The 110261-nt window shown below is 43.5% G+C and overlaps 5 protein-coding genes across 10 annotated transcripts; 3 read left to right on the forward strand and 2 right to left on the reverse strand.

The window, feature by feature from the left end:
- The first annotated feature begins 25679 nt into the window (after positions 1–25679).
- LOC112267246 (glia-derived nexin) lies at positions 25680–32541 on the forward strand. Of its 4 annotated transcripts, XM_024445487.2 has the most exons (10): positions 25680–25995; positions 26739–26810; positions 27565–27867; positions 28738–28965; positions 29221–29418; positions 30307–30505; positions 30909–31006; positions 31379–31465; positions 31625–31708; positions 31972–32541. In XM_024445487.2, exons 3-10 carry the CDS (start codon positions 27597–27599, stop codon positions 32007–32009), a joined length of 1203 nt encoding a protein of 400 aa, XP_024301255.1. In that variant the 5' UTR covers positions 25680–25995; positions 26739–26810; positions 27565–27596; the 3' UTR covers positions 32010–32541. The 4 variants fall into 4 exon arrangements, with proteins under 4 accessions (XP_024301255.1, XP_024301254.1, XP_024301253.1 ...); XM_024445486.2 differs by lacking the exon at positions 26739–26810 and having other exon boundaries at positions 25680–26044; XM_024445485.2 differs by lacking the exon at positions 26739–26810.
- Positions 32542–40325: 7784 nt separating this feature from the next.
- LOC112267247 (WD repeat and FYVE domain-containing protein 1) lies at positions 40326–64323 on the forward strand. Its single transcript, XM_024445489.2, has 12 exons — positions 40326–40521; positions 45707–45774; positions 47494–47567; positions 47783–47837; positions 48580–48730; positions 48877–48989; positions 53362–53488; positions 53708–53813; positions 57464–57565; positions 57948–58078; positions 58299–58407; positions 61384–64323. The coding sequence occupies exons 1-12, from the start codon at positions 40385–40387 to the stop codon at positions 61441–61443; spliced, it is 1233 nt and encodes a 410-aa protein (XP_024301257.2). The 5' UTR covers positions 40326–40384; the 3' UTR covers positions 61444–64323.
- A 69-nt stretch (positions 64324–64392) lies between these two features.
- LOC112267248 (dehydrogenase/reductase SDR family member 12) lies at positions 64393–75265 on the reverse strand. Its single transcript, XM_024445490.2, has 10 exons — positions 75138–75265; positions 73720–73853; positions 73473–73555; positions 73272–73367; positions 72970–73051; positions 72829–72890; positions 72640–72744; positions 70210–70300; positions 69844–69981; positions 64393–65637 (listed from the first exon to the last, which is right to left on the reverse strand). The coding sequence occupies exons 1-10, from the start codon at positions 75206–75208 to the stop codon at positions 65522–65524; spliced, it is 978 nt and encodes a 325-aa protein (XP_024301258.1). The 5' UTR covers positions 75209–75265; the 3' UTR covers positions 64393–65521.
- A 592-nt stretch (positions 75266–75857) lies between these two features.
- On the forward strand, positions 75858–82691 carry LOC112267251 (AP-1 complex subunit sigma-3). The gene is made up of 5 exons (XM_024445495.2): positions 75858–75974; positions 76668–76846; positions 80105–80213; positions 81110–81247; positions 81340–82691. Exons 1-5 carry the CDS (start codon positions 75972–75974, stop codon positions 81373–81375), a joined length of 465 nt encoding a protein of 154 aa, XP_024301263.1. The 5' UTR covers positions 75858–75971; the 3' UTR covers positions 81376–82691.
- On the reverse strand, positions 82665–86919 carry LOC112267249 (secretogranin-2). 3 transcript variants are annotated; one of them, XM_024445493.2, is made up of 3 exons: positions 86824–86919; positions 86129–86283; positions 82665–85049 (listed from the first exon to the last, which is right to left on the reverse strand). In XM_024445493.2, the coding sequence occupies exon 3, from the start codon at positions 85035–85037 to the stop codon at positions 83073–83075; it is 1965 nt and encodes a 654-aa protein (XP_024301261.1). In that variant the 5' UTR covers positions 85038–85049; positions 86129–86283; positions 86824–86919; the 3' UTR covers positions 82665–83072. The 3 variants fall into 3 exon arrangements, with proteins under 3 accessions (XP_024301261.1, XP_024301262.1, XP_024301259.1); XM_024445494.2 differs by lacking the exon at positions 86129–86283 and having other exon boundaries at positions 86824–86912; XM_024445491.2 differs by lacking the exon at positions 86129–86283 and having other exon boundaries at positions 86786–86872.
- Positions 86920–110261: the final 23342 nt, after the last annotated feature.

The raw sequence follows: 110261 nt of genomic DNA on the forward strand, positions 1-110261 counted from the left end.
TTTGGGATGGGAGTGTCTAAAATGACAATTGATATATACCATTGGGTGAGGTAATGTCTTGGTACTATTTTGTATCAAGAACGAGATAAGAGCTTTGTTTAGGAGACCAAACTGAACGATAATTTATAGCTAAATACTGTCTGGCGATGGGATACTACTCTCTCTCAAGTAAAATATTTCTTTGTATAATGTTCTTAAGATCTGTTATTTGTCATGTCGACTAGGGGTGTGTGTCTTTGCTATAAAGGATCTCAGTTGCAATGTGTAAGCACTCTCAGAGAATTCATTTATAGAGACTGAATTGATCTGAGAGTCACAGGGTTGTGATGGAGCTCATATAATTAAAGATGGACTTTATGATAAGTCTGACTTGTGTGTGGTTTGCTCTCATGATTTGGTAATACAGGACATTTCCACTACAACACATACACGAAGAAGTAAAAGCTTTCGCATGATTTTTTAAATGTATTTAACTAGGCAAGTCAGTTAACAACACATTCTCATTTACAATGACGGCCTACCAAAAGGCAAAAGACCTCCTGCGGGGATGGGGGCTGGGATTTAAAAAAATAAATATTAAATAACAAATAAATATTGGACAAAACACACATCTGACATCACGACAAGAGAGACAACACTACATAAAGAGATACCTAAGACAGCAAGATAGCAAGGCAGCAACACATGACAATACAACATGGTAGCAGCACAAAACATGGTACAAACATTATTGGGCACAGACAACAGCACAAAGGGCAAGAAGGTAGAGACAACAATACATCACACAATGCAGCCACAACTGTCAGTAAGAGTGTCCATGATTGAGTCTTTGAATGAAAAGATTGAGATAAAACTGTCCAGTTTGAGTTTGTTGTAGCTCATGCTAGCTGCAGCGAACTGAAAAGAGGAGTGACCCAGGGATGTGTGTGCTTTGGGGACCTTTAACAGAATGTGACTGGCAGAACGGGTGTTGTATGTGGAGGATGAGGGCTGCAGTAGATATTTCAGATAGTGTGTGTGGGGGCTTATAAATAAGCCTCAACCAGTGGGTCTTTCAACGGGTTTACAGAGACGACCAGTTTAAAGAGGAGTATAGAGTGCAGTGATGTGTCCTATAAGGAGCATTGGTGGCAAACCTGAGGGCAGAATGGTAAAGAACATCTAGCTGCTCGAGAGCACCCTTACCTGCTGATCTATAAATTATGTCCCCGTAATCTAGCATGGGTAGGATGGTCATCTGAATCAAGGTTAGTTTGGCAGCTGAGGTGAAAGAGGAGCGATTACAATAGAGGAAACCAAGGGTAGATTTAACCTTAGCCTGCAGCTTTGATATGTGCTGAGAGAAGGACAGTGTACCGTCTAGCCATACTCCCAAGTACTTGTATGAGGTACTTGTAGGTACCTCAAGCTCTAAACTCTCAGAGGTAGTAATCACACCTGTGGGGAGAGGGGCAGTATTCTTACCAAACCACATGACCTTTGTTTTGGAGGTGTTCAGAACAAGGCTAAGGGTAGAGACAGCTTGTTTGATATTAAGAAAGCTTTGAAAGCTTTGTTGTAGAACATTTAACACAAACTCCAGGGAGGGGCCAGCTGAGTATAAGACTGTATCATTTGCATATAAATGAATGACAGCACTTCCTACTGCCTGAGCTCTTGCTCCCAGACAAACTAAGCAACTTCTTTGCTCGCTTTGAGGACAATATAGTGACACTGACACGGCCCGCTACCAAAACCTGCGGGCTCTCCTTCACCGCAGCCAACATGAGTAAAGCAATTAAACAATGCCAGACGGCATCCCTAGCCGAGTCCTCAGAGCATGCGCAGACCAGCTGGCTGGTGTGTTTGCGGACATATTCAATCAATCCCTATCCCAGTCTGCTGTTCCCACATGCTTCAAGAGGGCCACCATTGTGCCTGTTCCCAAGAAAGCAAAGGTAACTGAGCTAAACGACTATCGCCCTGTAGCACTCACTTCCGTCATCCTGAAGTACTTTGAGAGACTAGTCAAGGATTATATCACCAACACCTTACCTGACACCCTAGACCCACTACAAGTTGCTTACCGCCCCAATAGGTCAACAGACTATGCAATCGCAATCACACTGCAGACTGCCCTAACCCATCTGGACAAGAGGAATACCTATGTAAGAAGGCTGTTCATTGATTACAGCTCAGCATTTAACACCATAGTACCCTTCAAACCCGTCATTAAGCTCGAGACCCTGCCCTGTGCAACTGGGTCATTGACTTTCTGACGGGCCGCCCCCAAGTGGTGAGGGTAGGAAACAACGTCTCCACCCTGCTGATCCTCAACACTGGGGCCCCACAAGGGTGCGTTCTCAGCCCTTTCCTGTACTCACTGTTCACCCATGACTGCGTGGCCATACACTCCTCCAAGTCAGTCATCAAGTTTGCAGATGACACTACAATGGTAGGCTTGATTACCAACAATGACAAGACAGTCTACAGGAAGAAGGTGAGGGCCCTCGGAGTGTGGTGTCAGGAAAATAACCTCACACTCAACATCAACAAAACAAAGGAGATGATCGTGGACTTCAGAAAACCGCAGAGTGCGCACCCCCCTATCCACATTGATGGGACAGTAGTGGAGAAGGTGGAAAGTTTGAAGTTCGTCGGCGTGCACATCACGGACAAACTGAAATGGTCCACCCACACAGACAGCATGGTGAAGAAGGCGCAACAGCGCCTCTTCAAACTCAGGAGGATGAATAAATTTGTCTTGTTCCCGAAAACACTCACAAACCTTTACAGATGCACAATCGAGAGCCTGTTGGGCTGTATCACCGCTTGGTACGGCAACTTCTCCGCCCACAACCATAAGGCTCTCCAGAGGGTAGTGAGGTCTGCACATCGCATCACCGGGGGCAAACTGCCTGCCCTCCAGGACACCTACACCACCCGATGTCACAAGAAGGCCAAAAAGATCATCAAGGACAACAACCACCCGAGCCACTGAATGTTCACCCAGTTATCATGCAGAAGGCGAGGTCAGTACAGGTGGGACCGAAAGACTGAAAAACAGCTTCTATCTCCAGGCCATCGGACTGTTAAACTCTATCCACTTTAATAATAAAAATTAGATATAATACATTTATCACTAGTCACTTTAAACAATGTCACTTTATATAATGTTTACATACCCTACATTACTCATTTATTTTATCTTTATTTAACTAGGCAAGTCAGTTAAGAACAAATTCTTATTTTCAATGACGGCCTAGGAACAGTGGGTTAACTGCCTGTTCAGGGGCAGAACGACAGATTTGTACCTTGTCAGCTCGGGGATATGAACTTGCAACCTTTTGGTTACTAGTCCAACACTCTAACCACTAGGCTACTAGGCTTGTGCATGACACAAGTAATTTTTCAAACAATTGTTTACAGACAGATTATTTCACTTATAATTTACTGCATCACAATTCCAGTGGGTCAGAAGTTTGCATAAACTAAGTTGACAGTTCCTTTTCAGAGCTTGGAAAATTCCCCCAAATTATGTTATGGCTTTAGAAGCTTCGGAAAGGCTAATTGACATAATTTGAGTCAATTGGAGGTGCACCTGTGGATGTATTTCAAGGCCTACCTTCAAACTCAGTGCCTCTTTGCTTGAAGTCATGGGAAAATCAAAAGAAGTCAGCCAAGACCTCAGCAAAAAAATTGTAGACCTCCACAAGTATGGTTCATCCTTGGGAGCAATTTCAAAACGCCTGAAAGAACCACGTTCGTCTGTACAAACAATAGTATGCAAGTATAAACACCATGGGACCACGCAGCCGTCATTCCGCTCAGGAAGGAGGCGTGTTCTGTCTCCTCGAGATGAATGTACTTTCTTGCGAAAAGTTCAAATCAATCCCAGAACAACACCAAAGGACCTTGTGAAGATGCTGGAGGAAACAAGTACAACGTATCTATAGCCACAGTAAAACGAGTATTGACATAACCTGAAAGACGACTCAGCAAGGAAGAAGCCACTGCTCCAAAACCCCCATAAAAAAGCCAGACTACGGTTTGCAACTGCACATGGGGACAAAGATCATTCTTTCTGAAGAAATGTCCTCTAGTCTGATGAAACAGAAATAGAACTGTTTGGTCATAATGACCATCGTTATGTTTGTAGTAAAAAGGGGGAATCTTGCAAGCTGAAGAACACCATCCCAACCGTGAAGCACGAGGGTGGCAGCATCATGTTGTGGGGGGGCTTTGCTGCAGGAGGGTCTGGTGCACTTCACAAAATAGACGGCATCATGAGGAGGAAAATTACATGGATTTATTGAAGCGACATCTCAAGATATCAGTCAGGAAGTTAAAGCTTGGTCACAAATGGGTCTTCCAAATGGACAATGACCCCAAGCATACTTCCAAAGTTGTGGCAAAATGGCTTAAGGACAACAACGTCAAGGTATTGGAGTGGCCATCACAAAGCCCTGACCTCAGTCCCATAGAAAGTTTGTGAGCAGAACTGAAAAAGCGTGTGCGAGCAAGGAGGCCTACAAACCTGACTCAGTTATACCAGCTCTGTCAGGAGGAATGGGCCAAAATTCACCCAACTTATTGTGGGAAGCTTGTGGAAGGCTACCCAAAACGTTTGACCCAAGTTAAAACAATTTAAAGGCAATGCTACCGAATACTAATTGAGTGTATGTATACTTCTGACCCACTGGGAATGTGATGAAATAAATAAAAGCTGAAATAAATCATTCTCTCTACTATTATTCTGACATTTCACATTCTTAAAATGAAGTGGTGATCCTAACTGACCTAAGACAGGGATTTTTTTTATTTGATTAAATGTCAGTAATTGTGAAAAACTGAGTTTAAATGTATTTGGCTAAGGTGTATGTAAACTTCCGACTTCAACTATATATACTGCACTCTATACCATCTACTGCATCTTGCCTATGCCGCACGGCCATTGCTCATCCATATATTTATATGTACATATTCTCATTCATTCCTTTACACTGTGTGTAAGGTAGTTGTTGTGAAATTGTTAGATTCCTTGTTAGATATTACTGCACGATCGGAACTAGAAGCACAAGAATTTTGCTACACTCGCATTAACATCTGCTAACCATGTGTATGTGACCAATACAATTTGATTTGATGTATTTTGTAATTTTAGCGTACTCCCTTTGTGATAGGCAGTGGCTGATACAGCAGATTTTCTGACTTTTTACACTGCACTCTTTGAGAGAGGTAGTTAGCAAACCAGGCCAAAGACCCCTCAGAGACACCAATATTCCTTTGCCGGCCCACAAGAATGGAATGGTCTACCGTATCAAAAGCTTTGGCCAAGTCAATAAAAATAGCAACACAACATTGCTTAAAATCAAGGGCAATGGTGACGTCAATGAGGACCTTTAAGTTTGCAGTGACACATTCATAACCTGAGTGGAAACCAAATTGCATACCGGAGGAAATACTATAGACATCAAGAAAGCCAGTCAGTTGATTATTGACAAGTTTTTCCGACACTTTTGATAAACAGGGCAAAAATAGAAATAGGCCTATACCAGTTAGGATCAGCTTGATCTCCCCCTTTAAATAAAGGATGAACCGTGGCTGCCTTCCAAGCAATGGGAACCTCCCCAGAAAAGAGAGACAGGTTAAAAAGGTCAGAGATAGGCTTGGCGATGATAGGGACAGCAACCTTAAAGAAGAAAGGGTCTAAACCATCTGATCCAGATGTTTTTTGGGGGTCAAGTTTAAGGAGCTCCTTTAGCACCTCAGATTCAGTGACCGCCTGCAGGGAGAAACTTTGTAGCGAAGCAGGGGAAAAATAGGGTGGAGCATCAGGGCTAGTCGCATTAGAAGGTGTGGGAGATGAGGAAATGTTGGACAGGCAAGGAGGCATGGCTGATTCAAATAGGAATCCTGACTTAATGAAGTGGTGATTAAAGGGCTCAGCCATGTGCTTCTTGTCAGTAACAACCACATCATCAACTTTAAGGGACATGGGCAGCTGTGAGGAGGGTTTATTCTCCAGGTCTTTAAACGTTTTCCAGAACTTCTTGGGGTTAGACACACAGAGAGAGAACTGCTCCTTAAAGTAACTGAGTTTGGCCTTCAGGATAGCCTGAGTGCACTTATTTCTCATTTTCCTGAACGAAAGCCAGTCAGCCTGAGTATGCGTGTGCCAAGCCTTTCGCCAAATGCAATTCTTGAGGTGGAGTAACTTGTCACACCCTGACCATAGTTTGCTTTGTATGTTTGTATGTTTTGTTTGTTCAGGGTGTGATCTGAGTGGGCATTCTATGTTGGATGTCTTGTTTGTCTGTTTCTCTGTTTGGGCCTGATATGGTTCTCAATCAGAGGCAGGTGTTAGTCATTGTCTCTGATTGGGAGCCATATTTAGGTAGCCTGTTTTGTGTTGGGTTTTGTGGGTGGTTGTCTCCTGTGTCAGTGTTTGTACCACACGGGACTGTTTTGGGTTTTCTTGTTTTGTAGTTTATTCATGTATGGTTTCATTATTAAAGAACCATGAATTATAACCATGCTGCATTTTGGTCCGCCTCTCCTTCACAGGAAGAATCCCGTTACATAACTCTGCAAGATCACGGTGGAACCAGGGGTTGAACCTGTTTTTAATTCTCATTTTCTTTATGGGGGTGTGTTTGTAAACAATACCACTGAAAATATAAAAAAAGAAGGTCCAAGCGTCTTCGACAGAGGGGCTCAAACTGATTCTATACCATTTTACAAATATCAAATATATTTCTATTTCCATAAGAGTACTTAAAGTTTTCTATGGTATTTCCTCTTTGTTTTCCCAGCCCGTGAACATGGCTTTTGAAGCTCTCATAGTTTTAACTTTTGCATGTCTGTGTGTCCTTGGTGATGTTTTTTTAAAGGTAACAGAAAAAAAGAGAAAGATCTGCATCTTCTAATGATGTCCAGGAAGGAAAGGCAAACCTGTCTTTCAGCAGCAATGGATTACCCAAAAACTGGACAACTTCAAAGGTGCAGACAGTCGAGTGTGGAATCACTGCCTGTTCACCCCGCTGCCATCCAGAAGGCGAGGTCAGTACAGGTGCATCAAAGCTGGGACCGAGAGACTGAAAAACAGCTTCTATCTCAAGGCCATCAGACTGTTAAACAGCCACCACTAACATTGAGTGGCTACTGCCAACACACTGTCAATGACACTGACTCTACTCCAGCCACTTTAATCATGGGAATTGATGGGAAATGATGTAAATATATCACTAGCCACTTTAAACAATGCTACCTTATATAATGTTACTTACCCTACATTGTTCATCTCATATGCATACGTTGATACTGTACTCTATATCATCGACTGCATCCTTATGTAATACATGTATCACTAGCCACTTTAACTATGCCACTTGGTTTACATACTTATCTCATATGTATATACTGTACTCGATATCATCTACTGTATCTTGCCTATGCTGCTCTGTACCATCACTCATTCATATATCCTTATGTACATATTCTTTATCCCCTTACACTGTGTATGACAGTAGTTTTTTTTGGAATTGTTAGTTAGATTACTTGCTCGTTATTACTGCATTGTCGGAACTAGAAGCACAAGCATTTCGCTACACTCGCATTAACATCTGCTAACCATGTGTATGTGACAAATAAAATTTGATTTGATTTGAAGTCAGTTCTGACATTTCATTATATTCTTATTTGCACTGCAGAATATGGAGAGATCAATTACCAGTGAGATGTTAAGTCTACTGTCTAGGTGTGATCAAGTGTGTTAGTTCATGCATAACACAACATATGGTTTAATACATTGCCAGAAATTCCTCGTAAGTGAGACGCACTACAGAGCTGGGGGATTGGTGGTGATTGGCGGAGGGGGTCCAATCAATACCAAATGGATGGCCATGAACCCCAGTTCGGACTGGATTGCTTATACCAAGAAGCTCGGCGCCCACTGTCTTATGGTAGACCACAGTTTCTATGGCGACAGTTATCCCACGGCGTAAGTTTATTGATTGTTTTTTATGTCTGTTTAGATTTGACCTAGGAATGTATATTGCGCTTCCATCACTTTATTATGGTGGCTGTTCTACATCAAATTGACCACTAGGTAGCAGTGTTCCATTGAAAGGTGAGCCCACTGTCCAAAGTGTCCTGTGCTCTCTCTCAATCTGAACATAATTTTACTGATGGATATCTGTTATTATTTGTATCTGGTTAGTTCAAAGAAACTAGTGGGATTTATTGACGTGGCATTGCATGCAGAGTATATAAATAGTCAACCAAGTGCTGAGTGAGGCTCTCAGACTGGCATCCTCCTGACTTGATTAACCCCTTGTCTGTCTTGTCCCCTACAGTGACATGAGCACAGATAATCTATGGTTTCTCAGCAGTCAACAAGCTCTGGCTCACTTCCGCGCTGTCATCCCCAAACAACGGGGCTTGACCAACAGCAAGTGGGTGGCATTCGGCAGGATCGTACCTAGGCACGCTGGCAGCCCGGTCCTGACTAAAGTACTTCCACCTGATTTATTCTGCTGTGGCAAGCAGCGAGCCTCTCCACACCACGGTCAACTTCTCAGGTAATAATAACACACACACAGTAATCCTCCTTTTTCTCTGTCATCTGTATATTCTCACTCTAATTTGACCTGTACTCAGGCTTGTCCATCTCCCCATCGCTCTTTCTCTCCATGACCAGTGTGTCACTGTGCCTGGGGGAGTATCAGGGCATTACAAGATACCTGGAGGAGGGTGTCCCTTAACCATTTTAACATTTGTCTGAAATTAACGTAAGTATATCACACAATAAACAGCTGAGAGTCATAACAAAAGGTTGAGTCTGGATTGGCCCGTAGTTTCCTAGACTTGCCCTTTACCTCCCGGTGAGTATTCAGGAGATCTCAGTGTTTGGAATGTTTCACCTTGCTGAATGTAGATCCCAGGGATATCCTTGCTATGGAATAATGACCTGGAAATGGTCATGCACTGAAAATGAGTCTGTCACTATCAGTGGAGGCTGCTGAGGGAAGGACGACTCATAATGATGGCTGGAAACCACGGTTGATACCATTCCAGCCATTATTATGAGCCGTGCTCCCCTCAGCAGCCTCCACTGGTCACTATGTGTATTAGAGTTGAGGATAATGGCCAGTGATGTATACCATGGAGGGCAGGTAGAGGAATGTGGGTGGATAGGGAAGCGTGAAGGGTCCTCTCTAGGTAGTTGTCTTTGGCTTTCTCTTCTTTTCTCTCTTCTATTGTCTCACTGGTTTATTGAGGAAGACTACAAGGGTGTCACCAAGGCAACAGTGTTTTGGAACATGGACATCTATAAAAACACACGGATCTCTTTTGATGAGACTGGGAACATTTCAAGATCAACCAACACACACAAACACAGAAGCTCAGTTGGGAACACTGCACTGATGTCAAATTTCTCCCAGTCCACGCAAGTTTCTATTTCCCAACAAGCATCAGGTCATTGTGGTTTAGTGAGTGTTTTTTACCCTTAAGTGTTTTCACTTGCTTGTTTAAACAAGGCTCACTTTCTCCACTGTAAAGATGATAATTTTTTACAAAGTCATAAAGGTTGAAATAATGAGGTTATTATTGGGGTAACCACTAATGGAGCTGGCCCGTGTCCGTACTGAGACACTTGGAAAACTCTTAACTCTCAACACTATGATATTCTAAATAAGGTTCAGGTTATTTGAACAATACTCCTACACACTGTTTAAGTATAACATTGGGAGGCTGATATATATATATATATATATGTATGTATACAATCCACTCATATGTTATGACATGCCTTACTGGCTCTGTGTTGGAACAGTTACCATGTCTTCATAGAACCCAGAGTGCCTTCTAAAGAAGGCTTTTGACACCCTGCAGGAGTGCATCAGACCCCAACAATATCACCAAAGACTTCAAGTACTACACCTCTCCTCTTTTCCCTGCTTCTCCCTCCCTTCTCCCTCACAATATACTGTAGCACACAAGCATATTCACTCTCTCACTCAGTCATTCTCATCTCCCTGGTATATTACAGAAGAGTTCCAGTAAGAAAAATCACTACACAGTACAGAATGACAAGGAATACCACAGAACAGGTGTGTGGTGTGGCTGAACACAAACAGTTGTGTTATTAAATTGGGGTCAAGTGCCAGGAAATGATCCAGTCACTCCTCTCCTAGCTGCCCTGTCCTAAGAGTGTGTGTTGATGGTGCTGCTCTGAGATGGGGTCTGGTTTCAGCTCACCCCTCTAGACCTTCAAGGTCTCCATTGGCAGCTTGAGATATCAGAATGTCGGACACGCTCTAGAATCCGTCGGAATGCATTGGCATCCGCTCCTGTCTCTTAGAATCTCTCTGAAAGGCATTGGTGCTCCAGGCAGACAAAGGAATCACTCTCCACATCTTCATTCAGTCCCTCTCCCTCTTATCCTTCCCTCTCCCTCTTATCCTTCCCTCTCTCTCCTATCCTTCCTTCCCCCTACCTCTTATCCTCCTCCTTCCCTCTTATCCTTCCCCATCCATCTTATTCTCCCCCTTATTCTTCCCTCTTATCCTTCCCTCTTATCCTTCCTTCCCTCTCCCTCTTATCCTTCCCTCTCCCTCTTATCCTTCCCCCTCCCTCTTATCCTTCCCCCTTATCCTCCCCCTTATTCTTCCCTCTTATCCTTCCCCTCCCTCTTATCCCTCCGCCTTTCTCCTATCTTTAACTCTTATCCTTCCCTCTCCCTCCTATCCTTCCGTCTTATCCTTGCCTGTTATCCTTCCCTCTCTTTCAATCCAAGATGGCGTAGCAGCAAGATGTGTTTGTTTTAGTCCCGTTATTGTCCCATGTATATATTCAGCTTTTTATTTTTTTTCTGTATACATTTCAATCTCTTTTTCCATGTTCAAATTAAATATACCTTCCTGCAACCCGCCTCACCCAACATGGTACAGATCTGCTATTTTTTTTTTTTTGACCTTATAACTCGAACCTCCATCAGAAACTAGCTATTTAGTCATTGTTAGCCACTGCTAGCAGTCTTTACCTTTAGCACAGACACCAGCCACTTTAGCCCAGATAGCCCGGATAATATCTGCCAGTCTGCACAGCGCGATATCAACCCGGAACATATCGGACTGCTCTGGACCACCGGATCATCACAGCTAGCTAGCTGCTACCGAGTGGCTATCATCCTTGTCCAGAAGCAAGCACCAGTTGGCCTCGAGCTAGGCCCATTCCCCCGGCTAGCAAACAAAGTACACGAACTACAACACCTCTCTTTCCAATTGGCCTGGACCCTTTGTCGACATGGAGCCCTGCCGATCCATCACGACTGGTCTGCTGACGTCTCTCGGCCGATGTGCTCTCAACTGGCCTCTGCTTCATTGATGTTGGTGAGGACCCAGGTACTAGCCCCGGCCTGCTAGCTCTCTGAGCGCCGTGTCTCCAGCTCGCCTAGTGTAGTGACGACTGCCGCGGGGCTCCCTGTTTCGTCGATTGCTGCTTTTTGTTTCATTGATTGCTGCTTATTCATTTTGTTTATCTATCGGCCCCAGCCTCAAACTCAGGCCCTGTGTGTAGCTAACTGACCCTCTCTGTCCATTCATCGCCATTTACCCGTTGTTGTCTTAGCCCTCCCAATCAACACCTGTGATTGCTTTATGCCTCCCTCTGTCAATATGCCTTGTATACGGTTGTTTAGGGTAGCTCTCATTGTTTTGTTTTGCTGCGGAGCCCCTAGTCCCGCTCTACATGCCTCGGTCAGCTCCTTCGCACCACCCCCCCACATATGCAGAGACCGCACCTAGCTTAACTGGCGCTTCCAGAGATGCAGCCTCTCTCATCGTCACTCAATGCCTAGGTTTACCTCCACTGTACTCGCACCCTACCATGCCCTTGTCTGTGCATTATGCCCTGACTCTATCCTACCACGCCCAGAAGTCTGCTTCTTTTACTCTCTGTTGCAAACGCACTAGGCGACCAGTTCTTATAGCCTTTAGCCGTACTCTTATCCTACTCCTCCTCTGTTCCTCTGGTGATGTAGTGGTTAACCCAGGCTCTGTGTGTCCCCAGGTACTCTCATTTGTTGACTTCCGTAACCGGAAAAGCCTCGGGTGCATGTTAACATGCATGTTAACATCAGAAGCCTCCTCCTTATGTTTGCTTTATTCACTGCTTTAGCATACTCCGCAAACCCTGATATCCTAGCCGTGTCTGAATCCTGGCTTAGGAAGGCCACCAATAATTCTGAAATTTCCATCCCCAATTACAACATTTTCCGTCAAGATAGAACTGGTAAAGGGGGCGGATTTGCAATCTACTGTAGAGAGCCTGCGAGTTCTGTCCTACTATCCAAGTCTATGCCTAAACAGTTTGAGCTACTACTTTTAAAAATCCATCTCTCCAGAAATAAGTCTCTCACTGTTGATTGCCCCCCATCTATCTTCAGAACTTGTGCTGTTAGGTGACCTAAACTGGGATATGCTTAACACCCCGGCCGTCCTACAATCTAAGCTAGATGCCCTCAAACTCATACAAATTATCAAGGAACCTACCAGCTACAACTCCAAATCCGTAAACATGGGCACCCTCATAGATATCATCCTGACCAACTTGCCCTCTAAATACACCTCTGCTGTTTTCAACCAGGATCTCAGAGGTCACTGCCTCATTGCCTGCGTCCGTTATGGGTCCGCGGTCAAACGACCACCCCTCAACACTGTCAAACGCTCCCTAAAACACTTCTGCGAGCAGGCCTTTCTAATCGACCTGGCCCGGGTATCCTGGAAGGATACTGACCTCATCCTGTCAGTAGAGGATGCCTGGTTGTTCTTCAAAAGTGCCTTCCTCACCATCTTAAAAAAGCACACCCCTTTCAAAAAATTCAGAACTAAGAACAGATATAGCCCTTGGTTCACTCCAGACTTGACTGCCCCTGACCAGCACGAAAACATCATGTGGCGCACTGCACTAGCTTCGAATAGTCCCGGCGATATGCAACTTTTCAGGGAAGTCAGGAAACAATATACACAGTCAGTTAGGAAAGCAAAGGCTAGCTTTTTCAAACAAATTTGCATTCTGCAGCACTAATTCCAAAAAGTTGTGACTGTCACGTTCTGACCTTTTATTTCCTTTGTTTTGTCATTATTTAGTATGGTCAGGGCGTGAGTTGGGGTGGACAGTCTGTTTGTTTTTCTATGATCTGGGCACAGCCTGGAGAATATCGCCGCCCCAAAGAAGAGCTGGAGGCGGCAAAGGCAGAGAGGCGCTGGTATGAGGAGGCAGCATGGCGGCGTGGATGGAAGCCCGAGAGTCAGCCCCAAAAATGTATTGGGGGGGAGGCACACAGGAAGTGTGGCGAAGCCAGGTAGGAGACCTGCGCCAACTTCCTGTGCTTACCGGGGGGGCGAGAGAGACCGGGCAGGCACCATGTTATGTGGTGGAGCGCACGGTGTCTCCAGTGCGGGTGCATAGCCCGGTGTGGTACATACCAGCTCCGGGTATCGGCCGGGCTAGAGTGAGCATCGAGCCAAGTGCCATGAAGCCGGCTCTACGCATCTGGTCCCCAGTGCGTCTCCTTGGGCCGGCTTACATGGCACCAGCCTTGCACATGGTGTCCCCGGTTCGCCTGCATAGCCCAGTGCGGGCTATTCCACCTCGCAGCACTGGCAGGGCGACCGGGAGCATTCAACCGGGTAAGGTTGGGCAGGCTCGGTGCTCAAGAGCTCCAGTGCGCCTGCACGATCCGGTCTATCCAGTACCACCTCCACACACCAGCCCTCCGCTGGCAGCTCCCCGCACCAGGCTTCCTGTGTGTGTTCTCGGCCCAGTGCCAGCACCACGCATCAGGCCTACATTGCGCCTCGCCTGTCCAGCGCTGCCGGAGCCTTCCTCCTCTCCAGCGCTGCCGGAGTCTCCTGCCTGTTCGGCGTTGCCAGAGCTCCCGCCCCTCAGTCCAGAGGCGCTAGAGCCCCTCATTCCAGAGGCGCCAGAGCTACTCAGTCCAGCGCTGCCAGAGCCTTCCTCTCCAGCGTTGCCGGAGCTTCCCGTCTGCCCAGCGCCATCAGAGTCGCCAGTGTGCCCAGTGCCATCTGAGCTACCCGTCTGCCCAGTGCCGCCAGTCTGCCCGGTGCCGCCAGTCTGCCCGGTGCCGCCAGTCTGCCCGGTGCCGCCAGTCTGCCCGGCGCCGCCAGTCTGCCCGGCGCCGCCAGTCTGCCCGGCGCCGCCAGTCTGCCCGGCGCCGCCAGTCTGCCCGGCGCCGCCAGTCTGCCCGTCGCCGCCAGTCAGCCCGTCGCCGCCAGTCAGCCCGTCGCCGCCAGTCAGCCCGTCGCCGCCAGTCAGCCCGTCGCCGCCAGTCTGCCCGGCGCCGCCAGTCTGCCCGGCGCCGCCAGTCTGCCCGGCGCCGCCAGTGCCGCCAGTCTGCCCAGCGCCGCCAGTCTGCCCAGCGCCGCCAGTCTGCCCAGCGCCGCCAGTCTGCCCGGCGCCGCCAGTGCCGCCAGTCTGCCCGGTGCCGCCAGTCTGCCCGGTGCCGCCAGTCTGCCCGGCGCCGCCAGTCTGCCAGGGACCGCCAGTGCCGCCAGTCTGCCAGGTGCCGCCAGTCTGCCAGGGGCCGCCAGTGCCGCCAGTCTGCCAGGTGCCGCCAGTCAGCCAGGGGCCGCCAGTCAGCCAGGTGCCGCCGGTGCCGCCAGTCAGCCAGGGGCCGCCAGTGCCGCCAGTCAGCCAGGGGCCGCCAGTCAGCCAGGGGCCGCCAGTCAGCCCAGAGGCGCCAGAGCCCCTCTGTCCCGAGCTTCCGCCCCTCTGTCCCGAGCTGCCTCTCAGCCCAGTGGGGTCATTTAGAAGGGTCGCCGTGGTTAGGAGGCGGACAAGGCGGACTAAGACGATGGTGAAGTGGGGTCCGCGTCCCGCGCCAGAGCCGCCACCGCGGACAGACGCCCACCCAGACCCTCCCCTATAGGTTAAGGTTTTGCGGCCGGAGTCCGCACCTTTGGGGGGGGGGTACTGTCACATTCTTACCTTTTTTATTTCCTTTGTTTTGTCATTATTTAGTATGGTCAAGGCGTGAGTTGGGGTGGACAGTCTGTTTGTTTTTCTATGATTTGGGTATTTCTATGTTTTGGCCTAGTATGGTTCTCAATCAGAGGCAGGTGTCATTAGTTGTCTCTGATTGAGAATCATACTTAGGTAGCCTGGGTTTCACTGTGTTTTTTGTGGGTGATTGTTCCTGTCTCTGTGTTTGCACCAGATAGGACTGTTTTGGGTTTTCATTTGTTCATGTGAAGTGCTTTATTAAACATGAATCAAAATAACCACGCTGCGCTTTGGTCCGCCTCTCCTTCAAGTCAAGAAAACCGTTAGTGACACTGTAAAGTCCATGGAGAATAAGAGCACCCCTCAGCTGCCCACTACACTGAGGCTAGGAAACACTGTCACCACCGATAAATCCCTGCCCTGCCTTTCTAAAGTCTTCGAAAAGCCAAGTGAACAAACAGATCACCGACCATCTCGAACCCCACCGTACCTTCTCCGCTATGCAATCCGGTACAACTCTCCTTCCATGGCCTCCAACTGCTCTTAAACATTAGTAAAACTAAATGCATGCTCTTCAACTGATCGCTGCCCGCACCCGCCTGCCCGCCTAGCATCATTATTCTGGACAGTTCTGACTTAGAATATGTGGACAACTATAAATACCTAGGTGTCTGGTTAGACTGTAAACTCTCCATCCAGACTCATATCGAGCATCTCCAATCTAAAATGAAATCTAGAATCGGCTTCCTATTTCGCAACAAAGCCTCCTTCCCTCATGCTGCTCCTTCACCATTCCTTGACTTCGACGACGTCATTCACAAAATAGCCTCCAACACTCTACTCAGCAAATTGGATGGAGTCTATCACAGTGCCATCAGTTTTGTCACCAAAGCCCCATATACTACCCACCACTGCGACATGTATGCTCTCGTTGGCTGGTCCTCGCTACATATTCGCCGCCAAACCCATTGGCTCCGGGTCATCTTTGCTAGGTAAAGCTCTGCCTTTTCTCAGCTCACTGGTCACCATAGCAACACCCACCCACAGCACACACTCCAGCAGGTATATTTCACTGGTCATCCCCAAAGCCAACACCTCCTTTGGCCGCCTTTCCTTCCAGTTCTCTGCTGCCAATGACTGGAACGAATTGCAAAAATCACTGAAGTTGGAGACTTATCTCCCTCACTAACTTCAAGCTTCAGCTGTCAGAGCAGCTTACCGATCGCTGCAGCTGTACACAGCCCATCTGTAAATAGCCCATCCGTAAATAGCCCATCCAACCTACTATCTACCTTATCCCCATATTTGTTTTTTGTTTTTCTGCTCTTTTGCACACCAGTATTTCTACTTGCACATTCTCATCTGCACATCTATCACTCCAGTGTTAATTGCTAAATTGTAATTACTTTGCCATTATGGCCTATTTATTGCCTTACCTCCTTACTTAATTTGCACACACTGTATACATATTTTCTATTGTGTTATTGACTATGTTTGTTTATCCCATGTGTAACTCTGTTGTTTTAGTCACGCTGCTTTGCTGTATCTTGGCCAGGTCGCAGTTGTAAATGAGAACTTGTTCTCAACCGGCCTACCTGGTTAAATAAAGGTCAAATAAAAAAATCCCTCCCTCTTATCCTTCCCCCTCCCTCTTATCATTCCCTCTTCCCTCCAATTCTTCCCCCACCCTCTTATTTTTCCATATCCCTCTCACCTCCCCTCTTATCCTCTTCTCCTTCCCTCTGCCTTTTATTCTTCTCTCCCTCTTATTCTTCTCTCTCCCTCTTATCCTTCCCTCTGCCTCTTATCCTTCCCTCTGCCTCTTATCCTTCCCTCTCCATCTTCCCTCTTATACTTCCCCCTCCCTCTTATCCTTCCATCTCCCCCCTAGCTCACCTCATGACTCTAATTTGCTTTCCCTGTTTTTTTTACATTCTTTTACAGTTTCATTCCCATTTTTATGTCATGTTCTCTTTATTTTTCTTTCACTCTTATCTTTATCGCTGTTGTAGAATTTCTTGGTGTGTTTGTAGACATGGCAGTGAAAGGATTTTAATCAAATTTGTGTGTGTGCTGTCCTTAGTTACATTGGTCTTTGGCATAATGGGCAGTCTGTTATTACTGCATGTTCTCTATGTGCTTGTTCCTGGTTGTCATAGTGAGTGTATGGTCATTTTATATGGTGAACGGGTGGGCTGAGACTGCTTTATTAGTCTGGTTACTGATGTCAGACTAACACACACACCATGCATTTGTCTGGGCAGCACCCTGACCACACTGTACAAGCGCACACACAGAAATATACACATGTAGGCCATGTCACCGTCTGTCCAGTTTTCCAACCACCAACTCTTTCAGATACCTCTGAAAGACAACGTCTGAGGCGCTCTGTCATGGGTCATCTCCAAAGTCAACATGTGACCTCAAAACTCGAGGCTGGTACCGGGCCTGTTGTGGGCGGTGACTCATGACAACACAAACAACAACAACCCTCTGTGACTTGCACAACAGTACCTCACACTAGGGCTTTTGGATGATGATAATTGCCAGCCAAATTACAGTGGTCACCAAAATAGCTGTTAGAATAGCTATACGTGTGTGTGTATACAGTTTCAGTCGGACGTTTACATACACCTTGGACAAATACAATTAAACTCAGTTTTTCACAATTCCTGACATTTAATCCTAGTAAAAATTCCCTGTCTTAGGTCAGTTAGGATCCCCACTTTATTTTAAGAATGTGTAACGTCAGAATAATAATAGAGAGAATGGTTTATTTCAGCTTTTATTTTTTTCATCACATTCCCAGTGGGTCAGAAGTTTACATACACTCAATTAGTATTTGGTAGCATTGCCTTAAACAATTTAAACTTGGGTCAAACGTTTCAGGTAGCCTTCCACAAGCTTCCCACATTACGTTGGGTGAATTTTGGCCCATTCCTCATGACAGAGCTGGTGTAACTGAGTCAGATTTCTAGGCCTCCTTGCTCGCACACACTTTTTCAGTTCTGCCCACGAATGTTCTATGGGATTGAGGTCAGGGCTTTGTGATGGCCACTCCAATACCTTGACTTTGGTGTCCTTTAGCCATTTTGCCACAACTTTGGAAGTATGCTTGGGGTCATTGTCCATTTGGAAGACCCATTTGCGACCAAGCTTTAACTTCCTGACTGATGTCTTGAGATGTTGCTTCAATATATCCACATACTTATCCTCCCTCATGATGCCATCTATTTTGTGAATTGCACAAGACCCTTCTGCAGCAAAGCACACCCACAACATGATGCTGCCACCCCTGTGATTCACTTTGGGATGGTGTTCTTCAGCTTGCAAGCCTCCCCTTTTTCCTCCAAACATAACTGTTTGGCAATAAATACTATTGTTATTTTTCACAACGTTCTATGACGACTGCATGGTCCCATGGTGTTTATACTTGCGTACTATTGTTTGTACAGATGAACGTGGTACCTTCAGGTGTTTGGAAATTGCTCCCAAGGATGAACCAGACTTGTGGAGGTCTACAATTCTTTCTATGAGGTCTTGAATGATTTCTTTTGATTTTCCCATGATGTCAAGCAGAGGCGCTGAGTTTGAAGGTAGGCCTTGAAATACATCCACAGGTACACCTCCAATTGACTCAATGATGTCAATTAGCCTATCAAAAGCTTCTGAAGCCATAACATAATTGCATAAGGGTTTTCTAATGATCAATTAGCCTTTTAAAATGATAAACTTGGATTAGCTAACACAACGTGCCATTGGAACACAGGAGTGATGGTTGCTGTTAATGGGCCTTGGTGCGCATATGTAGATATTCCATTAAAAATCAGCCGTTTCCAGCTACAATAGTCATTTACAACATTAACAGTGTCTACACTGTATTTCTGATCAATTTGATGTTATTTTAATGGACAAAAAATGTACTTTTCTTTCAAAAACAAGGACATTTCTAAGTGACCCCAAACTTTTGAACGGTAGTGTATTTATAATTAAGAGGCACATTTTCTCTTCCTCTGCTCCTGGCTGCATGTGCTGCCATAGAAATAGAATGAATAGAATGGGAATCCCCATTCAAGTCAATGATGGCATAATGGGTGGACTGCAGGGAGCAAAGCAGGAAGTAAAAGCAGGATGTGTACCTATCAATAAGTGCTGTGATTTGTTGATTCAACTCAACTGACATTATAGAAGTTACATTCCATTGTGTGAGCCACATAAGTTAACATCATTTGAATGAACATTTTACCATGGAAATGATTATCACAATACCAGGCAGCCATTGTGAGTGTACCCATGAGTTTACCTGGCAAATTGCCTGGGTTAGGGTGTAATATGAATAGAATGACAGTAAAACCATTATGCTATGTATTTGCTGAGTAGTTAGCTGAAATTCAATGCGATTGTGTTTATTTTACACTTTGATGGCACTGCTACCATTCACTCCCAGTCATTTTCGCTTCAGCCCTGGTCCAATGAATTAGTTTATTTTCTAGCTGATGTCTAATGTCTATACTGTCATCAGCAGTGGCCCTCGGTCTCTGTAACACACAGCTCTCAGTCTCTCAGCTTATGTTCCAAACTGCAGATCCAGTCAGAGAAGGACCGGCGTATATCCAGGATGCCCTGGCAGACAACATTATGAACACAGTCCAATACGACAAAAACAATAGACTATTTGGAGGTAAGAGAGGTTTGTGGACAGTATCATTTCAGGGTATAAGGAGCCTGGTTGACCTATGAGAGGAACTATTTTGAGTGAGGGGTAGGATAGTTTGGGGGTGAAATGGGACAGGTAGCTCAAAGCTGAAGCCCAAGGGAGGAAATAAAACCGCCATTGTTCCAATGTGAGAGGCCCAGGGTTGTGGCCTAGAAAATAGGCTCTCCTGCCAGTTCACTGGGCTTTCATGCACACCTATCCGAAACCTTTCACCCTCTCATAACCAAGTAGTGTCTGTCTTTCCATTAGGGGGGGGCAGAGCTTAGAGATGGGCTATCTGACCATTTCCCCAGAGGTTTGTTGTGGTCACCATGGTGATTCACTCTGTGGGCTGTTGCTGGTGGAGATGTGAGTGCGATTACCAATAAGGAACAAAAGAGTCTTCATGTTCAAACAGGCTCCAGTTTCCTTCCCTCAGAGCAGAGAGCTGCTTTAAAAGGGGTTTTGTTGTATGGTCTCCACAGAACAATACACTAATAGAGTGATTGGTAGGCTCCAGCGCCCAGAGGGATGGATAGGGCCTGGGGGTTCTGGTACCACTGAGGAATTTGAATAGGGATCAAAGCAGATTAAGGGGGGGTAGTAATCTAACCATTGAAGCAATGTGTGGCTCATAAAATGGGAAGGAGATTATGTAATCTTATGAAACAATGTTTATAAGGTTCCTCTTTTTCCATGTATTAACTTAATATAGCAGAGATAAAAATATAGACTTCCTGTGTAGAACCCAGTTGTAGTAAATATGTAACTAACTAAAGAACTCAGGTTTACCTTAGCTGTTTAGCATACTTAGTAGAAATGTATAGCTCTGTATGATAGCAGTAGTCAATGAGATTCTACAGACTTCCACCCACAGTAAGTATCCATTATGTTTGTGTCATTGCTGCGTGTGTTGTACACCAGCTGCACCATTAAGACTGTGTGGGGTGATGTTCATTGGCTCTTTTGGAGAGCAGTACTACTGCTTCACTGCTTTTGTTAGCCTCAGAACCATGATCCACCTTCTTAAGCCCTGTTTTTAAAGACCACCTACAGGACCTCAGGACCACATCTTATAGCGGACACCACGGCAGGGGAGGTGAAGGGGGAGAGTGGCTGGAGCGGGGGTTGGGGGAGAAGGGGTGTGGAGAGTTGAGGGGGGAAGGGGTAGAGCCTCTCTCTGGGGATATACAGAACCAGTCAAAAGTTTGGACACCTAGTCATTCAAGGGTATCTCTTTATTTGTACTATTTTCTACATTGTACAATAACAGTGAAGACATCAAAACTATTGTAACGTTTGTCGTCGGAAGGTGACCAAGGTGCAGCGTAGTAGGCATACATTATTTTATTTAAATGTTCCACCAAGAAAAACACAATAAACAATACAACGAACTAAAAGCTTCGTCGTGCAAAACTACATGCACTCAAACAACGACAAGATCCCACACTGAAGGAGGGGAAAAGGGCTGCCTAAGTATGATCCCCAATCAGAAACAATGCCCACCCAAATCACACTCTGACCTGAGCAAACATAGAGAATAACAAGGATCTCTAAGGTCAGGGCGTGACAACTATGAAATAATACAAGGAATAATACAAGGAAGTGTTAAACAAATCAAAACATATTTTAGATTATTCAAAGTAGCCACTCTTTGCCTTGACAGCTTTGCACACTCCTGGCATTCTCTCAACCAGCTTCCCCTGGAATGCTTTTCCAACAGTCTTGAAGGAGTTCCCACATATGCTGAGAACTTGCTGGCTGCTTTTCCTTGACTCTGCAGTCCAACTCATCCCAAACCATCTCAATTGGGTTGAGGTCGGTGATTGTGGAGGCCAGGTCATCTGATGCAGCACTCCATCATACTTCTTCTTGGTAAAATAGCCCTTACACAGCCTGGAGGTGTGTTGTGTCATTGTCCTGTTGAAAAACAAATGATAGTCCCACTAAGTGCAAACCCAATGGAATGGCGTATCGCTTAAGAATGCTGGTTAAGTGTGCCTTGAATTCTAAATAAATCACTGACAGTGTCACCAGCAAAGCACCCCCACACCATAACACCTCCTCTTTCATGCTTCACGGTGGCAACCACACATGCGGAGATCATCTGTTTACCTATTCTGCGTCTCACATAGACACAGCGGTTGGATCCAAAAATCTCAAACTGGCACTCATCAGACCAAAGGACAGATTTCCACCGGTCTAATGTCCAGTGTTCATGTTTATTGGCCAAAGCAAGTCTCTTCTTATTATTGGTGTCCTTTAGTAGTGGTTTCTTTGCACCAATTTGACCATGAAGGCCTGATTCACGTAATCTCCTCTGAACAGTTGATGTTGACTGTCTGTTACTTGAACTCTGAAGCATTTATTTGTTCTGCAATCTGAGGCTGGTAACTCTAATGAACTTATCCACTGCAGCAGAGGTAACTCCGGGTTAACACCAGTCTCAACATCAACAGTGAAGAGGCGACACCGGGATGCTGGCCTTCTAAGTAGAGTTGCAAAGAAAAAGCCACATCTCAGACTGGCCAATAAAAAGAAAAGATTAAGATGGGCAAAAGAACACAGACACTGGACAGACGAAGATTGGAAAAAAGTGTTATGGACAGACTAATCTAAGTTTGAGGTGTTCGGATCACAAAGAAGAACATTCGTGAGACGCAGTAAAAATAAAAAGATGCTGGAGGAGTGACTCCATCTGTCAAGCACATGGTGGAGGCTATGTGATGGTCTGGGGGTGCTTTGGTGGTGGTAAAGTGGGAGATTTGTACAGGGTAAAGGGATCTTGAAGAAGGAAGGCTAGCACTCCGTTTTGCAATGCCATGCCATACCTTGCGGACACCACTTAATTGGAGCCAATTTCCTCCTACATCAGGACAATGACCCAAAGCACAGCTCCAAACTATGCAAGAACTATTTAGGGAAGAAGCAGTCAGCTGGTATTCTGTGTTAATGGAGTGGCCAGCACAGTCACTGGATCTCAACCCTATTGAGCTGTTGTGGGAGCAGCTTGACCGTATGGTACGTAATAAGTGCACATCAACAGCCAGTAAAAAGGCTATCACTTGGAAATGGCTACAAAAAGACCCTCCCACAGTGACACAATGGATAGACATTGTAAAAGAAATACAACACATGGAGCGTATGACCTTTGCTTTAAGAACACAAGAGAGAGGTCAGGAATACTGGGAAAAATGGGTTTCGTACTTGAAAAAGGTCTAATTCAAAGATGTCAATGTAACTAATATGATGAAGGTATGACGTGCACTGTAACTGCCAGATCTTTTTTTGTTCCTTTATTTTCCTACAATAAAAACAAAGTATAAAAAAAAGAAGTGCCCATCAAGCCAATCCAACTTGTGGGAGGTGCATCAGGAAGCATGGGGTGAAATCTCTTCAGATTACCTCAACAAATTGACAACTAGAATGCTAAAGGTCTGCAAGGCTGTAACTGCTGCAAATGGAGGATTCTCTGACTAAAGCAAAGTTTACAAGACAATTATTATTTCTAACCTTGTCAACATCTTGACTATGTATGTTTTCATGAAAAACAAGGATATTTCTAACTGACCCTAAACTTTTGAACAGTAGTGTATAACAAGAAAATGACCACAGCTGTATAATAGTGATTGTGCTATGAGAATTGAATGACTATTGATTATATCAATGTTGTAACGGCTGTCGTGGGATGAAGGAGAAGAGGACCAAAATGTAGCGTGGTAAGTGTCCATAATATATTTTAATAAAATAACACTGGACACAGAAAACAAAAGGAACAAGAGAAATAAATGAAAACCGACACAGTCCTGTGTGGAACAAACACTGACACGGAAAAATAATCACCCACAAAACACAGGTGGGAAAAGGCTACCTAAGTATGATTCTCAATCAGAGACAACGAACGACACCTGCCTCTGATTGAGAACCATACCAGTCCAAACACATAACCACAACATAGAAAAAAGAACATAGACTACCCACCCTTACCCACACCCTGACCAAACTAAAACAAAGACATAACAAAGGAACTAAGGTCAGAATGTGACAAATGTAATGTTGTCCCCTTGTACATGACAAATACAACTAAAATAACACTGAAAGTAAGATAAATCAGATAATGTGATTTGATTTGACTTGGATCTCACAGTACATTCTTTCAAAATAAAGTGTATTTCCCAATAATTCTGAATAGTTTTTTTCCCAGATAGTCAGTACACTTCACAATGTCTGACTGTCAGATGCTCTCTCTCTTGGCACTATGTCAGAAGGAGAACTATGATTATGTCCACCATAAAGACCAGAAGATGACGTGTCAAACACAAACATTCTGTAAATACAGTCACTCTACAGCAGAAGGCCTGTTACAGTATATCATCCTGACCATATTTTCCCTGGACAAGAATGTATGTGAATATGTAGTACTTAAGAGCTTGAGATCCAGTGATACTGCAAAATCCCTCCCTTCCTCCTGATCCTAACATAGCTGTTTTTCCCATGATGTCAAGCAAAGAGGCACTGAGTTTGAAGGTAGGCCTTGAAATACATCCACAGGTACACCTCCAATTGACTCCAATGATGTCAATTAGCCTATCAGAAGCTTCTAAAGCCATTACGTAATTTTCTTGAATTTTCCAACCTGTTTAAAGGCCCAGTCAACTTAGTGTATGTAATCTTCTGACCCACTGGAATTGTGATACACTGAATTATAAGTGAAATAATCTCTGTAGACAATTGTTGGAAAAATTACTTGTGTCATGCACGAAGTAGATGTCCTAACCGACTTGCCAAAACTATAGTGTGTTGACAAGAAATACGTGGAGTGGTTGAAAAACGAGTTGTAATGTCTCCAACCTAAGTGTATGTAAACTTCTGACTTCAACTGTATGTATGGTTTTTTCCAAGTTTATACATTTGTTGGCAGACTTTTCTGAAATGGTGCATGCTGAAATTCAGTGTGAAACTTATGCAAGAGTTATAAATAAGGCCCCTGAAGTCTCCACCTGGGCAGAGGAGCAAAGGCTATGTCTCCGGGGTCTAGTAAAGGGGAGGACAGAGAGGGCTCCAATATTTACTGTAGATATAGAGTAAGGGTCTATTAAAGGGGAAGGACAGAGATGGTTCTAATAACGCCTGTAAATATACAGTACGGGTCTATTAAAGGGAAGGACAGAGAGGGCTCCAATATCTCCTGTAGATATAACCAACAGTTGAGCATCTGTTATCAGCATACATGACTGTGCAGTCTGCAGGATCTGCTCTGCTTCTAGTTTCAGCAGCCTTTGAGCAGGACATGATGCCTCCCTCACCTGCTTTCATAACCTCATACTCCCCCTCCCCTTATTGAGAACACTGCCTCTTGATTACATGTACCTTCCCTCTTATTTCATCTCCTGTAACTCAATTCCCCATACATTCACTAACACTTAAATAATCATGTATTTTTATTATGGTGGAGGGGGTATAACTGAGCCAGGGCAGGGCCCCTCCTGTATGTGTATGTGTATGTGTGTGTGTGTGTGTTTGTGTCTGTGTGTTTGGGCAGCACACAGGTGAACAGAGGCACTGGGTGGTCCTTTTGTCCTGCCAACAGTTATCTGGGGGACCCATACAGGGGCCACGGGGGGAAATTGACTTACAATACAAGCTGTCTTCCAATGTCTCCATATTGAGTGGGGGAGAGGTGAAGTTTGAGTTGGCTACTTATAACTTTATGTTACAAACACGCTCTTCTGGGTCTGACATGTCATTGCTGGGTGAGAACACACCACTCCCTTGGGTGTGCATTAACAAAAATGAGTAAAGGCAATTAAGCATATTTTTTAAATAGGGCACCCACCACCTATCACATACACAAAGCTAAATGAAATACATTAACCATTTTAAATCACAAATGGTGGCTAACAGTTATAAGACAGTTATTTTTAACCGTTAAATAACAAGGACTTTTCGATGTTGCGCGACATGTTCTTTGTCACTTCCTGTTGACAGCAGGCTACTAATTTAGTAGTAGTATTAAACACTTGCAAGTTGTCACTTTCTGCGTTGTTTTTTTCCCGAATGAGTTTCACTGTCGGGAGGGCGGAGTTCAACTCACCAAAACCCTCCATATTATAATCTAAGTGTCAGACAGAATCTTTACCTTTGGGACAAACATCGAAGGAGACCTTGTGCCTTGCTATTCACTCTTCTGGTAACTCGAGAGGCTGGTGTTGTATTTGTATTGAGTTACTAACCGGAGACGTTGTATGCTCAAATAACGTTTTTGGACCGTTTAAATCCAAACTATTCAAGTAAGGATCTACTATCTCCACATGGAGACGCGGTATACACTTTAAAAATGTATGTAGGATATGGCAATGTAACTATGTTTCAGGCTAGCCTACGTATTACGTTCTTTGTATAGTTCGAGAGAGATGAGTGATGTGAGTCTACATTGTTGCCAGCCAGGATGGATTCAACTTCTAGTGCGACTCTTCAAAGTGGATGTATTCTAATGAGCTACTTTGTAAACAATGATCATTATTGGTCAACACTTGGGTCATATCCTCATTCTCTCGACTTCACGGTTACTGTACTGTTAGCAAAGCCTCCACCCATTTCCATAACTGAAATGCAGAATTATACTTGTTTTTTTTGTTTCAGACATGGATAGTGTTTCTCAAAGTAAATGTCAAGGTGATTTAGTAGGCTGCTTGTCATCTAATTTCTTTAATCAAATTTTCAGACTAGCATCCTTCATTTTTGTAACCAATTGTTTTGAATAGCCTACAGTAGGGCAGGCTTTAGCCTACATTTTCCTAGCCAACACACACAGAGCTCTGAAGGAGTTTACAGTCTGTACATGTCTGAACTGGAGTTAGTTTAATTAACTTGTGGAGGAGAGGCAGGGGTGTGTTGTCACCACCCTCAAATTCCTCTGCTGCAGGAGGCTATGACTGAGTGTTGTTTATAGTTCCTGGTCAAGATTGGGCTTGGTGTTGGGTTATCTTGTCCTGTATCTGTCAGTAGCCTACTTTTTTTTTTTTACTAACAGTTTCAGAATAAAGTAACTGTGAAGAGGATTAAAGATCCCAAGGAACATCAGAGAATTCCAAAGATTAGCATGGTAACTTAGTTGATCTACTGTAGGCCATTGTGCAGAGACAAACTCTTTACAATTGTTTTAATTATTTTGATTTAACCTATATTTAATTAGGCAAGTCAGTTAAGAACAAATTCTTATTTACAATGACAGTCTACCCTGGCCAAACCCTAACCCGGACAATGCTGGGCCAATTGTGCACCGGCCTATGGGATTTCCAATCATGGCCAGTTGTGATACAGCCGGGAATCAAACCAGGGTCTGTAGTGACACCTCTAGCACTGAGATGTAGTGCCTTAGACCACTATTTTTTTAATAATATAATTAACCCACCACATCTGTTTCTCATTCTGCACTGAGACAATGGCTGTCTGGGTTTTATTGCAAGCTGTTGCATAATTGAATTCATAAAGCCAGTATTTCCACAGAAAGGAGGCTAGAGCTAATGTGGTCTCCTAAAAATGTTATCTGACTTTATATGAACTATAGAGAGACTGGCAATAGGGTGTCAATATCAGGATAAGTAGTGCACTACTTGGTGCAGGTCTTGGGGCCTGACAGTGTCTATTAGTCATGTTTAGACAGCATGACTAACACTTCACTTGACAATGGTGATACTGAAGCCAGTGCCATAGGGGCACAGGACCTTGTAGCTCCTGTCAAAACCATAAGGAAGAAGGACATGCTATACTGCTCTCTGTTTGGATTGTGGTGAACAACAGTGAGTCATAATCCTACATGTAAATGACTTCCATTACTCTCTCTCCCCCTCTTCCAGGTGGGTCAATCAATCAGTGAGTGAGACCTGAGATGGGCCTCCCCTCGTTACTGTGCATGTGTGTGCTGGTGACCCTGGGTGGCCACCGGGGGGTGATCTCCCAGGCCCCCTCCACCCCATCCTATGGCGAACGAGGCTCCGACCTGGGTCTCCAGGTGTTCCAGCAGGTGGCCCGCTCCAGACCCCAGGAGAACGTGGTGCTCTCCCCCCATGGCGTGGCATCCATCCTGGGTATGCTGCTGCCAGGCGCCCACGGAGAGACCCGCAGGCAGCTCCTCACAGCACTCCGCTACAAGAAGAATGGTAAGACTTCCTTAATACTAGTCCTTTCATAGCCTCATCCAGTGTCTCTCATTAAAGGGATACTGTGAGATTCTGGCAATTAAGCCACTTTTCTACTTGCCCACAGTCCGATGAACTCATGGATACCATTTTTATGTCTCTGCGTGGTAGTTTTGTGAGCCAATGCTAACTAGTTTAACGCAATGACTGGAAGTCTACAGGTACACGAGCGTATGCTACTGTACCTGTTTACTTCGTCATACTCCTTCCCAGAGGAACGACACTGTTTTCAGAGAATCACAACATATCTGTTAGTGGTGGCTGTTTAACATCAGCCTGTTAAACAGCCACCACTAACATTGAGTGGCTGCTGCCAACACACTGACTCAACTCCAGCCACTTTAATAATGGGAATTGATGGGAAATGATGTAAAATATATCACTAGCCACTTTAAACAATGCTACCTAATGTAATGTTTACATACCCTACATTATTCATCTCATATGTATACGTATATACTGTACTCTATATCATCTACTGCATCCTTATGTAATACATGTATCACTAGCCACTTTAACTATGCCACTTTGTTTACATACTCATCTCATATGTATATACTATACTCGATACCATCTACTGTATCTTGCCTAAGCTGCTCTGTACCATCACTCATTCATATATCTTTATGTACATATTCTTTATCCCCTTACACTGTGTATAAGACAGTAGTTTTTTTTGTTGGAATTGTTAGTTGGATTATTACTGCATTGTCGGAACTAGAAGCACAAGCATTTCGCTACCCTCGCATTAACATCTGCTAACCATGTGTATGTGACAAATAAAAATAGATTTGATTTATCTCATTAAAATTCCCCAATTCTTCTTTCCAGGCCCTTATAAGATGTTGAAAAAGCTCCACAAGATGCTGACGGCCAAGTCCAACCAGGACATCGTGACTATCGGCAACGCTATGTTCTCCCAGCAGGGCTTCCCTATGGAGGAGGCTTTCATGTCCTCCAACAGGGCCAACTTCCAGTGTGAGAGCCGGACCTTGGATTTCACTGACACCCAGGCGGCTGCAGCCACAATCAACATCTGGGTCAACAACCAGACCAAAGGTGAGACTTCAACTGGATTCAAAGTTATTGTTGTACAGTCAATTAAAACATGACCATAGATCTCTAATGTAATTATGTATGTATGTAATTATGTATGTAATTAAGCTACATTCATGTAGAACCAGATTTGATTTAACTAGGTCTTGTGATGATTTTACATTAAATAGAAGTCACTAACTTGAAGGTTTATTTTGGTCAGTGTGTCACTGGTGTTGGAATGATACATTTTTCTGACTGTTGTGTTGTCATTTACAGGCCACATCCCCACTCTGGTCAAGGCAGACATGTTGGATGGCGCTTTGACCCGCCTGGTGGCCGTCAACGCCATCTACTTTAAAGGCCTGTGGAAGTCCCGCTTTCAGACAGAAAACACCAAGATAAGAACCTTCAACGCGGGAGACGGCAATTCATACAAGGTCCCCATGATGTCCCAGCTGTCAGTCTTCAACATTGGTGAGTTCTGCTCTGAGACCTAAGACACCACTCTGAACCCTTCTGTCCTGCTCACTGGGCTAATATTCTGTCCTGCTCACTGGGCTAATATTCTGACCTGCTCACTGGGCTAATATTCTGACCTGTGTGTGAAATGATATACTGTCTGCTGTAGACCACATAATTCCATCTTGACTGTAGTTTAGCCATTTATGTGACGTGAGTTTGTCATGTCGGCCTAAGAGTAGTCGAGTTAGGTATTTATCAATGCCTTACAGTTTTAGCACAGAATAGCTACTCTCTGGACGGTCTAGGATTATTTCCCTGACGTGCCTAGTTCATTTCTGAGAATAAATTGGGAAAACCTCTTGAATAAAATTACTGCAGTAAAACATTGCTCTTGGGAATCATTTCCATCCTCTATTTACAGAGAAAATGTTACAGAATAACACATTAGGCAAGTATACTTCTCAGACATAAATGACAGATTAAGTCACTTTTGATATTTGTGAATAATGGGAAACATTGTTGCTTTATGACAACATGTGGAGTTCAGCTTTGATTACTTGTTTTATGGCTGTTTCAAAGTATGACTGTATATAGTCCTGTCAATGATTGTGTTGTTGGATCGGTATCACTGTGGTTTTGGCATCTTTGTCTTGCCACATCCCACCACAGATTTTTCTGGGAACCAACAACTCCATCCTCCTCATTATGCAACTAAAGCCAAACTAGACTAGAAAACAAACATATTAATGTCACTATAGATGAGAGATATAGTATTTATTCACAAGATGACTATCCTCAAAGGTGTTGATTAATGTCAGAATTTCAGGTGGACCATGAATACAGTAACACTTCTTAGCCTACGGTATGGATACCCCTCACCCCTGACCCCTCATCTCCTAGGTCTGGCCAGCACACCCCAAGGGCTGAATTATAAGGTCATCGAACTACCGTATCACGGCAACAGCATAAGCATGCTGATCGCCCTGCCATCTGAGGAGGACACGCCCCTAGGTGATGTCATCGCTCACATCAGCACAGCCACGGTACAGAGCTGGACCAAGCTGTTGCACCAGAGGAAGGTCCGCCTGCTGCTGCCCAAGTAAGACCCAAACACAATCCACTCACTGGTTCAAAAACCCTTACCCAGAATCCTGTACAGGAGGGTGCAATGTGCTAAACACATTGCAGGTAAAAAATATATTGTATAGAGCTGATGTTATTGCCCACTACATGACAGAGAAGCGTGTCTGTAATGTTGCATCCCAATGACCAGGTAACTTCCAGGTATTGTTGCAGGGTCAGGTCAAAGACAAGACACACCCACTCCTAGCTCTTTTACTGGCAGGAAGCACTTCCTGTCACCTGTTAACACTCATCAAATTTCACACATGAATGACTAACTCCTATGTACAACATTGTGCATTCTTTCTATTTGTTATGTGTATGAAAAGTCTTCACTAATTGTTGAAGGAAAGGCTCTGTGTGTGTGTGTGTGTGTATAGGTTTACTGCTGAGGCCGAAGTGGACCTGCAAGCCTCCCTCTCAGCCCTGGGGATAACGATCCTATTTGATGAGGGCAAAGCCGACTTCAGACACCTCAGTGAGTGGCACTGGGATCATAAATCAAATATCACATAGAACTGTGATGTCTTCTTTCTGACAGTGTATCAATCATTGGTCTGTCTGACTTGACACAACAATGACTGGAGCTAATATATGAAAGGATTGTGGACTGTTTACTGCAGTGAGATCTCCAAATAGCCATGATTCATGACTAACTGTCCGGTGTGAAGTGCCGATAAAGCATAAGATGTTCTTTACTACTAACATCTTCTGCAGGCTTCCTTAAATTTTGGATCAGAATTAGTGTGCATAATAATTGGGTTGTCCTTTACCGCCACCTAGTGGGACATTGTTTTTAATCAATGGAACTATACAGCACTAATATTTTGTCATCCAACTTTTCCCTTAGGTACAGAGCCTGTGTATATATCTAAAGCTCTACAGAAGGCCAAGATCGAGATCAATGAGGATGGAACTAAAGCAGCAGCTGTTACGAGTGAGTTGTTGTTGGTTTAGTCATTTTTGTTTCTGTTTGTATTTAGTTTAGTGTGTGTGAATTGGATTTTGATTCTGTGTGGATATTCTCTCTGAATATTAGAGATCAGGCAGGTTGAAGATGTAAGTGTTTTCATTTGTATTTCAAATTTTTCTCCAGCTGCCATCTTAATGGCCAGGTCTTCTCCACCTTGGATCATCGTAGACCGACCCTTCCTCTTCCTCATTCGGCACAACCCAACAGGTACAGCATGCTGTCTCTCTGTCAATCTCTCATTTTTCTATTACTTTTAGGATATACTCTAATGGCTTCAAAAGACTGGCATCCTCTTTGGCAAAGATCACTAGTTGTTGTGTAATTGACATGACATAAATCGGGACGCATGTCAGGTCAAATTCTGATCTCTGGTCATATTCTGTCTTTGTTTTTCTTTCTTATTGATATGTTGACTATGTTAATTTTCTTCTATTTTCTGTAGAATTACTTGTTGTTTCCTTGGTCCTCAGGTACAATCCTCTTCATCGGCCAGGTCAATCAGCCTTGAGCCTTTCCTGCCTGCAGATATCCCTTTCACTGGAATGTGCCTTCCGAGCTTCAAAATAATACATTTTTAATATACACAGCACACACTTCCTTGCTCACATGCAAGCACACCTATACCACACTTGCACACAAACAACATACACACTGTCATACTCAAAGACTTGTATTTGTGGACAATGTGGACATATTATGATGCTATTTCTTTTAAATGTTTGCATTTGATTTTACTTTTATTATGGTCCATAATATAGTGTTCTGCCAATGAGACATTTCCATTGTGTTTAATTATCATTTCTAGATTATTTGCTACCTTTTTTAAATGACCCTGAATGTCAAATGTGTATATTATTATGGAGTACATTTCAGTTTGAATTCATGTTATTGGTGATTTTGCATGTTCAATTTAAGATTGGAAAGTTACACGCCAAGTCACTGACTTTAATTTAGCCACTCAAACCCATGTTTTGATAGGCATTAAACTCTGTTTCCAATACTTTTTATTTTTTAAATAAACATCCTTTCTGTTGTCTCAATCAAATATACAAAACTATATTTTTACTTTCTATAAAGTAAATTCATATTATGTAAAGGGTACCTTCTATTATTGAAAAGTACCTTTGATGTGCATTCGACTGGGAGATTCTCATTTGCGAAAAAGACAGTATTCTCCTCGACTCCTTCATCCCCTCTCCTCCGTGACCTGGAAACGACTCAAGTGATCTAGTGGTTGAGGAGAGTGTCAATTAATTAGTAGGCGAATGGAGCAGCATCACAAGAGTCATGTGAACTAAAGTTTTGTGAGCATGGACAGGATAGAGATAGGCAGACTAGTAAATTGAGATAAGATGGGTATCGAAGAAAGGCCATCTTTGTGTGTGTTCCCGAAAGCAGTATAGCGGACGAAGGCACGGCATGAGCATGGTGAACAAATAGACGTGATTATGGACAGCGAGGAAGAAGGAGAAGATGTTGAAGTACAAAATGTATCCTTCTGTCTCTGATGGCTCAGAAATTGAACCTGACCGAGTGAGAATTAATTACCTGTGGTGGCAGGTGTGGTGAAGACCTCTGAGTCCGAGCCTTACCGGGGTGGCGTTGAGGTGGATAAAATAAAAAATCCCCTGTGTCTGTGACGCCCACAGTTTGGTGTGACACAGACCCGGTGTTGAAACTGAGAAGACATTGTCCTTTTGAGATTTGAAGCAGCCTTTACCTGATAAAGTCATGTTAGGATATATCAGTTATCCCGAGAGCATTTGTGCCGAACCCACTAAGGTGTTTCAGATGCCAAGATTATGGTCATGTTGAAACAGTGTGTAGGAGGGAGATTCCAAGATGTGAGAAGTGTGTATGAGGGCATGGGACAAAGGAATGTGCAGTATCTGTGGAAAAACTTTGTCAAGTGTGGGGGTGCCCATGTTGCTGGGGATCAGAAGTGCCCGGTGCGAGAGACAGGTTGAGGTTGCCAGGGTCAGAGTAGAACAGAAGGTGTTGTTTGCTGAGGCAGTGAAGAGAGAAGAGGATGATGGGTCAAGGGTGAGCAGTAGGCCTAGGCTGATACATAGTGATACAAATTTGTGCTTCAGTAAGGTTGGCATCTGAGCATTCATTACCATGGTTATCAACTGTACCGCAGAAATGGAAGGTAAATCATATAAAATATGTTGTGGTGGCAGTTGCAGAGAAGAACTTGGGTGTACAAGTTTTTACTGCAGAAGAGTTACAAGGTCTGTTGAACGAAAGAGTCCCGTCCTTTCAAGCCATTGGCTTGGTGTAGGATCAGTTAGGGTCAAAGTAGTGGAATGGGGTGGTGATTTTTATTTGATTAAATAGTGGTCTACAGATGGAAGGTTAGTTGGTATGAAATAGGGGTATAGAGGTGGATGGTTAGTTGGTGGTATGTAATAGTGGTATAGAGGTGGAGGGTTAGTTGGTGGTGTTTAATAGTGGTATAGAGGTGGAGGGTTAGTTGGTGGTGTTTAATAGTGGTATAGAGGTGGAGGGTTAGTTGGTGGTGTTTAATAGGGGTATAGAGGGGGAGGGTTAGTTGGTGGTATAGAGGTGGAGGGTTAGTTGGTGGTGTTTAATAGGGGTATAGAGGGGAGTCGTTAGTTGGTGGTGTTTAATACTGGTATAGAGGTGGAGGGTTAGTTGGTGGTGTTTAATAGTGGTATAGAGGTGGAGGGTTAGTTGGTGGTGTTTAATAGTGGTATAGAGGTGGAGGGTTAGTTGGTGGTGTTTAATAGTGGTATAGAGGTGGAGGGTTAGTTGGTGGTGTTTAATAGTGGTATAGAGGTGGAGGGTTAGTTGGTGGTGTTTAATAGGGGTATAGAGGGGAGGGTTAGTTGGTGGTATGTAATAGCGGTATAGAGGTGGAGGGTTAGTTGGTGGTGTTTAATAGGGGTATAGAGGGGGAGTCGTTAGTTGGTGGTGTTTAATACTGGTATAGAGGTGGAGGGTTAGTTGGTGGTGTTTAATAGTGGTATAGAGGTGGAGTCGTTAGTTGGTGGTGTTTAATACTGGTATAGAACTGGAGGGTTACTTGGTGGTGTTTAATAGGGGTATAGAGGTGGAGGGTTAGTTGGTGGTATGTAATAGCGGTATAGAGGTGGAGGGTTAGTTGGTGGTGTTTAATAGTGGTATAGAGGTGGAGGGTTAGTTGGTGGTGTTTAATAGTGGTATAGAGGTGGAGGGTTAGTTGGTGGTGTTTAATACTGGTATAGAGGTGGAGGGTTACTTGGTGGTGTTTAATAGTGGTATAGAGGTGGAGGGTTAGTTGGTGGTGTTTAATACTGGTATAGAGGTGGAGGGTTAGTTGGTGGTGTTCAATACTGGTATAGAGGTGGAGGGTTAGTTGGTGGTGTTTAATAGTGGTATAGAGGTGGAGTCGTTAGTTGGTGGTGTTTAATACTGGTATAGAGGTGGAGGGTTAGTTGGTGGTGTTTAATAGGGGTATAGAGGTGGAGGGTTAGTTGGTGGTATGTAATAGCGGTATAGAGGTGGAGTCGTTAGTTGGTGGTGTTTAATACTGGTATAGAGGTGGAGGGTTAGTTGGTGGTATGTAATAGCGGTATAGAGGTGGAGTCGTTAGTTGGTGGTGTTTAATAGTGGTATAGAGGTGGAGTCGTTAGTTGGTGGTGTTTAATACTGGTATAGAGGTGGAGGGTTACTTGGTGGTGTTTAATAGGGGTATAGAGGTGGAGGGTTAGTTGGTGGTATGTAATAGGGGTATAGAGGTGGAGTCGTTAGTTGGTGGTGTTTAATACTGGTATAGAGGTAGAGGGTTAGTTGGTGGTATGTAATAGCGGTATAGAGGTGGAGTCGTTAGTTGGTGGTGTTTAATAGTGGTATAGAGGTGGAGTCGTTAGTTGGTGGTGTTTAATACTGGTATAGAGGTGGAGGGTTACTTGGTGGTGTTTAATAGGGGTATAGAGGTGGAGGGTTAGTTGGTGGTATGTAATAGGGGTATAGAGGTGGAGGGTTAGTTGATGGTGTTTAATAGTGGTATAGAGGTGGAGGGTTAGTTGGTGGTGTTTAATAGGGGTATAGAGGTGGAGGGTTAGTTGGTGGTGTTTAATAGTGGTATAGAGGGGGGGGTTAGTTGGTGGTGTTTAATACTGGTATAGAGGTGGAGGGTTAGTTGGTGGTGTTTAATAGGGGTATAGAGGTGGAGGGTTAGTTGGTGGTATGTAATAGCGGTATAGAGGTGGAGGGTTAGTTGGTGGTATGTAATAGCGGTATAGAGGTGGAGGGTTAGTTGGTGGTATGTAATAGGGGTATAGAGGTGGAGGGTTAGTTGGTGTTGTTTAATAGTGGTATAGAGGTGGAGGGTTAGTTGGTGGTGTTTAATACTGGTATAGAGGTGGAGGGTTAGTTGGTGGTGTTTAATATGGATATAGAGGTGGAGGGTTAGTTGGTGGTGTTTAATAGGGGTATAGAGGTGGAGGGTTAGTTGGTGGTGTTTAATAGGGGTATAGAGGTGGAGGGTTAGTTGGTGGTGTTTAATAGTGGTATAGAGGTGGAGGGTTAGTTGGTGGTGTTTAATACTGGTATAGAGGTGGAGGGTTAGTTGGTGGTGTTTAATAGGGGTATAGAGGTGGAGGGTTAGTTGGTGGTATGTAATAGCGGTATAGAGGTGGAGGGTTAGTTGGTGGTATGTAATAGCGGTATAGAGGTGGAGGGTTAGTTGGTGGTATGTAATAGGGGTATAGAGGTGGAGGGTTAGTTGGTGGTATGTAATAGGGGTATAGAGGTGGAGGGTTAGTTGGTGGTATGTAATAGGGGTATAGAGGTGGAGGGTTAGTTGGTGGTGTTTAATAGGGGTTTAGAGGTGGAGGGTTAGTTGGTGGTGTTTAATAGGGGTATAGAGGTGGAGGGTTAGTTGGTGGTGTTTAATAGGGGTTTAGAGGTGGAGGGTTAGTTGGTGGTGTTTAATACTGGTATAGAGGTGGAGGGTTAGTTGGTGGTGTTTAATAGTGGTATAGAGGTGGAGGGTTAGTTGGTGGTGTTTAATAGGGGTATAGAGGTGGAGGGTTAGTTGGTGGTGTTTAATAGGGGTATAGAGGTGGAGGGTTAGTTGGTGGTGTTTAATACTGGTATAGAGGTGGAGGGTTAGTTGGTGGTGTTTAATACTGGTATAGAGGTGGAGGGTTAGTTGGTGGTGTTTAATAGGGGTATAGAGGTGGAGGGTTAGTTGGTGGTGTTTAATACTGGTATAGAGGTGGAGGGTTAGTTGGTGGTGTTTAATAGTGGTATAAAGGTGGAGGGTCAGTTGGTGGTGTTTAATAGGGGTTTAGAGGTGGAGGGTTAGTTGGTGGTGTTTAATAGGGGTATAGAGGTGGAGGGTTAGTTGGTGTTGTTTAATAGGGGTATAGAGGTGGAGGGTTAGTTGGTGGTGTTTAGTATTTTATTTTTATTTTTGAAATTTCACCTTTATTTAACCAGGTAGGCTACTTGAGAACAAGTTCTCATTTGCAACTGCGACCTGGCCAAGATAAAGCGTAGCAATTTCAAATCAAATCAAATGTATTTATATAGCCCTTCGTACATCAGCTGATATCTCAAAGTGCTGTACAGAAACCCAGCCTAAAACCCCAAACAGCAAGCAATGCAGGTGTAGAAGCACGGTGGCTAGGAAAAACTCCCTAGAAAGGCCAAAACCTAGGAAGAAACCTAGAGAGGAACCAGGCTATGTGGGGTGGCCAGTCCTCTTCTGGCTGTGCCGGGTGGAGATTATAACAGAACATGGCCAAGATGTTCAAATGTTCATAAATGACCAGCATGGTCCAATAATAATAATAAGGCAGAACAGTTGAAACTGGAGCAGCAGCACGGCCAGGTGGACTGGGAACAGCAAGTAGTCATCATGTCAGGTAGTCCTGAGGCATGGTCCCCTCCGAGAGAGAGAAAGAAAGAGAGAAAGAGAGAATTAGAGAGAGCACACTTAAATTCACACAGGACACCGAATAGGACAGGAGAAGTACTCCACATATAACAAACTGACCCTAGCCCCCCGACACAAACTACTGCAGCATAAATACTGTAGGCTGAGACAGGAGGGGTGCAGGAGACACTGTGGCCCCATCCGAGGACACCCCCGGACAGGGCCAAACAGGAAGGATATAACCCCACCCACTTTGCCAAAGCACAGCCCCCACACCACTAGAGGGATATCTTCAACCACCAACTTACCATCCTGAGACAAGGCTGAGTATAGCCCACAAAGATCTCCGCCACGGCACAACCCAAGGGGGGGGCGCCAACCCAGACAGGATGATCACATCAGTGACTCAACCCACTCAGGTGACGCACCCTTCCCAGGGACAGCAATTTGACACATACAACAACACAGAGTTACACATGGAATAAACAAAACATACAGTCAATAATACAGTAGAACAAAATAAAACAAAAAAAGTCTATATACAGTGAGTGCAAATGAGGTAAGTTAAGGAAATAAATAGGCCATGGTGGCGAAGTAATTACAATATAGCAATTAAACACTGGAATGGTAGATCGGCAGAAGATGAGTGTGCAGGTAGAGGTAGAGTGCAATTGTTATCCTTTCCCCCCTTTATTTTTGTATCACAAAATGTAACATGATCGACCAAGCACATTAGGTGGCGGTATGCACAAACAAAATGTGCAAACGCCATAATACCAAAGAAGAAGAGGAAGCTCAAGAGTATCCTGTTGAGTCCTTCTCAGAAGAGTTTTGAAATCTGCCACACCTCCTTCGAATCAGCTGTGGTTTACTCGGAGAAGAAAAACATGCACATATTTAATAACGATGTGTTACTTTTAATTGTATCTATAAAATGTCTAGCACAACTATCTAAATGTCTTTTTACCTTGTTACAGATTTAATTTGGGATTCCACCCTTGTAAACACAGTTTGCGTGATGAGAGAGAAGTGAATAAAGAGTAATTTCATACAAGCTTATTTGTTTCCACATTTCCTCTCCTCGGTTACCTTTGACCCTTTTCAAAAGATGTTGAGGAGAGGACGGATGAGTTGGCAAACCAGTTGAGATTCTCCCTAAGTGTGACCACATAACAGTGACAGCAGCAAAGAGTTGTGCGCCCTAGTAGACAAGGCATTGGCTTTGGATGGACAGTTGAAAAACATATATTTCCATTTCTAAAATCCTGTTTTTGCTTTGTCATTATTGGGTATTGTGTGTAGATTGATGATTTAAAAAAAGATTTAATCAATTTTAGAATAAGGGTGCTCTGTAACAACATGTGGAAAAAGTCAAGGGGTCTGAATACTTTCTGAATGCACTGTAAAATGGATATTCGTGCTCCACTGGGTAGAAGTTAGGCCAAATGTAAGATTAAAGCCATTATGATAGATGGGACAGAGCCCTCCAAAGAAAGGTTGGTGGACCAAGATTCAATTTAGGAACGAAGAGGTGGTGTTTGCTTTTTTGCATGTAGGACATTGTACATTGAACTGGTCATTGAATCTGGTTGACAAGCATGCAAATGGTTTCTGTCTGATTGATGAAACAGTGAAGAAATCATTTGTTGATGCATTGTTGTAAGTACCGGTAGTGGGCTCACGAGTGGTGCAGCGGTCTAAGGCGCTATGTCTCAGTGCAAGATGCGTCACTATAGACCCTGGTTTGATTGAGTTTGAGTTTATTTTATTTTTACAGGGACAGTGCACATTAATCAACGTTTCAGTAAAAGTGCCGGTTTTAGCCAGCCGGCTAATTTTCAACCGTAGTCCCTGGGCAGGTTATTAAAAACAATTACAATATAGACAATTATTGAGCAGTGAGCACACGCAGAGCAACATAGGACAAGCAAGACATAGCATACAGACAGAGCAACATAGGACAAGCAAGACATAGCATACAGACAGAGCAACATAGGACAAAAAGCAGCAAGACAACATTCAGAAAAGCAACAAAGTGTTTCCACACCTCACCAGCTACAGACATGGAAAGCAGCAATACACAGCTAGGGATCATGATCACAAATCTGTTTGACCTTTAGCCATGTATTCATACATTTTGTGAAAGTGTGATAGGTAGTGCAGTTATGTGTGTCTGATGGCAGTGTATTCCAGACATGGGAAGCTCTCACAGAGAAAGCGGATTTACTAAAGGTGCTTTTCCTTAAGGGAACTATACAGTCACCTCTCATGGCAGACCTTGTGGATCTGCTGCCATATGTTTGGGTTTTCTGTTTAACAAAAATACTGAGTGGAGGGGGAGCCAGGCCATTTAGGATCTTGAATACAAGACATGCGTCGGTGTATTGCACAAGATTTTCCCAACTCAGGAGCTCATGCTTTCTGAGGATGTAACAGTGATGATGGCTATTGGGCTTCCTATCAAGCACTTGCTTCCAGGCTGTATCACAACCGGCCTTGATTGAGAGACCCATAGGGTGGTGCACAATTGGCCCACTGTCGTCTGGGTAAGGGTTTGGCCGGGGTAGGCTGTCATTGTAAATACAAATTTGTTCTTATCTGACTTGCCTAGTTAAATAAAGGTACAATAAAAAAAAGATGTGGAAGAGAGGGAAAGATTGATGTGTTGGGTTATTGAGGTTGGACAGGGATGGGGAGGTTTTGATAGAAGGGCTATTTTTTGTCTTAGTAGTACAGGATTAAATAGGAGGTTTTAGTTTCTCTCAATGTTAATTTTCTTTATATTCATTTAGTCTGTAAACTGTGATTGACTACACGCCCCAATGCAGTAGGAAGCGCTGTGCACCGCTAACGTTTGTTTACGGGCCGCCATAATATTATAGTTTGAAGAAGAAACAAAGTAGTGCGCTGCTAGTCTAGACATTATGGTAATCCTACTGAACTTCCTTAGCCGTCATCTGATTGTCCAGTTGGGAGAAAAAGACAACATAGCCATGGCGGCAGAGATTCATTCGAGGCCTCAAAGCTCAAGACCAGTTCTTCTAAATAAAATCGAAGGACACTCGGACGCGGTCAATGCTGCAGTTTTGATACCGAAAGAGGACGGAGTGATCACGGTTAGCGAGGACAGGTAGGTTGTCTGACGCCCCATTAGCTGTTTTCCAGACCATTATCTAGCTCTTAGCCAGATAACGGTAACGTTAGCTAGCTAGCTTACTGTTATTTTTTTCCACCTTTATTTAATTGAACCAGGTAGGCCAGTTGAGAACAAGTTCTCATTTACAACCAAAATAAAGCAAAGCAGTGCGACAAAGAAAACACAGAGTTACACACAAACAAACGTACAGTCAATAACACAATTTGGCATGGGGACCAGACGGTGTTATTCTAAATTCACCGTCTGGAACATCATGACAGTGTCCTCCTCTACAAGCCGGAATGTTGAATACAGTTCAAATATAACTTACTCAGCCTATTGTCTGATGTTGATCCTTCAAATTTTCCAAACTTTAGACAAAATATCTACAGGAAAATATTTAGTCGACTTTTTAGAACACCGGTATTGAAGTTTAAATGTATATCACCTGGTACGTGCGCAAAACCATGTAAACACCTGCAAGACAATAGATATCCTATTAAACTAGAGGGGCTAGCTACAAAGATTTTTATAACTAACCCAGAGCTTGTCTTTCCAATGGGAGCAAATTAATCATAGTGGACAGAACAAGCAAGGAGGTAGGCAGGGCCAAGCAGGAGCTAGTGAGATCCTAATGGCGCGTTTTAGCCTTTATTTTCATATTTCCGTTAGGGAACGCGCACTTAACAGAGTATGCGTTCCCTAACGCAATTTTTTAGAAACTTTGGCAAAAGTCTACAAAACGCAGTCCACTGTTTGGAGATGAAATGATTCATTGGATGTCGGGGAAAATCCATCTTGTTCTATCTTCTCCCACTGCCAGTCACTGGGCTTCCTCTCATCACCATATTTGGTAGTGAGTGGAAACGCCAACAGGATGCTTCACATTTATACGTCCAGTGAAATATCTGGCTCATTGTTCTGTGTTAGCTTTGTCATAAACCCTAAAATGTGGGAAATACACATGCGGAGATCATCCTTTCACCTACTATGCGTCTCATAAAGACAAGGCGGTTGGAACCAAAAATCTCCAATTTGGACTCCAGACCAAAGGACAAAATTTCCACCGGTCTAATGCCCATTGCTTGTGTTTCTTGGCCCAAGCAAGTCTCTTCTTCTTATTGGTGTCCTTTTTATAGTGATTTCTTTGAAGCAATTTGTCCACGAAGGCCTGATTCTCGCAGTCTCCTCTGAACAGTTGATGTTGAGATGTCTGTTACTTGAACTCTGAAGCATTTATTTGGGCTGCAATTTTTGAGGCTGGTAACTTGTCCTCTGCAGCAGAGGTAACCCTGGTTCATCCTTTCCTGTGGCGGTTATCATGAGAGCCTGAGCATGAGTTTCATCATAGCTCTTGATGGTTTTTGCAACTGCACTTGAAGAAACTCTCAAAGTTTTTGAAGTGTTCCGGATTAACTGACCTTCATGTCTTAGAGTAATGATGGACTGTGGTTTCTCTTTGCTTATTTGAGCTGTTCTTGCGATAATATGGACTTGGTATTTTACCAAATAGGGCTATCTTCTTTCTGTATGCCGTCTCTACCTTGTCACAACTGACTGGCTCAAACGCATTAAGAAGGAAAGAAATTCCACAAATGAACTTTTAACAAGGCACACCTGTTACTTGAAATTAATTCATGAAGCTTGTTGAGAGAATGCCAAGAGTGTGCAAAACTGTCAAGGAAAAGGGTGGCTATTTGAAGAATCTCAAATATAAAATAAATTTTGAATTTTGAATTACTACATGATTCCATATGTGTTATTTCATAGTTTTGATGTCTTCAATATTATTCTACAATATAGAATAATATTATTCTACAATATAATAATATTCTACAATGTAGAATAATAGTAAAAATAAAGAAAAACCCTTAAATTAGTAGATGTTCTGAAACTTTTGACCGGTATTGTATTTTATATACATTTTCTGTATAAATGGCCTCTCAAATAAATGTAAACAGACCATAAATGTCTTAGATGTATTTTTCTTGGAAAGCTTTTAGTGATATTATATGATTGATACAATATCAGTCCAACTTGTCTATCATCATCTGATTTGAGCCATTGTATGACTGTGGATTAACTGCATTGTTTGAATACAATCATTCCTCTAAAATTGACTGGTTAGCTAGCTAACACACATATAGTGAAGATCAATTCTTAAGTTAGTGTAAAACACTGAAAGTTATCACAGCACTGTCAAACCATGACCAACTCCCTGAGCAATATGGCTGACCTTTGGACCATCATATGAAGGTTCATGTCCATTTTTGGTATTCTAATTCCTAATTCTATGTGCAAGACTTGGGTTAGTATGCATGGTTCACATGCGTATACCTCTGTCTTGTGTGTGTGCCTTCAGTCATGAGCAAAATACATCTTGATTACCAAACACTTCGACCTGTGTTTTGAAGTCTGTTTAAAAATATTTTGTCTCAAAATACCAACTGAGGGACCAACACCACAGACAGTCAAAAGAGTAAGTTTAAATAGAATTGTATTCTACATTCGTTACAGACTAGGGACATTTAGGATTTGTAAATGTGCGTGACGTTGTCTACATAATTTGAAGACATTGCCACGTTTCGTGACAAGGTTATCATCAAACTAACCAAACAGCTAACTGTCCTCTGCCTAAATAACCTGTAAACCAATGATTTATATGTACACTAAACAATGGCTCATTGTGTGACGAATCAACTTCGCTCATAGAGGCAACTGCTTAAACAGTTTACTGCTTTTGTAGGTATTAGCAATAGCAAATATTTATTTTATTGATTTGGCAAGTTAGCTAGTTAATAGGTTTAGAATGCATATCCTCAGGGCATAACAATGTGTTTAACGCTAGCTAGCTAGCTAGCTGCACAATCCTGGCACTGACATCAGGATATTGTTGATTTGTGTGCTAGTTGGTATATATTTGGCTACCTGTTACCTTCGCTACATACTAGGACTGGGATTTGCCAGGGACCTCATGATACAATATTATCATGATTAGAGGTCGACTGATTAATCGTAATGGCCGATTAATTAGGGCCGATTTCAAGTTTCATAACAATCGGAAATCTGTATTTTTGGACACCGATTTGGCCGTTACATTTTTAATTTTTTTAAAATTATTTATTTTTTACACCTTTTATTTAATCTTTTTAACTAGGCAAGTCAGTTAAGAACACATTCTTATTTTCAATGACGGCCTAGGAACGGTGGGTTAACTGCCTTGTTCAGGGGCAGAACGACAGATTTTTACCTTGTCAGCTCGGGGATTCAATCTTGCAACCTTACAGTTAACTAGTCCAACGTAAGTTGCTAGCTAGCATTAAACTTATCTTATAAAAAACAATCAATCATAATCACTAGTTAACTACACATGGTTGATGATATTACTAGTTTATCTAGCGTGTCCTGCGTTGCATATAATCGATGCAGTGCATATTCGTGAAAAAGGACTGTAGGTGTTCCAATGTGTACCTAACCATATACATCAATGCCTTTTCTTAAAATCAATACACAGAAGTGTATATTTTCAAACCTGCATATTTAGCTAAAAGAAATCCAGGTTAGCAGGCGATATTAACCAGGTGAAGTTGTGTCACTTCTCTTGCGTTCATTGCACGCAGATTCAGTGTATATGCAACAGTTTGGGCAGCCTAATTTGCCAGAATTTTATGTAATTTTGACTTAACATTGAAGATGTATTTGTAATAGGAATGTTTAAATGTAATAGGAATATTTAAACTTATGGATGCCACCGTTAGATAAAATACGGAACAGTTCCGTATTTCACTGAAAGAATAAACGTCTTGTTTTCGAGATGGTAGTTTCCGGATTCAACCATATTAATGACCTAAGGCTCATATTTCTGTGTGTTATTATGTTATAACTAAGTCTTTAATGAAATACAAATGGTATAGAGAGAAATAGTCCTACAATAACTACAACCTTAAACTTCTTACCTGGGAATATTGAAGACTCATGTTAAAAGGAACCACCAGCTTTCATATGTTCTGAGCAAGGAACTGAAACGTTAGCTTTCTTACATGGCACATATTACACTTACTTTCTTATCCAACACTTTGTTTTTGCATTATTTAAACCAAATTGAACATGTTTCATTATTTATTTGAGGCTAAATTGATTTTATTGATGTATTATATTAAGTTAAAATAAGTGTTCATTCAGTGTTGTTGAAATTGTTATTATTAAAAATAAATATAAGTATCGGCTTTTTTGGTCCCCCAATAATCGGTATCGGCGTTGAAAAATCCTAATCGGTCGACCTCTAATCACGATACATGGGTTACGGTACGTATTGCGATTCTCACAATTCTATATGTATTTCGATTCGATGTTCCAAACATATTGCTCACCGTATGTCTGCTGCAGAGGGACGAGAGAGCCATGAGAGAATGAGTTTTAATCAGCTATGGGAATAAAAGTCCTGAAAACAAATTGGCTGCCTATTTAAAAAGATGGAGAGCAAGCTATGAAGGAAAAATACTAAAGTGTTGGTGCAGGTACAGCAAACTAGCATAAAAACACTACCTAATACCCAATGGTCACCATTATTTGAGACATTATCTTAGGGGTATGCCTTATGTGAATCAATTGACAATTGTTACTGCAATCCCAATTGCAGTTTAATTTTCTCTAAAACAGGAGGCAAACTGCTTCTGGTCAACTTTAGGGCACCAGGCAGGTGTAGATCAGGGCAAATTAATGTGTCGGTCATGCTTGGTCAATTGTACATTGAGGAGCAATATCCTGAGCAAAGTATAGAGAGAATTTAAATCTCTGGAGCGATACCCTTCCTTGTCCCCAGTAGGATAAGCTTCTCATAGTTGACTAGAAAAGGAACATTTTTGAGGAAGGGAGAATCCAGTAGTATGAGAAGTTCTTTTTTTATATATATATCTTGTGACTGGACTGTCGTAATGGCACTGTACTCTCCTTTTGTCTCACAATGATCTTGTGGCTTGAGAATTTCATGGTGTTCTAAAACGGTATTATATTGCAATAGAGGAGCTGACAGTCTTACAGACATTTTTCTCCCAAGTAGCCCAAGTTCTAGTACTATAATCCCTATTCACATTTGAGACTATCATGCTGCACCTTCAGGAGCAGTGCCAAGAGGGGCACTTGAAGTTTGAATATGACATTTCCTGTGTCCTATGTCCAGAACTATCCGGGTATGGCTGAAGAGAGACAGTGGACAGTACTGGCCCAGCATCTACCACACGGTCTCCTGTAAGTACCACAAGCGATTAGAAGTAGGCCTCAGCTGAAACATCCACTAACGTTAGATGCTAAAAAATACAGTGCCCTGCAAAAGTATTCATCCCCATTGCCGTTTTTCCTATTTTTGTTGCATTACTATCTGTAATTTGAATAGATTTTTATTTGGATTTCATGTAATGAACATACACAAAATAGTCCAAATTGTTGAAGTGAATTGGGGAAAAAATTACTTGTTTTAAAAAAATTAAAAAACGAAAAGTGTTGTGTGCATATGTATTCACCCCCTTTGCTATGAAGCCCCTAAATAAGTTTAGTTAAAGAAAGTCCACCTGTGTGTAATCTAAGTGTCACATGATCTCTGTATCTATACACCTGTTCTGAAAGGCCCCAGAGTCTACAACACCAAGGGGCATCATGAAGACCAAGGAGCTCTCCAAACAGGTCAGGAACAAAATTGTGGAGAAGTACAGATCAGAGTTGGGTTCTAAAAAAATATTAGAAACTTTGAACATCCCACAGAGCACCATTAAATCCATTATTAAAAAATGGAAAGAATATGGCACCACAACAAACCTGCCAAGAGAGGGCCGCCCACCACAGACCAGGCAAGGATGGCATTAATCAGAGAGGCAACGAAGACACAAAAGATAACCCTGAAGGGGCTGAAAAGCTCCATAGTGGAGATTGGGGTATCTGTCCATAGGACCACTTTAAGCCATACACTCCACAGAGCTGGGCTTTACGGAAGAGTGGCCAGAAAAAAAGCCATTGTTTAAAGGAAAAAAGGAGCAAACACATTTGGTGTTTGCCAAAAGGCATGTGGGAGACTACCCAAACTTATGGAAGAAGGTACTCTGGTCAGATGAGACTAAAATGGAGCTTTTTGGCCATCAAGGAAAACTCTATGTCTGGTGCAAACCCAACACCTCTCATCACCCCGAAAATACCATCCCCATAGTGAAGCATGGTGGTGGCAGCATCATGCCGTGGGGATGTTTTTCATCGGCAGGGACTGGGAAACTGGTCAGAATTGAAGGAATGATGGATGGCGCTAAATACGCGAAATTCTTCAGAGAAACCTGTTTCAGTCTTCCAGAGATTTGAGACTGGGACGGAGGTTCACCTTCCAGCAAGACAATGACCCTAAGCATACTGCTAAAGCAACAATTGAGTGGTTTAAGGGGAAACATTTAAATGTCATGGAATGGCCGAGTCAAAGCCTAGACCTCAATCCAATTGAGAATCTGTGGTATGACTTAAAGATTGCTTGTACACCAGCGGAACCCACCCAACTTGAAGGAGCTGGAGCAGTTTTGTCTTTAAGAATGGGCAAAAATCCCAGTGGCTAGATGTGCCAAGCTTATAGAGACATACCCCAAGAGACTTACAGCTGTAATTGCTGCAAAAGGTGGCTCTACAAAGTATTGACATTTTTTTGGGGGGTGAATAGTTATGCATGCTCAAGTTTTAAGTTGTTTTGTCTTCTTGTTTGTTTCACAATAAAACATATTTTGCATCTTCAAAGTGGTAGGGATGTTGTGTAAATCAAATTATACAGGCCCCCCCAAAAATATATTTAATTTCCAGGTTCCATGGCAACAAAATAGGAAAAATGCCAAGGGGGTGAATACTTTCGCAAGCCTCTGTAGCCGAAGCGTATACTATCGAATCAAAACATTGGCCATACACAATTGTTTTTTCAAGACATATTTTTCATCTCTGTACTAGCGCCATGCTCCTGTATGTCATACCATCACGACAGCAGGCGCATCTTCATTGGGCAGGACAACGGAGCCATTGTGGTGAGTGAGATGAATGAAGCCTTTAAGATGACCTCATGTGTAAACCCCAGTCTCTGTGTTTTGAGTGGACCCATAACATTCCAATCTGGTTCACACTGACCCCGTTTTCAAATATTTCCCTGCTTTGAATGAGAAACAAGCTACAAGTATGAAGTTACATGGAATAAGAGTGGGACGGGTAACTGATTTTTACTATTGTTTGGTGGTGCTAACAGGAATTCCTTCTGTCTGAAGATTTCAACAAGATGAACCATGTGAAGACCTATCCTGGTGAGATCTTGGTGGGGGTTTACTGTCTTTACAAAGTCAATGAAAACTAAGAAGCTTTGGTGACGTAGACATGATATGATCTCTAGTGTTCAGTAATGGAGTCTTGTGTAACAGTATATATCAGTGATAATGGCTCTTTAGTGTACATTAGTGTGTGTATGTGTGTCTACTGAGCTGTGTTCTGAAGCACTGCCCAGTCCCATGAGAAATCATCTGGTCCCTACCCAGCATGCCTCTGGGGAAATGTCCGAACAGGAAATAGAGACCGACGTCATTGCTGCTTAGAACACATGCATGCACACACTCACAGATCCAGACCCACAGTGAAAGAGGATAAGTAATTATTGTTCAAGCAATCCCAACTTGATGATGATCCACCACCACCTCATATTGTCTGACTATTAATTTGTTATTACAGTCACCTTACCCCAGGCTCAGAGAATATATGGTCTCTGTGACTAACAGCCTAGCCATGTAGTCTGGACCATTCTCTCATCACTGGAAAATCCCTGCTTAGGGAAACTTGAGTTTTTTTTTTAAAGCATTAAATGCCAAAAAACATGTCTCTGGAAGTTTGTAGCAGTTCTCATCCAGCAGTGAAAATGGGCCCAGAACAGAATATCTCCATTAAGTGATCTATAGTCTTTCTACTCGCTAAAACCTTTTGCAGAAAGAGAAAGTTGAGTGGAGAATGAATTCAACATTTGTGTGTATTTAACCCATTGTGGCTGTGTGTGTCCAGCCCATCAGAACCGTGTGTCAGACATGGTGTTTTCTCTGGAGAGCGAGTGGGTGGTGAGCACCGGACACGACAAGAGTGTGAGCTGGATGTGCACCCAGAGCGGCAGTATGCTGGGGCGCCACTACTTCGGCTCCTGGGCCTCCTGTCTACAGTATCCTTCTCTGTTTGCGTGAGAGCTAGACAGGGGTCAGTTTATTGTTAATGTTCATATTCCTAAGAAGGACTTCTTTGGTCAAAGGTAACTTCCTATCTGTCCTATGTGCTCTTCCTGTGTATCTTCCTTGACTCTGTGTCTAGGTATGACAACGACACCCAGCATGCCTTTGTAGGGGACTACTCAGGACAGATCACCCTGCTGAAACTGGAGAGACAGACCTACTCCACCATCACCACACTGAAGGGCCACGAAGGTAATGCACACACCACAGGAGGTTTGTGGCACCTTAATTGGGGAGGATGGGCTTGTTATAATGAGTGGAATGGTATAAAATACATGCGTTTGATGCCATTTGCTCCATTCCAGACATTATTATGAGCCGTTTGCCACTCAGCAGCCTCCTGTGACACACACAGGGACACACGGACAGCCTATGGACAATATGGAAACGGATGCTATAAATTGCTCGGATGCCATCTTTAACTGGCAATCATTTAAAAAGAGGAAATGTTGCTGGCAGATTGTATGGCGCTATACTGTATTGTCATGCAGTGGGGTAACAGTTTTGCAAAAAAGTATTTAGTCAGCCACCAATTGTGCAAGTTCTCCCACTTAAAAAGATGAGAGGCCTGTAATTTTCATCATGGGTACACTTCAACTATGACAAACAAAATGAGCATTTTTTTTCTCCAGAAAATCACATCATAGCACATCTGGGACATCATGTCTCGCTCCATCCACCAACGCAAAGTTGCACCACAGACTGTCCAGGAGTTGGCGGATGCTTTAGTCCAGGTCTGGGAGGAGATCCCTCAGGAGACCATCCGCCACCTCCTCAGAAGCATGCCCAGGCATTGTAGGGAGGTCATACAGGCACGTGGAGGCCACACACACTACTGAGCCTCATTTTGACTTGTTTTAAGGACATTACATCAGAGTTGGATCAGCCTGTAGTGTGGTTTTCCACTTTAATTTTTAGTGTGACTCCAAATCCAGACCTCCATGGGTTGATAAATTTGATTTCCATTGATAATTTTTGTGTGATTTTGTTGTCAGCACATTCAACTATGTAAAGAAAAAAGTAATTAATAAGAATATTTCATTCATTCAGATCTAGGATGTGTTATTTTAGTGTTTTGAGCAGTGTATATATTGTGTGTGATTGCACATTATGTTTCATTAAGAAAATTGTGTGTGTGTACCAGTCAGGTTTGGACACACCTGCTCATTCAAGGGTTTTTCTTTATTTTTACTATTTTCTACATTGTAGAATAATAGTGAAGACATCAAAACTATGAAATAACATGTAGTAATCAAAAAAGTGTTAAACAAATCAAAATAGATTTGAGATTCTTCAACGTAGCCACCCTTTGCCTTGACATTTTTTACACACTCTTGGCATTCTCTCAACCAGCCTCGCCTGGAATGCTTTTCCAACATTTGCTGAGAAGTTGTTGGCTGCTTTTCTTTCACTCTGTGGTCCAACTCACCCAAACCATCTCAATTGGGTTGAGGTCGGGTGATTGTGGAGGCCAGGTCATTTGATGCAGCACTCAATCACTCTCCTTCTTGGTCAAATAGCCCTTACATAGCCTGGAGGTGTGGGTCATTGTCTTGTTGAAAAACAAATGTTGGTCCCACTAAGCGCAAACCAGATGGGATGGTGTACCGCTGCAGAATGCTGTGGTAGCGATGCTGGTTTAGTGTGCCTTGAATTCTAAATTACAGACCGTGTCACCAGCAAAGCACCATCACACCTCCTTCTCCATGCTTCACGGAAGAGGGCCAGTACATGACAGTACATTCCTTTTAAGACTTGAAGGTCAGTCAATATGGAACATTTCAAGAACTTTTAAAGTTTTTTTCAAGTGCAGTCGCAAAAACCATCAAGTGCGATGATGCAACTGGCTCTCATTTCCCTTTGACTCACCCCAATCTTCTAAAGTCAATCAAATTTTATTTGTCAAATGCTAATTCAGAAAGTTTTCAGATCCCTTCCCCTTTTCCACATTTTGTTACAGCCTTATTCTAAAATGGATTAAATAACATTTTCCCTGTCATTATGGGGTATTGTCAAAGTGAAAACAGGTTTTTAGGAATGTTTTGCAAACGTATTTAAAAAAATTAAAAAACAGACCTTATGAGACTCGAAATGGAGCTCAGGTGCATCCTGTTTCCATTTATCATCCTTGATGTTTCTACAACTTGATTGGAGTCCACCTGTGGTAAATTGAATTGATTGGACATGATTTGGAAAGGCACACTGTCTCACAGTTGACAGTGCATGTCAGAGTAAAAACTAAGCCATGAGGTCGAAGGAATTGTCTGTAGAGCTCCAAGACAGGATTGTGTCGAGGCACAGATCTGGGGAAGGATACCAAAAAATGTATAGTATTGAAGGACCCCAAGAACACTGTGGCCTCCATCACTCTTAAATGGAAGAAGTTTGGAACCACAAAGACTCTTCCGAGAGCTGACCGCCCGGCCAAACTGAGCAATCGGGTGAGAAGGTCCTTGGTCAGAGAGCTAACCAAGAATCCGATGATCACTCTGACAGCGCTCCATAGTTCCTCTGTGGCAATGGGAGAACCTTCCAGAAGGACAAACGTCTTTGCTGCACTCCACCTTTATGGTAGAGTGGCCAGATGGAAGCCACTCTTCAGTAAAAGGCACATGACAGGAAACTTGTCACATGAAGCATGGTGGTGTTTTTCAGAGGAAGGGACTCGGAGACAGGATCAAGGGAAAGATGAAGGGAGCAAAGTACAGAGATTCTTGATGAAAACCTTCTCAGGACCTCAGACTGGGGCAAAGGTGAGCCCGATCGAAAATCTCTGGAGAGACCTGAAAATAGCTGTGCAATGGCACGCCCCATCCAACCTGACAGTGCTTGAGAGGATCTGCAGAGAGGAATGGGAGAAACTCCCCAAATACAGGTGTATCTTGCATGTGGAGTCATACCCAAGAAGACTCAACGCTGTAATCACTGCCAAAGGTGCTTCAACAAAGTACTGAGTCAAGGGTCTGCATACTTATGTAAATGTCATATTTCATTTAAAAAAAAAAAATTTGCAACAACAAAAAGTAAACATGTTTTTGCTTTGTCATTATGGGGTATTGTGTGTAGATTGATGAGGGGGGAAACTATTTCATCCATTTTAGAATAAAGCTGTAATGTAACAAAATGTGGAACAAGTCAAGGGTCTGAGTACTTTCTGAATGCACTGTATGTGACTGGGTACCTGTACTGATTTGATATGCAGGGGTATGAGGTAATTGATGTAGATATGTACATATAGGTAAGGATAAAGTAACTAGGCAACAGGATAGATAATTAAGCAAAGGGGTACGAAGGGCTGTTATATATGGTCAATATACCACGGCTAAGGGTTGTTCTTATGCACAACACTGAGTGCCTGGGTACAGCCCTTAGCTGTGGTAGTGTATTGGCCAACAATCCCCAGAGGTGCCTTATTGCTGCTGCTATTATTATTATTATTATTATTATTACCAAAGTAATTAGAACAGTAAAAAAATATGTTTTGTCATACCCATGGTATACAGTCTGATATACCACTGCTTTCAGCATCCAGGAGCCAAACTACTTGGTTTATAATAAACATTATACCATGGCATTGTTGAAAACTCATTTCTGATTGGCTTGAAGGGCATTCTTGGAGCGTGCATTATTTCACTATAATGCACATGTTCTATGTTTGAGCTGCTTTAGAAAGCAAAAGTCGAACTGAACATTTATTGCTGTTGTTGAATTTGATTTTCATACTAGCAGTAGGGCTGATGGTTTGGTTAGCGAAACATGCAACTATGTTTGTTTGGTCACCAAGGCAACTAGCTACTGTACTAAACTTGCTAGCTACTTAGTGGATGTTGAACACATTTCTAGTGGCAGATGTGGTAAAATGTTTATTTATTTATTTAACCTTTATTTAACTAGGCAAGTCAGTTAACATAAATTATAAATTCTTATTTACCATGACGGCCTACCCCTGCCAAACCCGGACGATGCTGGGCCAATTGTGCATCGCCCTATGGGACCACCAATCACGGCCGGATGTGACACAGCCTGGATTCGAACCAGGGACTGTAGTGATGCCTCTTGCATTGAGATGGAGTGCTTTAGACCGATGCTCCACGCGGGAACCCAAAATGATGCACCTTCCACATCATTCATAATTTTCCATAGAATGCATAGCCCCTTGTTGATTATCCATTTTTGCACCAAAAAAGTGCAAAAAGGGTCCATGCAGATAGGAGCAATTGGTTAACTTTTTAGCAATCTTATGCCATTGGGTTAGAAACTGTTAAGGGTCCTGTTGGTTCCTCACTTGGTGCATTGGTACAGCTTTTCTGTGCGATAGCAGAGAGCTCAGTCTTATGACTTGGGTGGTTGGCATTTTAGAACATTTTTCGGGTTTTCATCAGACACCACCTGGTGTAGAGGGCCTGGATGGCAGGAAGCTCAGTGATGTACTGGGCTGTACGCACTACCCTCTGTAGTGTCTTGCGGTTGGATGCCAAGCAGTTACCATACCAAGCGGTCACACTACCAACCACCCGTCTGTTGTCATAACTTCCTGGTCTCTCTCTCCTTCTCACCCCCCCAGGTAGTATTGGAGCTCTGTGGTGGGATCCTGTTCAGAGGCTTTTGTTCTCAGGAGCGTCTGACCACAGTGTCATCATGTGGGATATCGGGGGCCGCAAGGGACGAACACTACTGCTCCAGGGACACCAGTAAGAGGGAGGGAGTGTGTATGTGTGTGTGTCAGCCAGTGCATATGCTTATCAGTAGCAGGGCTCTGTAGGTCAGTACCAGTTGTCGCAGGGAGCTGTTCACTTCCTAATGTTTTATTTTGATGTTTTACCATCTGTGAGCTCCTCAGATGGCGTAACTATCAGACCAATTTACATCTGGAATTCTTTGGAAGATCACTCTATTTTCTACCCCCCCAGTGAACGAGTGCAGGCGGTGCGATACCTGCAGCTGACCAGACAGCTGGTGTCCTGTTCTGCAGATGGTGGCGTCACAGTGTGGAACATGGACACTCCCAGAGAAGAGGTAGGTACAGTGCATTCGGAAGTATTCAGACCCCTTGACTTTTTCAACATTTTGTAAAGTTACAGCCTTATTCTAAAATTGATTGAAGTTTTTTTCCACTTATCAATTTAAACACAATACTCCATAATGACAAAGGGAAAAACAGGTTTTTAGAAATGTTTGCAAATTGATTCTAAATACAAAACTCATATCACTTTTACGTAAGTATTCAGGCTCTTTACTCAGTACTTTGTTGAAGCACCTTTGGTGACGACAGCCTTGAGTCTAATTTTGACAATCTGGACCCTCTATTTCTGAAACTATCCGCCGCCATTGTCGCAACCCTTATTACCAGCCTGTTCAACCTCTCTTTCATATCGTCTGAGATCCCCAAGGATTGGAAAGCTGCCGCAGTCATCCCCCTCTTCAAAGGGGGAGACACCCTGGACCCAAACTGTTACAGACCTATATCCATCCTGCCCTGCCTATCTAAGGTCTTCGAAAGCCAAGTCAACAAACAGGTCACTGACTATCTCGAATCCCACCGTACCTTCTCCGCTGTGCAATCTGGTTTCCGAGCCGGTCACGGGTGCACCTCAGCCACGCTCAAGGTACTAAACGATATCATAACCGCCATCGATAAAAGACAGTACTGTGCAGCCGTCTTGATCGACCTTGCCAAGGCTTTCGACTCTGTCAATCACCATATTCTTATCGGCAGACTCAGTAGCCTCGGTTTTTCGGATGACTACCTTGCCTGGTTCACCAATTACTTTGCAGACAGAGTTCAGAGTGTCAAATCGGAGGGCATGCTGTCCGGTCCTCTGGCAGTCTCTATGGGGGTGCCACAGGGTTCAATCCTCGGGCTGACTCTTTTCTCTGTATATATCAATGATGTTGCTCTTGCTGCGGGCGATTCCCTGATCCACCTCTACGCAGACGACACCATTCTATATACTTCCGGCCCGTCCTTGGACACTGTGCTATCTAACCTCCAAACGAGCTTCAATGCCATACAACACTCCTTCCGTGGCCTCCAACTGCTCTTAAACGCTAGTAAAACCAAATGCATGCTTTTCAACCGTTCGCTGCCTGCACCCGCACGCCTGACCAGCATCACCACCCTGGATGGTTCCGACCTTGAATATGTGGACATCTATAAGTACCTAGGTGTCTGGCTAGACTGTAAACTCTCCTTCCAGACTCATATCAAACATCTCCAATCGAAAATCAAATCAAGAGTCAGCTTTCTATTCCGCAACAAAGCCTCCTTCACTCACGCCGCCAAACTTACCCTAGTAAAACTGACTATCCTACCGATCCTCGACTTCGGCGATGTCATCTACAAAATTGCTTCCAACACTCTACTCAGCAAACTGGATGCAGTTTATCACAGTGCCATCCGTTTTGTGACTAAAGCACCTTATACCACCCACCACTGCGACTTGTATGCTCTAGTCGGCTGGCCCTCGCTACATATTTGTCGCCAGACCCACTGGCTCCAGGTCATCTACAAGTCCATGCTAGGTAAAGCTCCGCCTTATCTCAGTTCACTGGTCACGATGGCAACACCCATCCGTAGCATGCGCTCCAGCAGGTGTATCTCACTGATCATCCCTAAAGCCAACACCTCATTTGGCCGCCTTTCGTTCCAGTTCTCTGCTGCCTGTGACTGGAACGAATTGCAAAATCGCTAAAGTTGGAGACTTTTATCTCCCTCACCAACTTCAAACATCTGCTATCTGAGCAGCTAACCGATCGCTGCAGCTGTACATAGTCTATCGGTAAATAGCCCACCCATTTTTACCTACCTCATCCCCATACTGTTTTTATTTATTTACTTTTCTGCTCTTTTGCACACCAATATCTTTACCTGTACATGACCATCTGATCAGTTATCACTCCAGTGTTAATCTGCAAAATTGTAATTATTCGCCTACCTCCTCATGCCTTTTGCACACAATGTATATAGACTCTCTTTTTTTTCTACTGTGTTATTGACTTGTTAATTGTTTACTCCATGTGTAACTCTGTGTTGTCTGTTCACACTGCTATGCTTTATCTTGGCCAGGTCGCAGTTGCAAATGAGAACTTGTTCTCAACTAGCCTACCTGGTTAAATAAAGGTGAAATAAAAAATAAAAAAATTGGTATGGCGCTACAAGCTTGGCACACCTGTATTTGGGGAGTTTATCCCATTCGTCTCTGCAGATCCTCTCAAACTCTGTCAGGTTGGATGAACAATGTCACTGCACAGCTATTTTCAGGTCTCTCCGGAGATGTTCGATCGGATTCAAGTCCGGGCGCTGGCTGGGGCCACTCAAGGACATTCAGAGACTTGTCCTGCGTTGTCAAGGCTGTGCTTTGGGTCGTTGTCCTGTTGGAAGGTGAACCTTTACTCCAGTCTAAGGTCCTGAGCATTCTGGAGCAGGTTTTCATCAAGGATCTCTCAGTACTTTGATCTGTACATCTTTCCCTTGACCCTGGCTAGTCTCCCAGTCCCTGCCACTGAAAAACATCCTCACAGCATGATGCTGCCACCACCACATTTCTCTGTAGGGATGGTGCCAGGTTTCCTCCAGACCTGATGCTTGGCATTCAGGCCAAATAGTTTAATCTTGGTTTCATCAGACCAGAGAATCTTGTTTCTCATGGTCTGAACTCCAAGTAGGCTGTCTTGCCTTTTACTGAGGATTAGCTTCCGTCTGGCCAGTACCATAAAGGCCTGGTTGGTGGAACGCTGCAGAGATGGTTCTCCTTCTGGAAGGTTTTCCCATCTCCCCAGAGGAACTCTGGAGCTCTTTCGGAGTGACCTTCGGGTTCTTGTTCACCTCCCTGACCAAGGCCCTTCTCCCCCGATTGCTCAGTTTGGCCGGGCGGCCAGCTCTAGGAAGAGTCTTGGTGTTTCCAAACGTCTTTCATTTAAGAGAGATGGAGGCCACTGTTCTTGGGGTACTTCAGTACTGGATCATTTTTTTTGGTACCCTTCCCCAGATCTGTGTCTCAACACAATCCAGTCTTGGAGCTCTACGGACAATTCCTTCGACCTCATGGCTTGGTTTTTGCTCTGACATGCACTGTCAACTGTGAGACCTTATATAGACAAATATGTCCCTTTCTAAATCATGTCCAATCAACTCAATTTACCACAGGTGGACTTCAAGTTATAGTAACATCTCAAGGATTATCAATGGAAACAGGATGCACCTGAGCTCAATTTCGAGTCTCACAGCAAAGGGTCTAAATCCTTATGTAAATAAGGTATCTGTTTTTATTTTCAATTTAAAAAAAAAAATGTGCTGTGTCATTATGGCGTATTATGTGTCGATTGATGGGGGGGGCAGGACAATTACATTTTAGAATAAGGCTGTAACGTAAAAATGCAGGAAAAAGTCAAGGGGTCTGAACTTTCAGAATGCACTGTAAATCAGGAGCCAGGAATACATCTCAATGCCTCACTTCACCTTTTCCTTAAAAAGCAGAGGTGGGTAACCTTTTTGGCACATGTTGTAGTTTTCCCACCCCTGCCTTAGATGCTTCTGAACTCACAATCTCCTTGTTAAGGAGCGACGCCAACTCTCTACTGCCCTTTGGTGTTGAAAGTTGAACATTGCTACAAAGTAACATCACTCCCCCTCTACTCTAACTTTATCTTCCTGCTTGACTCTACAGGCTCCTCAGTGGTTGGACAGTGACTCATGTCAGAAGTGTGAGCAGCCTTTTTTCTGGAACGTCAAACAGATGTGGGACTCAAAGACCATTGGGCTTAGGCAGGTGAGAGGGCAGGCAGCCTCTGGTATAGTCCAGAGCCTTGTATTGAGAATATAATACAAGGCTCTGGCATAGCCATTACTGTTGTAAGAATGACATTGTAACTGTATAATAGTAATGGTAGAAATATAGGAACTAGGGAGTGATCAGTTAATTTTCTTTGACCCTTGGCTAATGCTGATGTGGGACTCTAAGACCATTGGGCTTCGGCAGGTGAGAGGGCAGGCAGCCCCTGGTGTAGCCTTACTGTAATACAAATATCCTTGTGACTCTATTGTAATAGTAGTGGTAGAAATATAGATATAGGCACATAGAAATACAGGAACTATGAGTGATCTGTCTTTATTATTTGACCCTTGGCGAACCCTCGTGTTTCCTGTTTTAGCACCACTGCAGGAAGTGTGGCAAAGCGGTGTGTGGGAAGTGTAGTTCCAAGAGCACTACATACCCTGTGATGGGCTTTGAGTTCCAGGTGCGCGTGTGTGACACCTGCTACGACACCGTCAAGGACGAGGAGTGAGTATGATCGATGAGTAATAGAACATAATTGTGATATAACATCTCAAAACAATCTTAGTCGCTCTTATCCAGAGAGACTGTCTGCTAAATGACTTAAATGGAATGTCACTATAATAATACTGTAATGGAGTATAATAAAAATGTGACTCAGATTTACATTTGTCTTCTTCATCCCACCCCTTCATTTCCTCACGTACCACTTTGTCTCATCTTCCAGTCGTACTGCATTAGCAACGTTCCATGAGGGGAAGCACAACATAGCCTTTATGGACATGGACCCTTCCAGAGGCCTGATGGTGACCTGTGGCAGCGACCGTGTCGTCAAGGTCAGACATACTATCAGCCTTGATCAGTAACTAGCGGTCAGATACAGTGCCTGATGAGTGGGTTTTAGACTCAATACTACTAAATGTTTTTTAATATGCTTGGAAAGCGGAAACGTTCTAGAACATGGGTGTCAAACTCTGGCCCGTGGGCCAAATTTGGCCCGCGGGGTAATTATATTTGGCCCGCGAGACAATACCAAATTACTACTAGAGCTGGCCCGCCGGTATTATACAGCGCATTCACCACTAATACTACGAATCCCATAATGCTCTGCTGTTTTCGCGCGCCAATCAGGACAGGACCCAGAAACGCTCTCTCCTCTGTGACAGTAGTCATAGCAACATAGACGCTACAACTGTCAGCGAGCTAACCCTTCCCAAAAATGGCGAAAGAAAGACAGAAAACAGGAGCTTTCTGGACAAGTGGGAGGCAGAATATCTGTTTACATATGTAAAAGACAAACCTGTTTGTCTTGTTTGTGGAGTCAACGTGGCTGTAAGTAAGGAGTACAACATTAGACGACACTATGAAACGAAACACCATGACAAATACAAGGACCTGGACATGACTCAAAGGAGCCAGAAAGTAGAGGAGATGAAAAGAAGTTTGGTTTCACAACAGAATATGTTTAAAAAGCCACATCACAAAGCGAGGCTGCTGTAAAGGCTAGTTATATAGTGGCAGCAGAGATCGCAAAATCAGCCCGGCCCTTTAATGAGGGAGAGTTCATGAAAAAGTGCATGATGAAGGTTTGTGACCTCGTATGCCCAGAGAAAAAACAAGCATTTTCAAACGTGAGCCTGAGCAGGAACACAGTAGCTGATCGCACATGTGATCTTGCCACCAATCTGTATGACCAGCTGATGGAAAAGGGAAAAGATTTTGTTGCGTTCTCCCTCGCTGTGGATGAGAGCTGCGACGCATCTGATACTGCTCAGCTGTCAGTCTTCATCCGTGGAGTGGACTCAAATCTGTGTGTTACGGAGGAGCTATTAGGATTCAAATCAATGCATGGCACAACCACAGGAAAGGAAATCTTTGAGGAGGTTTCCAAATGTGTAACTGAAATAAAGCTGCCGTGGGATAAACTCGTTGGATTAACGACAGATGGTGCGCCAGCGATGTGCGGTAAAAAGAGTGGACTGGTGGGCATGGTTCGGGAGAAGATGCGGGAAGAGAACTGTGCAGGTGAGCTTACTGTTTACCACAGCATCATACATCAGGAAGCACTGTGTGCCAAAGCCCTAAAGATGGAACATGTTATGACCACAGTAACACAGGTAGTTAACTTTATAAGAGCCAAAGGTCTAAATCACCGCCAGTTTAAATCTTTTCTGGAGGAGTGTGGTTCGGAATACGCAGACGTGCCGTATCACACAGAGGTGAGATGGCTAAGCAGAGGAAAAGTACTGAACAGATGTTTCGAGCTGCGTGAGGAAATATGTCAATTCCTGGAAACCAAAGGGAAGGATACAGCAGAGCTCCGGGAGCAAAAGTTCCTGTGTGAGCTGGCCTTTCTCTGTGACATCTCGAGCCATCTCGATGCGCTGAACCTGCAGCTTCAGGGGCGGGGGCGCATCATCACAGACATGTACGCTGCAGTGAGGGCCTTCAAAACTAAACTGTGCCTGTGGGAGAATCAGATGCAGCAAGGAAACCCTTGCCATTTTCCCTGCTGCCAATCCATAAAAGCGCAGATCTCTACCGCCGTGTTCCCATGCGCACAGTTTGCTGAAAAACTCAGTGTTCTCGCCGCTGAGTTTAGCCGGCGATTTGCCGACTTCGATGCCCAGAAATGCAAGTTTGAACTGCTTAGTAATCCCTTCGCAGTTGATGTGGAAAATGCACCAACCAACATCCAAATGGAGCTGATTGAACTCCAGTGCAACGACACGCTGAAGTCAAAGTATGATGCTGTGGGCGCCGCACAGTTTCCACGGTTCATCCCTGACACAATGCCTCAGCTCCGCACCCAAGCTGCTCAGATGCTCTCCATGTTCGGCAGCACTTATCTATGCGAGCAACTTTTCTCCTCGATGAAGATGACCAAAACAACTCACAGGAGACGTCTGACTGATGAACATCTTCGCTCGATACTGAGGATTTCTTCAGCTCAGAGCTTGAGCCCAGACATTGATGAACTAGCATCCAAGAAGAGATGCCAGGTATCTGGCTTGGGCACATCAGATTAGACCAGTGTGCAATAATTAACGTTTTCTTTATGCACTTTTTCTTGCTACAAGGCATGGGCTTGAATGGTTGATTGATTTATTATCATTTTATTTGTAAAATTATTAGCCAGTATTTTGGTATTTAAATCAGAAGGCTGCAAATAGAAAAGAGGCATACGATTTTTATTTAAATTTTATTTATTTAATAAATGAATGCCATTGATGTGTTTTTTTCATTTGAAATTCGATTTTGCATGTCTCCACTATTAAATTATATATTGTATGGTAATAAGCGATGCTTGTTCCATATTCAATGTTAAAGCAAAACTTGTTTGGGTCCATATTAAAAGGTTCATTTGTTCAATGTTGGCCCGTGACTTTGTTCAGGTTTTACATTTTGGCCCACTGGGTATTTGAGTTTGACACCCCTGTTCTAGAACATCAAAGTTAACATTACTGGAGACCTTGCAGTTTTGGAGACAGCATCGCCTTTGCTAGCAAAGAGATTTACAGTGGCTAATTTAACAGTAAGTAAGTGAATTGTTTCGCCCCAAAGTTAGCCAAGAATATTACCTTGTCAGATAAAATTGTTTGCAGTTAGTTGGCAATCGCCTCTACACTATTTTGCTTGCTACAGTAGCACTGACATGTCAATAACCTGCCTCCAAAAATGTTGAGGTGTTGGTTGTTTACATTTGATCATTGTGATGTGCATCAATGAGTGTCTACTTTCTATGTGAATGACTCATCTTTACATATTCATCTGACTTTACCGAATCCCTGATTGGATCTTTCTTTCCACAGATATGGGACATGACGCAAGTGGTTGGCTGCAGCATAGCAACAGGCTTCTCCCCACGTTGATTAACCCCATCGGCCCTCAAACTCTGTCCTCTACTCTACTGACAGGTGTCTCTGTCATTGGGACCTCCTCTGTCTCCTCATCTTTGTCTCCTTTTCTGTCCAGCTGCTTCTGTTCACTCATCTCCCACTGGTCGTTTGGATGAAGATACGAATGCGTGTGTTGTGTAAGTGGGTGGGGTTAGTGTTGGTAACCCTTTGCTTGATTTGGTGTCAGTTTTGTACGTGAGAATTTGAGTCTCAAATGTGTCTCAGGTCTAACTTCCAGTGTGTACCCGTTCAGCGGAGTGCCAAGCACAATGTTCTGTTCTAATGTGTGAATGGAAGGGAGCAGTGTTTGTGTTTACGTATGTTCCACCTCTGTCTGGTTTCTTTGACATAGTGGGTCAGCTCTAATTCCTTTTGCACTGTAACATTGGACTGCTAGACCCGATAATCCACAAAGCCCTGCCCAACAGACACACACAGGGCTCTCCTATTGGCTGCTTACTTCAACTTTCTACATTTTAAATATTGCAAATGCTAACCATGACAACACAGCTTTTGTATACCCATATGCATAGTGTGTACAGTATGAGATGCAGTGTGCTTATCGCTCTATATCCCTCACTGATCATGAGGTCAGTTTCTCTTTCCTCGCTAGTTGTTCTTTCCCTCTTTCTTTCTCTTCACTAGTTGGCCTTAAACTCACTCGTTTGTCTCAGGAGGAGGAGATGGAAGAGTCATTAGAGGGCATGGCTGTATGTGCCGTCACCATGGCAACCCTGGCCGAGCTGTAGCCACAGCTGTTCTCCCACAGACCTTGTCCAACTTCATCTCCGACACCTAAAACATCTCATCAATTTACACAACTGTACAGATATCACTTCTAGTCCTGATAACCAAGACCCCATACTCTGTTGCCTTTGCGATTAGTTAAGATGAATTTGCGTATAATGAAAAACGGTGTAAGCTTTTGAACAAGAGGTTTTTATTTGACTTTTGCTCTCTTTACAGGCACATAGGTATTGAAATGGTACTGAATTAAAGTCAATGTAGCACTAAAGTTCCCATGCACTGATGTTTTACGCTGTTTAATCTCTCACTGTGGGATTGTGGGTAAAATTAGAAGCTGCTTGTGTTTCCTCTAAGGCCTTAAGAGAGCGGGATGGACCAAGCCTTCTAGAACCTTCAAAACTCTCACGACTGTTCTTACACACACTACTCTGTAGCATAGCTGCATTTTTCTCTCAACACTCACCCATGAATACTAAGCATTCAACACTATTTACTAGTTCCTCTGTCACTCTCCCGCTCTGTTTTGTTTCCAGAGCCCCGTAAGGTTCTCAACTGCACTTAAATGCACTAATTGTGGTTTAGAGAGCAGATGTGCGTTACTTTTGGGGGTGATTTTGGGGAAACATTTTGGGGGTGATTTGCTTCGTTACGGCTTGAGTTGCATAATGTCTTTAAACTGGTATATATTTGGCTAATTTTATGCTAGGTTAGACTAACGCTTGCCTTAAGGTAAAACTGAACATGACGTTGGAGTAACGTATGTAGTCCCATTCCAGTTTTGATCACCTACTGTATAATATTTCTATTTGTAGCGAAGTGTTTGATTGTTTCTTGATGTTTACTTCATGTATAGGATGGTGGTGAGGTCACACAGACAGGATGATGTTTTGATGTCACTGAGAAATCTTTCACAGATGTGCTTGCAATGTTATGTCAGAAACGTGATGACATCTCTGGGAGACATGTTTATGTCACAGAGAGGTGTTGACATCATAAATACATATTGTGGACATCACAGAGATACAGGGGTGTGCATGTTTCACAGAGAGGAGTTAATATCACACAGAACATGCTAATGTCTCAGAGGGACATAGCGAGGTCACAGAAGCTGCAGGCAGCCTAGCGGTTAAGAGTGTTGGGCCAGTAACCGGGAAGTTGCTGGTTCGAATCCCTGATTTGACTAGGTGAACAAAGCACATAACCCTAATTGCTCCTGTAAGTTGCTCTGGGTGAGAGCGTCTGCTAAATGTAAAGTACAGTCATCAGGGATGTGCAGTGTTCTTGGGAAACACTTTTGCTACAGCACAATCAAGGCTCAAGATCAGCTTTTTTAAAATTGTGTTCGATCGAAAGAAATCTCTCTGTAAGAGAATATCTGTGACCGTTAACTGGAGTCCCAGTGATTTCTGTTCCCAACTATAGATGAATTCCAACTAGATCGATTCCTTTGAGTAATCGAGAGCCACTTACGTTTAGAGGCTAACATTTGTGATTCCCTCCACAAATGATTGTTCCCACCACAATTGTGATCAATACAATTCTCTAGGTATGTTGGTTTGTAATAAGTCCGTTTTATGGGGTCGATCCCATGAAGAATTTATATACTTTTTACTGGTTCTTATATGTAATTTGACTAAACTCTATCCACGTTTTCACACATGTATAAAATAGTAAGATCTCAAACTGGAGCCATATCTAGCAGAGGGGTCTAGTGGGAGGAGCTATAGGACAGGTTCAAGGGATGAATGGAACGGAGTCGTATCGTGGTTTCCATATCTTTGTTTGATACCGTTCCATTTATGCCATTACATTGAACCCTTCATCCTATAGCTCCTCCCACCAGCAAGCCTCTGAATTCTACAGTATACATTCTCTACTACTCTGTTAATCTCTTTGTTGCTGTTTGTCATTTTATCATGTCATACTGCTTGTAAAATAATCTTGTTCCGACGTTGTTGTATATCTCTAATAATTGTATTTTTAAAGAGAATCTCCTGTTGATAATGTTGACTGTACTGACTTTAGTCTCCCTGTGGCACTCTGTTCTGTCACGGTGAGGAAATAAATAAAAGCATAATAAAGATATCCATTCAGACATGTTATTAAGTCTAACGCTTGTGTTGGATGCCTCCCCCATCTGCAATATAGTAACACTCAGAAAATACTTTACATCGGTTGGGTTTTAAATCAGTGTATTTTTTTTATTCAAGGATGAAATCACAAAATACATGACTGCCTCATCAATAAGCATATTTATATATCTCATTACTTCCTCAAAGTGTTAAGTGCCCCTTAAACATCAAGTGTTACTTAAATATATCTTAGCTGTATTGGCCATGTCAGGTACAGCGGTGGGAACCTCTCTGGTCTGAATAGGTCAAATCTCCATCTACCTGCTGATAGTGAGGTTTCTTCATGCCTGGGCTCAGTATAACCACCCAGAGGGGTCTATTATGATGCAAGTTCAATGATTTAAACCGCTAACTTGCCAAAATATTCAGACTATTATACTTTTGTAGATAAGCATGAAATGAGGATGGTGTAATTGACTGAACAACCAAAATCACATATCTAAGTTTACCTTTTAATTGATGTTTCTGGTTGTTAATCAACGTTAGCTGGCTAACTCATGAATCCTGCTCTGTCGTTTTGCCCTCATGATGTAATTTTGATAATGCAAAACAATGCATTTAATCAGTTATGTACACAAGCGTTGTAGACTTTTCATGGATCAAAAGACAACTTCATGTGGTTGTAATACTGAAGAAACACTTGGGTAAAATAGTTTGAACATTTTCAAAGCAGAGCAAACCAACACACCCTGTGTTGTTAGGCTGGGCCCATAGCAACAGGCTGTGATGTGATTGGTGGATGGATAAGGGAGTGACTTTGGTCACATCAGATTCCCATCTGATTGACAGCTTTCATTGAGTCACTGCTTGAAGTGGTAGAAAAACAACGTACTGTGTTTGTTGGGTTAAATGTATAAAGAACTGAAAAGTGCTTTCCCTATCAGCAGCTCAAAGGCTACAAGGTAAAGAACTCTTTTCAGGGAACCCCAAATCCGCATCAAACACAGTTCTGTTTTAGCTTAGAATATTGTGTTTTAAGCCATGTAGAGGTTATATATTTAAAAAGTGTTAGGGGTCAATAAATATCTAAACTGTTAAAGTAGTGCGTGCCGCCCCCCCCCTCCTGACTGGTATGTGTAGACTGTTAGCTATGCTGAACTGGTTCCCAGTATACGGCACTGGTTCCAGTGTGTACTGTCATACTGGTATGGTACTTGTGTGTGGTAGTGGTCTCAGTGGGGCTGGAAGGTCTTGGCCAGATCCTCCATCACACTCATGAACTTCTGCTGCTCCAACTGGGAACTGTGGGTCCAGGCCAGGGGCAGGTGGGCCGACACCATCCTCCGATCTGACACACAATACAATTTGTTTTACAACCTGATTGGTTAAAAGATAAGCATTTACTATTTGTGATTGATCCATCCTATAGCCATGTCAATGAAGTTAGCTAGAAAATACTGTTCAACCAAAACATAGGCCTAGCTGTTGACCCCAGATCCCCTGACATGTATTGTGTACATGCAGGCACAGAGATGAGAGGAGGTGTCTGTGTTAGTGACTCTATTGAAGTGTTTCTTTTCTATCCTGCTGTGCTGGGGAAGGTCACTGAGGTCGCCGCATTGGAGGGAGAGGGCATGTGTCAGAGGGGGGTTCCACTGTACTCTCTGGCAGTATCTGGTACCGAGAGCTCCAGCTGCAGTGGACCAATGCCAGAAACCCAGCCCAACCCACCGCCCGCCTGCTATCTCCAACCTTCCCCATCCTCTCATGCCCTCAGTCCAACCCACACAGACAAACACTGCATTCAGACAGCACTCGTCTTCTTTCTCTTCTTCTTCCCCACTCTCTAAACCCCTACCATACGCTCCAAATATCCCCTCTCATCTCTTTCTCTCTCTGTCACTATTCTTCTCTCTCTCCCCTTTCCCTCTCCTTCAACCTCTTTTCTCCAATTCTGACTGAGGTCCACTGTACCGAGAAGCCTGGCTGTTTTAAAGAGCTCTTGTTTTCTCCAGAAGCACATATTGAGAATGGGTTGTGAAGAGAGAGAGAGAGTGTGGATCTGACAGTTAACCCATGACACTCTACGCTAGACCTCACTTTGCTGTCTTACTGTAGCTTCCTCTCTCGCTCGCTCTTCTGGTCATGACCTCAGTTACTTTACCATATAACACATATTAAATTGTTACCTGTAATTGCTAAACAAATGGGACGATCCCATTCTTCAGAAAATGCTTCACTTTGTTTGTGATACTTAATTTAGAACTTGTGTGTTCTGTCACGCCCTGGTCTAAGTATTTTGTGTTTTTGTTCATGTATTGGGTCAGGCCAGGGTGTGGCATGGGGTTTTTGTATTGTGGTGTGTTTTGTCTTGGGGTTTTGGTGTGTATGTATTGGGATTGTAGCTAGTGGGGTTATCTAGCAAAGTCTATGGCTGTCTGGAGTGGTTCTCAATCAGAGGCAGGTGTTTATCGTTGTCTCTGATTGGGAACCATATTTAGGCAGCCATATTCTTTGAGTTTGTCGTGGGTGATTGTCCTTAGTGTCGTTGTTCCTATCTCTTTATTTATTTACACAAGTATAGGCTGTTTCGGTTTTCGTTACGTTCTTTGTTTTGTAGTGTTTTGTGTTTATTCGTGTTTCACGTTGTTCATTAAACATGGATCGTAATCTACACGCTGCATTTTGGTCCGACTATCCTTCACACCTAGAAAACCGTAACAGAATCACCCACCACCAACGGACCAAGCAGCGTGTCAACAGGCAGGAGCAGCCCAAAGAGGAGATGCGCTATAAGGATTTCTGGACATGGGAGGAAATCCTAAACGGAGAAGGACCCTGGGCTCAGCCTGGAGAATATCGCCGCCCCAAAGAAGAACTGGAGGCGGCGAGCGGAGAGGCGCCGGTATGAGGAGGCAGCACGGCGACTCGGAAGAAAGCCTGAGAGTCAGCCCCAAAATTTCTTGGGGGGCTCAGGGAGAGTGTGGCAGAGTCAGGAGTCAGACCTGAGCCAACTCTCCCTGTTTATCGTGAGGAGCCAAGGAGGAGACCAGAACCAGAGCCGGTGTTGGAGGTGAGCGAAGCAGAGACTGTGAAGGAGTTAATGGGGAAATTGGAGGAGAGAGAAATGAGGGAGTTGCTGTGTTGGTGCTTTTTGCATGGAATTCGCCCGACGGAACGTGTCGGGGATTTGATGGCACCTGGGTTAGCGCTCCATACTCGTCCTGAGGTGCGTGTTAGTCGGCTGGTGAAGTTGGTGCCAGCCTCACGCACCAGGCCTCCTGTGCACATCCCTAGCCTTGCACGTCCTGTGCCAGCACTGCTCTCAAGATCTCCAGTACGCCTTCACGGTCTAGCCCATCCTGTGCCACCTCCACACTCCAGCCCTCCGGTAGCAGCTCCCCGCACCAGGCTTCCTGTGTGTGTTCTCGGTTCAGTACTACCAGCACCACGCATCAGGCCTACAGTGCGCCTCGCCTCTCCAGCGCTGCCGGAGCCTTTCTCCTCTCCTGCGCTGCCGGAGTCTCCCGTCTGTTCAGCGCTGCCGGAGCCTTTCTCCTCTACAGCGCTGCTGGAGTCTCCCGCCTGTTCAGCGCAGCCAGAGCCTCCTCTCCTGCGCTGCCGGAGTCTCCCGCCTGTTCAGCGCAGCCAGAGCTGCCAGCCTGCATGGAGCAGCCAGAGCTGCCAGCCTGCATGGAGCGGCCAGAGCTGCCAGCCGGCATGGAGCAGCCAGAGCTGTCAGCCTGCATGGAGCAGCCAGAGCTGCCAGCCTGCATGGAGCAGCCAGAGCTGTCAGTCTGCATGGAGCAGCCAGAGCTGTCAGTCTGCAAGGAGCTGTCAGTCTGCAAGGAGCTGTCAGTCTGCAAGGAGCTGCCAGTCTGCAAGGAGCTGCCAGTCTGCAAGGAGCTGCCAGTCTGCAAGGAGCTGCCAGTCTGCAAGGAGCTGCCAGTCTGCACGGAGCCGCCAGAGCTGCCAGTCTGTAAGAAGCCGCCAGAGCTGTCAGCCTACATGGAGCAGCCAGAGCCGCCAGTCAGCGTGGAGCAGCCAGAGCCGCCAGTCAGCGTGGAGCAGCCAGATCTTTCAGTCTGCCAGGATCCGCCAGTCGGCCAGGCTCTTCCAGATCCGCCAGTCGGCCAGACTCTTCCAGATCCGCCAGTCGGCCAGACTCTTCCAGATCCGCCAGTCGGCCAGACTCTTCCAGATCCGCCAGTCGGCCAGACTCTTCCAGATCCGCCAGTCGGCCAGACTCTTCCAGATCCGCCAGTCGGCCAGACTCTTCCAGATCCGCCAGTCGGCCAGACTCTTCCAGATCCGCCAGTCGGCCAGACACTTCCAGATCCGCCAGTCGGCCAGACTCTTCCAGATCCGCCAGTCGGCCAGACTCTTCCAGATCCGCCAGTCGGCCAGACTCTTCCAGATCCGCCAGTCGGCCAGACCCTTCCAGATCCGCCAGTCGGCCAGACTCTTCCAGATCCGCCAGTCGGCCAGACCCTTCCAGATCCGCCAGTCGGCCAGACCCTTCCAGATCCGCCAGTCGGCCGGGATCTGCCAGGATCCGCCAGTCGGCCGGGATCTGCCAGGATCCGCCAGTCGGCCGGGATCTGCCAGGATCTGCCAGTCGGCCGGGATCCGCCAGTCGGCCAGGGTCGGCCGGGATCCGCCAGTCGGCCAGGATCCGCCAGTCGGCCAGGATCTGCTGAAACCACAAGCCAGCCAGGATCTGGTAGATCTACCTACCTGCCTGAGCTTTCTCTCACTCCCGAGCTTTCTCTCACTCCCGAGCTTTCTCTCACTCCCGAGCTTTCTCTCACTCCCGAGCTTTCTCTCACTCCCGAGCTTCCCCTCAGTCCCGAGCTGCCCTTCAGTCCCGATCTGCTCCTCAGTCCAGTGGGTTTCTGGGTGAGGACTACTAGGCCATGGTCGGCGGCAAGGGTGGACTATCCAGGGACGCGAGGAGAGGGGACTAAGACATTGACTGAGTGGGTTCCACGTCCCGCGCCGGAGCCGCCATCATGGACAGATGCCCACCCGGACCCTCCCTATTGTTTTGAGGTGCGTTCGGGAGTCCGCACCTTGGGGGGGTTCTGTCACGCCCTGGTCTAAGTATTTTGTGTGTTCTTCATGTATTGGGTCAGGCCAGGGTGTGGCATGGGTTTTTGTATTGTGGTGTGTTTTGTCTTGGGGTTTTGGTGTGTATGTATTGGGATTGTAGCTAGTGGGGTTATCTAGCAAAGTCTATGGCTGTCTGGAGTGGTTCTCAATCAGAGGCAGGTGTTTATCGTTGTCTCTGATTGGGAACCATATTTAGGCAGCCATATTCTTTGAGTTTGTCGTGGGTGATTGTCCTTAGTGTCGTTGTTCCTATCTCTTTATTTATTTACACAAGTATAGGCTGTTTCGGTTTTCGTTACGTTCTTTGTTTTGTAGTGTTTTGTGTTTATTCGTGTTTCACGTTGTTCATTAAACATGGATCGCAATCTACACGCTGCATTTTGGTCCGACTATCCTTCACACCTAGAAAACCGTAACATGTTCTGTGTCTCTTACTGCCTACCCTGGAAGAAGCTTCCGCTGGGCTTGGTGGCGGCGGCCTCTGAGATGGCCAACCACACCGTGGTGTCAGCCCCCTGCTCCGGGGTCCTCATACTGTCCTTCATAGACTGGTGGAAGTCAGGCATGGCATTGGCCACCGCTACAACTCCAAAGAGAGACGTGTCAGTAACACAGTTATCTTAGTGTATTATGTTCAAAACTGTTTTAGACGATATTAAAACAGCATTGGATTTATGTATTGAAATAGTAATTCTCATTTGAAAATGTCAACCTCCAAATGTGGATATGTGTTTACAATGTTGTCATACTTAGAACCAAAGCTGTTTGCTGCTAGTGATTATGTAGTTGTGGTGTATTGATACAGTACCCGGCGTGTCCACCCAGCCAGGGTGCATCACTGAGAAGTGGACGTTGCTATGGGTCTTGGCCCACTGCTCTGTCATCACCACCTGTTGCCTCTGAAACACACACAATACATACACACACACCAGTAGCTGGGACCAGTTCAAGCACAAATCTCAAACGTGTCATGACTGTCCTGATCAGGTCAGGTTACAGGAGACCACAACCCTACAGATTATCTCTCAACCCCAACAGAGGAGGAGAGATCTAGGGGTCTGAAGATGTGGGGGTTTTATGACCCCTCACGCCCCTGGTAAATCTCAGGCCACAGACAAATTCCTTTGTCCTGTTAGTATGGAGAACCAGCCTCAGAACATTAAACATGAAATAAAGGGACTTTGGAACAATGGTTTCCGTCAGCCACAATAGTGGTCATGCCGATAGATGGACTATGAAAATGTATGTCATTTTTGTTTTGTTATTAAAGGTTAATAGATGACGTTATTACGAAAACATTGTAACGTGAAGAGTTTTCCTAGTATATGTTTGATGTTTATACATTGTACGTTGTATGGAAAATGCCCAAATCAAAGAGAATGTTTTGGGAAAGATGAAATGTGAAGTTAGTTGTCTAAAATTGTATTGGAGTCAAATCTAGACCTTGCCCTCATAACTTGGTACGCCCAGAGAATTGCCCTAAAGGCGGTTACGCCCACTTCTGACCCAAGGGTATAAAACCTGTGAGTAAAGAATTTACAGACAAGACTACGTGACCCAAGCTGCAGCCAAGGTCTAAAAAGTCAACAAACCCAAAACGCAACCCAAGTTTGAAGACAAATAAATATTTTTCTACCCAAGCTATGGATGAGTAGCTGTGTCTAAGCGGGTGAATTCAAGTCGAACCACCTAGCCTCCTTCTCCCATTGAATCGTGGTATCTACACTGTTTCATTCCAATGCTGTGAGCTCTGAGCTACAGAGTTGTCTGTCCTCAGAAGACCCCTTCCAGAGCAAGGGTGAGGGAACAGACTCCTAAGACAAAAGGACACTGACATTGGGAGGACGATCAGAGATGTGCGCCGGAGAGGTGCATCATCGAGCAGCTGAACGGTCCCTTGAACGGTCCACACAGAGAATCCTCGGAGATCTTCCTCACGTAATTACATCATTATATTCTGACCCATAAGAGCAACAGTTTGGGGCAAGGCTAGGGTTAGAGTAGCATAGCTGACAAATTCACCCAAATGTATATTTCTCTCATGTACTTTCTGTTTTCTCTCTCTCTTTGAAATCCCTGTTGTGGGTAACGCGCCATAGTGTGTTGGCCCGTTATACTAAGTTCTAATCAATAGCCTATAATGTGTTTTGTCTATGTGTATCTTTTATCATCATTTTAGCTTTCTCGTAAATAAATATTCAACTAAAGATGGGTGTGTTACGAACTCATTGGTGAGACCCGAGTCCGTGCAGATTCACGGACTATACGATGTTCAGAACGAGATTGTAGAGGTAACTGGTTCATTAGCGGCTGTTGTAAAATCGATATTCTGATATTCTTTGAGCTAATTTGGGAAATAGAAACTCAATAAAAACTAGTTTTCCCATAGTGTTCCAGGTTAATGAGTTAATAATTGCTTGATTCAGATAATCACGCAATTAGAAACTTTTAATAATTCGATGACCAACAGTCGTCACATTAACTAATACAACGTCATGACAAACGCAACATTAAAATCGGACCTAGACCATGTCACACAAGCACAGACCAGCAAGAGACCACCACATTATGCATTTAATGGAATTGTCTCCAACCTTGTATGGCTCACTGGGGCCAAGCTTCCTCCTGCCATCCAGAACCTCTATACTAGGCGGTGTCAGATGAAGGCACAAAAAAATGTGTCAAGGACTCCAGCCACCCAAGTCATAGACTGTTCTCTCTGCTACCTCACGGCAAGCGGTACCAGAGTACCAAGTCTAGGTCAAAAAGACTCCTTAACAGCTTCTTCTCCCAAGACATAAGACTGCTGAACAATTAATCAAATGGCTACCTGGACTATTTACATTGCCCCCCTTAATGACCTTAATTACCTCAACTAACCTGTAACCCCACATATTGACTCGATACTCCCCTGTATATAGCCTCGTTATTGCTATTCTATTGTGTTACTATTTGTAGTTTTCTTAACTCTTATTTTCTTAAATAAGCATTTCATGGTAAGGTCTACACCCTCTGTATTTGGCGCATGTGACAAATAGCATTTTATTTGATGTCTGACGCAACAAAATGTGACGTGAGGCCCTGCTCCCCCGCCCTCCCACTCCCCCCGCCCCCCGCTCCCCCACCCTCCCGCTCTCCTGCTCCCCCGCCCTCCCACTTCCCTGCTCCCCCGCTCCCCTGCTCCCCCGCCCTCCCGCTCCCCTGCTCCCCCGCCCTCCCGTTCTCCTGCTCCCCTGACCTTGTGCTGTGCGTAGACCATGGTGCCGTCATAGCGACCTATTTCTGTCTGCAGGTTCCCTGTCCTCAGCTTCTGGACCAGCATCCCTCCAGATGAAACTGTGATCTGAGGAGGAGGATAAATTAAAATGACATCTAAGGACAATAACCATCAGTGGTGGTGCCAGTGGGTTGTGGGTTTCAAACGCACCACTCTTGGCTCTGCACTCTTCTCCAGTAAGGGAATCAGGCCCTTGGTCAGGATATACACACCTAGAGATAGAGAGAGATGTGTGTCTTTAAAAGGGTATTGAGACTGAAGTATTCACATTCACCTCTCTCATTGACTCACCCATGACGTTACTGGCAAAGCTCTTCTCCAGCCCCTCAGGGTTCACATCCCTCTCACTCATGATGCAGCCTGCATTATTTATCTGTTCACACCAATCAGTCAGTAAATAATCCTACATTATGAATACTGTACACGTGATAATACATCAAACATGGGAAGAAGCCCTACATTATGGGAAGGATGAAAGACAGAGGGAGCGAGAGACAGAGAGGATGATGATGAAAGGCAGGGTGATGAATAGAGGGAGAAAAATATATGTTACAAGGTTATCACTTTGAGTCAAACATATGTTCATCACTCACCAGTACATTCAAGGCTTTGTACTTCCTCTTGAAGGCCTCTGCAAACTCCCAAACCTTCCGTGTCTCAGACAGGTCCAGAATGTGGACATATATTTCCTGAAATTACATGATTATTACACTCTGGTTTATAATATCCGAACAGTGTAAAAAGTTCCCCACACAAACAATTTGAAGGTGAGAGAGAGGCCCAAACTCATTCACTTTATTTCCTGACTCCTTGACAATGTCAGCCCTGGCCTCCTCTGCTTTGTCCTTGTTCCTGCACACCATGTGGACTGTACCACCTGTAGACGGGATGGGGGGATAACAGTAGAGCAAGAGTGGCTGAACCAGCGGTGTATTCAGTGCGGTGAAACGTGATGATTCTCTTCCTCCAAAGACACACATGTACACACTCACTCACACTTGCACACACACACTCTCTCTCCTCTACAGACACACACCGTACCTCTCTTGGCGATGGCCATGGCTGTAGCTCTCCCTATGCCACTGTTGGCTCCGGTGATCATGAAGACCCTGCCTGCCATGGACACCTCCAGGTCCTTTTCCACAAAGTGTTTGGCGGCAGAGAGGAACGCACTCCTGCAACACACAGTTAGACAGACAGCGGTTAGGTGGAGGATATCAATCCACTGCTCCACTCCACAGGGAGGTAGAGGGGGACTGAGGAGCTCAGTAACAATACACCCTTTTCCACTTGAAATGATTGAATGATGGATTGAAAACAGATTATAAGAAAGTAGGTCAGTGCCAGCGCACATAGATGTCCTGGGGTCAGATAGATGCTGTCTCCCGCTCCAAACCTAAAATGGAGCAAATTCCAAACAGTTTAGATATTCAATCAGCAAGACAAAGGTCTAACAAAGGGAAAGACTGTCGCATCATCTCTTAGGTAATGTGAGAAGGAGAGAGGAGGCGGTTCTGAGGCCACCGCTGGTGACACCGACAGCGGCCTGTGTGCCGCATCAAGGGGTTCAATGGCAGCCATTGTTCCCAATGGGGGATTAAGGGAGCAAGGCGGTGCTGTGCTTAGGGATTGTTTTAGGCTAAATGCATGCTCTGTTTGGTGGTGTCATGCAGCGTAAACACTAGTGGAGTCCAGGGTCAGGGAGACTGGTTGGTCTCTGCAAGAAAACACAACATTGAACAAAGGAAGTGCTGAATAAATGTCAAAGACACCTCTTCAGTTGGATTTGATTGCTTTGTTTTAGAATGAGGAAAGGCAGTGTGTGGTCTGATGCTATGTTTTGTATTTAAAAATAAAATAATGTTTTGGTCTGATGCTATTGATAAGCCATTTATCAACAGTTCCACATGATGGCCTTGACTTGAGCTGGTGGATTTCCAAATAAGATTGCAAGCTTTATAGTAAGCATTGATAACCCAATTTATTTAGTAATATGATGGCAAAAAGTAAACAGTTCTTCAACAGTTTTGTCCATTTAGCGGTTTTGACACCACACATCAGTAAAGTCTCAGGCCTATCCTGATTTTTTTTTGCCTATCCTGATTCTTAATCAATGAGGGTAAAACAAATCTAGAATCTATCTGAAACACTGTGATTAATTGAATACTATCATGCCAAAGGATGAACACACATACAAACAAAGAGAGAGAATATACACATTGTTCTGGAAATAGGAAAGATGTCTTTTGTATTATTCAGTTTTCTACATTTTATTGATTTAGTTTATATTTGTGACATTTGTAGCCAGGGATTTAATTCCATGAAATCAACCATAACAAATGTGTGCTATGGACCCAAAAGGTGTGGGACCAGTTATCAGTTGCCTACTGTTCTCCAGAGTAAATATAAAAGCATGAAAGATGATGATGACAGACACACCATAGCATAGCAAATCTTACCTGGTGAATTCAGTCATTCCTTTCAGAAACCAAGCAGAGTTGCGGTAAAGAGACATCGTTGTATTACCCATGGAATCCTCTCGTACCGTCGTCTGTTATTGCACTCTCTCCTCCGGTTTTATCTTGGGCCAAACCCACGTGTTTGAATTTACATTGGATGACACCTTCGGCCACCCAGCGGCGACTAGGGAACAATAACTGAAGCACAATGAAATTCAGTGTCAACTGGTGTCAGCTCGACACTGTCCTTGATGTCTATAGGATTGAATGAATGAAATAAAATATATTTCCTACTGAATCTTCAATAGGCTTACATGGCAAATTCATTATTCGCTTGCACAGCATTTCAAATGTAAATTAAATGTATTTCAACAACCGCATATTTCAGTAACAGAATAACATTTTATCAGGGAATTATTGATAACGCTTCTGGGGGAAATTGAGCTATTGTCGGTTTTTATAGGCATGTAGGCTACAATAGAAAAAGCTCAAATAACACTCAATGTGTCTGGAAATGAAAGAATAGACACACAAACACATAATTTCATTTGACAAGCAGGATGGTTTCTATATTTTATCCCAAACCAGAGTGTACAGTACACTGCAATCCACCTTTCCCAGGAAAGCTCCTGCGACAGGTGTGAACCAATCTCGACCAAGCAAAGCGAAAAACGGGGCGCGGCACAGTCTAGAGAAGGTGTGGTTTCGCAATTTAACCCACAGCATTGTGGGAAGGTTGACGATGCCTCGTCCACATGAATCATTTTTACGCAATAATTTAGATAACATATTTTTCCTCAAGATTCGGCCTTAGCCTCACATTCCAGCTTCACGATGGTGAGTCAAATGTCGTCATTTGGTTCCATGTTCAAGTTTTGACATATTTTACAGGGCAAGTAGGGGGGCAAGCTCTGTTTATAGCATGCACCTGTCCAAAAGGTGAGTAGCCTACTGTAACTAACTGTGTGGTCAATGGCGCTCCAGCACACTTAGTTCCTTTGGCTGGTCGTTGAACTTGAGTCTTGTAGCCTGAACCTGTTTGCCCAGAGGCTACATTAGCCTAAAGAAGCGTTGCTGTCATGTTTTTATAGTAGAACGTCTTGAATGTCAAACTGGCCTTAAACTGGCCATTATAAGGCTGTCCGTGGAGAATTGTGAAATATTGTTTATGTCTGGCACAACAACCACTTATCAGTTAGAAGTGTTGTTTGGATTGCAACACATCTAGGCATAATGAGTATAATTATGGGGTGTGTTCAAAGTGTCTGAGAATGTGTGAGTGAGTAGCCTTCATGAATATGTCAATTTGTGCGTTACATGAGCATACTATGTATTATTCTGTGTATGTGAATACGTATTAATGCAGTTACTGATTAACTAGGTCGTTAACAACATGGTTTGACCTGAGTGACACCAGAACCTAATGAACAAGAGGAACTATTCTGCTTCAATCTGTTGCCTGCAATAATACCCATTCTAGTCATTCTATTTCTATGATTTGGGTCAACTTCCTGCCCCCTCTCCCCACAGTTGCGCTTCCTGCTGCTGTTCAGCCGGCAGGGGAAGCTGCGACTGCAGAAGTGGTTCACTCCGGTGACTGAGAGAGAGAAAAAGAAGGTGATCAGGGAAATGACTCTGATGGTGCTGGCTCGCCCTCCCTGCTCCTGTAACTTCCTCCACTGGAGGGACCTCAAGATTGTTTACAAGAGGTGACTGAGGAAGTAGATTCTCTGTTTGGGGCTGGATCTGTCTGTGGTTTACCTTTGATCTCTTATACCCCCTTCTCTCTCTCTTTGTTTTGGTTTATTTGGCAGATTATTTGTTTTCCTATTTTTGACTTCTGTCTTTTCTTTTGTCTGTTTCTTTGCCCTATTGCTGTCTGTTTCTCTGTTGACCCCTATTGCTGTCTGTTTCTCTTTTGACCCCTATTGCTGTCTGTTTCTCTTTTGACCCCTATTGCTGTCTGTTTCTCTTTTGACCCCTATTGCTGTCTGTTTCTCTGTTGACCCCTATTGCTGTCTGTTTCTCTGTTGACCCCTATTGCTGTCTGTTTCTCTGTTGACCCCTATTGCTGTCTGTTTCTCTGTTGACCCCTATTGCTGTCTGTTTCTCTGTTGACCCCTATTGCTGTCTGTTTCTCTGTTGACCCCTATTGCTGTCTGTTTCTCTGTTGACCCCTATTGCTGTCTGTTTCTCTGTTGACCCCTATTGCTGTCTGTTTCTCTGTTGACCCCTATTGCTGTCTGTTTCTCTGTTGACCCCTATTGCTGTCTGTTTCTCTGTTGACCCCTATTGCTGTCTGTTTCTCTGTTGACCACTATTGCTGTCTGTTTCTCTGTTGACCCCTATTGCTGTCTGTTTCTCTGTTGACCCCTATTGCTGTCTGTGTTTCCCCCCTTTCACTATTGTCTCTGGGCTGGAACAGACTGGTGCCTGTGTACTGTAGGGGTGTGGAGGGAGGGAGGAAGGGGGTAGACTGGAACCATCCTTGGCCCTTTTTATTAGTGGTTAATGTTTAACCTCTTAAAATCCTTCCTCCTTACCCACAAAAACAAACAGATGCACAAGTTAAATAATCAAATTTGATTGGTCACATACACATGGTTAGCAGATGTTAATGCGAGTGTAGCGAGATGCTTGTGCTTCTAGTTCCGACCATGCAGTAACACGTAATCTAACAATTTCACAACAACTACCTTATACACACAAGTGTAAAGGAATTAATAAGAATATGTACATAAAAATATATGGATGAGCGATGGCCGAACGGCATAGGCAAGATGCAGTAGATGGTATAGAGTACAGAATATACATATGAGATGAGTAATGTCAGGTATGTAAACATTATATAAAGTGGCATTGTTTAAAGTGGCTAGTGATACATTTATTACATCCATTTTTTTTTATTAAAGTGTCTAGAGATGAGTCAGTATGTTGGCAGCAGCCACTCAATGTTAGTGGTGGCTGTTTAACAGTCTGGCCTTGAGATAGAAGCTGTTTTTCAGTCTCTCGGTCCCCGCTTTGATGCACCTGTACTGACCTCGCCTTCTGGATGGTAGCGGGGTGAACAGGCAGTGGCTCGGGTGGTTGTTGTCCTTGATGATCTTTTTGGCCTTCCTTTGACATCCGGTGGTGTAGGTGTCCTGGAGGGCAGGTAGTTTGCCCCGGTGATGCGCTGTGCAGACCTCACTACCCTCTGGAGAGCCTTACGGTTGTGGGCAGAGCAGTTGCCGTACCAGGCGGTGATACAGCCCGACAGGATGCTCTCGATTGTGCATCTGTAAAAGTTTTTGGTGACAAGCCGAATTTCTTCAGTTTCCTGAGGTTGAAGAGGTGCTGCTGCGCCTTCTTCACCACGCTGTCTGTGTGGGTGGACCATTTCAGTTTGTCCGTGATGTGTACACCGAGGAACTTGAGACTTTCCACCCTCTCCACTACTGTCCCGTCGATGTGGTTAGGGGCTGCTCCCTCTGCTGTTACCTGAAGTCCACGATCATCTCCTTTGTTTTGTTGACATTGAGTGTGGGGTTATTTTCCTGACACCACACTCCGAGGGCCCTCACCTCCTCCCTGTAGACTGTCTCGTCGTTGTTGGTAATCAAGCCTACCACTGTTGTGTCGTCTGCAAACTTGATGATTGAGTTGGAGGAGTGCATGGCCATGCAGTCATGGGTGAACAGGGAGTACAGGAGAGGGCTGAGAACACACCCTTGTGGGGCCCCAGTGTTGAGGATCAGCGGGGTGGAGATGTTGTTTCCTATCCTCACCACCTGGGGGCGGCCCGTCAGGAAGTCTAGGACCCAGTTGCACAGGGCGGGGTCGAGATCCAGGGTCTCGAGCTTAATGACGAGTTTGGAGGGTACTAGGGTGTTAAATGGTGAGCTGTAATCGATGAACAGCATTCTTACATAGGTGTTCCTCTTGTCCAGATGTTTTAGGGCAGTGTGCAGTGTTATTGAGATTGTGTCGTCTGTGGACCTAACAATCATTTTTCCACCTCTCCCACACTAACTTTACAAAATTCAAACTTGCACTGCTTTTCTTTCATTATTTGTGTTTTATGCATGAACATAATTGCTCACTGTTTGTTATGGGCATTTCCTGCCTAAGTTTGCCCACTTTGCCAATGAAATAATTGGCAACATCAAATGGTTTTGTGATGAATAAGCCATCTGATTCGATGAAAGATGGAGTTGAATTTGTCTTTCTGCCTGTAATTTCATTTAAAGTACTCAAGTTTTTTCCCCATCATTCTTTATATCATTGATCTTTGCTTCATAATGACGTTTCTTATTGTTGAGTTTAGTCGCATAATTTCTCAATTTGCAGTAAGTCAGCCAGTCAGATGTACAGACAGACTTATTAGCCACTCCTTTTGCCCCTCTCTTTCAACCATACAGTTTTTCAATTCCTCATCAATCCATGTAGCCTTAACAGTTCTAACTGTCAGTCAGTAATTTGGGTGGTGGACCATTCTTAATACAAACCGGAAACTGTTGAGCGTGAAAAACCTAGCAGCGTTTTGGTTCTTGACACACTCAAACCGGTGCGCCTGGCGCCTACTACCATACCCAGTTCAAAGGCATTTAAATCTTTTGTCTTGCTCATTCACCCTCTGAATGGAACACATTCACAATCCATGTCTCAATTATATCAAGGCTTAAAAAACCTTCTTTAACCTGTCTCCTCCCCTTCATCTACACTGATTGAAGTGGATTTAACAAGTGACATCAATAAGGGATCATAGCTTTCACCTGGATTTACCTGGTCAGTCCATCATGGAAACAACAGGTGTTCTTAATGTTTTGTACACTCACTGTACAAGTTAAACACATAACAGACTAGAGCAGTATGTTCTACCCTAAGTCACTATTTGGCTTAAGCATGAACCTCTACAGTAAAGTGACTCTCTTGCATATAAACATAACAACCATAACCCTGTTACTTGACCTCTAACCCCCTTGCAGGTATGCCAGCCTCTACTTCTGCTGTGGTCTGGAGGACCAGGACAATGAACTGTTGACCTTGGAGGTGCTGCACCGATATGTCGAGCTGCTGGACAAATACTTTGGCAACGTAAGCATGATGTACAGGCAATGCAGGTTAAGGTCTCTTTGGGGGACAATTGTTCAATATAACACAGGGAAAGTTCAGATTTAAATTGGTGAATAGAAACTAAATGTGTTTAAAAAAAAAAAAAAGTACAATCTTAATGGTGTCTAATTCCTCTCATTGATGTGCTGTTGTCAGACTGTCTGCTCTGCTGCAGGTCTGTGGGTTGGATAACATCTTTAACTTTGACAAGGCCTACATCATCGTGTGTGTGTACACGTTTTAGTTTAATATTCCAAAGAATAGTAAACAAACAAAAATTCAGATAAGTGAGGAAATTTTGCTGGTCCTCAGTAGGAAAAAAGGCAATTTCAGGATTAGGGGTTAGGTTTAGGGTTAAGGTTGGGTGTTAGGGAAAATAGTATTTTGAATGGGAATCAATTAATGGTCCTCACAAGTATAGTAAGACATGGCTGTGTCTGTGCTTGTGCATGTGTGTGGTTATTAGAGAATTACATGAAAAGGGGAGGCTTGTGCTGAAAGTAAAATGAGTCAGTCAAAAACATCAACAGAAGCATACAGACAAACAGACACTAGTTCAATCTAATTGTTACACTTTCAGATCACTTTTGTTTTGTCAGTGTATCGGGAATCAGGATCCATAGTAAACAAATCATACTCATCCTGAGTGCTGCCTCCTGACAAATGAAAGTGACTGCATCACCCTGATGTGCGACAGACAGGACTTGACAGGCAACCAAAATAAAAGACCACTGGCTGACGATGGCCCCGTCATAGGCACCTCCCATAGCGCACGGTCTCTTTCTGAAGTCCCCTACAATCCTGCCTCATTCTTTGGTCGATCTTGGGCGTGAGTCATCGATGGACTTTAACTGTGTACATTTGCATGCACACTGCAGGTGTGTGAGCTGGACATCATCTTTAACTTTGAGAAGGCCTACTTCATCCTTGATGAGTTCCTGATGGGAGGAGAGATCCTGGAGACCTCCAAGACAGCTGTGGGCATTGCTATGGAGGAGGCAGAGACACTACAAGAGGTGACCCCTCCCCCCTCACACACACACACAATCACTTAAGTCTGACACACTTGCCAAAATATGTAAATATGTTTATTCTGTTCTCTTTACAGACAATGGAGGAATATATGAGTAAACCGACCTACTGAACCAATAACAGTCGAACCTTAAGACTGAAGAATCCTTTCCTCAGTTGCCATAAGTGCCACAACATTTAACCTATTAAACTGTAATACACTCTTCCATTCAGACATCACACATAGTAATACACTCTTCCATTCAGACATCACACATAGTAATACACTCTTCCATTCAGACATCACACAAAGTAATACACTCTTCCATTCAGACATCACACATAGTAATACACTCTTCCATTCAGACATCACACATAGTAATACACTCTTCCATTCAGACATCACACATAGTAATACACTCTTCCATTCAGACATCACACATAGTAATACACTCTTCCATTCAGACATCACACAAAGTAATACACTCTTCCATTCAGACATCACACACAGTCTGTTTTATATAAGCACTTTCTAAAAGATGCATTAGGAGTTTTAGAATTCAGGAGTTTGTTTTAAAACATTGTTTTACTTTTTTTACTTTGAGATTTTTTTGTGTTATTAGTTTAAACTATTTTATAATGACCTTATATTTGATAGGATCGTACAGGTTTAAAAAAATTGTAGCCTACTTTGCCTTATGTGATTTTCAAGCAAATCAATGTTATTTTAGAATATTGCAGCTGCTTTTTCAAATGTTTTAATTCAGTTGTGAGTTGATACAAAGGATGGTAACAACATTACCATTTTGAAAGTCACATTTGTTATTTGAATTCTATGTTGGCTAACGTAGCCATTGCCTACACAAGCATAGTGCCTTATTGTAATATTTATCAGTAGTCAAGCTCTAGCCGGAGGGTTCTAAGGCTGAAGTTAAAGGTGGACATTTTGGAAAGTGTTGCAATACCGTTAAAGTTGTACTGTCTGAGTAGTTTTTTGTTTCCAGAATAGTATTTTAAATGTTAGTTGAAGTACGTTGTTTCCAACTTTTGAAAATTGATTAATGCTACTTTATTAGACTATCTCTTGGTTTTATAGCTGGAATTGACTAGAACTACCCTGCTTGCCCCAGGCTAAGTTCGTTGCAACCTGAGTTGACCCATGGTGCTAAAAGCATAGAAATAGAATCTCATTCTGTGTGTCAGAAATGCCCAATTTCACATTTGCTCATTATTGTAGCTCCAAATGGATTACAATATACTACTAGCTTACCTGTCAAACTAAGATATTTGATTGATCGAGGCTACATGTTGTTGCTGACACATTGAGGCAGATGGTGTTTTGAATGTGATATTCTGCAGCCTGTTCACCATCTCTGTTCATCATCTCTGTGTGCTCCAAATGAGTAAACACTACACAGTAAGGAAAAAATAAAGTCAATGCTTTATTCATCTCATACGTCACACATTACCGAACACATGTACGAAATATAATTTACGAGGAAGAACACAAGTGGATGTGAAGAATCCAACACTGATTCGGCTGTATGTGCACTGAAATGTATGGCTATTTTGAAGTGGTGTGTTGTGTTTTATCTAGCCTATCAAAAACATTGAATATAATGCCACACACCCAGTTACAACCATCAATAGGCACTAACCTTATAGCTACACCAGATCAAGTTCATGTATAAATTGACTATTAAAGCATGAGCTGTAGTAAATCTACTGAAGAGACTAAACTCCATTGCATGTATTTATTTTTCAAAATACTTTATTATGATTTCCCCCCATCAAAAACAATTATATAATATGTAGCTGCATCTCCCCCATCTACATTCCTTTGGCAGTTTTTGCGTAAAGGTCCTTATCTTCGCCCTCTTCGGTCTCTGGGTTCAGATAGCCTAGAACTTTCAGCAGCATGTCGTCATCCAAGCCATGCATTTGCAAAGAACCACCTGTGTCCTCGCGTTCTGACTGCCTTTTCTGAGGCTGGCTTTTGTCTGAGTCCATTTGGTCAAAGTAGTCCTGTACCGCCTGCTCGAACTTTCCCAGCACAAGCTTATCGTTTTGTGAGGGAGGCTGCGATGCGTGCTTTTTTTGGTCTGCCTTGTTTGCTGCCTGCGGGTACTGCACCAACATCTGGGCAGCCAGATACGTCTCCAGCTCGTCTTCGTCGACAGCGTTGTCGTAGTCGCCCTTTCCTTTCTCTGGGACGTTTGGCTCAGAGAACATGTAGTCTTTCTGCCTTCCAACTGGTGCGTAAAACCTTAACGGTGGGCTTGTATGCTGTTTCTGCTTCTTAAGCGCTGGTGCGTTCTGATTTGCCACACTTCCCAGCCCGAGGATTTTTTGAATGTCTTCTGTGTTTATTTCGTATGGGACGTTGCTTGTTTGGGTCTCAGGCAGCCGTCTGTTGAAGAATGTCTCTAGAGGGATCTTTTTTTTCTTAGGGTAGATCTGAGTTAGTTTGTCCTCTACCCTGGCCAGATCGTTGGGTGTCCGAGAATGTGCTTGTGTCCCCAGTGGTGTCCTGTCCTGTTTTGTCATCTCCCCACTCTTCAGCATGTTCATCAGGTCTTCTGGTGGGATCTGTAGTTTCTGGGAGATTTGGATGAGCTGGTAAATGGCTTGTGGATCTACCGGCTTGTCGCTGTACAGAGTTTGAGTTGCCCTCCCCTCTTCCCTCTCCTCTTCTTCTAGCTCTCTCTTCCGCTCCTCCTGCTCTGTTTTCTCTAACACTTTCAGAAGGTAGTAGTCGACCAGTTTGGTGATGTCATCTGCGTCATGTTCTCCCAGACCCGGGTGGCTCGATCGCTTGACCTCATCAATCTCCTCATCTTCATCATCATCCTCTTCATCATCCTCCAAGCCTCTGTCGAACTCCTGCCTGTTGTCACTCTCCTCGTCCTCTGTCTCCACCTGTTCCTCTAAGGGTGCCCAGTCCTCTCCCCCCATCACATCCTCATAGGCCAGATTCCTCACCCGGAACATGTCGTCATCATCCTCTTCATCATCCTCAGTCTGGCGTTTGTGCCCAGCCTTGGCATTGGCTATCCTCCCCAGTTCCTCAAACACAGACTGCAAGTTGGCCAGGTTCTGGGGTGTGTACTTCCCTTCCATGTTCTCATTGGTGCGTTTGAAGGGGCTCTCGCGGCCTGGGGCTCTGCTTTCTTCCTCACCGTCCTCATCTTCAAACATCAGTGGGTACTTCCTGTGAGGCCGGTTGGTATGCTGCTGCTGTGACCATGGATATGACACGCCCTCTCCCAACTGGCTCTCCTCATTCCCCGGTCTCTGCCCTTTGCCCAGAGTGTGGCGGGCTACACTGGGCCTCACAGGGGCTGGCTTGGGGCCCTTCTCGGTCTGCTGGAGGGTACTCAGCACCGCCTGCAGCCACTCCTGGGTCTTTTCCTCCTTGTTGCGCTCCCCTTCCTCATCCTCCTCAGCCTGGTCCTGGCCGATATTACGCTGACTGGTCTGGGCAGGAGAGGCTAGCCTCAACATGGAGCGGAGTTTCTCTGAGTCTGTGTCCATGTTGGTGGTGTCGTAGTCTGGGGTGAGTGGAGCTGGCACCCCTCCCCCGGTACGCTGGCGGAGGCTCTCAATGTACTCCAAGGCCTTGAGCATGTCTGCATTGGTGGGGAGGTAGGGGGTGTCTACTTGCTGGGGGTCCAGCTCACTGCCTTTCAGTCTGTGTTCTCTGAGAGAGGCCCCCTGGACACTGCCAGAGCCCAGGAGGAGCAGGGAGAAGAGGAAGGCCATCCCTACCGAGGAGAGCGTGGGGAGTGATGGCATGGTGTCTTCAGCCTGGAGACGACAGACACAACAGGAAGAGAAGTGTCAATGCGGACCTTTAGGTTTAGGATAAGATTTTTTTCACTGGTCAGACCATTATGTACATATTTCTTTCAAACAAGAATATGTTAAAGGACTGTGCAGTCAATTGTGATTTTCTTGTGATTGTATATATATTTCCACACTGAGGTTGGAATAATACTGAAAATTCATGCTGGAGAAATTGCTCTTTAATTTAACATAATCCCAGTAAAATACTTAACCCAGAAATTATTTGAGATTGAGATAAAATGGCTGCAATGGACCTTTTGTAATGACAAGGCCAGTTTAAATGCTTTTGTAATGATCAGCTCTCATGATCCTCATTTAAATTCTGAAACCTTTCCTTTTCAGACCTGCCATTTTATCCCGTTTGACGCTTCAGATATATTGCTATAGTTTACCAGTGATAGTGATATGCAATGCGATTTTAAATCTCTGGATAAAAACGAATCTGTTGAATGCCCAAATTATTGTTTGCGGAGCAGTAATAGCATGGGTATTCAGCTCGCCTGTAAATCTCATTAGTTTTCAAATTGCTGCCTTCCGGAATGAGTCACAATCTAGTTGTCTAGGTAACCCTTCGGCTGATGCTGGCTGCTGTCGAAAAACAACTACCTACACACAAGACATCTCTAGCGCACTAAAACGCTGTTGTATTTGTTGCACGAGCTTTTTACTGATAAAATGCAATGGAACTTTATAATCATACACCTAATTTAGATAAAGGTATTGAACACGGCTACTTGTAAACCAACTAGTGGATTAATTGGTTTTGAAATCAAATTATTGCTTAATTTAGGCTACTTATCAGTTTAGCCTACATAATTATTGAAAACAAACTATAATAAACTTTAGTTAGTCTAAGAATGACAGAACAGATTATGTATCTCTTCACTGCGGCAGACCTGTTTGCAATGCATCAGGTTGGTTGCAAAGCTAAACGGATTTTAAAATGGACAAACATATTAAACGAACTGAAAATAGTCTAATTAAAATCAATTTTCTCAAAATAATAATAATTTCGATGTCGGCCCTGTGTAAAGTCTTACCTCTGCAAAATAGTTTCAATTGATCGTCGTGAGTGAATTTAGCATCTCTTTCTCAGTGTGAGCGCGAGCAGGGATTCTGTGTTCAGCACCAGGGACAGCTCCTCCCATTATATGAGGCGCCACCTGACTCGTGCGTCACTGCGACATACGCAATACTAGATCCAAAGAAACATACAAACCCAATTAGAACTGGCTCACATTTGTTAAATTATTTTATAATCTCTTAACCTCAACTTTCAATTGGAAATGCTGTCATGTCTAATTGTATTGGTTAACCAATAGTGATGAATATCTGGACATTAAGGACGTGATTAATTAGCCCACAGCACAATGTCTATTTAGATGGTCATAGACCTATACAACCATGCCCACGAGTTCGCCAGTGTATAGGCTAATTATAGATTACAGGCCCAGCTATAATAATTTGTACAGGGACATGAGACTACGTAAAGTATTTCGTATGCGACATAATGCTGCATTATTTGTGTTTACAACTAAACAGTTGTGTAGGCTATTACAGAAACGCTACACAACATTTTGGATAATAATCCTGGCCAAGCAAGGAGAAATGAAACATCGATTGATTTAAAACATATTGGTAGAGATCACTTCCTGTTCCCGTATTGCGCCTCATCTCCTCCTAATCAGATAACCTACCATAACGGCTGATGTTCGCAGTAAATTGTGATTTGTACCTATGCGTCAACAAAAAGGCGTTCGCGGGCGTCCCTCGTGACAGAGAGTAAAGTCCATCGATGACTCACTCACGCCCAAGATCGGCCAAAGAATGATGCGGGGTGATGAGGACTGCAGAGAGACCGTGCGCTATGGGAGGTGCCTATGACGGTGCTATCGTCAGCCAGTGGTAATTTATTTTGGTTGCCTGTCAAGTCCTGTCTGGCGCAGGTCAGGGGGAAGCCGTCAGTTTCATTCATACATTTACGTCGGGAGTCGGCACTCAGATGTGTACGGTAGTATGATTTGTTCACCTGATTCCAGATATGCTTTCAGATATCACTTCTGTTTTGCCATTGTAACAATTAGAATAGACTGGTGTCTCAGTGTGTCTGTATGCTTCTGTTGATGTGTTTGGCTAATAGACCAACCATATTTTACATTCAGCACAAGCCTCCACTTCATGTAATTCCCTATTTACCGCAAGCATACACACACACACACCAAGCAGTAAAGGAAGTAAGGCTCAAGCAGCTTGGCTAATTGGTTGTGGGGATGCTCCGGGTAAACAGAAACCAATTACCACTCAGTTCCACCCGCTCCCTCCTCCTACAGCCCATCCGCCCAAAACACTGGCCTTTAAGGTCAAATAGAAACTTTCTTGCAGGCTTTTAATTAGCAGCAGTCTCAAGTGTAATTACTGTAATATACATATTGTTGTAATGTCTGCATATCTTGTGCCATCTGTTTGATGTAATATCAAATTGTATCAGCCTATTAGAGAAACATAACCTGTTATCTCCAAGTGCCTCATACTAATCAACCTGCTTCATCCTAGGTCCTGGTTGTAGCCTGAAGACACTCTGATTTCAATAAGATAACATCAGTGAAATTCAGGCCAATTGGTTCTTAATGCTTGCTTGGCATCATATAGACATTGATCTGTAGTAGGCTATTGCTCTGTTCAGTATCAGGAATACCCATACATCTGACACATATGTACTAATTCTATTTGAATTGATCTAATCAATCAAATTGATTCCAATGCCATACCAATTATCCATATCACATGCTGATGTCATATCATAGAGAAACTGCATCATGACTGATACTACTCCTTAACCCCACCTGTAAATGTCCTGGCAGGGTGGAAGGAGGGAGAGAGAGGGATACATTGTATTGGTCTAGAAGCTTTGACAGCACTGTTTCAATTTTCAGGTGGGTCATGTCCCTCTTTGTTGTACGTATGATATGGGCTGGTTGTCTCAACTGTTGTCTGCATGTGTTTGCATATATCTCAGTCTGTGTTGTGACTCATGTTCATGCCCCCACTGAATTCTGTACATTTGTAGCAATGGCAATTTGCTTCAGATATACATTTGTGTGTGTGAAGCACTTGAGTGTGGGAAGACTATGAAATTATTTCAATATACTCCAGCCTCCAGAGCCCCAGAACGCCATATGAATACTCATCAATGTGGCATAGGCCTTGTTATTGTGAGGGGATTTACAGGTATATTACAAAGGCGTCAGTATTATCAAATACGTTTTTAATGTCATGTGCACAAGTACAGGGAAATGCCTTCCTTGCAAGCTCTAAACCCAACAATCCAGTAATCAATAATAATGTAATACTAAAAATAGCATAAGGTAGAACAGAAACATGAGAAATAAAAATAGGAAGAACATGAGAAATTATAGAGTAGATATGTATAGGGGGAATATGTCTAACCTTATGTGTAATTTGTGAGGCATCTGTGTGTGGTTGTAATTGTAGCTCGACATACGACTCTTACATAAATGTGCCCTTTTTTTATTTTTCTGTTTTCATCTCCAGCTAAAAAAGGAACACTATTTGTTTATCTCAACAAGAGGATGAGTCAGACGTAGCTTTTCTACTGACAGATTGTGCTCAGAGCGAGAAATCGGAGACGAACACAAACGTCCTCTGCTGTTGGTGGATGTGAGATGAAAAGCAGCTTTATTTTCAAACTATAATTATGATGTAAATGTTGAAAAAAGTGCATTAGTTTGGAAGTTTTTATTTTGTATGAGAGGATTGATGAGGGTGATTCAGCGATTGAGAGGACAATGAGGGAAGTACAGTACAGAGCCCCGAGGAACACCACCAATTCAAATGTTCTTTAAAAAATATAGATATCTCTGCTTTTTGTTGTTGAGTGCTCCAACTCCTTTCTACCTCAAATTAGTCCTTTTTGGAGGTTTTTCTTGGTAAGCCTGTCTCAATCTAGATGTCTTAACCAGCATTTCATGTTGATCAGTGATGACCCATCATTCAGGGCAGGTGGAGCCCCAACTGTTTTGAACCCCACATATCAGTTAGATTGCAATATAAAAAACATTTAGTTTAATAAAGCCGCATTAAAACATGGTCTCTTTTTTTTTGCTTTCTCGAGTAAGGCAGCTCCAAACTGTAGGTCTTTCAGCCTAGCTCAATGCTTTTTGTGGTGGGGCAGCCAGCGGAAAATACAGATTGGCTCAGTGTTCTGTCACTCATGGGGACACTACATTCCCACCAAATCTAAGGGTAGAGCTCGAGAATTCAAGTCCCTTGGGTGCTGCCATAGAGTTACATTAGAACTGCCCATCCAAGAAGGTGCAAGGTCATTGGCTACAGATTGAATTACATCAAATCACCTTATATCTACAGTAGCTTTGATTGGACTGACTTCATACGTTCAATCTTAGCTAGCAGTCATCGTGAATCAAGTCGACAATCTACTGGCAAATCCTTTTTAAAGCTTGTCATATGCAGAGAAATTATGAAGAGAAATGATAGATAAAACATATTGGTGCTCATTGGACATAAACAATACACAACAAGTTGGAAATCGCCAATTCAACAATGAGTGGTTTGGAAGGAATCAGTGGCTAACTGCAAGCATTGCAAAGCAATCACTAGCCTGCTATTCAGTGGAGTGGGTTTGTGTTCCCAAATATGGGTTTAAGCATATCTTTTCCAAGGTTAAAATGATAAACATTCAACATTGGCCATGCTGTCAATCCAGCATGATTTATGCGCGCTCAAAACAACTAACTCGGAACTGGGAAATCTGACTTCAGTGAGTTCAAGACAACTGGGACCTCAGGAAAAAAACTAGCTCCGACTGGGAAAATACGTTTTGAATTGTTATCCAACTTGGAATTGTAAATCAGGAACTCGGGCCTCTTTCTAGAGCTATGACCAGAAGATCACTGACGTCATCATGATTCAACCTTGTTTTTTTAGTTCCCAGTTGTCTTGAAAGCACCATTAAATCCAGAGAATGCCTGACATTGATGACAACATTTCCCTACAAAGGACCGCATCACCACCTTTCTGTTCAAGCGAGTACAGAACAACAAGGTGAATCCAAAAATCTATTTCAGTTGAAGTCTGAAGTTTACATACACTTAGGTTGGAGTCATTAAAGCTCGTTTTTCAACCAATCCACACATTTTTGTTAACAAACTATAGGTTTGGCATGTCGGTTAGGACATCTACTTTGTGCAAGACACAAGTAATTTCTCCAACAATTGTTTACAGACAGATTATTTCACTTATTTACTGTATCACAATTCCAGTGGGTCAGAAGTTTAGATACACTAAGTTGACTGTGCCTTTAAACAGCTTGGAAAATTCCAGAAAATGATGTCATGGCTTTAAAAGATTCTGATAGGCTAATTTGACATAATTGGAGTCAATTGGAGGTCTACCTGTGGATGTATTTCAAGGCCTACCTTCAAACTCAGTGCCTCTTTGCTTGATGTCATGAGAAAACCAAAATAAATTGAATACCTCCACAAGTCTGGTACATCCTTGGGAGCAAATTCCAAACGCCTGAAGGTACCACGTTCATCTGTACAAACAATAGTACGCAAGTATTAACACCATGGGACCACGCAGCCGTCATACCACTCAGGAAGAAGACGCGTTCTGTCTCCTAGAGATGAACGTACTTTGGTGCGAAAAGTGCAAATCAATCCCAGAGCAGCAGCAAAGAAACTTGTGAAGATGCTGGAGGAAACAGGTACAAAAGTATCTATATCCACAGTAAAACGTATAGAAACATAAATGAAAAAAAGGCCACACAGCAAGGAAGAAGCCACTGCCTCAAGTCTGCCATAAAAAAGCCAGACTACAGTTTACAACTGCACATGGGGACAAAGATTGTACTTTTTGGAGAAATGTCCTCTGGTCTGTTGAAACAAAAATAGAACTGTTTGGCCATAAAGACCATTGTTATGTTTTGAGGAAAAGGGGCGCTGAAGCTGAAGAACACCATCCCAACCGTGAAGCATGGGGGTGGCAGCATCATGTTGTGGGGGTGCTTTGCTGCAGGAGGGACTGGTGCACTTCATAAAATAGATGGCATCATGAGGGAGGATAAGTATGTGGATATATTGAAGCAACATCTCAAAACATCAGTCAGGAAGTTAAAGCTTGGTCGCAAATGGGTCTTCCAAATGGACAATGACCCCAAGCATACTTCCAAAGTTGTGGCAAAATGGCTTAAGGACAACAAAGTCAAGGTATTGGAGTGGCCATCACAAAGCCCTGACCTCCATCCTATAGAACATTTGTGGGCAGAACTGAAAAAGTGTGTGTGAGCAAGGAGGCCTACAAATCTGACTCAGTTACACCAGCTCTGTCAGAAGGAATGGGCCAAAATTCACCCAACTTATTGTGGGAAGCTTGTGGAAGGCTACCTGAAATGTTTTACCCAAGTTAAGCAATTTAAAGGCAATGCTACCAAATACTAATTGAGTGTATGTAAACTTCTGACCAACTGGGAATGTGATGAAAGAAAAAAAGCTGAAATAAATCATTCTCTCTACTATTATTCTGACATTTCACATTCTTAAAATAAAGTGGTGTTCCTAACTGACCTAAGACAGGGAATTGTTACTTGGATTAATTGTCAGGAATTGTGAAAAACTGAGTTTAAATGTATTTGGTTGAGTTGTATTTAAACTTCTGACTTCAACTGTGTGTATACTGTAGCTAAGAAAGTAGTACTAAGCCTATTTTGTGTAGTAAGCTGTTAGGAGCCCACATGCTTCACCCTAATAATTTGGTCTAATTTTGCCTACTGTTCTGACTAGATGGTGCACATGTAGCCTATAACCTGTTTAAGAGAAATTTAATAATTGAATATTGTAAGAGCTTTCATTGGCTGCTTATATGCCCCAGTGACGGTGGGTTTGTGCCCATGGGCGACGTTGTTGCCCGTGATGTCTGGTGAGGACCTGCTTTACAACAAGCCCTCAGCCAACAAGCCCTACAAGCCCTCAGTTCAGCCTCTCTCAGCCTATTGCAGACAGTCTGAGCACTGGTGGAGGGATTGTGCATTCCTGGTGTAACTCAGGTAGTTGTTGTTGCCATCCTGTACATGTCCCGCAGGTGTGATGTTCGGATGTACCGATCCTGTGCAGGTGTTGTTACATGTGGTCTTCCACTGTGAGGACGATCAGCTGTCCGTCCTGTCTCCCTGTAGCGCGGTCTTAGTCTCATAGTACGGACATTGCAATTTATTGCCCTGGCCACATCTTGCAGTCCTCATGCCTCCTTGCAGCATGCCTAACTTCACACATATGAGCAGGGACCCCGGGCATCTTTCTTTTGGTGTTTTTTAGAGTCAGTAGAAAGGACACTAAAGAGGCATACGTTTTCATAACTGTGACCTTAATTGCCTACCATCTGTAAGCTGTTGGTGTCTTAATGACCCTTCCACAGGTGCATGTTCATTAATTGTTTATGCTTCATTGAACAAGCATGGGAAACAGTGTTAAAACCCTTTACAATGAAGATCCATGAAGTTATTTGGATTTTTATTCATTATCTTTGAAAGACAGCGTCCTGAAAAAGGGACGTTTCTTTTTTTGCTGAGTTTATATGGAACCCCTAAAAGTTCTATATAGAACCGTTTTTATATGCTTCTTTGATCAGAACCATAGAGGTTGTTCCATATAAAATGTGTTCCATATAAAACTCCTGGTGCTGCCACTTATGAATTACTACTCTTAAATATTCATACTTTTAGCTAAGAATATAATTTAATAAACAATTAAATATTGGCCAAATGAATACCAGCATTGTTGTTTTGTTCAATTTGTCATTATATGCAAACATGCACTGGTGGCCAGGGAGGCATCTTTTTGTTTGAGTGTTGGCCCATGTCAACTCTGACTTCTGACGTCTTTCACAATACAATACAACTTTGTCCATTAGTTACATTGAACAACAAAACATTTTATTCTGCTCCATTCTCAACCTCCCCAAACAGCAGACCTCACACACACACAATTGAGACAAGCACAGGTTCAAGTTGCAGTGCAGCACCCCTGGATGGAGAGCATATTGTGGGGTTAAGGGCCTTGTTCAAGGGCCCAAATGTTGGGCAATGTTTTGAGGATATGAACCCAGCAGCCCTCCAGTTGTCAGATCAATTCCACCCATTATTTTTTTCCAGCACCAGGGATTTAAACCGGACACCTTTCGGCCACAGGTCAAACTCCTTAGCCACTGTGCTACCTACCGCCAGTACAGGAAGGGGTTGTTGTCTGACTGGTTCCAGAGAAGAAGGGGGAAAAAAAATGCAAAACATGAGTTAATCTTCAGAAATAAGCATGTGTTAATCTGACAAAATGAAGACAAAATGCTTTGCAGATTTATAATTAAATTATAATGTAGAAGATCAATTTACATGCAGTTGTTGTCAGCAGCAGCGAAATAGAGATCCTCTGCCTTTGATAGTTCTGGGTTACTGTCAGACTGATAAAAACCTAGATGGTGTGTTAAAAGTCATGTAATGATTAAATAGGCTATTGAATTACCAATACTTACTATAAAGAATTTATTATAAGTCATTTATACTTACCTCCTCTCAGTCAGAAACAGTCTTCTAATGGCTTCATGAAACAGTCCCCTCAATTGAAATAAAAGTAACAATTAGCTAATTGCCAATATCAGGCTGGCTCTGTAGCTCTATTTGGCATATCCCATAATAAAATATGTTTATTTGAAAGGGTTAGCTGGCTAGCTTCTAAAGAGGTGAATTAAAGTAGCCTATCTTTTTCTGTTTAGCTAGCTAGCTTACAAAAGTGCTCATATTCTAACATTTCAACTTTATTTATCTAGCCTATAGTTTATCATATGACTTTGGCTTCATATATTTGAAGTAAATAATAGACTTTGCTTACCTTCATGTGAGATGGCACCGGAGAAGAAGGCAGACGTTTTACGTGCCCCTAGCCGATTGGGTTTTGTTGTTAGTTTATTTGCGTTGTTTGTAACTTGTTTTTTTACTTATTTTGTACGGCGCTCCTAGTAGCCGGAGACTTTAATGCAGGGAGAAAAAAATAATAACTCTGGACCACTTATACTCCACACACAAAGACGCATACAAAGCTCTCACTCGCCCTCCATTTGGCAAATCTGACCATAATTCTATCCTCCTACTGTCTCTTACGACTGAAAATAACTTCTAGACATCAGGCCTGCGATTAAGCACCTTTTTTCCTTTCACTACTCTGACGAGTCCTACACGAAGGATGTACTGCTTCCTCGGGAACATCCCGTGATATGCGTGAAGAGGAGGCGGAGAAAGAGGGGCCGAAGGGCAGGCTGCCTTCTGAGAATTTGTAGGCGCTTGAATACCCCCCCACTTCCCTCCATTCTGCTAGCAAACGTGCAATCTTTAGAGAATAAAATCGGTGAGTTACGCAGAAGATTAAACTACCAACGGGACATTAAAAACTGTAACATCTTGTGCTTCACGGAATCGTGGCTGAACGACGACAATATCAACATACCGCTTGCTGGTTATACGATGTACCGACAGGATTGAACAGCAGCGTCTGATAAGATGAGGGGTGGCGGACTGTATTTTTGTAAACAACAGCTGGTGCACAATATCTTGGGAAGTCTCGAGCTATTGCTCGCCTGAGGTAGAGTATCTCATGATAAGCTGTAGACCACACTACCTACAGAGAGAGTTTTCATCTGTATTCTTTGTAGCTGTTTACATACCACCACAGTCAGAGGCTGGCACTAAGACAGCATTGAATGAGCTGTATTCCACCATAAGCAAACAAGTAAACTTTCACCCAGAGACGGGGGTCCTAGTAGCTGGGACTTTAATGCAGGGAAACTTAAATCCGTTATACCAAATTTTTATCAGCATGTTAAATGTGCAACCAGAGGAAAAATAACTCTGGACCACCTATACTCCACACACAAAGACGCATACCATGCCATCCCCACAGTGACTGTACCTACATACCCCAACCAGAAGCCATGGATTACAGGCAGCATCCGCACTGAGCTAAAGGCTAGAGCTGCCGTTTTCAAGGAGCGGGACCCTCCAACGAACCATCAAACAGGCAAAGCGTCCAAACAGGATAAAGATCGAATCGTACTACACCAGCTCTGACGCTAGTCGGATGTGGCAGAGCTTGCAAACCATTACAGACTACAAAGGGAAGCACAGCCGAAAGCTGCCCAGTGACACAAGCCTACAGACGAGCTAAACTACTTCTATGCTTGCTTCGAGGCAAATAACACTGAAACATGCATGAGAGCACCAGAGGTTCTGGAAGACTGTGTGATCACTCTCTCCGCAGCCAATGTGATTAAGACCTTTAAACAGGTCAACATTCACAAGGCCGCAGGGCCAGATGGATTACCAGGACATGTACTGCGAGCATGTGCTGACCAACTGGCAAGTGTCTTCACTGACATTATCAACCTCTCCCTGTCCGAGTCTGTAATACCAACATGTTTTAAGCAGACCACCATAGTGCCTGTGCCCAAGAACACAAAGGTAACTTGTCTAAATGACTACTGACCCGTAGCACTTATGTCTGTAGCAATGAAGTGCTTTGAAAGGCTGGTCATGGCTCACATCAACACCATCATCCCAGTAACCCTAGACCCACTCCAATTTGCATACCGGCCCAACAGATCCACAGATGAAGTAATCTCTATTGCACTCCACGCTGCCCTTTCCCACCTGGACAAAAGGAACATCTATGTGAGAATTGACTACATTGACTACAGCTCAGCATTCAACACCATAGTGACCTCAAACTCATCAATAAGCTAAGGACCCTGTGACTAAACACCTCCCTCTGCAACTGAATCCTGGACTTCCTGATGGGCCGCCCCCAGGTGGTAAGAGTAGGTAACAACAAATCCGCCACGCTGATCCTCAACACAGGGGCACCTCAGTGCTCAGTCCCTTCCTGTACTCCCTGGTCAGTCATGACTGCACGGCCAGGCACAATTCCAACACCATCATTAAATTTGCTGATGACACAATAGTGGTAGGCCTGATCACCGACAATGACGAGATAGCCTATAGGGATGAGGTCAGAGACCTGGCCCCTGGTGCCAGGACAACAACCTCTCCCTCAACGTGATCAAGACAAAGGAGATCATTGTGGACTACAGGAAAAAGAGGACCGAGCACGCCCCCATTCTCATCGATGGGGCTGCAGTGGAGCAGGTTGAGAGCTTCAAGTTCCTTGGTGTCCACATCACCAACAAACTAACATGGTCCAAGCGCAACAAGCCAGTCGTGAAGAGGGCACGACAAAACCTATTCCCCCTCGGGAGACTGAAATGATTTGGCATGGGTCCTCAGATCCTCAAAAGGTTCGACAGCTGCACCAACAAGAGCATTGACTCCAAGCAAGAGCACTGGTTGCATCACTGCCTGGTATGGCAATTGCCTTCCATTAAAGAGCCTTCCATTAAAGAACACCCTCTGTGTTCTGTTAGATAAGTAACTCTTCATCCACATTAAAGCAGGGGGTGTAAAGCCATTACACACATTGTTCCAGCAGCAGACTATGATTGATAATGTCAAAAGCTGCACTGGACAGCCCCCACAATAATTATATCATCAATTTCTCTCAGCTATTCATCAGTCTTTTGTGTAAGTGCTGTGCTTGTTGAGTGTCCTTCCCTGTAAGCATGCTGAAATTCTTTTGTCAATTTGTTTACTGTGAAATAGCATTGTATCTGGTCAAACACAATTTTTTCCAGAAGTTTACTATGGGTTGGTAACAGGCTGATTGGTCTGCTATTTGAGCCAGTAAAGGGGACTTTACTATTCTTGGGTAGTGGAATGACTTTAGCTTCCCTCCAGGTCTGAGGGCACACGCTCTCTAGTAGGCTTAAATTGAAGATGTGGCAAATAGGAGTGGCAATATCATCTGCTATTATCCACAGTAATTTTCCATCCAGATTGTCAGGCCCCGGTGGCTTGTCATTGTTGATAGACAAAAAAACAAAAACAAACTTCCACACTGACTTTACGGAATTCAAAAGTCCAATTCTAGAGTACAATTTGGTCCGATATACTTAGATGTGTAGTGTCAGCGTTTGTTGCTGGCATGTCATCCCTAAGTTTGCTTATCTTATCAATGAAAAAGTCATTAAAGTAGTTTTCAATATCAGTGGGTTTGTGATGAATGAGACATCTGATTCAATGAATGAAAGAGCTGAGTTGGCTTTTTACCCAAAAATGTCATTTAAGGTGCCCCAAAGCTTTTTACTATCATTATTTACATAATTTATCTTTGTTTCATAGTGTAGTTTCTTTTTATTTAGTTTAGTCACATGATTTCTTCATTTGCAGTATGTTTGCCAATCAGTTGGGCTGCCAGACTTAATTGCCATACCTTTTTGTTTCATCTATATCTCAACCATACAATTTTTCAATTCCCCATCAATCCAAGGGGATTTAACAGTTTTTTTTACAGTCATTCTCTTAATGGGTGAGTGCTTATTAGTAACTGGAATAAGTAGTTCCATAAATGCATGAAGTGCAACATCTGGGTGCTCCTCATTACACACCACAGACCAGCAAATATTCTTCACTTCATCAACATATGAATCACAACAAAACTTCTTGTATGACCTCGTATACACTATATTAGGCCCAGCCATTGGAACTTTGGTTTTTCTAGATATGGCTGTTAAATTGTGATCACTACATCGTATGGATTTGGATACTGCTTTAAAGCAAACATCTGCAGCGTAAAAATGTGATCAATACATGTTGCTGATTTAATTCCTGTGATGTTTGTAACTACCCTGGTAGGTTGACTGACAACCTGATCCAGTTTTGCAGCCACTGGTTACAGTTTGACATTTTTTCCTGAGTGAGCAGCTTGATGATAGCCAGTCAATATTTAAATCACCCTGAAAATATACTTCTCTGTTGATATTACATACATTATCAAGCATTTCACACATATTATCCAGATACTGACTGTTTGCTCTCGGTGGTCTATAGCAGCTTCCCACAAGAATGGGCTTTAGGTGAGGCAGATGAACCTGTAGCCATATTACTTCAACAGTATTTAACATTAGATTGTCTCTAAGCTTTACAGGAATGTGGTTCTGAATATAGACCGCAACACCGCCTCCGTTGGCATTTCTGTCTTTTCGATACATGTTATAACCATGTATTGCTACCACTGTATTATCTAAGTGAGTTTCAGAGATGGTCAGAATATGAATGTCATCTGTTACAAGAAAGTTATTGACTTCATGGACCTTGTTTCTTAGGCTAAATATGTTAATATGGGCTATTTTTTGCACTTTTCTGGGATGCTTGATTGTTTTTAATGCTTTTACTGGGAAGCTTATCAGAGGTAGACTTACTCATGTTATTTACATTGGAGCTGATAGTGCAGGGTGAGCTGCATAAAGGGGTCTTCCTACTATTGCACACCGCCTCAGTGCTACTCAACTCTGGTTTATAGACTCATGTTTACTGCTTACAATAGCTGTAGGATAAACAGATGTATTCGGTGCAATTAGGGTACATAAATTAAATGACTTACATTGTGTTTGCCAATGTCCCTAAGATCATGTACATTTGATGCAGCATTATGACGACTCATTGTCACAATGGTAGGGATTAACTGAGCTGGTCTTGGATCATTTACCGGTCATTGTTTCAACGCAGCCTTGAAATGCGTGGACAGAGTCCAGGAGCCAAGATGATTTGGATGGACTCCGTCATTCCTGCAGAGTATCTTCTGTTTCCAGAAGGTGTCAAAGTTATCAATAAAAGTGACTCCAGCAGAGCTACAGTAGTCTTTTATCCAGATGTGTAATGCCAGCAGTCTGCTGAATCTTTCACATCCGCGGCCCAACAATGGTACTGGATCTGAAATTAATGCTAAAATCAGTTCTTTAAAATCAATTTTCAAATGTTCCTAGCTAGCCCTGCTGATGTCGTTTGACCCCACATGGATTATGACAGTGTCAGCTCCTGTCATCTGTGGTAGAACAGTCGGAAGCAGCCTTGTTATGTCCTGTACTCGTGCTCTTGGGTAGCACAGGGTTTTTGCCTTGGGGACCAAGATGTTTCTCACCATATGATGACAGCTGGTGACGTTGAATGGGCCGGTCTCTCAGGCAGCCTCACGGTCTGGTTCTTTGGATGAGAATCCTTTACAAAAAATGGTGAGGGTTCTATCCCTACCCCAGAGTGTAATGTAATACATTACCCTCCTGTATATAGTCCCGCTATGGTTATTTTACTGCTGCTCTTTAATTACTTGTTACTTTTATCTCTTATTCTTATCCATATTTTTTTGAAACTGCATTGTTGGTTAGGGGCTCGTAGTAAGAATTTCACTGTAAGGTCTACACCTGTTGTATTTGGCACATGTGACTAATAAAATTTTATTTGATATAGTGAAAAATATTGTGCTTGTTGGTAGGCTACTTGCAAGTTGGTTCAACCACCATCTTCTTGCTTGGTCATTCTGGAATGGCAGTTTAAAAAAAATCAGAATGGCAGTTACATTTTGAATTGACCAAAAGGTTCTAAACTCAGCAAAAAAAACATCCCTTTTTCAGGACCCTGTCTTTCAAAGATAATTCGTAAAAATCCAAATAACTTCACAGATCTTCATTGTAAAGGGTTTAAACACTGTTTCCCATGCTTGTTCAATGAACCATAAACAATTAATGAACATGCACCTGTGAAAAGGTCGTTAAGACACTAACAGCTTACAGACGGTAGGCAATTAAGGTCACAGTTATGAAAACTTAGGACACTAAAGAGGCATTTCTACTGACTCTGAAAAACATCAAAAGAAAGATGGTCCCTGCTCATCTGCGTGAACGTGCCTTAGGCATGCTGCAAGGAGGCATGAGGGCTGCAGATGTGGCCAGGGCAATAAAATGCAATATCCGTACTGTGAGACACGTAAAACAGCGCTACAGGGAGACAGGACGGACAGCTGATCATCCTCAGTGGCAGACCATGTGTAACAACACCTGCAAAGGATCGGTACATCCGAACATCACACCTGCGGGACAAGTTACAAGATGGCAACAACAACTGAGTTACACCAGGAAAGTACAATCCCTCCATCAGTGCTCAGACTGTTCGCAATAGGCTGAGAGATGCTGCACTGAGGGCTTGTAGGCCAGTTGTAAGGCAGGTCCACACCAGACATTACCGGAAACAACATTATCGGTGGACCAGACAGGACAACGGCAACAACCCACCGTTGCTGGACCAGACAGGACTGGCAAAAAGTGCTCTTCACTGACGAGTTGCGGTTTTGTCTCACCAGGGGTGATGGTCGGATTTGCGTTTATTGTCGAAGGAATGAGCGTTACACCGAGGCCTGTACTCTGGAGCGGGATTGATTTGGAGGTGGAGGGTCCGTCATGGTCTGGGGCGGTGTGTCACAGCATCATCGGACTGAGCTTATTGTCATTGCAGGCAATCTCAACGCTGTGCATTACAGGGAAGACATCCTCCTCCCTCATGTGGTACCCCCTCCTGCAGGCTCATCCTGACATGACCCTCCAGCTTGACAATGCAACCTGCCATACTGCTTGTTCTGTGCGTGATTTCCTGCAAGACAGGAATGTCAGTGTTCTGCCATGGCCAGCGAAGAGCCCGAATCTCAATCCCATTGAGCATGTCTGGGACCTGTTGATTCGGAGTGTGAGGGCTTGGGCCATTCCCCCTCAGAAATGTCCGGGAACTTGTAGATGCCTTGGTGGAAGAGTGGGGTAACATCTCACAGCAAGAACTGACAAATATGGTGCAGTCCATGAGGAGGAGATGCACTGTAGTATTTAATGCAGCTGGTGGCCACACCAGATACCGACTGTTACTTTTGATTTTGACCCCCTTTTGTTCAGGGACACATTTTTCAATTTCTGTTAATCACATGTCTGTGGAACTTGTTCAGTTTATGTCTCAGTTGTTGAATATTGTTATGTTCAAATAAATATTTACACATGTTAAGTTTGCTGAAAATTAACACAGTTGACAGTGAGAGGACATTTATTTTTTTGCTGAGTTATATAAAATCAGCTTTTTTTAAATCTAAGAATGTATGCTTTTATTAAACACATTATTTCCTCTTGCTTCTAATAATGAATTAATAGTAATTGATTGGATTTGTATAGCGCTTTTCTAGCAACTTGAGGTACTCAAAGCGCTTTACATAGTATCGGGAAACTCACTTCATCCACCACCAATGTGTAGCACCCACCTGGGTGATGCAGGGCGACCATTCTAGATAGCATATAGTTTGCAACAGCACAGGTTTGTATGAACCTTGCTGTTTGCCACTCAGACCTCGGCAACAATGTTTCAAAATATGAATTTGATCTTCCCCCTGCCACAGAGAGCTAACAGTGTAGGACTGTCAGCTAGCCATTTCTCTGATCAGGCGAAATCATGCAGCAGCATCATTCATTATGGATATAAATGTCAATGCAAAACAGATTAAACACATTTAAATGTTAGCTGTTGTTAGCTGCCATTTCAGAGTTTAATTTGACTGGATTAGCTTTTGTTTGCTGTTATTTTTGAAAATCCCCATTACACTCTAGGGTAGGGATAGAACCCTCACCATTTTTTAGTAAAGGGTTCTTTAATCTCATCCAAAGAACCAAAATGTTCTATATAGAACCCCAAAGAACCCCAAAGAAGTGTAGGTAATGCTCAGTCTTCTAACAGATGATGTTTACTGATGTTCAGAATCTCCACACGGTAGTGTCTATTCTGGGCTCCTTCATCCAGTACTGTCATAACACATTAGACCACAACAGGACTTCATCACAACCACGCTACAGTGGTGCCACATCTTTCCTTCACATTACTTCCAATGTATTCCTTCCATTCCTCACCCTGTCTCCTTTGCCTAAGGCAGCTAACAAAGCCACTGGAAGAGTCCAGAAAACTCAACAAAACAGAGCAAAAAATGAGTCTGGCTAGAAAGGGGTTATATGACATTTTAATTTCTCTCTCTTGCTTTACTCCATGTCCCCAACAGTCAGTCACAGCTTCCCTTCTTTCACAATCTATTCTGCCATGTTACACAACACGCTCAATTCTGTTTGGGGTGAATAAATGGCTTCCCTTGGAGTCTTAAGCTTCTTGCTGCACGTCAATACAGGCCTTGCTGTATCCCTGCTTGTTCTGATTACATTGTCTTGGGCTTTGATGTTGTTATTTCGAGCAATAAAGGGGGGGGGGCTTTGTGATTGGCAGATGCTTTGTGATTGGCACAGAGAAGGAGACCCACGGTAGCTTGGTTGGTTGTTTGTTTACCACTTCTGAAAAATGAGTCTCAGTTAAAAAATAATCTCTCCCTACCCACAACTGGCATTTCGTAGAGACATCCCTTTCCTGCGGTGACACAAACAGGTTGTAATTGGGGTAGGAGTCACGCGGGACTTTCCCAAAAGAAACATCATATTACACTTTAATACTGTACATACCCACAACTGGGAGGAGAAAATAGGAAGAAAGGACAAAGAGGGAGATAAGCTGTTCACCCAAGTAGAATGTTGTCTATGCTTGTCTGTGTTTGTTCCAGTGGGCACATGCAAAGGCGCTTCTCTTCAGCAGCTTGGCTCCGTTTCAGCCCACTGAGTCCACATTCAATTTAGAGGGAATTCAACCTCCTTCCAATCCCCACCTGAACTAAAAATAAGCAGACAGTGGAGGAAACCACCACGGTACTATATGCTAATGAATATTAAGTCTTTTTTTCTCCCAAACACCACTGGTTCCTTTGATCCCATTCCAACCTTCTCAAACATTCTCATGCCACAGGAGTCAAAAGAGACTTAATATTGACATCACAACTAACATCAATTTGATCAGCAAGATCTATTACCAGATGTATAACATGTTGATTTAATTGACCCTCTTGTGTGTAAGGAGGAAATTAAAGGTTATGTTGTGAGAACTAGGCCTTTTTTTTTATCCCAGTGTGCCTGACTTCCTGTAGCGGTGATCTGAGGTTTCCCTAATTGACAGTTCAACATGCCACGCACCTAGCGGTTGCTAAGTACCCATTCAGACAGGAAGCTGCATAGGCCACGGCTGTCTGCTCTACTAAAGTGTCTGTGAGATCCCAGAGAGAGAGGGATGGAAGAAGAGAGAGGGAGGGAAAGAAGGGCAGAGAGGGAGAGGAGAGGAGAGGAGAGGCGAGGCGAGGCGAGGCGAGGAGAGGATAGGATAGGATAGGCGAGGCGAGGCGAGGGAATAGGAGAGGAGAGGAAGTAGGAGAGGAGAGGAAATAGGAGAGGAGAGGAAATAGGAGAGGAGAGGAGAGGAGTGAGAGTGAGAGAGAGTCTGGAAGTACAGCCAACATGACTCATAGGTCAGATTTGAATGAGTGAGATAGACAATGTATGTGTGTGCAGATATCTTTGGCTGTATTTGTGCATGTGTGTGATTGCGCTTCTTGTGATATGTGAGAAATAAGAAAAACAGAACCACCTGATTTTAACTCACTCCTAACCCATGGTACCAAAACACCAGCGTCAGTTAGAAAGTGTGAATCATCATCTATGGATGCCCAAGATGATCACTCTATAAAAATAAATGATGGATATGACAGCAAGAAGACTCAAGGCTTCAAAATAATTATTTCCCATGAAATGTGGTTTCTGCTATTATACTGACCCAGCTAGCACATAATGTTCTGAACCATATGTTTCTTAGAGCTTGGTGAGAGCATGGTTGTCCTATGGTTATTTTGCATACAACCTTCCCACAACTGTCTGGGAATGGTGCAGGATAGTGGCTTGGCTTTGGAACATTCTCAGCACATTTCAGAACATTTCCTAAAAATAAAAGGTTAAATTTCATTACAATTTTGGTAATGTTCTAGGAACATCCTCCAACTTGTTTGACATTGCAAATGTTTTCAAATAGTTCAGAGAATGTAAGAAACAACGTTCTTCTGTGGGAATTTCAGTACTTCAGCGTAACGTTTCTACAGGTTTCCTCATGGTTCAAGTCGTTTCTCAAATTGTTTTGATAACATAAAGAAACTTCCCATAAAAACCACAGGAAAACTTTAGTAACCCTCAGAAAACGTTCTAGGAATGTGCATTTAAAATATCCATTCCGTTCTCAGCATCAACAAAACACTCTCTATCCTCTATCTCAGGGCTGCCCAACCCTTTTCCTGGAGATCTACAGTCTTGTAGGTTTTCAGTCCAACCATAATTTAGCATATCTGATTCATATTGTTAAGATTTTGTTGAGCATCAAATCAAATCAAACTGTATTTGCCACATGGGCCGAATACAACAAGTGTTGACCTTACAGTGAAATGCTGACTTGCAAGCCCTTAACCAACAATGCAGTTCAAGAAGAAGAAAATATTTACCAAGTAGGCAAAAAGAAAAAGTAACAAGAAAAAGTAACACAATAAGAATAACAATAACAAGGCTATATCCAGGGGGCACCGGTACCGAGTTACTGTGCAGGGGTACAGGCTAGTTAAGGTAATCTGTACATGTAGGTGGGGGCGAAGTGACTATGCATAGGTAACAAACAAACAGCGAGTAGCAGCAGTGTACAAGGGGGTCAATGTAAATTGTCCGGTGGCAATTTTTATGAATTGTTCAGCAGTCTAATGGCTTGGGGGTAGAAGCTGTTGAGGAGCCTTTTGGTCCGAGACTTGGTGCTCCTGTACCGCTTGCCGAGCAGAGAAAACAGTCTCTAACTTCTGTGACTGGAGTCTCTGACAATTCTATGAGCTTTACTCTGACACCGCCTATTATATAGGTCCTGAATGGCAAAAAGCTTGGCCCCAGTGATGTACTTGGCCGTTCGCACTACCCTCTGTAGCGCCTTGCGGTCGGAGGCTGAGCAGTTGCCATACCAGGCGGTGATGCATTCGGTCAGGATGCTCTCGATGGTGCAGCTGTACAACCTTTTGAGTGTCTGGGGTCCCATGCCAAATCTTTTCAGTCTCCTGATGGGGAACAGGTGTTGTCATGCCCTCTTCATGCCCTGTGTCTTGGTATGTTTGGACCATGATAGTTCGTTGGTGATGTGGACACCAAGGAACTTGAAACTCTCGACTCGCTCCACTACAGCCCGTCGATGCAAATGGGGCCCAGTTCGGCCCGCCTTTTACAGTAGTCCACGATCGGCTCCTTTATCTTGCTCACATTGAGGGAGAGGTTGTTGTCCTGGCACCACACTGTCAGTTCTCTGACCACCTCCCTATAGGCCATCTCATCCTTGTCGGTGTCAGGCCTACTACTGTTGTGTCATCAGCAAACTTAATGATGGTGTTGGAGTCGTGATTGACCACGCAGTCGTGGGTGAACAGGGAGTACAGGTGGGGACTAAGTACACACCCCTGAGGGGCCCCAGTGTTAAGGATCAGTGTGGCAGACGTGTTGTTGCCTACTCTGACCACCTGGAGACAGCCCATCAGGAAGTCCAGGATCCAGTTGCAGAGGGAGGTGTCTAGTCCCAGAGTCCTTAGCTTAGTGATGAGCTTCGTGGGCACTATGGTGTTGAACGCTGAGCTGTAGTCTATGAACAACATTCTCACATAGGTGTTCCTTTTGTCCAGGTGAGAAATGGCGGTGTGGAGTGCGATTGAGATTGTGTCATCTGTGGATCTGTTGGGGCGGTATGCTACTTGGAGTGGGTCTAGAGTGTCCGGGAGGATGCTGTTGATGTGAGCCATTGACCAGCCTTTCAAAGCACTTCATTGCTACCGACGTGAGTACCACAGGGCGGTAATCATTTAGGCAGGTTACCTTGGTCTCCTTGGGCACAGGGACTATAGTGGTCTGCTTGAAACATGTTGGTATTACAGACTCGGTGAGGGAGAGGTTAAAAATGTCAGTGAAGACACTTGACAGTTGGTCAGTGCATGCTTTGAGTACACATCCTGGTACTCCAGAACAGCTGGTGCTCTCGTGCATGCTTCAGTGTTGCGTGCCTCGAAGTGAGCATAAAAGGCATTTAGCTGGATTTCTGCATTTCCCTTTGTTGTCCGTAATAGTTTTCAAGCCCTCCCACACCCGACGAGCGTCAGAGCCGGTATAGTAGGACTCAATCTTAATCTTGTATTGACGCTTTGCCTGTTTGATGGTTCGTCTGAGGGCATAGTGGGATTTATTCTATGTGTCCGGATTAGTTTCCCGCTCCTTGAAAGTGGCAGCTCTAGCCTTTAGCTCTATGCGGATGTTGCCTGTAATCCATGGCTTCTGGTTGGGATATGTACGTACAGTCACTGTGGGGACGACATCATCAATGCACCTATTGCTGAAGCCGATGACTGAGGTGGTGTATCAATGTCATTGGATGAATCCCAGAACATTTTCCAGTGTGTGCTAGCAAAACAGTCCTGTAGTGTAGCGTCCGTGTCATCTGACCACTTCCGTATTGAGCGAGTCACTGGTACTTCCTGCTTTAGTTTTTGCTTGTAAGCAGGAATCAGGAGGATATAATTGTGGTCAGATTTGCCAAATGGAGGGCGAGGGAGAGCTTGGTATGCATCTGTGTGTGGAGTGAAGGTGGTCTAGGATTTTTTTCCCTGGTTGCACATGTGACATGCTGGTAAAATTTTGGTAAAACTGATTTAAGTTTACCTGCATTAAAGCCACTAAGAGCGCCACTTCTGGGTGAGCATGTTCTTCTTTGCTTATGGCCTTATAGCTTTGTGGTGGTAAATAGACGACTACGAATAATACAGATGAAAACTCTCTTGGTAGATAGTGTGGTCTACAGGTTATCATAAGGTACTCTACCTCGAGATTTCGAGGTATAGCTATTAGTAGAATCAGGTGTGTTATTCTACTATTCTACTATTAGTAGAATCAGGTGTGTTTAAATGAGGGTTGGACTGAACACCCACAGGACGGTAGATCTCCAGGAAGAGGGTTGGGCAGCCCTATATATCTTGTTAAGTGTGTTCAGGTCTGTTGGCTGTGCCCATTAGTTGGACACACCTGATCTTAATGACTGCTTGTTTCCTTTGAAATGGGGTCTGTTTAAATAGACAAAAAAAGAATAGCTTTGTATGTGTTAACAAAACAAGGCATGCTGGCTCTAATTCCATGGATAGAAAATAGAAGATCATAGGTTCGTGTCACAGTAGAAATAAGTGTGTTAATGCCTAAGGAAATGTATAGCCATGTTTTCTATCTGAGCTTTGAGTTTAAAATAAACTTCCCCCCCAAAAAAGATAGCATTGTTAATAAAAGTCACAGACGGTTTTAAGTAAGTTATTCAAAAACATCCAAATATCCTATTATTTCCATTCTCAATGTTAATAAAACCTTTCAGGAAAACTTTCAGGGAACCATTGTGAAACGTTATCAGAACTTCCCTGCAACCTAAAACTGTAAGTTCCCAGAACAACCTACATTTTCACTTATATTCCCAGAATGTTCTGTTTTACTGGTCAGGAAATGTATGGCTTTGTTCCCAGAACCTATGCAAAACCAAAAACAGATGTTCAAACAACTTCCAAGGAACCAAATGTGCCAGCTGGGCAGGTGCAGACTGACTGTGTAGACAATACATTCTGCTCCCTGGGTGGCTCTGAGAGTAAAAAACGGTGAAATAAATCCAGTACATTAACATGTTTAATGATAGAAGGATACTGCTGTCTCCCTGTCGACCCTACGGCTGGGTGACTAACGTATTGGTCTGTCTCCTATTGCAGTGTGACTTCTTGGTCTGTCTCCTGGGGGGCTCTTTAACTGATCTGTGGCCTGTCTGTTGAGTCAGTGAGGAGTTTCAGCTTGAGAGAGCAGAGTGTGGACAGTAGACTGAGCGAATGATATGGATTCTACAGCTGCTTTCTCCTTTTTAGATCAGAGTGTTAGAGCGGCAAACACATAGTCACCTGGGACTACTGGGCCTTCGTGTGGTGGGAAGACTTAATCAATAAACTGCTCAAACAGACTGAGGTGTGTGAGTGTCTGGGAGTGTTTGTCTGTTTGTTCTGCTGGTTAGTGAAGAATGGTAAGTTTTTAGTGTTATTGGAAGCAGCTCATGATCTCCCTCGTCATTGAGTCCTCTTGCTCAGCTAAATCTGTCTACATTCTGCATCTGATTAGTTGTGACTTTAACTACTTTAACCATTACAAAAGACAGAAAAATACAAATCTTTTTGATAAACTGGCTTGGGCTTAGATAGAAGGCAGACTATAAAACTGAGGAACTGTGTATCACCATAGAGCCTTCTCTAAAACAGGTATTTCTTGACAGACTCAAGGCTTGCTGTAATGTCTTTTATAATTTCCTAGGGTAGAGGAACAAGGCAATTGTATTCTGTCAACCAGGATGTAATTTCCCGATGGCTCTGACCAACTGCCCGCGACAGCAAGACAAATTAGCCCATTTCCCGGATCATAGGAATCCCCGGAGCCCGGGCCACGTCCCCTCCCATGTCTCTCTTTATCACCCAATGACTATAAGACACCCGGAGGATAGGTGAAATATGCTTAGCCCCCTATTTATTTGTCCTTTTATCTCTATCTCTCTCTCTCTCTCTCTCTCTCTCTCTCCGTCTCTTTCTAGTATACGCATCTCTCTCTTTCCTCCTCTCTCTCTCTCTCTCTCTCTCTCTCTCTCTCTCTCTCTCTCTCTCTCTCTCTGTCTTTTGGGCAGGGGTTGATTTGGGAAGTGTCAAAAGAACAGGATTATCTGAACTGGGTTAACAGAAGTATATTCAAAATTCTATTAGTAACAATCGAGAGCCATGCTGAACATCAAAACCCTGGATTTCCCTGTCATGCAGGCAGCTACAAACACACACACTGACCTATAGACATCAACACACACATTACCTTACATCCGTCCACCACTTATCTCAACCTCACATCAACACATGCACACAAGTTCACACGTACACTCTATCGCACCTGCTGGTATTGAATCTCCTCTCTCATCTATTTGCTCTTTGTCACTTCCCCTGCAGAGAATGCCACTTGGCTTTTGTGAGCATTGGTATCCATGGTGACGAAGGAAGTCGCTCCATTGGTGGATGGCCCCCTCAGGAGCAGGTGATATGAAATGGCTTTCAATTGCCTTTTCACAGCTTCTAGCACGGTGAGACATTGTTACCCTTGGCAACAGAGATCTCAGTGCAGTGGAGACATGCAGGGAAGTCACATAACTCAAATGTTTTTTATTTATTTTTATTTAACCTTTATTTAACTAGGCAAGTCAGTTAAGAACAAATTCTTATTTACAATGAAAAACCACAAAACATAATTGATCACTATCAACATTCAACAGCACAATGTAGAAAGACACACACAGATATAAATGGCACTGTTGTAATCATCTGCCTTACCACTAATATAATAAATATATTTTACAAAAAATAAACGTACTTTGTTGTGAACGGTATAGAAAGCCGTATACAATATCAGAAACACACTTGTTGCTTTTTCTTCTATATATGTCAGTGAAGGAGAAGGTGGGGTAGAGTATTGGGAGAGAGGTGGAGAGGACAAACAACCAACAATGGAGCCGGTATTTAAGGTTTATAATCATACCATAAAAATACACACAGCTGATGCAATATGCTTTCCTGCCTCTGAAGGACATGTTTTTTTATTTGACCTTTATTTTGACAGGGAGTCATCCTCTTTTACAGATTAGCCCTGTAACTACATACAATACCTTTTACCAAATAGGGCTTCCTTCTGTGTACCACCCCTACTTTGACACAACACAACTGATTGGCTCAAATGCATTAAGAAGGAAAGAAATTCCACAAATTAATTAAAACAATTAACAAGGCACACCTGTTCATTTGAATGCGTTTAAATGCACCTCATGAAGCTTGTTGAGAGAATGCCAAGAATGTACAAAGCTGTCATCAAGCCAAAGAGTAGCTACTTTGAAGAATCTAAAATATATTTTGATTTATTTAATACTTTTTTGGTTACTACATGATTTCTTATGTGTTATTTATGTGTAGATTTGATGCATTCACTATTATTCTACAATGTATTCTACAATGTAAAAAAAGGACCAAAACCCTGGAATGACTAGGTGTGTGTCACGTTCTGACCATAGTTCCTTTGTGATGTCTTTGTTTTAGTATGGTCAGGCCATGAGTTGGGTGGGCAGTCTATGTTCTTTTTCAAATCAAATCAAATGTATTTGTC

Source organism: Oncorhynchus tshawytscha, linkage group LG14 (assembly GCF_018296145.1).
Source record: "Oncorhynchus tshawytscha isolate Ot180627B linkage group LG14, Otsh_v2.0, whole genome shotgun sequence".
In the NCBI taxonomy this organism is placed as follows: Eukaryota; Metazoa; Chordata; class Actinopteri; order Salmoniformes; family Salmonidae; genus Oncorhynchus; species Oncorhynchus tshawytscha.

Coding starts and splice junctions, on each gene's coding strand:
- LOC112267246 (XM_024445486.2), top strand. CDS start 27,597: ATGGGCCTCCCCTCGTTACTGTGCATGTGTGTGCTGGTGACCCTGGGT. Junction 27,868..28,737: donor ACTCCGCTACAAGAAGAATG/GTAAGACTTCCT, acceptor TCTTCTTTCCAG/GCCCTTATAAGATGTTGAAA. Junction 29,419..30,306: donor GCTGTCAGTCTTCAACATTG/GTGAGTTCTGCT, acceptor CTCATCTCCTAG/GTCTGGCCAGCACACCCCAA.
- LOC112267247 (XM_024445489.2), top strand. CDS start 40,385: ATGGCGGCAGAGATTCATTCGAGGCCTCAAAGCTCAAGACCAGTTCTT. Junction 48,990..53,361: donor CACACTGAAGGGCCACGAAG/GTAATGCACACA, acceptor TCACCCCCCCAG/GTAGTATTGGAGCTCTGTGG. Junction 57,566..57,947: donor AGACCATTGGGCTTAGGCAG/GTGAGAGGGCAG, acceptor TTCCTGTTTTAG/CACCACTGCAGGAAGTGTGG.
- LOC112267248 (XM_024445490.2), bottom strand. CDS start 75,208: ATGGGTAATACAACGATGTCTCTTTACCGCAACTCTGCTTGGTTTCTG. Junction 73,368..73,472: donor TCAAGGAGTCAGGAAATAAA/GTGAATGAGTTT, acceptor ATGTAATTTCAG/GAAATATATGTCCACATTCT. Junction 72,891..72,969: donor CTTTGCCAGTAACGTCATGG/GTGAGTCAATGA, acceptor CTCTATCTCTAG/GTGTGTATATCCTGACCAAG.
- LOC112267251 (XM_024445495.2), top strand. Junction 80,214..81,109: donor TGGACAAATACTTTGGCAAC/GTAAGCATGATG, acceptor TGCACACTGCAG/GTGTGTGAGCTGGACATCAT. Junction 81,248..81,339: donor AGGCAGAGACACTACAAGAG/GTGACCCCTCCC, acceptor TTCTCTTTACAG/ACAATGGAGGAATATATGAG.